This window comes from Astatotilapia calliptera, chromosome 5 (assembly GCF_964374335.1).
Source record: "Astatotilapia calliptera chromosome 5, fAstCal68.1, whole genome shotgun sequence".
Classification (NCBI taxonomy): domain Eukaryota; kingdom Metazoa; phylum Chordata; class Actinopteri; order Cichliformes; family Cichlidae; genus Astatotilapia; species Astatotilapia calliptera.
This window is the reverse complement of record NC_137426.1, coordinates 34,368,253-34,484,566: the sequence shown is the minus strand read 5'-3', so window position 1 is coordinate 34,484,566 and position 116,314 is coordinate 34,368,253. Positions and strand designations below refer to the sequence as shown.

Here is a 116,314-nt window from a genome sequence, read left to right as displayed (position 1 = left end):
TAGAGACAAAGCACATACAAACTTCAAATCAAGTACGAACTCCGAAACACGTACAAACTCCAAAACACGTACAAACTCCAAAACACGTAAAAACTCCAAAACACGTAAAAACTCCAAAACACGTACAAAACACAACAGAAGTGCTCCAGGATGCTAGGCGCAGTGTTGAGCTTTTGTTACCTAGTGGCTACACAAGCCAGCAAGTACCAACGACCAGATTTGGTGTGTGGTAGTAACAGGTAAATGAACTTTTTTTTTTTTAATTATTTGAATATATATGAGTGCCTGTGTATAAATACACAAACAATGCACACATGTGCTTTCAGTTGTGTAATTTAAGTGATCTAGTAGCTCTGCTTTGGAAGTTCAGTTCATGCTAGAAATGTGTTTTGGAGTTTGTACGTGCTTTGTCTCTAGGGGCCACTGCATATATTTATATATAAACATATATAAATAAAACCACTTTTTTTTACGTTAGTAATTCCTTTTGTGCATCATTTTATATTATTGTTAATAATAAATTAATTAAAGCAACAAAACAACCCGAAGAGCCGGTTCGGAGCCGAAAGAGCCGGCTCTTTTTAGTGAGTCGAACCGAAAGAGCCGGATCTCTAAAAAGAGCCGGAAATCCCATCACTACAGCCGAGGCGTCCTCCACTGCTGTGCCAGCGAGCTTGTAGTGAAAATCACGTTGATTGGCTGTCGAAAGCACCGCCCTCATGATAATGACAGATCTGATCCGTTTAGTCTCATCCGAGATCCGTTTTCTGTGAGGACAGAAACGTCTAAAAGTTGTTGTGGTTCTTCCTGGAGGGTCGACGGAATTCTCATGTGACTGTCGTTACAGGAGGCTGTGCAGGCATGCCTGTAGGATTCAAAGCAACATTCCTCAAAAACAACCCATACATGATGCAGATGATGACATTAAATGGCGTATAGAACTGGAAGAAGAAACAAATCATAGTTAATCCATTTGAGCCCAGATGCTTTTTTACTGTCAGGAAAACTATGTCAGAGTCAGTGTTGACCTTCAGCAGGAACCTTCCTCAGTGTGAAAGTCACCGTGAGCTCTTTTGAAATATATATTTTGCAATAACTATTAAATAATTTTATTTTAATATGTCATCTCAAATATTTCATATACAAATTAAGAACTAATTACAGGTTTAACATAGTTATTTTTTATTAAAGTAAGTTACAGCTGCTGCGGCGTGTTCTCGCCTCTACAACACAGATACGATATCCGATGTATGATCAATTTCAGAGTTGTGCAGGTCGTCCAATATCTTGTCTCAACTGTTTAGTTGTATCTTCCTTCTCTTCTGTAGTCCTACACAGACTACATAATGTCAAATATGACTTAAAAGGTTAAACTAGAGCTTTCTCTAGTGCTGTGGTGTCAAACAGTCCGCAAAGACTCCAATCTGGCCCGCTGGATGACTTTGGAAAATCTGAAGGAGAACAGTAATTGGTGAAATATAATTATAATATTTTTGTTTATTTATTATTATATGTGGACTTCTTACACTCATATTTCTTCCAACAAAAAATCTGAGCCATAGGTCCCCAGAGTGAAACAGTTCCCTCAGTTTCCGGTGGAAATGCATTGTTTCCTTTACTGAGAGACATGCGTAGCAGTAACATGTTCAGGGTTAGCTTTAGGGTTTGTGAGTGGGAGGGTGTAACTATAAAAGATGTGTCTTTCAAATGAAGCATCATACGTTCATTTTGGCCTCGAAGGTTTACCATTTTTCAAACGGGTGAAGATTTTGTAAAAAGAGGGGATATTAACCTCCCCTAAACCCTAACCCTGATTCTTCAAGGGTTGCCACTGACCTTGTGGATGCTGAAAGGTAAACTGTTAAACTCCTTAAATAATAGCTCATTTACGATGCTTTCCATGGCATACAGGGCACAGTCGGATGTTTCTACATTAAGAAACACATTCATTCTCCCCGCTCTCTTCAGTCTCTCTCTGCTTTCCCCTCGCTGAGCAGGAAGAAGCTTCTGCCTGAGGCTTCTTCCTGCTAAAAGAGAGTTTTTCCTTCCCACTGTTGCCAAGTAATTGCTCATAGGGAGTTATCTGATTATCTCTATCATTTTAGGCTTTTACCTTACAATATAATGTCTCTGTTGGTGTGAATTGGTGATATATAGATAAAGTTGAATTGAATTGCAGGACTGGTTTGTACTGCATGGAGGACAAAAAGGAGCAGAGATCTTCATAACTCTATACATGTAAATGCATATAAATTGTTATTTCATACAAACAGTAATGATGATCTTGACTCTGCTAACAGATGAATCTCATGGCAAACAAAAGTGAAACAACTCTATCGCACAGGCTGTCGATACAATGATGCCATTAAATCTGTGACTACTGACAGAACTAAACATCTGCTTTAGAAAAGCTTTCTTCCCGGGGCGTTTCTTTATTGTTGTTACAACACCCCTGACTGATTTAACCATTCTAACACTTCCTGTTTTATACTGGAATAAAAACTGTGGTTGGTGGGTGTTTTCAGATCATCGTCTGGCTGTGGGATAAAAGTGAGAATTAAGGAATTACTTTCTGTCTGCACACTTCTGCATGCGTCTCTCTGCTGCCACCATCTGTGCCAGTTACAGAAGCTGCAAACATATCCAGAGCGTCATATGACTTCTATGTTTCACTGACACTCTGGAATGACTTGGATTGTGGCCACATCCTGCGTCTCTGCACAACATCTGTCTGGTCTTTGTTTCTTTTAAATCAACTCTTTGAATTCCTGCCGCAGTTTACAGGTCTACAAACTCATTATACCTGTGACACTGACACTCTCTGGACCTGTTTATCTGTCACAGTCAGTTCTCTGGTCCTCCAATATTTACCTTAACTGATAATAACAACTGAGTTTAATTGTTGTTAACTGAAATTACTGGAGCTGTCACTGTCCTTGTATTCTCTTCATTCATCCAGCAAAAACAGCCTGTAGTTGTCCAGTAGCACCACCTTGTGTTCATCTGAGTTACTACTTCTTCTCCTTGGTATCGTGTCCACCAAGAGCAGCATTATGGTAAACGTACACAAAAAGACTGGAACCAGTTTTCTCCACAATTTCGGCAGTTTATTGATTCATTAAGTGAGCAATTATTCAATCAGTTTTATGCCTATGGCGGTCACAGTACATTCAATTTCTCGTTGTATAACAGTGTAGACAAATCCCACAAAATATCACATCTTATACAAAATCTAAACTCATCGTTTATAAAACATTTAGACGTCATCTACAGTTTTTTTCTTTATTTTTATTTTAAGAGCTCCGCTTTTTTTTAACATCATAAAACTCACTGAGAAAAATGAGAACATCTGTTAAAATACATATATTATTTATTTTTTCTTTATTACAATATTTAAAATAGCTTCATTTACCACAACTAAACACACAGTAATACTTCTGCCATTGAGGGAGGAGGAGGGGAAGGTTGGAAGTGTAACGTCTACAGCGATACATCCATCTGAAGTCCCTGCAGGTGGGCCCTGAATTCCTCTCCTCGGTGTCTATCTTTGCTCTAACACGCTGACAGGTGAACAGAGGTTGGGATGGTTGTACCATTATTCTATTCACCCACTTGTAGAGGTAGAAAAAAATTTGAATGGCGTCTGTCTCTTCACTCATATACAAGCGTAACCCCATTGACGGTGCTCAGCAAGCACCTGCTTGACTTAAGGACACTTGGACCCAGCTCTCTGCTTCTCTACTGCTGTCCTCTATGAGCACTTTAAAGTGACATTTGTTTGTTTGCACTTGGATAGAGAGCACACATAGCCAGTAAATCTGTGGATTGACTTATCTATTCAAGCTAAGTAAAATACAACTGGAGTGGCAGTAGATTTCATTAGAACATATCTACACTCACCCAAAAAGGCTTTTACAGCCTCTTGGAATTGCCATCCCCACTCAACACCTCATTTGGCATGTTAAAACTACTGCAGCCTGTGAGACTGTTCACATTAGATGTGCAGCAATACCCAATACTGCAACATAAAAATCAAGGGTTGGTCTTTTTTAGCAGCCAGGATGACCTCAAACTGTCCTTGACATCAATAAAACAGCACACAGCCATCCACCATTAGCAACCTATACCACATGGTGTGACATCAGTTACTCTGCATTAAAATTATATTAAAACTAGACTCACATGTACACCAGAATGCCAGTGACATAGTAGCCCATCCACTTCACAGTCCATCATAATCCTCAGGTTATTGTAATGCGTGAAGCTTATACAATAGCAACACATCAGTCACAGCCTTACAGCATTCCCAGCTTTGCTCTTCCTTTTCACTTTAGCAGGGACCATCATTTAGAACATGAACTAGCATAGGCTGATGGGGACAGTGTTTACTGAGATCACAGGCTTAAACAACAGACTTCTACTGGACTTCTTTTTGCAACTAGAGGACTTGCTCACAGCTGGCCTTAGGAAAGAATGCAAGTTTAAAGCACGACCACATGGGTTGTCTGGAATACACAGCAGTGATTTAGAGCCATTCTGCTCAAAATGCAATGACTGGTCTCCCAACCAAAAGCCTTACAAAGGCTGCTGGGTTGCCTTCCTGTATCTATTTACTGTATGGAGAGCGCTTACCAATTTTTTAGACCACCTTTCATAAAAACTAGAAAACAGATATTTTAGATATCTGTTAAAAACACGTTTAAAACTAAAAATGTGATTGTTATTTATTACTGAATTCATGTTTTTATACTCAAATTTGAGCCGACACTGGACTTTAATCAGACATCAATCAGGTGTAGCATTCAACCACCAAAACTAATTTTGTACTTGAATATCAGCAAAAAATTATAACAATTTAGTTTATTTATCTTAATACAAAAATAATAATGATGTGCTTTTTATTTTATTTTTTTGGATTTATGTATAATAGTAAATTTGAAAGTTCATAGATAATGACAATTACTACACTGTAGTATTAAAAATATGATTTTGATTAAATATGTTGCACAAACTGGTGGATTAAGCATTAAAGAAACAACTGTAATTATTGATACTGTTAGCAAGCTGTGACATAAATTAATATTTTAATATTAAAACTTGTTTGGTGATCTGAAACCTGTAAGTGTGACAGATATGCAAAAGGATTAAAAAAAAACAGGAAGGAGGGACTTTTTCATGTCTCTCTCATACATACAGAGCTGAATTCTTACAAAGGCAGCCGGGCTGGTAACTACAGACAAAACAAACTAATATATCTGCAAGGTTCAGCGGTGTAAGCACCACCCTGAAAGTTTCAAAACCAGTGCTTACTCAGTACCGCTTTAGCTCAGAGGTGACCAGTGGTCCCAGTACAGTGGTCTTTGAGATTTTCACATATTTTATGGACCTTTTTACTACAGATCACATACTTAGACTTTGAACGTGTCACAAAATAATGCCTATCTTCTTTTTCAATGGAGAGACCCGAAACCCCCCATGACCTCAGGTTACATCACTGATGATGTGTCCAAGGGCACCAAACGGTGTATCTAAAACTATTAATAATACCTCAGTTGCCTCAACACCTCAGAGGTGTTAATGAGGATACCTCAGCAGCACTGAACAAGAAGGAAGAGGACAGGCAAGATGTTAGAGCAAATTAAGGACAGAGGAGAGTATCAATATCCAAAAGCCATTATCACTTTTGTCTCCAGATAATATTCATTGAACAGGACATACACATAAGCTCTTGGCTCAAATGATCACATGGGAACTATTAAAAACACAGTTGTGAAATTCTCACCTGTCTATTAACAGATGAGTGTACTTCTCACTGTATGTGCTTTTGTTTAGTGAATCTACTGTGAAAAGCTGCTCTCTAACAACAGGCTGTGCAAATTATTTAGGGTAGTGGTGACCCCTATTAAACTGATACTAGAAAGTACCTACAGGGCATATTTTCTCCATTCACTGGTTTAGGAATGGGGGGTTTGGTAAAATATGGGGTCATACTTTGGAACCGTGTAAGGAAAGACACAAAGGGAGGGGAACAGGCTTCAGAGGACACTTCCGGCTTGTGCAAATAGGAAACTACAAAAATACATACACCCATAGTGAGTTATTTACATACACAAAATAAATGCCTCCTAGCACATTGGATACACTGAAGCAAATATAATTTCTTCACAAGCTAAAATATCATGCACAGTTTACTAAGGCAACTTCAACAAACTGGTGTGAAAGTCAGCTGTTAACACTGTAAGGAATGTTACCCCCACAACGAGGAGACACGGGCACTGTAGCGAGGCGAGTCTATCCAGTTTCCAGGTTTATATTCACAACGGAGTCAGATTTTATGGTAGCTTCAGTGGTTGTTACGTGACGGCAGAGGTACTGCAAATGAGCAGTGTGACGCTATGCCTACAACTTCAAGACTGTTATATGATAACAGTAACTCATAGCTGCCACACTGGGGCCTAAGAAAGTCGGAGGTAATATCACAATACACCCGATTCCATTCTGTTCAATAACAACAGTTGAGATAAGGTATATACATGTAGATGCTGCAATGCTTGGTTCATTGGACCATTGTGTCAACACGGTTGCCATATTGTTCATGAAGAGCTGAACCTCCAGTTGTAACTATGGGACAGAGGCTCATACTCAATTAAAAATGACCATGAGTGAATTTTAAAATGATTTTGGATCTGTGGGTTTCCCTATAAGAATATTTTAATAACAAAATATCTTAAGTTGTTGTTAGCAACCCTAATACTTCGATAATATAACACTTAAAGTTAACTTTCCAATTCTACAGGTGCTTTTCATAAACTTGAGCGGTAAAAATCCACCGTCAAATGCAACTCACACCATTTAAACCCATTTACTGTGCTGTCAAAGTGTAAGTAAATTGCGACTGCATTTCAGATTAGTGCTGTGCTGAATCCTTGGTCAGGTGAGCAGGTGTAGAGAAGCACCTCACAAGACTGAAAGCAGCACCTACAAGTATATATTCATTACAAAGCCAAGAGAGCATCAACGCCTTCTGCAACACACAGTAAACACAGAAACTGAACATGGTTTGACCACTACATGCTAAAACTTCCATGCAACCCTGCACTGTTAAACAGACTGATTATTGAGCAATAATATTATATCAGTCTTCAAATATCTAATTTAATATCTGTGTGCCTATAACGTGCCATTTTAAAAGATGCCCTTCCAGAATAAACTTTTAGCTATTAGCATAATTTCAAATGTCAGTGGGATTTGGAATAAGTTTTTAGCTAGCTGGGATAGCTAACCGTCACTAGTGAATGCACATTATGCATAGCTTGTCACATTATGCAAAGTAATGAATGACCATGAAGCCTTACTGAGTGTTTTTCTGTCAGCCACATAATGTTTTTGCCTCATCAGTTCGCCAAAACACTTTGCAAATGCATACGATTCCGTTATTGAGCAAGTGCCTAGCAGCACCCAGAGTTTTATCTAACATTACAGTTTTTTAAATTTCAGATTAGCAAAGCAAAGGGGCTTAAAAACATGATATGAACATCTTGTGTGACAATAAAATATTAACTATATATTTACACAATGTTTAAACAAATTACATCACAAAATCGATAATCCAAGTAACAGAAAAAAATGTGACTATTCTCTTTGGTTTCTGGTCAGCCTTTTCTGTGGGTAGTGGTGGTGTATAAGTTTTAACCCTGTCCTCAAACTACAAATCCCTGGTGAATCACTGTTGAGCTGAGAGAAGAATTAGGATTCATAAGGGTCCTTGGTTGCCAAACTGTGTCTTTAAGCTACATATCAGTGTTAGACCATAAGTTTTGTAAGATAAAACCAGAAAATAATTTAGAAACCAAGTGACCTGGAACAAACTCAACACATAATGCAATACTTGCATTTCTGTTAGGGCAAAGACACGCACACCTGCAACTGTATCCATTGTTCCAGTTGTGATAGCAGCTACTTTGAATGGCTAGAACCCTGGGTGTGCTCTGAACACTATGTAAAGCAGGCCTGTGTAAGTATAGCATAGCAGAGCGTTTCATTTAGTGCTCCGTTTCTTCTTAGGCTGAAATGCATGTGCGTGTCGGGAGGATGAATCTCTCGTGTGTCCAGTTACATCACGGCAGCATGTTCAGTGTAGCTGATTGTGCAAATGTGTGCAAATATGTATGAATAGAGAAGGTATTTCAAGTGCAATACAAGTTTGTCTCCAGAAACTCTGTGTGCCTCCACGGTCAGCTGCCATGGAAATGAGTGCGTGTTTGTCCGTGCAGGTGAACATGCTGTGAATGTGCTGAGCTGCGATGGCCTTGGTGTTGTGATCTGAAAAGGCAGTTCCTCGCCGTCTTCTCTCTTCATCCTCTCCACGACCTCTAGAAGATGCTTTGTCTTCGGTTCTTTCCTCGACCTGTAATTGAAGTTGACACTTGTAGTTGGCATTGACTAATAGGGCTGTGCGATATGACCAAAATCTCATATCCCGATATAAGAATTCTATCGTCCCGATAACGATATAAATCACAAAAATGTAACATTTTCTGTAAATCCTGTGAATCTCGGGCAGCTCAACTTGCGTGAAGTGTTTCCAGCTTTGCATCGTGTAGCTGGAGTCGAGTGTTTTAACCGATGCATGAAACGATACATTTTTAGACATAAGTTGTAACGGCCGCAGTTTTCTTTGTGAGTATTTATTACACGGCGTGCTGCGGGGAAAAAGCCTGTTCTAAGGTTTGAGTCTAAGGTTTATTTTTTAGCACCTGGCGGCTCTTTTTTGCTTCTCATCCGTAAGTAATCTGCTCTTTCACGTGATTCAGTTTATTTTGAAAAGTCTCAACAGGATCTTGAGCTTTATTGTGAAAGGTCTATGTGGAACATACAAGCGGACTCGCGATGGTGTTACCGTTGTTGTTGCTAACGACAACGCATAAAAACAGGCGCTTGTCCGTCTGTAGTGTGGTTATATTAAATATAAGAGAAAGAGAGAACTTTAAGAAATTAATTTAGCCACTACAGTGACCATCAAAATAATGAAAAAATATTGCTGTAAACAGTTTCGACACCACGAAACAAACGATAGCGTAAAATCAAAGGAGCTTGCAAAGAAAAGCGTCTGGACTTCTTTAAGTTGCTTGAAGACGTTTCACCTCTCATCCGAGAAGCTTCTTCAGTTCTAAGGTCAAATGGTGGAGAGTCCCAGATATAAACCTAGTGGGAGTGACCCCCCACAGAGGGACAAAAGGGACAACTTAAAGAAGTCCAGACGCTTTTCTTTGCAAGCTCCTTTGACTACGATGACCTGGATGACTGAGAACCTTCACAGACAGATAGCGTAAAATGAAATGATAGATGTTTTTATATTGTCATCCGACATATATCGTTATATCGAACAGCCCTATTGACTAATTCAAACAAATTAAAGCAATTTTTAAAAGAAAGAATGACTCATGTTTTTTTCCTCAAAGGAATCTCTCAACCTAACATTAATTAGTTTGATTAAAGAGTAGTAGAAATCTCACAATAGCTGAGCCTACTTTCCAATAAAAGAAAAGGAAATGAAAAAGTAGAGAGGGCTTTATTACTTTTACTTGTCTTTCAGTTCCCCTGAGAGTTTTTGGAGTGGCAATTTTACTGCATTAGAATAAACAAACAAGGCACGCTGGCCTCTCAGAGTGCTTTGCTAATTGACAAAGTACATGTGCAGACACCTCAGCATTTCAAGAACAAAGTTGTTTTTTTAGAATCAGATAAATTAACAATGAAGGAAATTTTTCTCTTGTGACCAATATGAAGAAAACACAAAGACTGAATGTTATAAATGTTACTTATGTGAACAACAAGTGGCCAGATTTTGCACTGAGGTCAGATCCCTTACCTAAAGGCTGGAATACTGAGCTGCGGTGTCCTGGGTCCTTCTGGAGCTGCACCTCTCTGAGAGAAAACACTGAAGCAGCTGTAACGCAGGTGGAGAACAAACGTAGCAAAGCAAGTAAGGACACTTTTGTTTGGTCAGTTATTCCTTTGCTCTATAGTAATAGTTCTTCACAATAAATCGTAAACAACTGGAGAGACTTTGTTGCCCTTGAAATGGTGCCACATTTGTAAGGAGTGAGTAGAGCACTGAATGTGGGCTGCTCCCATGAAAACCTTGCTAAAGCTTCTCTGTCAGTACCAAACAGTTATTCTGCTGTTGAGTGCTGTTTGTTGGTGTTTACTGTATTGACAATTTAATGTATTCATTTAACAATAAAGGCCTTCAGTAGCATGTGGAGGAACCATACACAGCTGACACAGGCTGCAACCTCCTCATGCTGATCACCAGCTTGGTCACACATGTGGGACGGCGTCCCATTTTCATCCAGTATTTGTCACATGTCACACCTAAACTGTCCAGATCACACACCAACTGACCTCGAAGCACTCAGCAAGAGGCAAAGTGCAAAGGCAAGAGTATCAGTGGAAAAAGAAAAACATCCTGACTTTGAGATGTTGAATTTGTGGAATGTGTTGAGGACGACTCAGACGACAGACTTGTCTGAGCACCATACATGCATCTTGTAAATTCTGTGAATACAAAATGCTATAAGAAACAACAACAACAGAACAAATAAACATGTGTAGTGTGTGGAAAGAAGAAAGTCATTAAACAAAATTCCTAAGGAAACTGAGCAAATTCTGGGTATGTACATGCACATGGGATAAGTACAGCTGCCCAGTGTACGAGTCTGTTGGGAGATGAAGGCAAAGTGCTTTGCTGTTTGTGAAGTGATGTGTTGAGACAGATTCCTGAAAGTCCTGATGCTGATTCACTTAAAAAACATTTACGCATCTAACATGCCAGCAAAGCTTCAACAATGGATTTTCAAGATGCGGAGACGTACAGGACAAAGTATTTGTGTTTTTTTTACATTGATTTGTTGTTACAAGGGGCAGAAAATCCAGAACAAATACAGGGAGTGCAGAATTATTAGGCAAATGAGTATTTTGTCCACATCATCCTCTTCGTGCATGTTGTCTTACTCCAAGCTGTATAGACTTGAAAGCCTACTACCAATTAAGCATATTAGGTGATGTGCATCTCTGTAATGAGAAGGGGTGTGGTCTAATGACATCAACACCCTGTATCAGGTGTGCATAATTATTAGGCAACGTCCTTTCCTTTGGCAAAATGGGTCAAAAGAAGGACTTGACAGACTCAGAAAAGTCAAAAACAGTGAGATATCTTGCAGAGGGATGCAGCAGTCTCAAAATTGCAAAGCTTCTGAAGCGTGATCATCGAACAATCAAGCGTTTCATTCAAAATAGTCAACAGGGTCGCAAGAAGCGTGTGGAAAAACCAAGGCGCCAAATAACTGCCCATGAACTGAGAAAAGTCAAGCGTGCAGCTGCCAAGATGCCACTTGCCACCAGTTTGGCCATATTTCAGAGCTGCAACATCACTGGAGTGCCCAAAAGCACAAGGTGTGCAATACTCAGAGACATGGCCAAGGTAAGAAAGGCTGAAAGACGACCACCACTGAACAAGACACACTGTGGTTGCTGCTGCACGCAATGTTGATGGTGAACAGATCAAAACACTGACAGAATCCATGGATGGCAGGCTTTTGAGTGTCCTTGCAAAGAAAGGTGGCTATATTGGTCGCTGATTTGTTTTTGTTTTTGTTTTTGAATGTCAGAAATGTATATTTGTGAATGTGGAGATGTTATATTGGTTTCACTGGTAAAAATAAATGATTGAAATGGGTATATATTTGTTTTTTGTTAAGTTGCCTAATAATTATGCACAGTAATAGTCACCTGCACACACAGATATCCCCCTAAAATAGCTAAAACTAAAAACTACTTCCAAAAACATTCAGCTTTGATATTAATGAGTTTTTTGGGTTCATTGAGAACATGGTTGCTGTTCAATAATAAAATTATTCCTCAAAAATACAACTTGCCTAATAATTCTGCACTCCCTGTAAATCTGGAGATGCTGTGTAAAAATGGCCTCAGCTCTTCCAGCAGGAAAAATAAAATCACAAGGTTTTTGCAGAAAACTACTTTCTTCCCTTTTACACGTGGGACACTCGAAAAAAAGAGGAATCCAAAACATAACATGAAAAGTTTGAATGAGCAGAGTAAAAGACTGCAACACAATGGATGAGAAAGATTTGAAGAAAAAGGGAAGAGGCTCTTTAGACATCAGAGAAAAGCAGGACGACATCATTGTGAGATGGTATGACAAAGCTGTGAACCTGCACTCTTCTTGTGTTTAAGGAAGGAGTTCACCTTCTTCATATACTACCTGCACTTTCAGGTTCAGATCCCAGCGATGGTACATGCATATCTGGTGGCACACGTTACAGTGGCAATAATCTCTACAGAAGACCAGAAGAAATTAAAGCCCAGCCAGAAACCCACGCCCCTGTGAAGGTTTCAGGCTGCAGCTGGCACCTCTCTCAGCCCAGCAAAGGGCAAAGTCACTTATCCTCTTGAGTAACAGGAGAATTTATTTTTAGGTCCTCCCTTGTCACAAAGGGGTTGCCAGTGCGGGCAGCTTCACATGCTTCATTTGGAGGAGTTTCATACTGGATACTTCTGATTCTCATTCGACCCCAAAGGGGATTTCTGTCTCTGGCTGGAACTGAACAACTGACCTTTTGCTTGACAAGGAAATGTTAATCACTATGCTATAAGACAAAGTTGGTCCAAATATATACAAATCTGTTCTCTGTCAAGATGACCCCACACTGCTTCAACAATGTTGAAGAGCAGGCTGTGGAGAGGTTCATCTACGGGTGTCCCCCCAATTGGAACAGGGTCATAATTAACTAAATTAGCTACACACTGGTCATACGCTGCTATGAAAAGACAAACTGACATGCAGGAAAAGACATTTGTTTCTGAAGAGTGATAATACAGCAGCAGGAAAATACTATCCACACACAGAGTAAAAACATTCCTGCCTACAGTAATTAGAACAAATATTGAGTTTAGTACTTTAACTTAGTACAAAGCACCATCAGCATTCATGCTTTGTTAGATATTGATATACTCTGTGTGTGTGTGTGTGTGTGTGTCTTACTGTCTGCCAAATTATGAATGTTGTCTCCCAAACTCAGGAAGTAGGGGTGACGTAGAGCGGTTTCAGAGGAGAGTCTGCTCCGGGTGTCATACTGCAATCATGAGATAAAAACAGCTCATCGGTGAGTCTGAATATTTAGGTCCTCATAACCAGGAGTGTGGATGTGTGGTCCGTTACCAGCAACAGAGCAGACAGCAGGTCAATCCCTTCTGGGTCCAACCTTAGGGACACAAAGCAACAGTTCAGACTGTATAATGAGTTTAGCTGCAAGAAATAGTTTCTGTAAAGGACACTAATTGTGCCTTTAAATACATATTACTACTGTAAACAATGAATAACATTTTTATACTGTATTGTATTTTGTGTTTAGAATTGACATAATTAACTTTGAGTTCAGTTAACTATGTAAGACCTGAAACATGACAACAACATGAGCATATTGGGGACAAATAAAGTTACCATTATCAATGTGATGGCTCAAAAACTAGTTACAGCAAACTGATACCAGCATCAGCAATTATTCTGCATGTGATGCTAATCAGCAAATGTTAGCTTGTTTTTTGTGCCAGTGAATAGGCAGTGAAGAGAAGATTGTGAGTTTTACCGGGGCACATGGTTGATGAGAGCTTGAGGTCTGTACTGAGGAAAGAGGTAGGACATAAATTCCTCATTACTGCTGATACCAGGCCAGGTCTCCTCTGCCGGAGTGCCTGTTGGGCAAAGAAACAAAAGAAATACTTGATCAGAGGACACTGCCACCTAACATTTTCATACAAATGTTGAGCTGATCTATATCTAAATCAGGAGCAAGACAAGCATTAAGCTCACTGAATCGTTACTGAATAGACACTGTGGCGTGGGTGTGGTCCTTGGCCAGCTGCAGAGGAGGCGTGACGCAGTGAGCTCCCGGGGCGGCGCAGGGGCGGGGTGAACAGGTGTGCTGGGATCTGACAGTGATTGTGTCTCTTTATGTGTTGGCAGTGACAGACGGAGACGGAACGTGACAGCAGAGAAAGAGAGCGCGGAGTATATGTGTCCACTACAACCCGAGCTTAATAAAAAGTTCTGCACTGTCAAAAGTCGCTCCGGCTGGTATTTCTTGGGTCCACCGTTACACACACCAATAAAATAATGGTGCAATGCAAACTACAGTAGAAGATGGAAGGGAATTAAAGGGCACACTTTTGGGGTTCAAGCACAGTTGGGCAAGAAAAAAAATTATTAAAAATTTGCAGGAACTAACAAATGGATCAACAATCTCTGGAAACAAGGCTAAATATTATTGCTAATGATGGGTTGCTCAAAGAAATTGTCAGGCGCTGGGTCTGTGACCGAGCGTTTTGAGTTTATTTTGCATTTTTGATTCCTCGTGTTATATTAGAAATATGTTTAGTTCTTTGGTTGTTATTATTAGTTAGAATTTAATTGAGTTTCATTCTAGTTTTTGTTTCATCTATAACTCCTGAAGTCTTTTGTTGTCCTCTTTGTAGTCTGTCTTGTCCTCAGTGTTTTTACTTTTCAGTTATGCCTGTGTGTCCGTCTCTCAGCGTGTTCCATGTTCTAATTGTCAGGCTTGTGTTGTCATGTCTACGTCTCTCCATGGTTCCTGTTTTATTTTGAAGAGTTTAGTGTTTTCTTGTTTAATGTGTTTAGTTTTACTTTGCCCTGTGGCGTCATGTTTATTTGTGTCTCCCCAGGTCTTTGAGGATTGAATGTTACTTATGGAATCATTATTATGGAAAGAATTGTCTTCTCTGTGAGACTTCAGGAGAGTAAATTTGAGAAAATGTAAATTTGAAAGTTATTATTCAATTTTTACATTTTTTTCTCGATTACCTTTGATGGGAATAACGGTGTTACAAGTAACGGCGTTACTTTTTTAAGTAACGAGTAATCTAACTAATTACTATTCCTACTAATTACTATTCCTATCATTACAACGCCGTTACAGTTACTAATAAGAAAATGCGGTCCGTTACTATTTTTCAACAAACAGACGGTTGAAGCTGTGTTCATCTTACCGCATCTTATATCAGCTGCACGGAAGCAGCTGTAAGTAATCTGGGCATTACAGCTTTAAGCAGCTGCGCGCTCCCGCGGACGGTAATCATGATCACTGCACAACACCTGGAGCTCAGGGGGCAAAACAATCACATGAGTGCTGCTGTTTGACTGAGGAAGTCGTGGTAAGCCAATCACATGATCACTTAAAGACAAAGCAACAATGTGATATATACCAGTTTATAAATTGTGTTGATAGTCCACGTAAAACCAGAGTCATGATAAATAATATACACGTGTGTTTTTTCCTCAATAGTTTCGTCACATTTACTGTCTAATGACAGCACAGCGAGCACTCTCTGCTTATGAGCAAAAAAAAACAAAAAATGGGAAGTTTTAGGAGTGACGGCGAGAGAGAGAGCAGAAAAAGAGAGAGAAAGAGTGAGTTTTGAGATGTGAGGGATTTGTGACGTTTAGCATGTTTGTAGTTTGTAGTTAATGTGTTGTCTTGTGTAGTTAGTGTGTGAGTGTTGTGGATAGTTTTGTGTTGTGTGTCAGAACAATGAGGCGACTGCTGTCTCCAGGTAGAAACAGGAGTGACACACCTGCTGCTGTCAGGCCTGCAGGTATCAGGCTGTGATGTTCTCCTTTATAGTGGACAGAAATATTTGGAGTGGCACAAATAGGATTTTAAAATTGACAATTTATATTTGCATTTAAAGTTATGAAATATGATTCAATAAACATGTTTGTGGTTGTTACAGTAAAAAATGTAACTTTCTACTCTGATTTTATGTTTTTTGTCTGATTTTAGATCAATTGTGGTAATACAGTCAAAATGAAAACATAACTGTAAATTCAGACACGTGAGGTTGTGCTGAAAAGAATGATACCAAACAAGCAAATAAACAGTTTTTAAAGGTGAAATGTGGAGGAAACATCAAAAGTAGTTAAAAATGGCCAATTATACCCTGGACCCCAGAGGGTTAAACATTTTTTTTAAGTAATGCAATAGTTACTTTTCAAGTAATTAATTACTTTTAGAATATTGTAACACAGTTACTAACTCAGTTACTTTTTTGAAGAAGTAACTAGTAACTATAATTAAGTAACTTGCCCAACACTGCCTTTGGTGGGGTTTTTGTGTGTTTTCACAGGTGGTTCTTTTCTGCACTCATGTTAACATCAGCTCTTCTTCTCAGTTACGTTGAACTTGAAACAAAGTGGATGGAAACCTTTGCTGCCTATGAACACGATAAACTAGAAAAAAGCATGGAGCTGCATTTTATTATTTCATTAGAGCATTTTAAAAGGTTACATTTATGTGTGAACATGTATCTTTGTATTACATAAGTGTGCCTGTCCATATTGTTACATGTGCTTTGTACAAAGGCCTCTCCTAAAAATGAGCTCATGATCTCAAGGATTAAATAAATGTTTTTAAAATAACAACATGCACAAATGATATTCAGGTCTATACTAACTTACTCTTGGGAGATGTGCTTGTACCCGGCCTTATAAAATGTTGGTTGGCAGCTTTGTGTATGGCACACACAGTACTGTGCAAAAGTTTTAGGCAGGTGTGAAAAAATGGTGTAAACAAAGAATGCTTTCAGAAATATAAATGATTGTTTATTGGCCCCAAATGTATTCTGCAGCAGGACGACGACCGCAAACACACAGCAAAGTCATTAAGAACTATCTTCAGTGTAAAGAAGAACTGGAAGTACTGGAAGTGATGGTACGGCAACAATCATCGAGTGTGTCTGAGATTACACGAAGAGACAGAAGGATGTGAGGAAGCTTACATCCACAGAAGATCTGTGCTTAGTTCTCCAAGATGTTTGGAATAACCTACCACCAGAGTTCCTTCAAAAACTGTGCAAGTGCACCTAGAAGAAGGCAAAGGGAGGTCACACCAAATCCTGATTGGATTTAGATGTCTCTTTTGTTCATTCACTGCATTTTTTTGATTGATGAAAATAAATGATTAACACTTCGATTTGTGAAAGAATTCCTTCTTTACAGCATTTTTTCTCACCTGCCTGAAACCTTTGCACAGTACTGTATAAAGACGCAGCAGTTTGTATATGCATAAGGAAGTCAATTTATTTATTAAGTTCAACTTTACGAATCGGATGATTTTGTATTTGTGGATCTGGGTGGTTTTGTGGAATTTGTGGCCTCAAAACCCCACGTCGGCACGTGATGCGACCTGTAAATATCAGGCGATTGGTGCACAAGCATGCAAAGTTTTGTGAGCGGGAGAGAGGTTAGACGTAGTCTTAGACAAAGCTTTAAAAAGCTCTTTGAAAGAGAAATTTATCCAATTCATGAAACTGAACTTGTGTGTAAATTGTGCATAAATAATGACTATTTATTCAGGTTTGGATGTAAAATAGTTTCATGTGTGGCCAGTTGCTTCACATTTGTGTGGACTGAATCACACTGGGTAAATTCCCAGATGATTAAATATGCAACTATTTTGCTGGTAATAACTGAAACGAGTAAAGAAAATCAACAGCCTATTTATGCAAGATAATCCATAATTTTATTGGGTGGGGGGGGGGATTGCCTGGGTCTGATTATTGGGGGGGTCATAACCCCCCCCAACCCCCCTGGAAATTACGCCCTTGGTGGATCATACCGTACGCATTTGGAACCCTTTTGAGGCAAATTTCTCTCCATAAAAATGCTTCAGAATAACAATTCAGAGCAGAATATGCTGAATGTAGAACATACATGAGCTGCATCAAACTCTGAATATGCAATATTTGGAATAGAAATGAAATATTAAATGTAGTGGCCAAGTCCTCTAAGACTTTTAAACTTGGTCGAGGATAAAGACGATTTAAAGCTTTACTTATTGTCTCTCGCTGCTGTAATATACTTTAGTATGGCCTTTACATTTGAATAATGTTTTTCTTACCCATGAGCCTAAAAATTAGATGTAGCTCTTCCTTCACAGTGGCACCAGGAAACATAGGACGACCTGTTGCCATCTCATACAGGATGCAGCCTACGCCCCTGTGAGAAGGAGGCGGAGATAAGGAGGCACAGAGGAGGACGAGCTGTTAGGTATAAAAATTCTGAGTGAGGTTGAGTTCAACACACACACACACACACACACACACACACACACACACACACACACACACACACACACACACACACGCACACACACACACACTTCAAAGACTGTTAATTGTAAGTGCAAACTAGTATGCAGTGAGTGGGCACAGTCCAGCCTTTTGTTCCACACAGGATGGCGTGGTGAAGAGGCATCCTGCAGTCTGATGAGAGTGTATGTAGCTCTATGTGCTCATAAAAGGCTGCTGTGTTGCTAGAGAGCCACATTTATATTTCTGATTTAGCAGAGCTGTGGGGGTGTTCTCACCACAGCAAACCGTGTGCAAAAACACGTAAGGAAAGTGAATGCACGCCCCCTTTGTATGACTAGTGACTCACCTCACTGCTAACAACCTGTGACATTTTAATAGACAGAACTGAGTCATGGAAATCCTGGATGGCCCTCGAGAATATTTGAGTGTTTCACCAAGTAACAGGATTTTACTGTAACCAGGGTCGGCACCAATTCCTTTCCTGACCAGCTCAGTGGTTTAAAGTACACTTCTAGCTGTGTTTCAAGCATTTAGTTTCCAGCCAAGCAGGTCAGTGTGCACCGTGACTGATGTGGAAAAATGTAAGGACGGCCCTTCAACAGAAACGTCTATTGTCCCCTGCTTACCACATGTCGATGGGTGTGGAATATTCTGTAGAGCCTAGCAGCACGTCAGGAGGTCGATACCAAAGCGTTACCACCTCATTGGAATAGGTCTTAGTGGGGACGGACTTGGCCCTGGCCAGACCTGGACATTACACAAGTCACAGGACCTCAGTAACAGCACAGTGAAATATCATAAGTCCATCATCTACACACTGTGAGCAGGTAAAGAGAAGCTTCCGCTATCTGCACATTACCCGTGTTTATTTAAAACTTTTGAAATGCAGTCAGAAAGTACTGGTGGATTTAATTCCCATTTCCAGCAGAAAACTGTGAAAACTCAGAGTGAGGGGCACAGTTGCTAGGATACAGGAAGTAAAGGTGCTAAAGTAATTAGGACAGGCGATCTCTTGAGTGGCAGTAAAATAGAACTGGGGAGTGATCATGCCCAGAAACGTGTCGTTTCCTTCACAAAAGTTCACTTGTTAATGTGTGCATGTTGTTGTGTGTTTGTTATTGTTCTCCTTCCTACCAAAATCAGCTAATTTCAATTCGCCCTTATCATTGATAAGCAGGTTCTGAGGCTTTAGGTCTCTGTGGAGGATTTTTCTCTTGTGACAATAGGACAGACCACGCAGCAGCTGGAACATGAAGATCTGCAGACAGAAACATGAAAGGAGGATGTAATTACCAGAACAACAATACAGGACCAATCTGAGGAGAAAAAGAGTTGCAGTAGTTGTGTAATAGTTAAGATTTAAAACAAAAGAAAAGATAAAAACAAAACAATCTTTAATAAAAATGACACTAAGGGACGCTTCCACAAATCACCCTCTGTGAACACAGTTCACCGTGCCGTTCACAAAGCAAGGTCAAAGGTCTGTGAACATGTGCACAGCATCTAGAAACAGCATCCTCTTCTCTCCGTTATGCTAATTTAAACTGGACTGTGGTGAAGTGTCAAACTGTCCTGTAGTCAGATGAATCGAAATTTGAAGTTCTTTTTAGAAAACATGGATGCGCATCTGCACTCTGCATTTCTGAGAGTGTGGGAATGGATCTGGAAAGGCAGCATTAATTCTGAGAGGCAAGTACAGACCTTATTTACATCTTAAAATGGTACATTCCCTTAATTTAAACATTTGATATGTTTTCTATGTTCAGTGTATTGCATAACTATCATCTATTATCAGAGTCCTTAAACAATGTAGTTGTCATGCTGGAGGGAATATATCTCTCAGCTGGGCTGGGAATGCTTTGGTTTTTCCATGGACACACTAGAGGAGGTGGCTGGGGAGAGGGTGGTCAACTTAGGCTGCTGCCGTGACTAGGGCCCAAATAAGCAGAAAAAAATTGATCAATGTTTAAGGAAACTCGTATAGTAACTCTAAAATAAAATTAAAAAACTGTTTACGTTTAACTAAATCAAAACATACATCATACAAGATGGACAAAGCACATTTCTGTCAATCATTTAAATACTCTCCTTCCAAAGTTTTTCAAGCTTAAAGGGAAGCTCCCATAAATACATATGCAGTAAGGCCAGCTTTCCACTGCACAATTTACACTGGACCTAGTTATGAATATGGAGAGCAACTCTTAGTATCAAAAAACTAAACAGTTTTGTCCTGATACAGACCGTAGATCTGCCCAAAGGTTTTCACATTTGCAAACAAATAGTTCGTTTTGGCTGCTCTCTTATTCACGTGGGTCACTGTAGCAGGTGGCTCCACAGTGGCAGAATTTTTTGTTGGTTCCCCCTGATTGTAATTTGGTTTGGTGAGGTTCGGTGACCTCCCGACCTTTGTTAAAGAAATGTTGAACGCATTTTTCAGGAAACTTACTTAGTGCAACTCTCTACAATGTGCAGTATGTAGATGATGATTATGCATATGACTCACCTTGACATTATGCATGCTCATGAGGTTCCCACAGTTGTCCAAGTACTGTTTAAGATCACTGTCCTGAAACACACAGTCAAATTGATCCATTTTGCTTTTTGGTATTTGAGATCAACATCTTCAGAAAACCTAATAAAGATGAAGTGATATACTCACAAGATACTCAAACACCAGAGTAAGGCAGCGGTCGGTGTGGATGATGTCATGCAGGGTGACAATGTTAGCGTGCTTCAGGTTCTTTAGCAGAGACACTGGTTGGGCAAGGGAAGGAGACATGAAGTGAGCTATTTTATTCAACAAAACCTGACAACACTACACCCGAGGCTTCACTTATTTGTCCACCTTTATATACAGTCTGTGGTCTAAAGCTAGCAGCTGTGTGTTGCTTTAAAGTTTGCATAGCCACTGTACAACAAAAAGAGAGCTCTTTGATCCTTCTCATCAAATTTAACACACATGCATGTACTGATTTTTTTTCATGCTACTTTATACTCCTACTTCACTGTTTCCACACAAAGATTTTGTGTTTTGAGTTTCTGATATATTATGTTCATTTAAGTTTCACTCACTGTTACTATTTAATGAGTTCCCTTTTACTTATTTTCTTTGGCTTGCATTCCCTTTGGATTCTTTGGACATTGTAAATTGTTCAGATTAAATTTGCACTTAATGTCTGTTTTGAGTTTGATTTTGCATCTTCTGCGTCTTGCATTTGGGTCTGCAAGATCTTTCCACATCTCAGCCTAAGAGACAGAATAAAATAACTAGAACAACTAGACTAGAATAAGAACAAAAATAAAAAATTAATGATGATCAAAATTCCATAACACTGTAAAATCCTGAGACCGTGACATGACTCACATGAGGAACATTTAAATGACCATTTAACATAATTCAGCTTCTAAAAAGGATCATACATAAGCAAATTCTTTAGCAACATCGACCTGATATATTGAACTGTATCAACAGTTCTGTAGTATTAATTCAAGTTGCTCTGTTACTAATGCTGCAGGTGAATGAAAGGACACGGTGTTATTATTAGACCTACCTGTTCGGTGTGATTACCAAAACTGCAAGTAGAAGTGCTACACAAACACAGCAGCACTGGACTGTAAAGTGTGTGTGTGTGTGTGTGTGTGTGTGTGTGTGTGTGTGTGTGTGTGTGTGTGTGTGTGTGTGTGTGTGTGTGTGTGTGTGCGTGTGTGTGCACATACCTTCTCTGATAGCAGTGCAAGGTGCCCCCTCATCGTGCTCCAGCCGGATCTCCTTCAGTGCAACCAGGTTCTCAGTGAGTTTGCTCCGCCCTTTAAAGACTGTAGCGTATGTCCCCTGCACAGAGAAACACCCCGAAGAGCTTACTGATATTCTGATGTTGCTGTACATGTTCACATAGAGACTATGGGTGTGGCACCATCCACACACACATCCACATCACTTATGCACAAATAACCCTTTAATATATTTTCAATCGTTAGCTGTATCCTTGGCTCTTATTGGTATTCCATCAAAAGGAAAGAGCTGAAGTGGTTCAAACATCTGCATGCTAATGGAGTCATAACGGGAATACTGGGAAGCGCAGTGGAACCATCCATAGCAGGATGAAACAATGAAGTCTATAGTTTATGAAAATCCATAACAACAATAACAATTTTTCTTTTAAAGGAACAATTTGATGTCACAATAGGTTATAATGCTATAATAATATCATTTGTTAAAAGATTCCCAATAAAACTTTTCCGTTCTTTTACAAACTGAATTAAGATTTCACATATCGTGTGTGAAAGCATCAACTTCACATCTCGAACAGCCTTTGTCACATTCAATAATTAAATATATATATATATATGTAAATATTGTTTTAGGATCTGATTATTAAAGTTTGATGATTTGTCATCTAGAATAACCTTCCACTGCTGGTTTTGTGTAAAGCTAACCATGCTTTTGTGGACCTCCTATCACTATAATTGACAATAAAAGCAGCTCTTCTTGATCTCCTGCCACCCCTGTTATCAGCTGCTGAGCCTTGTGACTCAGATTGATGCAGGCTGCTTCTGCCACTAAACATTCCTCAGCCCTTAAGGCAATAAATGTTCTCACATGAATAGCATGGTATTTAGGTGCTTTCAGCCCATGAGCCCTCTTCATCTTAGGCAAGTCCATGAAATGTAATCCACTTAGCAATTTGTCATGAAGCCATGCCAGAAATCTGGACACATGGGTACACTAGTTTGGCTTGGTATATAAGCAAAGAAGGCACATACTGCATGTGGTACTCATTTTGATACGATGAGCATGGCTGATCACAGACAACGTTATCCTCTGGAGACGTTTATCTGTGGACTTGTTGTGTACACTCATATCTCACTGGACTATGATGTGGGTGAAAATCTATTTCTTGCAAAGCAGCAGTTATAGTGACTGAGGAGAACAGAACCACTGTGTATCTGACTGCTCTGACACGTGATAATGTGACAGCAGTATGTTGCTGATGTCAGTCTGCTGAGTTGATATCATGTCCCAGAGATGGACTACAAAACTCACATCTTTTATACTTTGCCCTGTGCATTGTTTCTGTGTTTTATGAATGGCTGTGTCAACGTGGACAAACCAGTAGCAAAAATCACTTCATTACAAGATTAATTCCCAACCTCTGTAAAGTCTAGTGTGCATTCACAGGAAACATGAAGTGTCATGACACTATGTTAGGTTAACTGAGATTACTTCACTCCAGGCAAAACTGAATAGAGAGTAATCTGTGTTAGAATATTCAAGCTTTGCAAAAACACGTCAGTTCAGATTCTTGTGTTTCTAGAAATGGACGAGAGGCAAATTAACACCATGTGAAATGGAAAAAAGCAGAGTGCTTGGAGCGAGGTTTTTACAGTTAACTTAAACTAAAAACGTAGTTAACTAAAATGAAAATAAAAATGAGACTTTAAAAATATGAAAACCTATTGAAATCATTCTGCGAACTTGGCAAACTAATTAAAATACAACTATGTCCAAAATGAAGAAGACTACAAACTCCACTTCATCATTTTAATACAGCTCAAAATCATGGCAAGAAACTTCCTGATTTACATTTCCTGGTTGACTGGGGCCTTTCCTGCATGGTCTCTCTATAATCCAGTTACTTTACTCATTACTTGAAAAAAGTAAGGGATTACTATTGCAAAAAGGTAATTAAATACAGTTACTTTCCCGTAAGCACGCTGCGTTACTAAACCGTGATTTTGTTTGTGAGTGTCTCATTAATGACGTACGAGCGTGCGACATCCATGGTAACAGACATGTGCAGATCAACAATGGATAATATGGAGTGCAGGAGAGAACACGACCATGCAGCGTTTAAAGTGTGGAAGTACTCATATCACTTTGAGTTTTAGTCCGTAAAAAGTGACAAAAACATTAGCGTTTAAAATTATTTAATTTTATATGCAGGAATATGCAGAAAATAGGTTTCAATGTTAAACAGATTTCTTCAAGTCAAACAGTGTTGCATATAACTGCATTTAACGCAATGAATTTTTGCTTGATGCAATGTGCATAACGTTAAAAGATGAAAAGTAATAAAACAAGTTTTAAAAAGATACTTTTTTTCATTTGATTCAGTTTCATATGATGGATTATACAGAAAAAAATGGCTGAAAGGTCTGTTGCTTTATTACATATTCAGGTTGTGTATCGTGCTTTTAAAAAGTAACAAAGTAACAAAGTAAATAATTACTTTTGAAAATAAGTAATCAGTAAAGTAACGGGATTACTTTCTTTGAGAAGTGATCAGTAATTAGGAACTAATTACTATATTCAAGTAACTTGACCAACCGTGAGTACTCTGACCCCTACTCGGAGACATGCATATTAGGTTAACTGGTGATTCCACACTGGTCATGGATGTGAGGTAGATAAAGTGGAGTGGACAGAAGTGCATGAACGTGGCATAACCTTTCTGATTGGTCAGTAAGGTTGAAAAGCACTATACAAATTCCAAAGTACTTGAAACAACAACTACGTAACACGACGGCAAAGTGTTTAAAGTTCACCGGTGGGTTTAACAAATTGTACAGAGTACAAAACGTGTATTAACATCACATTGTAACCTGTAAGATAAGAAACGGAGCAGCAGCTTACATGATAACCTTCTGTTGATGGTTTGTTTTTGTAGTGTGTCACTATGAAATATTGGATGGCACTATCTCCTTTCCTTTCACAAAGCGTTGCCCTCTGATAAAAGAGGTAATACAGGAAGCAATGATGCCATTTCAGGTGTTTAGAGAATTCACCCAGCTCTTATTATGGCTGCTATGCAGATGTGTCCACGTCATTTCACTCGTTTCAAAGCCTTTATAAGCAAAACTGAGTGTTTAACCTATGTGTATGTTCTTAATGAAACATGAAAACTGTTACTGTTACAACTTACCTCACCCAGTTTGCCAAGCTTAACGTATGTTTCCAGTTTCCCAAATCCTATGTCAGACTAGGAGCAAGAAGAAAAGCCAATAAAGTCACTAAAATGAGAAAGTTCTATTAAAAAGGCAGACAAACATGGCAAAAACAGACACATCACTAACCAGTGAGGCGCGTCGAGACATGCGACTGAGAGGTTTGCAGAGCGGTGAGTTTTCATTCTCCATCTGCAACTTCTTCAGAAACTCTGGAGGCAGGCGGATGTCCATTGGCAGGGACATGCGCTTACTAACGTCCTGCAAGAGTAAAAGTGATTCATAAAAACTGTACGTTCTCATTTCCAAGTGCTTCGAGGGACTGATCCTGGCACAAAAACCGTTCATGCAACAACATCATCATACAATTTGCAGTTGACACAACAGTCATCGGTTTAATCGCCAGCAATGAGGAGACTGCATACAGGGAGGAACTGCTAACCCTGTCAGCTTGGTGCTCCACCAGCAGTCTCATCCTCAACACACGGGTCCATCTAACAAGAGAACTGACCTGACCTCAATAAGTAGGCTGGATATTTCTTGGAGTGAATATCCTTTAGGCCTTCTCTTGGTCTCCACACACCTCAGCTGTCATCTGTAATCCACAATAATGGCTTTACTGTTCCCGAAGGCTGCGGAGAATCTGTACTTTTTGAGCCATTGTCATTAATACTGTTAATTCTTTTACCATTTATAACTATTATTATTTTTAAATTACGTCATTGCTTAACACTTTTTGTCTGTTTATTTTCACTCAGTCCAATTCACTTGTTAGTCATGTCTGCCTTCAAAATACAAAGTCCACACAATGCTACACAACCGACATCACATAACCTTATTAAATCATGCCAAAGTCAGACTGGGTAAAAATAGTGGTTGGAAACTGCGGCACTACCACAATTATTTTGACCGTGTGCAAAGAACATGCAGTCTTGTTGCCTTTCAAATGGCTGCTTCAAAGATGGGGACCAGATCTGCGATGACTCTCCAGTCAGTTGCCACCTTCCGAGTGTCTTTAGAGCATCAGGACTGTGATGAAGCAGCAATAAGACAATCAGTCTGCTATCATTCTGTGACAGAATGGGATCAAACTGGCAATGTGTTTGTGATAATACAGGGATTGAGTCTAGTTACTTGGCATGTAGTTGTCTACATTCATAGAAATTCATATTAAACAGAAATTAATTACTTGCAGCCAAAACCTCAAAGATCTAGTAAAAGATGGAAATCTCCCCACAAATAGGCAAAGCGGAGCTATGGGGAAAAACTAGAGTCACAGCTACGACAGTGTGACTCTAGTCGGACTATAAACGGACTATAAACGACCGGTTGATCTGATATCCTCGTGTTGGTGTTGTTCCCAGATCATCATACTAAATGTTGTTCCAGGATCAACATTGCAAGTGACCAATCAGAATGTTGTGACGTCATACTTTTGCGACTTCGGGAAAAACTGGCGTAAAACAAAAAACTGTACTAAAGCTGCGTGAAACCACCTCTGTCCGCCGATCAACGGACCCTGACCCTTACCCTAACCATAACCCTTTAATAAACAGTAAGCAGAATTGATATTGTCCTTGCAACATTGGAATTTCATAAATGCACGAATGGCTTGGCGCGCAAAGGAATAACGTCACAACAATGTGATTGGTCACTTGCAATGTTGAACCTGGAACAACATTTTCATGATGGTCTGGGAACAACACCAACACGAGGATATCAGATCATCCACAAACGACCAGCTTCTTCAATGATGAATGCCGATGCTTCACTGGCTGATGAGCTGAACACATTTTATGCTCGCTTCGACGCCGCAGCAATTAAAACAACAAACGGCTGCGCGCGCTCGGAGTGCACCAGTGAAGACAATGCATTCATCATCACAGAGCATGCCGTGAGGAACACCTTCAGGAGGGTGAACACCAGGAAGGCAGCAGGACAAGATGCAATCCCTGGCCGGGTCCTTAGAGCCTGCGCTGACCAGCTAGCACCGGTGTTCACAGAGATCTTCAACCTCTCCCTGGCCCAAGCTGTGGTTCCCACGTGCTTCAAACAGTCCATTATTGTTCCAAAGAAACAACAGCCCGCTTGCCACAATGACTACCGTCCAGTAGCACTGACTTCAATTGTGATGAAGTGTTTTGAAAGACTGATGAGAGATCACATCACTTCTTCACTTCCTGCCACCATCGACTCACTTCAGTTTGCTTACCGGACTAATCGTTCCACAGACGATGCCATATCTCACCTGCTCCACACATCCCTGAGTCACCTGGACACTGGCAGAGGGAATTATGTTAGGATGCTGTTCGTGGACTACAGTTCAGCATTCAACACAATAATTCAATCTAAGCTTTTCACCAAGTTGACGGATCTAGGACTCAGCTCATCACTGTGTCAGTGGATCCTCAACTTCCTCACAGACAGACCCCAATCAGTGAGGGTGGGAAAACAAGTCTCCCCCTCCATCTCACTCAGCACTGGAGTGCCTCAGGGCTGTGTTTTAAGCCCCCTGCTGTACTCACTGTACACTTATGACTGTGTAGCCACATCAGACACCACCTCCATTGTCAAGTTTGCTGACGACACTGCTGTTGTGGGCCTGATCTCCGACAACATCGAGACGGCCTACCTGGAGGAGATTAGGAACCTGGAGACCTGGTGCCAGGAGAATAACCTCCTCCTAAACATCAGCAAGACTAAGGAGCCGATCGTGGACTTCACTACAAAGCAGGCGAGGAATTACAAACCCCTCATCATCAGTGGCACGCCAGTTGAGAGAGTGGACAGTTTCCGATACCTGGGTGTCCACATCACTCAGGACCTGTCATGGTCCTGCCACATCAACTCCCTGGTTAAGAAAGCCCGTCAGCGTCTCTTCTTCCTCAGAAGACTTAGAGACCTCCATCTGCCACTGAAGGTGCTCAAGAACTTTTACTCCTGCACCATCGAGAGCGTCCTGACGGCAAACATCTGCACCTGGTTTGGGAACAGCACCAAGCAGGACAGACGAGATCTGCAAAGAGTGGTGCGCTCAGCCGAACGCATCATTCAATCAGAGCTCCCTGACATGCTGTCCATCTACACCAAGCGGTGCAAGTCCAAAGCTAGGAAGATTATGATGGACCTCTCCCATCCCAACAATGGACTCTTCTCACTGTTGAGGTCTGGGAAGCGCTTCCGCTCCCTTAAGGCCAAAACAGAAAGAATGAGGAGGAGCTTCTTCCCCCAGGCTATTCGGGCCCTGAACCAGGTGTAGGACTGGACTCTCCCACACACATCACTATAAGACTGGACTCTCACACACATCACCACACGCACCACCACACATTTCCTATAATCCTATAATTCCTATAATTTATAATCCTTATCTTTATAATCTTTTCTGCTATTTGCACATTCTTTACTGTAAATTCCTAAGTTAATTTGTAAATTTTGTAGTAAACTGTAAATTGTAAATATTGTAAAACTTTTCTTCTGTCATGTAATGGTCGGGCATTGTACAGCTACATGCATTTCACCCCCATGTCATACTGTGTATGGTTGTGTGTGTGTGTGACAAATAAAATTTGAATTTGAAATAGTTACATAGTTACTACAAGATGATTTCAATTCAATTCAAGTCAGTGTTGTATAAAGCACCAATTCACAACAGTCATCTTAAAGCACTTTACTGTACGGTAAAAACCTAAACATTAGAAAGAAACCCTAACAATCAAACAACCCCCGTATAAGCTCCTCCCTCCAGGCTCAGGGAGGAGCTTAAGTGAGACGTTGGGGAGCGGGGGGTTAAAATACATATCAGATTTAATATGTCCTACATACACACTTAAATATCCAAGATGGCGCCGCGTATGGATGCCCTGGTGCTTCAGTGCGTTACTTTTGCCTTGTTTTTGTGCATTTCTTCTGTGTCTGGGCACTCCTCTGGATATTCTTACACCAGAGAAGAGCTCCTTAACTGCAGGACTACAACGCCTGTGGATTTATTTCCAATATTTGTCGCATCTGCGGCAGATTTACTGCTGACTCTGATCAGGAAAGTGAGACGTCGAAAGAGAGGTAAGCGAGCCGGCGTACTCGTGCGTTTGAGGAGACGCGGACTGAGAACGGCCCTTCCTGGGATCTTCCTTTCTAATGTACGCTCACGAACTGGCCCTGATGAGAAGCATGAACAGAGACTTTGCCTCCTCCTGTGTCTTATGTTTTACGGAGTCGTGGCTCAGTGAGGACATCCCGGACTGCGCGCTCAAGCTGGAGGGCTTTCATCTGCTGCGCGCGGACCGGCAGGCCGCTCTCTCCGGTAAAACCAAAGGTGGAGGTGTCTGCTTCTACATCAATAGTGGCTGGTGCACAGATGTAACAGTGATTGCTCAGCACTGCTCTCCCTCTCTGGAATATCTTTTTATTCACTGCAAACCGTTTTACTCTCCACGGGAGTTTGCTTCATTCATCCTGGCCGCTGTTTACATCCCGCCAGACGCGGATGCGCAGGCAGCTCAGTGCGCACTTGCGGAGCAGATACTGCACATGGAGCGGACATTCCCGGACTCTCTCATCATTGCTCTTGGGGACTTTAACAAAGCCAATCTGAGCCATGAGCTTCCGAAATACAAGCAGTATATTAAATGCCCGACCAGAGAGGAGAGGACATTGGACCACTGCTACAGCACGATCAGCGGGGCCTATCGCGCGGTGCCCCGCGCTTCACTCGGACTTTCTGATCACGTCATGATCCACCTGATCCCCACGTACAGACAGAGGCTGAAACTCTCCAAACCTGTCGTGAGGACCAAAAAACTGTGGAGCAACGAGGCTGTGGAGGAGCTTCGCACGTGTTTGGAGTCTACAGACTGGGACACATTGAAGGCTGCTTCTAACAGCTTGGACGAGTTTACGGACACTGTCATCTCCTATATCCACTTCTGTGAGGACAGCATTGTGCCATCACGCACCAGGGTGAGTTATAACAACGACAAACCCTGGTTTACTCCTAAACTCAAAAAGCTGTGGCTGGAAAAGAGAAAGGCGTTCAGAAGCGGAGACAGGGACTGCTACAGAGAGGCCAAGTACAGGTTCACTAAAGAAGTGGACGTTGCCAAACATCAGCACTCTGAGAAGATGCAGCAGCAGATCTCAGAGAATGACTCGGCCTCTGTGTGGAAAGGTTTTAGGAATATTACAAACTACAAGCCTAAAACCCCCCACTCCACTGATGACTTGCTCTTGGCCAACACCCTCAACGACTTCTACTGCCGTTTTGACGAGCCATCAGGCAGCCTTCACACCTCCAACGACCCCAACAATAGAGGCACTTTGGACACTCATTCCCCCACCTCTCCCCCCTCCACAGAGCCATCACCACCTTCAAACACTTCACCTACAACACCCCCCTCCTCACCCCACACAAAAGAGGATTTCACACCACCTCCTCCCACCACAACTCTTCATATTCATGAAGCAGATGTGAGGAAGCAGTTTAGGAGTCTGAATGCTCGGAAAGCTCCCGGCCCAGACGGTGTGTCTCCTGCCACCCTCAGACACTGTGCAAACGAGCTGGCCCCAGTGTTTTCTGGCATCTTCAACTCCTCACTGCAGGCATGTCATGTGCCTGCCTGCTTCAAGTCCTCTACCATAATCCCTGTCCCCAAGAAACCTAGGATCACTGGACTAAATGACTACAGACCCGTGGCTCTGACATCTGTGGTCATGAAGTCATTTGAGCGCCTAGTTCTCTCCCATCTCAAGACCCTCACGGCCCCCCTCCTGGACCCCCTGCAGTTTGCATATAGAGCCAACAGGTCTGTAGACGACGCCATCAACATGGCCCTACACTTCATCCTGCAGCATCTGGACTCCCCAGGAACCTACGCCAGGATCCTGTTTGTGGACTTCAGCTCTGCCTTCAACACCATCCTTCCAGACCATCTCCGAGGCAAGCTTTCCCAGATGAATGTGCCTGATCCCATCTGCCGGTGGATCACTGACTTCCCGTCAGGAAGTCAGTGATCCTGCTTCCTGTCCGTCAGACTCCCGGACTCCCGGACCATCAGCACCGGCTCTCCTCAGGGCTGTGTTCTTTCTCCTCTGCTCTTCTCCCTGTACACCAACTGCTGCACCTCCACCCACCAGTCTGTCAAGCTAATCAAGTTTGCAGATGACACCACCGTCATTGGGCACATCTCGGACGGGGACGAGTCTGCCTACAGGAGGGAGGTTGAACGTCTGGTGTCTTGGTGCAGCCACAACAACCTGGTGCTGAATGCCCAGAAGACAGTGGAGATTATTGTGGACTTCAGGAAGCACACAGCCCCACTCCCCCCCATCATCCTGACTGACACCCCCATCACCTCTGTGGACTCATTCCGCTTCCTGGGTACCACCATCACCCAGGACCTGAAGTGGGAGCCCACCATCACCTCCGTCATTAAGAAAGCCCAGCAGAGGATGTACTTCCTGAGGCAGCTGAAGAAATTCAACCTGCCAACACGGACGATGATGCAGTTCTACACTGCAATCATCGAGTCCATCCTCACCTCCTCCATCACCGTATGGTACGCTGGAGCCACTATCAGGGACAAACAGAGACTGCAGCGTGTTGTGCGCTCTGCTGAGAAGGTGATTGGCTGCAGACTCCCATCTCTGCAGGACCTATACACCTCCAGGACACTGCGGCGTGCAGCCCGGATCTCAGCTGACCCTTCTCACCCTGGACACAGTCTGTTTGACCTGCTCCCCTCAGGCAGGAGGCTCCGGTCCATTCGCACCAGAACCTCTCGCCACAAGAACAGTTTCTTCCCCTCTGCTGTTGGACACATGAACAATAACCACATGACTGTCCCCGCCACTAACACATGACCCTACGCTGTGTCACTGCATCATTTCATGTTTGGCACTGATCACCACCTGCACTCATGTATATATCTTTCTACGTAGCACTCATAATTCTTATTCTCATGTATATATCTCATGTATATCGCATGCACATATCTTTCTTTCTACATAGCACTTTAATTCTTATAGTCTGCACTGAAGCACCGCAGCAATTTCCTAATGTTGTAAACCTCAACATCTGGCAATAAACCCATTCTGATTCTGATTCTGATAAGGCAGTGCGCATTTATTATAGGTTAAATTCCATTTTGCTCTTTTGCATGTTAAAATGAAAGAAATGACACTTTAATGAAAGCATAAAGTGAAGTAACTGCGCTGCTATTAAACAGTCATTAATGACTGCCCTTGAGCAATTTACTCAGTCGTTTTTAGTAACTGCAACATGACGTGTAATTAAAGAGTGTGTGGTCAAAAAGTGTTACTTGATAAGACAGCACCCACACAGGGGCTTTTTGGATTTACTGCAACTCTGCTCAGACTGAAGGTGAGCAGAGGAGTGCCGAATCCATGAAACGATCTCTTATTAAAGCACATTAATTAGTTACAGTATTTAAAGCCTTTTATTAGAAAGAGCTGCACACAAAAGCTGTCCAAGTCTGTGTAAGCTCGCAGGCTGCAACCTATTTCTGTCTTCTCACTGAGCACTCATTTCTCTCGTGGCTTCGCTCGACTGTCTGTGCTGTGTGGCGTGAACGACTTTTGCTCCACGGGGACTTTTTCTGCAAAGGTAGAACTGTGAACTCTCACATTTTCAATAAAAATGTCTGCTGCAGCGCGCAGGGTTAAAAGCTTCTGACTCATCTCACTGAGCCCACGGAGGTGGAAATGGAGAAATAACTCGTGGGGAGGAGGACATCTCCTCGTGTAACTGGTGATATCTGCGTCTGGCTGATGTTTCATGTTTTTAATATGCACTCCAACCTAGACAGTTTCCTTTCAGTCAGTTGGCAAAACACAAATTAGTGTGAAAGCAGCGTGTGAGATGGAAGGCATTACAGGAATCCAAACCCTACCATCTATTATATTACAGTTTTTCTGTAGTGCTGTGACACGACATGTTTTAGCGCCTCACCTCTGAAAATGCTTTTCACGAAAGAACTCATACACACAGCAAAGTATTGATTTTACATCAAAATCAAATCGTTGCATGAATAATTCACTGCCATCAAAATGTCGTCTTCCTTTGAGATTCTTTAAACCAGGTATTTCAGTGACACTGAATACTCTACAACAGCGGTCCCCAACCCCTGGGCCTCGGACCGGTACTGGTCCGTGAGTCGTTTGGTACCGGGCCACGAGAGTTGAGGCTCAGGTGTGAAATGTATGGTTTTCAGGGTTTTTAATTGGTTTTCAGCGTTATTTTGTTATCGTTTTTATCGTTACCTCGGTTTTCCTGGGTTTTTCACGTGTGTTATGAATAAATCTTATTTTTTTCGGTACCAGTACTAGTTTTATTTTGTTGTATTTATCCGCGACACCTTAAAGGCCGGCCCGTGAAAATAATGTCCGCATAAACTGGTCCGTGGCGCAAAAAAGGTTGGAGACCGCTGCTCTACAACACTTAGATATCCTCAAATACTCTAAGTATTAAGAGTTTTCTCAGTTTCTTTTGTTCAGTTCTCAAATGACAGATGAAGGTTTTAAAAGAAGCTGTAAAATCCTTCAGAACAATTCATTACCTCTGCACATAAGAAGGAACATTTGCCATTCTGTTATCATCCAGATTTCTTTTTCTAGACATGATGGATTTCAGTTCACATGAGTTTCTTTGTTATTCTAGCGATCAGTTTCCAGTCGTCCCTTGTCTGGGTTAAGTTCGTGGAGGCAACAGTCTGAGCAGAGAAGCCCAGACTTCCAACATCCCAGCCACCTTAACCAGCTCATAGTGTCGACAGATACGATCTCTCCAGCTTGTAATGGGTCTTCCCTGGGTCTTCCTCCTGGTTGTTGTCAGATACCCAAACTACCTCTGCTGGGTCCTTCTGATGACGAAGTTATCAGTTTTAATCTTTATAGTTTCACCTTTCAGTAAAACTTCCTGATGGAATTAATGTGATTCACTCCATGGTCCCTGCTTTGACTGCATTGTTATTAGTGCTTCCCTTTCATCTCCTTCCGTCTTGTCTCTCCTTCAGTGCCTTCGTCCTTTCTGTCTCTTTGTCTGACATCTTTTTTAGTGTCAGTCTTCACATCTCATCTTCATGTTGCTGTGTTTTGGACCTTTGATAATTTTACTTTCTGTTTTTGTCTCCTTCTGTTGTGATTGTCTGCCCTGCTCTCATCTCCTTTTCTATGACTTCCTCTTCTTCCTGTCTTCTGTGACTCAATGTATATATTGTCTCTGCCAGATCATCTGGTTGTCCACTCTACAGTCACGTGGCAGCACATTTTTCCAGCTAATGTCCAAACACTGTGTGGTTTATGATTGATTAACAGTTTCTTGTAACCCTGGTCGAGTTTTTATTGGACGTTTAATCATTTACAAACATGCTGTAAGTGATGATTTATAGATTACTATTTATGCATCATTGCTAAACCACAATAATTCACAGAACAGACACAGTGTAACACGTTTAAGCAACAAATTCATAGAAAATTAAACCAATCTGTTTTTGCATGTTAATCCACAGGCTTTGAAGTTTTATGATTCATTAAAAAAATTAAAAATTCAATTTTGGACTGTAGCATGGTTTTTGCATGCTGTGACACATATAGGCAAATGGTACAATGATTTGTATCAGTGTAGTAAGGAGAAAACAACAGATAATACAAACATGCAGGAGATTGATGTGGCGCGCGCACACACACACACACACACACACACACACACACACACACACACACACACACACGCACGCACGCACGCACGCACGCACGTCTTATAATTCCACTGCACTGGTTTATTTACTGTACTGTAATACTGCAATTTGAGTTTTTACTTACCTCCATGGAGAAGCGTCTGTGCTGGGCCTTGCTGTGGTAGTGGAGGTGGGATGGAGACTGAGCTCCTGGAGTGGTTGGTTCAGGGCTCACTGGGCTGACATCATGAGATGGAGGACCCAGTCTGTCTGGAGTCAGGCCTGACAGAGGGGAAATATAATCAACGGTGGTGGGCCACCGAAAACTCTGAGAACAGCTTAAGATCTCAGTGGGATACGTTGACAGAACAGTCAGTGACTGGCACCTTAGCTCCTGTAAAGCGTCGGCATTCATTGAGTTTAAGCAGTAATTCAGTTTGGGTTTCTCTGCAGTCGTGGTCCTTTAATCACACAACTACAGCTGACTTTCAATATCAAGGGAAAACATCCATCCCCAACCCATGTAATTAAGTCCGACTTCAAAGCTGTACATCTGACCCTGATATCCATGTGTGCACAAATCTGTGTTTTTCCCAAGAAAACTGCCTTCTCCTTTTATGTTTAAAACTCTGCTTATGTACTTTAAATGCATAAGCATTTAAACTTTAAATGAAATAAGGACGTTTTTTTTAAATGCCCAACTAAACGGCATGTTTACAGGATGGAACAAAAGAGTATTCGATTTTATGGATATTTCGTCTTCCATTTGTGTGTGTGACTTTATTTTTTACAACCATTTTGATGAGACTTAAAGTTTGAATGTTGACCTGATTTGACTGACAGCTGTGCCAGCACAGGGGTAGTAGCTCCTCACTGTCCATAAGCTTCATCTCATCTGCAGCCTCCAGGCATGTGTATGTGCATTAAAATACAAAGCGCCCCTGTTTCCATGGAGATACTGCTTAACAAGGGAAGCAGGTCTCGTGTTAAGGAGGAGGTCTCAGACAGTAGGTTTCTTCCTAGCTTCCGCACAGCACACACTCACATTTATATGCATACATGCTAAACATTTACTGTGTAACTATGGCCTTTCTCAACCTGCCTACACACACCCAGCTCATTCATATATGCATACACATATAAAAAGATAACGCAAAACTAGAGGCAGGTGCTCAGATTTGAGCATGCCTGGTTGGGTTTGATGCAACGTTTTAACAGCACCGCAGAGAGGCTTTTAACAAGCCATGCTATGCGTTGTATTCAGTGACTGTCTAAATGGGCCGGGGGGATGAAATGACAACCTGTTTGCTGGTCATTTGAATATCACAGCTACAGCACTCCTTTGATCTCTTGATGCTAATTAGGGTCGGTGAAGGTGACACTGATATGAACACGCGCTAACAAAGTGTCACATTGCTGTGAAATATGGATGGATGCCTGCTAGAAATCTTGTTAGAAAAAGGACAATCCAATATGGTACGCAGCATGATGTTTTTGTAGCATTTCCATCTCAAACTGTGCTCATAGTGAGAGGCTGAAATAGGAACAAATGAGCGGGGAAAGAAATACCTTCAGTACTGACTTGGACATGTTAGATTATTTGCTTTTCATCAGTGTTGCACGTCGTCTGCACAGACAATTGACTGAGATGAATTTCTGATCTGGTATAGCTCCTTAAGGGAAAACACTTGACATTTAAATATCACACTTATACAAAAGCATATTCAGCAAAGCGGCTTTAAATTATCCATTAAAACAAAATCACTCTCACGTAGTTTCATGCAAACAAAAAAATATTCCTGCAATGTAATATAATAATTTTATAATGACAGAAAACAGCACTGAAAGTGTGTGTTTTTGTTCATGTGTGCATGAATCTATAGGTTACGCTGATGAGCTGATTGTACTCCGTGATCAGGGATTGTAATCGTCTCTGTTTGATGCTGCAATGTTTTTAAAAACAAACAAACATGTAATAGAAACCAATGATTTGACAGGATACACTACATTAAAACTATTATAGTATGGATAGTGGGATCTTATAAGTTGAGCCTTTATTGACATCTTTATGACAAAGTACCATCGTATTACTACAATGATAGAGACAATTTACCAAAACAACATATATTATGCAACATATACTACACTGTCCTGCACTATTGTGTTTCACTATTACAGCGCTGTAGTATAGGTCTATATGTATAAGTAATTTTTCATCAGGTGTTTTCAGTCCTGTTGCCACACGTCTGTAAAATCATTCAGTTATTCATGTAATTGATTGTATTTTAAAAATAGACACGCCAGCTCATGTTTGCATGAATTATTTGACCACTTATACACTGCCAGTCAAAAGTTTGGACACACCTTTTCATTTAATGGGTTTTCTTTATAGATACAGTCATCAAATATATGAAGCAAGATATATGTGGCAAAGAAAAAAATGATCAATAACTCTAAATATGTATTATATTTTAGATTCCTGAAAGTAGCCACCCTTTGCTTCGTTGACAGTGCTCCAAACCGTTGGCCTTCTCTCGATGAGCTTCATGATGTAGTCACCTGAAATGGTTCTCCCTTCACAGGTGTGCATTGTCAACTGTTACAATTTATATTATGGAAAGAACCAATCAGAGAAATGAATAAAGAGAAATGACAGTCCGTCATTACTGCCAGGTCAGTCTGGAAATTTTCTAAAACTTTGAATGCGTCTCCAAGTGCTACGAGGAAACGGGGTCACATGAGGACCGCCCCAGGAAAGGAAGACCAAGAGTCAGCTCTGCTGCTGAGGATAAATTCATCCAAGTCACCAGCCTCAAAAAGTTAACACAAGTTAACAGCAGCTCAGGTTAGAGTCCAGAAAAATGCCACACCGAGTTCCAGTAGCAGACACATCTCTACATCAACTGTTCAAAAGGAGACTGTGAATCAGGCCTTTATAGTCAAATAGCTGCTAAGAAACCACTACTAAGGAAAAGCAACAAGGAGAAGAGATTTGTTTGGGCCAAGAAACACAAGGAGTGGGCATTAGACCAGTGGAAATCTGTGCTTTGGTCTGAAGAATGCATGTGTGTGGCGCTGTCACTTGGTGTTTGCTCGCTCTGCGGTAGAGTATCACTTCCTGTTCCTGCTCAAACACAGTGGTGTTTCTGAGTAGCTTATTTGCTTAGCAATTTAATTAACAACTTTTAAATACATTCTTTTTCATAGTATAATCTTCACGTGCTTCATCCGAAGCACACTTTCTGTGTACTCACTACCTACTGTAAGTTATAGCCAAAGTATTCACTCACTGTCTCTGTACTGTTTCGCTAGCTTAGCTTAGCTCGTAGCCGACTCGTTAGCACCATGGCTACTTCACCTGTCCCTCCTGCACTTTCTTGCTCATTGTGTCAGATGTTTAGTTACTCCTCGGCCTCCTTTAGCAGTAATGATATCTGTAACAAATGTAGCATATTTGCAGCTCTGGAGGCCAGGATTACTGAATTGGAGACTCAGCTTCGCACCCTTCATTCACCCATAGCTAGCCAGCCCCCTGTAGCTGGTGCAGCCGAAGATAGCGTAGGCCCCGCTAGCTGTTCCCCGGCAGACCCCAAGCAGCTGGGGAAAGAGGGCGGCTGGGTCACGGTGAGGAGGAAGCATAGTCCTAAACAGAAGCCCCAGGTACACCACCAACCCGTTCATGTGTCTAACCGTTTTTCCCCACTCGGCGACACACCCGCCGGGGGTCAAACTCTGGTAATTGGTGATTCTGTTCTCAGACATGTGAAGCTAGAGACACCGGCAACCATAGTCAATTGTCTTCCAGGGGCCAGAGCAGGCGACATTGAAGGAAATTTAAAACTGCTGGCTAAGGGTAAACGTAAATTCAGTAAAATCATAATTCACGTCGGCAGTAATGACACCCGGTTACGCCAATCGGAGGTCACTAAAATCAATATTGAATCGGTGTGCAACTTTGCCAAAACAATGTCAGACTCTGTAGTTTTCTCTGGTCCCCTCCCCAATCAGACCAGGAGTGACATGTTTAGCCGCATGTTCTCCTTAAATTGCTGGCTGTCTGAGTGGTGTCCCAGAAACGATGTGGGCTTCATAGATAATTGGCAAACCTTCTGGAGGAAACCTGGTCTTGTTAGGAGAGACGGCATCCATCCCACTTTGGATGGAGCAGCTCTCATTTCTAGAAATATGGACAAATTTATTAAACCCCCCAAAATATGACTATCCAGAGTTGGGACCAGGAAGCAGAGTTGCAGTCTTACACGCCTCTCTGCAGCTTCTCTCCTCCTGCTACCCCCCAAAAACCCATCTCCACAGAGACTGTGTCAACTCCCAAACAGACAAAAAACAAACTAAAAACCAGCAACAAACAACTTAAACATAAACAATTACAAAGAAAGAACAATACAGTATCCACATCTGAACCAAAGAGTAACACAGTGAAATGTGGATTATTAAATATTAGGTCTCTCTCCTCCAAGTCTCTGTTAGTACATGACTTAATAATTGATCAACAAATTGATTTACTCTGCCTTACAGAAACCTGGTTGCAGCAGGATTATTATGTTAGTTTAAATGAATCAACACCCCCGAGTCATTCTAACTACCAGACATCTCGAAGCACAGGCCGAGGGGGCGGTGTGGCAGCAATTTTTCACACCAGCCTATTAATTAATGAAAGACCAAGACAGACTTTTAATTCATTTGAAAGCCTGATGCTTAACATTGTCCACCCCAGCTGTAAAACTCAGAAACCAGTCTTACTTGTTATCATCTATCGTCCACCTGGGCCTTACACAGAGTTTCTCTCTGATTTCTCAGACTTTATATCTAATTTAGTTCTGAGCTCAGATAAAATAATTATTGAGGGTGATTTTAACATCCATGTAGATGCTAAAAATGACAGCCTCAACATGGCATTTAATCTGTTATTAGACTCAATTGGCTTCTCTCAAAATGTAAAAGAACCCACCCACCACTTTAATCACACTCTAGATCTTGTTTTAACATATGGCATAGAAACTGAACATTTAACAGTGTTTCCTGAAAACCCTCTCCTGTCTGATCATTTCCTGATAACATTTACAATAATTGATTACACAGCGGTGGAGAGTAGACTTTATCACAGTAGATGTCTTTCTGAAAGCGCTGTAACTAAGTTTAAGAATATAATCCACCCACTGTTATCATCTTCAATGCCCTGTACCAACATAGAGCAGAGCAGCTATCTGAACGCTACCCCAACAGAGGTCGATTATCTTGTTAATAATTTCACCTCCTCACTACGTACGACTCTGGATACTGTAGCTCCTGTGAAAACTAAGGTCTCTAATCAGAAGTACCTGACTCCGTGGTATAATTCTCAAACGCGTACCCTAAAGCAGATGACTCGTAATCTGGAGAGGAAATGGCGTGTCACAAATTTAGAGGATCATCATTTAGCCTGGAGAAATAGTTTGCTGCTTTATAAGAAAGCCCTCCGCAAAGCAAGAACATCTTACTATTCATCACTGATTGAAGAAAATAAGAACAACCCCAGGTTTCTCTTCAGCTCTGTAGCCAGGCTGACAAAAAGTCAGAGCTCTGTTGAGCCAACAATCCCTTTAACGTCAACTAGTAATGACTTCATGAACTTCTTCCTTCACAAATAAAATTTTTATCATTAGAGAAAAAATTACCAGTAATCATCCCACAGATGTAATATTATCTACAGCTACTCTTAGTACCATTGATGTTAAGTTAGACTCTTTTTCTCTAATTGATCTTTCTGAGTTAACTTCAATAATTACTTCCTCCAAGCCATCAACGTGTCTTTTAGACCCCATTCCTACAAAACTGCTCAAAGAAGTCCTGCCATTAATTAATTCTTCGATCTTAAATATGATCAATCTGTCTCTAATAATCAGCTATGTACCACAGGCCTTCAAGCTAGCTGTAGTTAAACCTTTACTCAAAAAGCCATCTCTAGACCCAGCAGTCTTAGCTAATTATAGGCCAATCTCCAACCTTCCTTTATATCAAACATCCTTGAAAGAGTAGTTGTCAAACAGCTAACAGATCATCTGCAGAGGAATGGTTTATTTGAAGAGTTTCAGTCAGGTTTCAGAGCTCAGCACAGCACAGAAACAGCTTTAGTGAAGGTTACAAATGATCTTCTTATGGCCTCTGACAGTGGACTCATCTCTGTGCTTGTCCTGCTAGACCTTAATGCAGCATTCGATACTGTTGACCATAATATCCTATTAGAGCGATTAGAACATGCTGTAGGTATTACAGGTACTGCGCTGCAGTGGTTTGTATCATATCTATCTAATAGACTCCAATTTGTTCATGTAAATGGAGAGTCGTCTTCACACACTGAGGTTAATTATGGAGTTCCACAGGGTTCAGTGCTAGGACCAATTCTGTTTACAATATACATGCTTCCCTTAGGCAGCATCATTAGAAGACATAGCACACATTTTCACTGCTATGCAGATGACACCCAGCTCTATCTGTCCATGAAGCCAGATAACACACACCAATTAGTTAAACTGCAGGAATGTCTTAAAGACATAAAGACCTGGATGGCCGCTAACTTTCTGCTTCTTAATTCAGATAAAACTGAGGTTATTGTACTCGGCCCTGGAAAGCTTAGAAATATGGTATCTAACCAGATTCTTACTCTGGATGGCATTACCTTGGCCTCCAGTAATGCTGTGAGGAACCTTGGAGTCATTTTTGACCAGGACATGTCCTTCAATGCACATATTAAACAAATATGTAAGACTGCGTTCTTCCATTTGCGCAACATCTCTAAAGTTAGAAATATCCTGTCTCAGAGTGACGCTGAAAAACTAGTTCATGCATTTATTACTTCCAGGCTGGACTACTGTAATTCATTATTATCAGGATGTCCAAAAAACTCACTGAAAAGCCTTCAGCTAATCCAAAATGCTGCAGCAAGAGTCCTGACAGGGACTAGAAAGAGAGAGCAGATTTCTCCTGTTTTGGCTTCCCTTCATTGGCTTCCTGTTAAGTCCAGAATTGAATTCAAAATCCTGCTCCTCACATACAAGGTCTTAAATAATCAGGTCCCATCTTATCTTAATGAGCTTGTAGTACCATATCACCCTATTAGAGCACTTCGCTCTTGCTCTGCAGGCCTACTTGTTGTTCCTAGAGTATTTAAAAGTAGAATGGGAGGCAGAGCCTTCAGTTTTCAGGCCCCTCTTCTGTGGAACCAGCTTCCAGTTTGGATTCCGGAGACAGACACTATCTCTACTTTCAAGATTAGGCTTAAAACTTTCCTTTTTGCTAAAGCATATAGTTAGGGCTGGACCAGGTGACCCTGAATCCTCCCTTAGTTATGCTGCAATAGACATAGGCTGCCGGGGGATTCCCATGATGCATTGAGTTTTTCCTTTCCAGTCACCTTTCTCACTCACTATGTATTAACAGACCTCTCTGCATTGAATCATATCTGTTATTAACCTCTGTCTCTCTTCCACAGCACGTCTTTTATCCTGTCTTCCTTCTCTCACCCCAACCGGTCGCAGCAGATGGCCCCGCCCCTCCCTGAGCCTGGTTCTGCCGGAGGTTTCTTCCTGTTAAAAGGGAGTTTTTCCTTCCCACTCTTGTCAAAGTGCTTGCTCATAGGGGGTCATATGATTGTTGGGTTTTTCTCTGTATCTATGAAGCGCCTTGAGGCGACTTATGTTGTGATTTGGCGCTATATAAATAAAATTGAATTGAATTGAATTGAATGAGTCCAAAGTTGAGATCTTTGTTTCCACCCACTGTGTCTTTGTGCGACGCAGAATAGGTGAACGGATGGTCTCCACATGCATGGATCCCAGAAGCATGGTGGAGGAGGTGTGATGGTGTGGAGTGCTTTGCTGCTGACACTGTTGGGGATTTATTCAAAACTGAAGGCACACTGAATGGAAGACTAAGAAGGAGAGCGATGGAGTGCTGCACCAGATGGCCTGTCCTCCACAGTCACCTGACATATGGAGGCTGACCTCCAATCAAGATGGTTTGGGATGAGATGGACCACAGAGTGAAGGCTAAAGGACCAACAAGTGCTCAGCATCTCTGGGAACTCCTTCAAGACTGTTGGAAACCATTTCAGGTGACGACCTCATGAAGTTCATCGAGAGAATGCCGAGAGTGTCCAAAGCAGGAATCAAAGCTAAGGGTGGCTGTTTTAAAGAATCTAAAATCTAAAACATGTTTTGAGTTATTTCACACTTTGTTTACTACATAATTCTGTATCTTTTCATTCATAGTTTCACTTCAGTGAGAATCTACAATGTAAATAGTAATGAAAATAAAGAAGAAACAGAAGAAAAATGTGAAGGTGTGTCCAAACCTTTGACGTAGTATGGTAGTCTACTTATTTTGCTGCACGAGAAACAATTCTGGGTTGAATTTAAAAAACCCCAAAAACCATGTTTGCTGATGCCGACCAAACTTTTTCCATCACCACACAAATTATGAAGTTGGCATACAGCAACAATAAAATGTTAAGGCATCACATGATTTTTCCATGTGATGCTTATATCCGAGATGTTTTTTATTCAAGTCTGCTACACTATGGGACATGATAAAATCCTACATGCTTCAGATGGAACAGAGCAAAACAAAAAAGAGAAATGATCAGTAAGAGCTACGAGTGGACTGTAAATATCAGGAGGTAGCTGGGTTTGTCTGCTTACCTCTCTCCTGACCTTCAGTAGCAGACAGTAATGCAGACTGATGGACTCTGGGGGGGTAAGACTACATAGCCAGCTGCTACTCCGTTAGACAGCTGAATAACATCCTCATTCAAATGTAATATTTTCATAGGAAGCAAGCACTTTAGATGCCTCATTTTGATTACTTATGTGGTAGTACACACGGACGCCTAAGGTATCTTATAATAACACGTCATAATAATACTGAATCGTCAAAATAGCACCGTAGCAGTAGGTGCTGTGCAAATAAAATTGAATTGAACCCGGGAACAAATGGTTGGAAATTGTGATGAAAGTTTAAATCAGATGCATTTTATAGACTCTGCACTGTTATTCCATCTCTCAGTATCAGACGTGGTTTACATAATCAAGCACAGGCACTCAAGGATCTACTTGTGAGTGTATTCAGCTTCCTGGTATTATCTACCCCAATTTATCCCACTATAACCCTTATTCCCCTTTGAAGCCTGCTGATCCTCTGGCTCCAACTTGGTGGTGGTACCAGTCATAGCCGGAAAACCCCCAGTTAATCTGTGAGGGTCTGCTACAGACACGGAAGGAAGGAAGGCTTTTGTATTAAAACCCAGAGCGGTGTTGCAGTTTGTGCTCTATTATTAGACACAAGCCATTCATGCTCACATGGAGACCAAAGATGCAAAGAGGTAGAAGAGCTCATGGGTTGGGAATGTGAATGGATTTGAATGCTTTTAATTACCCAGTGCTTTATTGTTTTTAAAAGCTCGTTCGGCCTCTGAATACTCTGAGAAATCAAACATTCAACAGTTAAAGAACAACATCTTCCATTTAAAGCTCGTGCTCACCTTACAACCTTAAGTCAGATATGCACTATTTTTTCTTTAAATCTAGAACGGCAGAAATATCTGGCTTTTCAAGCTCCTAAATGTTCCACCAGCTACCTGTTCTAACAGTAAAGTGATCAATTCCACCAACTCTGCTCTGGTCTTCTCTCTAGCTGCAGATGCTAAATGCTCCACTGCATTCAGCACCTAGTTGTTGACGTGTGGATTTTTGTTTGTTGTTTTGGTGCCAAAGGTTGTTGATGAGAGTGGACATCTTTGAATTGGCTGTTAAATCAAAACAATGCATAGAAAGTTGTTTAGTGAAGCAACTAAATGATGTTTGTATATTTAAGTTTACTTCCCTTGTCTTTTTCTTAATTATTGGTTATTTGCATCTGTGTTTCGTCACTCTCCCTGATTGCCTACTGTATATTTATACCCTCGGTCTCCCCTCAGTTCTCTGTTGATTATCAGTCCTTCCTCTCTTGGTTTGGACTTACGGACTTTGCTTATCAGTTGCCATTTGGACTTCTCTGGTACACCTGAATAAATGTTTGTCTTTTTCTTTATGAACTCTGTCCCACAACTCGTCCTTTGGGTGCTCAATTCCACATCATATGACACTATGTGGCTTAGCAGTGGATGTTACGACAAATCGACCATCGTAGTGAGTTTTGAAGAGTTATTTGCTGTTAAAATGTTTGCAACCGCAATGGTTTTCATAATCTGTGAAATTTCAAAATTGAACAGATAATTGTAGTAATCTCAGACAATGCTGGTGATTTGAGGGGGAAAGGTGTTCTTACCCTGAGTGTGCCGTATGTTGAGCTGGTTGATCTGCTCAGTGAACTCATTTTCTTCAATCGTCTCAGTCCGAGGAACCGACAAAGAGAAACGTCTCTTAAAGTTCTTCATCTTGTTCATGATGCTGAGTAGTTGACTCTAGGAGAAGACAAGCAGAGAGAGATTTCACAAAAACTTTCAAGGTGTAATAAAGCCATGCACACTACACTCGGTAGTCAGTCATTTTGAATGCAAACTATTTAGAATGAGTGCACTGGGTGAGATTTTTTCCTTTGTTCTTTTTGTGTTAGGGGGCTTTTGCATGACCTTGCTAACTAAAAATTGGCAGTAAACACATACCTCCATCCAGGCAAAGAGAATGATCGATGTAAAGAGGACAGCATCAATACAAGTAACTAAGTGTTAATCCTCCTTGGTACACCGTCTACATGGCACAGGCTGCAGGGCATGTTGTACAGCTCTGATCTTCATGTGCAGCTTGACCAAATAAAGTCATGTGTGTTGTCTGATAATGAGGCAGAAAGCAGCGGGAAAGCAGCTGATCAATATACTCCCTCTCTCAGTAGGTTACACAGCCAAATCCTGCCCTAGCAGTTAGTTTTTACTTTGTTGGTCTTGTTTTTTTGATCCTCCTCCTTTCCTGTGGTCTGTGTGTTGCACAGACTGGTATCGTAGGGTCGCCACCATTTCTTTACTATCTAAGATTTCCACATATAGCATATGTGTATATGTGTTTTTGCTCATTACTGCAAAAAGCTAAGAGATGTGTGTGGTGGGTTCAAATACAACCAGTACTGAGCCTTCGCTCATAAGAGTATTGCTATCTCAGAGAAATCTTCGTAGGTACTAAGAGAACGTGCGTCTGTACACAGTGCAGGTCAGACGGCCGCCTAGCCCAGTCAAGAAAATGTGAAAAAAATGTATGAATGCACCAAGTAAAATACTGTGCTTGTCCATTATATATCCCTGTAAGGCATATATAATGTAAGGGATAATGTAAAGGAAGTTGTCATCTGTGATTACGTTAACCGTGTGTGAATATATAACTGAAACATTTCAAAAACTATTTACATTTTCCTAGAAAATGTCATGGTCCGTGGTCCTGTGTCTGTGGAATGCGTGATGCTCGGGTAGCCACACCCCCGGGCTGGGCCATCACCAGCACACCTGCTCTCCATCACGGTGACTACACAGAGATCTGCTTAACCCGGCGCTGACGGATGCTCCACGCCAGTCCGTTAGTCACCCCCACAGTGGTAACCAGACTTCCACGAAAAGCGTGCATTCTCTTCTGGATTGGAACTGTGTTTAACCTGCCTACTTTTGTCCAGGTTTCTACTCGGCGTCTGCTACCTGCCTGTCCTCCGGCTCAACTGGATCTCGCGGTGCTCACCTGGCCCATTCGCCATTCCCACGGACTTCCTGCCCCCACGACTGCCACACTTCCCTCCCGAGCTCCCACGGTCCCGTTCTATCGTAAGCCCCCTACTCTAACTCAGTCCAGATGTGTTTTCCCCACTTCCCGGCTCCCTAGTAATCATCTCCCCTTTCTATTGCAGCCTCCCACCGTCCCGATCCCGGCTTAAGATAAGATAAGATAAGATAAGAGATAAGATAGAACTTTATTAATCCCTCGGGTGGGTTCCTCTGGGAAATTCGACTTCCAAAAAGCACAGCAACGACCGAAGTTACAGTTACAGAATTGTTTTATATATATATATATATATATATATATATATATATATACATACATACATACACACACACACACACACACACACACACACACACACACACACACACACATATAAATACAGAGACAAATATAAATAAAATATACAAAGGGGATAAATAGAATAAATAGGAATAAAAAATAAAAATACAAGTGAATTGCACATTTCAAGTATTGAGTCTATTGCACTGTTGACTATTTACAAAAAGTATTGCACAAGGTATTGTACAGTGAGGTGAAGAGGCACTACAGCTTAGTTGTTCCCCCCTCCTTTGTCCTCCTGTTTCCCCTCCCTCTCCCCTCCAGAGAGGAGTTAAACAGTTTGATGGCGTGTGGGACAAAGGAGTTTTTAAGTCTGTTAGTTCTTGTCTTGGGGAGAAGCAACCTGTCACTGAACAGACTCTGAACAGGCTTCCTCGTGTCATTGTTTCCCCGGGTTTTTAGTTTCTTGTTTTGCTCCCTAGTTTCCCCGGGTCGCCTTTCGTTGTTACAATAAAGTGTTTTTTCTGTTAGCGCGGAGTCTGCGCCTGGATCTTTTCGTGCCCGCGCACCACGGCCCATGACAGAAAAGGGTCAAGGTTAGGGTTTGGAGCCAGGTTTGAGGTTGTTGGTGATGCAGAAGTCTTAAGAGGGTTAGGAGACAGTATATGGGCTCAAAATGTGGTCATAAATATTTTGTACTTGTAAATCGGTTTTGTACTTGTAAAAAAGATTTGTATGTGTAAAAAAGATTTGTGCGTGCGTAAAAAAGATTTGTGTGTGTGTGTGTAAAAAAGATTTGTGTGTGTGTGTGTAAAAAAGATTTGTATGTGTAAAAAAGATTTGTGTGTGCGTAAAAAAGATTTGTGTGTGTGTAAAAAAGATTTGTGTGTGTGTGTAAAAAAGATTTGTGTGTGGACTTAGCCAAAAAAACCCTGCAAGTTACAACTACGAATTTTGACCCTATTTTTCTTCCTTTCATCTGATTGGTCAATGTCATGTCAATCACAAATGTAACAATCCAACCAGAGAACAGATGGGTTTGGCTGTCGGAGGGGCGCTTTTTTTGAACTGCAGGTCTTTGAAGGGAATAAATGCCCTTTTACATGCCAACCCAGCGTTTTCCTTCATCACCACGAAGGAAAACAGTCTGTGGTCGTCCGAGTTTGGTGATTTTTGTGTCACAGGACTACGTGTTTAATACAGGGACTTCCACAGCCTTTTCAACAGCGCTGCGGACGCGGGGGGGGGGGCAGTGTTTTGGAAATGACAGTCTTCATTACAAAGCTTTCTTCGTTATGAACTAGCATACATGTTTTTATTGAACATTTGAAGAACTAGCAAGAGAACCCACAAACTCTTGTAGTTCACATAAAGTCAGAGATAAAAACGACAAGGAGCAGGTGCATCTAGTACAGGTAGAGCTGCTGCAAAAACCCACAGAGCCCAGCAGCCAGCAACAAATTCTGGATCCTTTGCTTTTAGTTAGCAATTAGCATTAGCAGCACATCCTGCGTCCGATGTGAAAGGACTTTTATGCTGCGCACTGTGACTCACAGCAATGGTCCCGGGTCAGCCCTGACTTTGTGTTACACTAATCCTAAAGTAATAATGGTATTTCTAACCACTGACATACCACAACTTTTTCCTTTCAACAGCTACTGAAAGTTAGGGGACCTAGCTGCTATCGGATATTTATATAGAGATTACCCTTCAAGGACCTGCAGTTCAAAAAAGCGCCCCTCCGACAGCCAAACCCATCTGTTCTCTGATTGGATTGTTACATTTGTGATTGACATGACATCGACCAATCAGATGAAAGGAAGAAAAATAGGGTCAAAATTCTTAGTTGTAACTTGCAGGGGTTTTTGGCTAAGTCCACACACAAATTTTTTTACACACACACAAATCTTTTTTACACATACAAATCTTTTTTACGCACGCACAAATCTTTTTTACACATACAAATCTTTTTTACACACGCACAAATTTTTTTTACACATACAAATCTTTTTTACAAGTACAAAACCGATTTACAAGTACAAAATATTTATGACCACATTTTGAGCCCATAACAGTATTCTCTATTTTTAAGAACTCTGCCAGTAGCAGGTGCAATCTTCCAGCCCACTACCAAATATTTGAATATACGGATTTTAATGTACAGTGCAACCTGTTCTCACTCCTGAGTCTTAACCCCCGAGGTTTATGTCATCATCTTTGACAGCTCTGTCCCCCTTAGTGAATCAGAATATGTCCCTTTTTGCTTTTATTCAATTGCTCTCCAAGTCTCTGGTAATTAAGGAACATATTAAACGATCACACTATCTAAAAGAAAAGAAAAATATTCCCAAAAACTTAGTTTTGCCTTCGCAAAAATATTGTTTAGGGTTGGGGTTGGCACTCATCATGGTTTAGACCTCAGATGGTTAGCACAATGATGTGGTCAGGATCCATCCCTGGCACAATATAGCCTGCTGTACATGTTTTTAGCATCATTTCTCAGTGCACAGTATTGTATTGCTCTACAATACAATTCTGTAATCACTTTTATTTACAGAGTAGCGTTAGTGTATAGACATAACCGTTATACCCGGGCCCAACAACACATCCAGGGAAAAGGTGCAGAACAAAAGTAAAAGGAAAGCCTACTGCACTCAAAATCCTTCATTTGAAGGTTTTGCGATGGAGTCATCGCCACTTCATCTGCATCTGGTGACTTTTGCAGTGGCAACGTACAAACATTTTGACAAACTCTGGAAAAAGTTGAAGTAGAAGATTAACTTGCATTGAAAAAGTGCAGGTTGTAAAAAGCACATTGTTGGAGGAAACTGTGCGACATATATTAATATATAACAAAATAAATCACTTTGTACAGGGGAGTACAAACTTTATTTCAAGTTAAATTCAAATTCTTCTGAATGTGCTCAATTTGAACATCTATTTAGTAGAAGAAAAGCAGGAAACAGGGAATTAAAACATCCAGCTGTATTTAGAATAGAATAGCCTTTATTGTCATTGTACAGAGTACAACGAAATTGGAGTGCCACTACCTTGGTGCAAGTTTCAATAATAAATATAAATGTAAAATATAAAAAGTACAAAAAAAACAATCGTAAGTACTCAAACAATAGTATGTACAATATATACAGGATAGCAGCATTAATATGCTGCCCTCACGACACGTGACCCTGTGAGGTTAGACAGCTAGCGAACAAATAGAAGAGGTCTTCCACACAAGGCTTGACTTTCTTGTTTTTATGTAACTAGAACATGAGAAAAAATGAAAATGAATCGCTGGTTGACACACATCTTAATAACAACTTGCCGATTAGCCTAGCTTAACATGTACATTACATCAGCATACAGTTCGCTCCATGTAAACACACATAACGACTGTCTCTACACATGTCAATACTCACAAAGACGAACGTTTTCCGAGGTGCGAACGTGTAGAGCACTCTTAGCGTGAACATGAACTAGTCCCTATTTAATAACTGCCGGAGCACTTTTTCACGACATCATAAGCGAAAGGGTACATCAAAGATAGGTTAGTGAACAGGACGCTCCCTCGCTCCATTTCCGCACATAGGATACAAAGATCTCTTGTGGAAATGATGTCTCACTCTGAGCTTATTTATCACTCTGCTTATGTGGCTCAATCAGCACACACACCAACCGCTGACTTTTGACTCAAGGGCATAACACTCCCCGCTTGATATACACACATTATATCACAATAAACATCAATACAACATATTCAAACATCATCTAGCATTGAAGAATATTCATTCAGTCTCTGCAAGCAAAACAACAATCTCTGAAACTGGTCTGAGAAACATTTTAACAGTCCCATCTTTTACAGTCCGCACTTCCACTTTTCGGACCTTCTTGTCGCTGCTGGGGAATGTTTTTACTATTAGTCCCATGGGCCATTCGTTCCTGCTGGCTTGGGGATCCTTTAGCAGGACCACATCTCCTATTTTGACATTAGGTCTAGTCTCTGTCCATTTTGCACGACCTTGTAAGGTGGATAAATACTCTCCCTTCCACCTTTTCCAAAAAGTGTCAGCGAGGAGTTGAACATGTTTCCATTGTTTGCCAAACATCTGCCCTGATGAGAAGTTCCCAAGTGGGGCGGACACAGCACTCATCTTCTGCGTTAGTAGCACTGCTGGAGTGAGTACTGCAGGACTGTCAGGGTCGGTGGATATGGGAACAAGAGGCCTTGCATTAATAATTGCCATCACCTCGGCCATGAAGGTGCACAACACTTCATGAGTAAGACGTGTTTGTTCAGTTCGTAACAACATTGCATCCAGAATGCGCCTGGCAACGCCTATAAGGCGCTCCCACGAGCCTCCCATATGAGACGCATGAGGGGGATTGAAAGTCCAAACACACCCTCTCTCTTGCAGGTACTTTCCTACTGCTTTGTTTCCTGAGTTTAGGTCTAATTCCTTACAAGCGCCCACAAAATTCGTGCCTCTGTCCGAGCGCAGAAACTTGGCCGGGCCCCGAATAGAGAAGAGCCTTCTTAGTGCATTGATAAAACTATCAGCAGACATAGTCTCTATCAGTTCGATATGCACAGCCCTAGTTGACATGCATGTGAATAACACAGCCCAACGTTTGTTCTGGGAACAACCACCTCTTGTACGACGCGTCACAATAGTCCATGGCCCAAATACATCTAGGCCTACAGTGGTAAAGGGTGGTTCAGGGGTGACTCGGTCTGCAGGCAAGTCTGCCATTTTCTGGATCTGCATTTTGCCTCGCAACTTGCGACATGTGACACACCGATGAATGACAGATGACACAAGCCGCTTCCCTCCAATTATCCAGTACCCAGCACCACGGATAGCTCCTTCAGTTATGTGTCTTCCTTGATGAGCCACTCGTTCATGATAGTGAGTTACAATTAGCATAGCGATGTGGCTGGTAGATGGGATAATCAGAGGATGCTTTTCGTTTTCTGTGAGATCGGCGGCGGAAAGACGTCCACCAACTCGCAAGAGATTGTCTTTGTCCACCACAGGATCGAGCTTTTTGAGTGTATCAAACATGCCACTGACCTTCCTTCCTTCTTTAATGTTTTCAAGCGTCCCTTTGTAAGCTTCTTGTTGGACAGCTCGAATGATGACTACTTGGGCTCGGGTGAGTTCTTGGACGCTCGGTGTCTCACTGAAACCTTTCCATCCCCTTCGCCCACTTGTCTTTTGTGCAAAGGATGTAACTACATGAATGAGTCTGGCTATGACTCTGCAAAGAGTGATCCAGTTTGAGTACTTTTTGAAACGGTCAGAACCCAACTGTGGCTCTGCTACAGTAGTTTTCATTACTTTTATTTCCGGATGTATCTCTCTGTCTTTTTCAGGTTCGATGAGCGTGAAAGGACCAGTGTGTGGTTCTGTGTGTGGGTCAGAGTACAGAAAGGGTGGACCTGAGAACCAGGTACTGTTCTGCAGGTCTGCTGCTGGAATGAACCGAGTGGCCTGGTCAGCTGGATTTAACTCACTTGGTACATAATGCCATTGACTCGGATGGGTGGATGCTCTAATGCGCGTAACCCTGTTGGCAACATACATGTAGAATCGTCTGGAGGTGTTGTGTATGTACCCCAACACAATCCTACTGTCTGTGTAAAAAGTCACATTGTCTACTTTAATGTCTAACTCGTCTCTGATGAGCTCAAACATTTCCACTGCGAGCACAGCAGCACATAGTTCCAGGCGTGGTACAGTGTGTGCGGGGCGGGGTGCGAGTTTAGACTTCCCCATCACAAACCCAGTATGACACTGTCCTTCACTGTCAACTGTACGCAGATAGACTACTGCACCTATAGCGACAGTGGAGGCATCACAGAAAATGCAAAGTTCTTTCACTTTCGTTGTGCTTAACGTACCTGGGCTGTAGCACCTTGGTATTTGGAGGTTCTCAAGGGCTTGCAAAGAGTCTTTCCATAAGTCCCACCTCTCCTGTTTCTCAGGGGGTAAGAGTATGTCCCAGTCTTTTCCATCAGATGACAGTTCCCTGAGTAATGCTTTGCCCTGCATTATTATGGGAGCAGCAAATCCCAAAGGGTCATAGAGGCTATTAACTGTCGACAATACTCCCCTCCGTGTGAATGGTTTGCTCTCATTTGACACCTGGTAAGTGAAGCTGTCAGATTGTAGGTTCCAACAGAGTCCCAAGCTTCTCTGAACTGGAAGAGGGTCTACTCCTAGGTCTAAATCTTTCAGGTCCTTTGCACGATCCTCAACAGGGAAAGCTTCCATGACTTGACTGCAGTTTGATGCCACCTTGTGGAGGCGCAAGTTAGACTCTGCCAACATGTTTTGCGTTCTTGTGAGCAGGTTGATTGCTTCCTCTGGCGTGGCGACTGATGTGAGACCATCGTCAACATAAAACTGACGCTCAACAAACTGTCTTGCATCAGATCCGTGTTCTCGTTCTCCCTGCTGTGCTGCCTGTCTCATGCAGTAGATGGCAACAGCGGGTGACGGGCTGTTTCCAAACACGTGGACCTTCATTCTAAACTCAACTATGCTCTTTGTAATGTCATTGTCCTCATACCACAGATAACGCAAATAATCTCTGTGGTCTTCGCGCACAACGAAGCAGTAAAACATTTGCTGCACATCGGCTGTCAGGGCTATGGGCTCTTTGCGGAAGCGCAACAGCACTCCCAATAGGGAGTTGTTCAAATCAGGTCCGCCAAGAAGCACTTGATTGAGCGAAATTCCGTCACATTCTGCACTTGAATCAAACACGACTCGTATTTGTTGTGGCTTCTGTGGGTGGTATACCCCAAACGTGGGCAGATACCAATGTTCTTTATTTAGTGGCAGAGGAGGGGCAGGCTCGGCTTGGTCGTTATCCAACATTTTCTGCATGAATTGGATGTAGTGATCTTTCATTTCTGGTCTCTTTTCCAAAGTCTTTCGGAGAGAGCAGAGGCGTTTTAGGGCTTGTTCTCGGTTGTCAGGGAGCCTCCTTCTCTGTGAGCGAAAGGGTAAAGGTGCAACCCAGCTGTTCTCTTGGTTTTGATAAACTTCACTGTCCATTATTGTCAGGAATGCTCTGTCGTCGATAGACATGGCTTGTTTGTTATCACCCTCAGATCTAACAAACACAGAGTGTCCCAAATCGTCTGTGATGCAGGTTGCATTCATAGTGACCCCATAATTCTCTTTAATGTGAATTGTGTTTGGGCAAGGCTCAAAATAGGATGCACGTCCATTATCTAAGGTGTGTGTTTTATAGACATTGACCTCTGACTGACTGTGCACTTTTCCTAGACACACCTCCCCCACAATAACCCAACCCAGGTCTAGCCTTTGGGCGTATGGTGCATCATTGGGTCCGTTGATTTGCTCACGTACCTTATGGACCCTGATGACGTCCCTTCCAAGGAGTAAAAGGATTGGGGCGTGGTGGTCGACAGGTGGGATGTTATCTGTCACTGGAAGAAGATGTGGGTGATGCTGGGCAATCTCTGGAGAGGGTATTTCAGATCTATTGTCCGGCACAGAGTCACATTCAATTAAAGGGGGTAGCTGGATGTTGACTTCTCCATCCAAAGACTCGAGGAAGAAGTTTACGGCTCTCCTACCTGAGGTTTGTTCTCTGCCAGAGCAAGTCTTTAAGGTGTATGGAGTGGGTTTGGCATTGATTTTGAAAAGGCTGAAAAACTCTGACTTAACCAGTGACCTGTTGGACTGATCATCTATTACTGCATACATTTTTATAGCTCTCTCTTTTTGGCCTGCGGGATACACTTTGACCAAACTGATCTTAGAACATGAACGTGGGCTATCACCTTGGCCACATACCTCTGTGCACTTCGACTCGACTGAAGGTGAGCTCTCGATTTGCTCTTCATTGTCGTTGTTTCCTGGTGTAGTACTCTTAGGGGCAGGAGTAGGACCAGGATGCATTGCAGATAAGTGTTTAAGGCTGTCACACTCGATACACTTAACCACTGCTTTACAGTTTTTTGCAATGTGTTGGACAGACCCACAGCATCTGTAGCATATGTGGTGCTCTTTGAGATAGGCTTGTCTTTCTTCAATAGTTTTGTCTCTAAAGAGCTTACACTTTTTGAGTGGATGTGGTTTTTTGTGGATTGGGCACTGGCGATCCGGTTCCTCCATTTTCTTTGGACTGAGATTATTCTGGTCCGACTCTGCCGTAATGTCCATTTTGTGTGCTGACACAGTAGGTTTGCGACTATATGACCTCAGTTTTTCTGTGGGAGAAGGGACATGGGTGTTGGCCTTGGACATAGCAAAGCTTGGGTCATTCCTCATTTTCGCTTGCCGCTGGACAAATTGTGTGAAAACTGAGAAAGGAGGAAATGACACACTATGAGTCTCCTTGTACTGTGTTCCTACAGTTGTCCACTTTTCCTGTAGGTTGAAGGGAAGTTTTTCCACTATTTGCCTGACTCCTCTAGCTGTGTCCAGGTAAGCAAGTCCTGGGAGTGCACCATCTTGTTTAGCACACTGTAGCTCCAATAAGATGTCACTAAGTTCCTGCAGCTTAACATTGTCTTTATTTGTTAGTTTGGGAAAGTCCTCTACCTTTTTTAAGAGTGCGTCCTCAATAGCCTCAGGTGAGCCGTAGCACTCTTCAAGGCGTTGCCAGACCATCTTCGCACCTGCAGCAGGATTGAGGGTGTGTACAGCACGAATGCGCTTAGCCTGTTCGGATGATGTTGGACCCAACCATTTTGTTAGCAAGTCTAATTCCTCTCTTGGAGACAAATTTAGGTCTTTGGTTGCGCTGATGAATGAGGTTTTCCATGCCCAATAGTTTTCAGGTTTGTCATCAAATTGCAAAAGACCTGTGCTGACTAGTTCTTTGCGAATTAGGTATTTTGCAAACTGTTGCATTTCACTTGATTCAGGTACACAGTTGTTAAGGTTGGGGGTGTGCTTTGTGGAGTTGGACCAGTACGTGTCGACTACACCAGTGTTCACTGTTTGCTCCTGTTTCCTTTCTCTATTTACAGGTGGTGTTTTCGTCTGAGTGTTGGTTATAAAAGGATTAGTTATTTGTGTACTGTCTTGTGCATCTACTTCATTGCAATTTCCTTTAGGAGGCTGTGCTGAGTCGTGCTGAGTGTCTGGGTAGAGTAACTCACATTGTTGTTGAACATATTCATTAGTGCGGTGCACTGTACTGATGGGCTCAGCTTCCTCACAAAGTTCTCCGTAGAGCTCCCCGCTCTGAATCTCTGCTTCTTCATAGGCTGAGGCCTCTGCTTCAGCTGCGGCTATTGCTTTTTGGCACTGGAGGACATGTAGATGAGCATCCAGTTCAGCTCTCTGTTTCATTGCATTAGCTTCCTTTTCAGCGAAGGCCAGTTGAGCTCGTGCCGCTTGAGCTTTGGCGTAGGCCCTTGCAGCTGCAGAAGCTGTTGATGAGGATGTCCGTTGAGAACGCCTTGTCGAGGTTCTGGATTGCTGCGACTTGGTGTCGAATGGTTGAGACCGTTGCTGCGTTGTAGCTGGTTGAGTGGCAACGTCTGGTTGCTGTTCACCACCGGCTGCTTCGTCTAGCTCTTCAGCAGCGTAGTCTTTTAGGTAATTTCTTCCTGAGCGTAGACTCATGTTGCTTAAAGTAGCTCTGTATGTTTGAACCCGCTGAGTAGGCGTCTTTTCCTTCGTCTTTTTACTATGATGCCCTCACGACACGTGACCCTGTGAGGTTAGACAGCTAGCGAACAAATAGAAGAGGTCTTCCACACAAGGCTTGACTTTCTTGTTTTTATGTAACTAGAACATGAGAAAAAATGAAAATGAATCGCTGGTTGACACACATCTTAATAACAACTTGCCGATTAGCCTAGCTTAACATGTACATTACATCAGCATACAGTTCGCTCCATGTAAACACACATAACGACTGTCTCTACACATGTCAATACTCACAAAGACGAACGTTTTCCGAGGTGCGAACGTGTAGAGCACTCTTAGCGTGAACATGAACTAGTCCCTATTTAATAACTGCCGGAGCACTTTTTCACGACATCATAAGCGAAAGGGTACATCAAAGATAGGTTAGTGAACAGGACGCTCCCTCGCTCCATTTCCGCACATAGGATACAAAGATCTCTTGTGGAAATGATGTCTCACTCTGAGCTTATTTATCACTCTGCTTATGTGGCTCAATCAGCACACACACCAACCGCTGACTTTTGACTCAAGGGCATAACAATTAATATAATGACAGTATGAATAGCAGCATAATATAATGACAGTGACGGTATGGAATAGGTTCAATTGTTTTTGTGCTTATTTACTACGGTGATAGCTCTGGGAAAGAAGCTATCCCTGAATCTGTTTGTCCTGGTTTTATGTGACCTGTACCGTCGGCGTGACGGTAATAGTTCAAACAGTTGGTTGCTGGGGTGAGAGTGTTCCTTGATGATATTGCCAGCTCTGCTGAGGTACCGAGAGTTTGCAGTGACCTCCAGGCTGGGCAGAGAGCAGCCAGTGATCTTCTGGGCTGTGTTGATGACCCTCTGCAGTACTTTCCTGTCTGCAGCTGAGCACCCTGCATACCATGTTGTTATGCCGTACGTTAGGATGCTCTCTATGGTGGCTCTGTAAAATGTCACCAGCAGCCTTTCCTCCAGGTTGTTCCTCCTGAGCACTCTCAGAAAGTGGAGACGCTGCTGGGCCTTTTTAACCACCGCTGTAGTATTTGCAGTCCAGGAGAGGTCATCAGATATCTGCACGCCCAGAAACCTCATGGAGTGTACCCTCTCCACACAGCTCCCGTGAATGTAAAGTGGGGCCGGGTCTGCTCTGCCCTTCCTGAAGTCCAAGATAAGTTCTTTAGTTTTCGTGGTGTTCAGTTGGAGGTTGTTAACTGAACACCACTCAGTCAGTCTGTTGACCTCATCTCTGTAGTCCGACTCATCCCCCCTTGAGATGAGTCCAACCACTGTGGTGTCATCCGCGAACTTTATGATGGTGTTTGAGAGATGGGTAGGGGAGCAGTCGGATGTGTAGAGCCTTTCTGGCATCGTTGTATTTTTACTCAGTTGTATATAGCATTCGTATTCTATTTTTATCTTATTGTATATTTTTATTCTATTTTATTCTACTGTATATAGTATATTATTTTATTCTATTCTGTACAGCTGTGTACTGTATTTATTCTTATTGTATTCTAATTTTTGCGTCATAACTTTTGCACTGTCCACTTCCTGCTGTGACAAAACAAATTTCCCACGTGTGGGACTAATAAAGGTTATCTTATCTTATCTTATCTTAAACAGGAGGGGACTCAAAACACATCCTTGTGGAGACCCGGTGCTGAGTGTGATGGTGCTGGACCGGTGGGGGCCGAGTCTGACAGACTGTGGTCTATTTGTCAGGAAGTCCTTGATCCAGAGGCAGATGGGGGTGGAGAGTCCCAGGTGAGACAGTTTCTGGACCAGGATCTCCGGGATGATATGATTGAATGCTGAGCTGAAGTCCAGAAAGAGCATTCTCACATAGCTTCCTCGGTGCTCCAGGTGACTCAGCGCAGTGTGGAGCGCTATGGTGATAGCGTCCTCGGTGGAACGATTTGTCCTGTAGGCAAATTGGTGGGGGTCCAGAGTGGGAGGCAGACCGGCCCTGATGTGCTGACAGACCAGTCTCTCAAAGCACTTCATCACTACAGGCGTAAGTGCAACAGGCCTGTAGTCATTTGGGCTGGCCACAGCTGTCTTCTTGGTGATGGGGATGATGGTGGAGGTTTTGAGGCAGGGCGGGACGGTGTTTGATGACAAGGAAAGGTTGAAGATTTTAGTGAAGACTCCAGTCAGTTCGTCAGCACATGCTCTGAGAACCTTTCCATGTATTCCATCAGGACCTGCCGCCTTCCTGGGATTCACTGACCTTAGAACACACCTCACTTGGTGCTCCCTAAGTGTTAGTGTGCCAGTGGTGGGGGCGGGTGGAAGTGGTGTGGCAGCTGAGGGCTTGGTCGTCTCAAAGAAGAAACGGTTTAGATCCTCAGCCAGTGAGGCATCAGTCCTAGATGTTGCCTGGTTATTGCTTCTGTAGTTGGTAATGTGATTGATCCCCTGCCACATTTTTCTGGGGTCGTTGTCAGCAAAGTGATCTTCAATCCTCCTCCTATAGGCAGCCTTAGCTTTCCTGATGCCTCTACTCAGGTCTGCCCTGGCCGCCCTATACGCAGCCCTGTCCCCTGACTTGAAGGCAGTGTTGCGGCTTTTTATCAGGGATTGCACTTCGCTATTCATCCAGGGTTTTTGATTTGGAAACACCCTGACCCTTTTGTTGACGGTGACATTGTCAACACAGTTCCTGATGTACGAGAGTACAGTGTCCGTGTACTCCTGGAGGTTGAAATTTGCCGTTTCTTACATTGTAGATGGTTGTCTTTACCTCCTCACCTTAACAGAAAAAGTGAAGTCCAGTTGAGTCCCTTAAAAATAGGCTAAGATTTATGTGTATAGACTGGGATGAGAAGTTGTGATCTCTTATCTGAGATTCACTGCTCTTTATGGATTTAGCCAAAAGAATTTAACAAGATATACACAGATGTTGTTGCATCTGCGATGATTGATTTTCAACCTCTAGACAATATAAACCCAGTATAAAGCTCAATGAGTTCTGCAGATCGACAACAGCTTAAATTCAGCTTGATTTGATTAACATGAAACTGCTTAATATTTTCATTCTCAAGTTAGTATACTTCTTGTTTTTTTTTTACAATTTGTTTTGGAAGATATTTTAAAAAGAAAAAAGAAAGAAAAAACATATCAGCACCAAATCATCTGGCTCTGTTAAACTCTAACAAAGGACATCACATGTAGGCTTTAAATGTCCAGTTTATCAAATGTCATGGAGCAGTCCTTACATTCAAAAATAATTCCTGCATTCATGACATCTTTCTCCATCATAAAATGATCAAATATTTTTCTCTCTCTCTGGGAAATACAGCAGCTGCACCTTTACCTCACTAAACATCTGCACCAAAAATGCAGGATGAATATCAGGAGTTATTTTGGTGCCAAGCAGCACAATTCACATGTAATCAGTGGGAAATTGTTTAATTTTCCAGGAAGCGAACATTTTAGGTATTCATGATTAGTGAGCCTGGTTTCACAAAGGTCTTTTGTAACTGCAGAAAATGTCAAACTCCTGATATGAATCTGTTACCCAGAATTTTCCCTCCTTAACAATCACTAAAGTTTTTCAATAGATAAAAGCATGATTGAGAAACCTAATCAAACTACTCATCTCCCTTTACCCTGACATTAGATATAGATCAGGAGGGAGGTATAATGAACAAAGGTCTGACGCAGGACCACAAACATATGCAATTCCAGGAAAAGCAAAAAGACTAGAAAAAGCACAGGGATGTGTTTGTGGAGGGAGAACTGTTCATCTGCAAACTGGAGGTTGGATGGTTCAAGATACTGAGCTTTTAATTTCCAGTGTGGGCAAAACAGAAAAAGTATTTGAAAATAATGTTTTATAAATGTGGCTCATGGTCATAACAGCTAGAAAAGTGCTATGTAAAGACCAGTCTATTTGCCATATACAGTGAAAACACCAAGGCTGGAGACACAGGAAGAGACAGAACAAAGGAACAGGAAAGACAAGGTGGCAGAGAAAGAAAGACTCAAAGCAAAAACAACAAAGACGCACACAGAAAATAGCAGCAATCTAAAAGTCATGACACACTCCAGCAGCACTCTGTCTGGGAAGATTTATTTTATGTTATCTTGTTTTATTCTTCCAAAAAACTAGAAAATCTGATATTTTGAGTCATGATATCTTATGTTTAGCATTTTGCTATTAATGACATTGTTGAGCAGATTTCACTCTTTGGTAAGATTGAATATTTTTAGTTAGTCTCTGGTTAAGGTGGGTAACATTTTAGGTTTAAATTAAAGCATGCCCATACAGTGTCTTTCAATAGCTGACAATCAGGAGGCAGTGTACAAACTGCATTCAGATCCCTCTAACGTGAGAGCACTTTCAGTTAAAACTTCTGCAGCTTTCAGAAAGGAGGTCTTTTCTGAAAAGGACAAGAACATGATGGTAAAGTACAGACTGTGCCCGATCCTACACAACAGCTCACTGCTGCAAACGGACATCAAATCACTCTTAGCATTTCCAACATGTTAACACAAAGCTGGCCCCAAAACCTTGAGGAGAAAAATCTAGACTTGTATGTGGAGATCTGGGAATGGAATTAAAATTTTGAAATTTTCACTCACAGAAATGATTCATACACAAATTTCCTGTAAGTGAATTTAGATGAATTATTCACAAATATGCACACAGAGCTAAAAACAACATTTTTAATTTTAATTTCAGTTATTTTCTCGATCCTTTCCCAGTAAAGGTAAAGACAGTAGTACGACAATGGTCATTTCCAGAATTTTCCACAACATTCCAAGGAATTCTAAAGCAGGCAGGCACCGGAGCAGTCAGTATGACAAAGTCTGTGCACCTTCTGAGTTCTAAATGGTCTCTGAGGGAAGCGTGTCATTGCTGGACTCGGTGATGTCGCCACTACAAACCACCTCCCCCTTCCAAACTGGTCAATCCAGGGGAAACACTGAAGGTGGTGAATAACCTTTAAAATCCAGCTTCAAGGTAAGACAACACAGGCTGCTTAGTCAATATTGGAACTGATACTTTTGATAACAGTGGGACTGCAGACTAATGAGATTAGCATGAATAATGTTAGCCTTGTGATGACTCAGAGAAACATCATTAGAAACAGGTGTGCACACACTCGTTCATAATCTTGGTTTTTGTAGCTGATTAAATATTATTAAATGGAAAAGTTTGATATGAGACTAATTTCAACATTAATAGCATTAATCTAATATTAGATTTTGTGTATGTGGCAGATATCCATAATCTCTTAAAACTTAAAGTTAAGTGGAAGAAGTTTAATTCATGCTGAAAGTATCAATGTAACTGTCAAACAAATTTTGATACATACATAAAAGTTTTGTAGCGTACTCATGATAACCCAAAGCACACAGGGCTATTAAGAATGTGACGGATATTTGGTGATTTAAAAGTCTGACACTGCAATATAGAAGCCAATAGTTTTTTCTTCTTTTAAACAGGAAATATAAGCAGATTTATAAGTGCAATGGCTGAGGTCTGATTCTCATTTTAGTAACAGGAATCTGGATCTTCATACAAAAGGAGACTGGAGAAAATCAAAAACTGATTTATTAAAGTTTGCTTTAACTGTTTTGGTTTGATTATTTAAGATTCCTTTGATGGCTTTGGCCAGACAGCAATAGTTATGAGACAGTATCCTCAGCCCTGCCAGTAAGCTTGTGTTCAGCTGATTGTCATTTCAACAACCAGGGAACAGTTACCACATACTGTGTATATGTGTATGTATTTAGTTATTTTTCAGCTCTACAGATGACAGTGCATAACTAGTTTGGTGCTTTAATCTGCTAAAAAAAATCATTTAAAGGTGTGAAAAATGAATACAGACCGGGGGGTTGGGGGAAGATAATGAATGCATTCTCAGAACCAAAGACGTGTAGGTGGCAGCCATAAATTGAACAGTGAATGAGAGGAGAGGAAGCCGCTCACAAGAAGATGGTGGAAGCAAATAATCCCCAGATCAGTGCAGAGAAAGAGAGGATTTCTCATTTTCTAAAAGGGGAAGCCTTTAGAAATCAAATTCAGCTCACGTGAAGCCTCGTTGTGGAGGGAATCTCACTCTCGGAGGCATAAATCACAACAGCACTGTCATAGCAGAGCTACAAGAACTAAAGATCACCTTTTTTTAAAGACCTGATAGTATCAAGTCAAATGAGCAGCTGACATTTCACATTTTATATATGCATTAGATTAAGTTAAATGTATCAGCAAAATTGCAGTTGTTCTCACTACCAGTAAATATCTTTGCTGCAGTTATTTAAAGCAATGTCCATAATATGCCAATAATAATCCCATAAGCCCAGAGACTAGAATAAACAATGAACCCTGACGACTGAGGCATTTATTGTGAATTGTTGGAATGCACAATAGTTCTAAATTTGGGAAGCTGGAATAGTAAAAGCCATCAGATAGAAAGCAGATTAACGAGTTGAGAATGGAGGCGGAAAGAGGCTTACTGAGAAGACAGAAATCAATACCAGCAGGCTGACTGAAGTGTTGCTTTGTTTGCAGTTGTGGCAAATGTTTTTCCCCATGAGGATTTGTGGGGCTGCCTGTGTGAAGGCTGAATTCCCCAGTGTATCAGCAGGGTATGGAAGCCTGCTGCACAGACAAGGAGTACCGCCGATGCACTTTACCAGGAGCTGAGATACACAAAGGAACATTGTAGCTCAGTCTGTGGTCTAAAACTGAAGTCAAGGAAATTGATCTAAAACAAAGCAAAAAAAACAGCAATACAAACACTTCCTCGTGTTACATCAGCACTGGCCTACTGGCTGAGCTATTCTTTCTAAGGAGATTGAGGAGGTGGTTTTTTTTTTTAAATCTTTATCAGCATCATTGAAGAAAATAGTTTCCAGTTTTTATTTTTAGATAAACCTCCTAACCCCTAACTCTGCCCCCGACACTGGGCCTTAAACCCTAAGTAAATATTGTTTTTACATACCAGTCTTTGCAGATTATTTCAGTGTGTCGAGACAACCAGATGCCGTACAGCACAGCTGTCAAACTCCAGTCCTCGAGGGACGGTGTCCCTGCTGCAACACACCTGAATAAAATTAGTAGGTCATTAGCAAGACTATAGAACTTGACTGCATGCTGAGGTGGGGACTCTAACCCTACTCAAGTAAATCTAAGTAAATTTAAGTGAAAATGTAGTTCTAAATTGCACCTCATTGCACCATGTTCATTCACTCATGAGCTGCTGTTACATGAATGAAGTGGCTGAATTGTCACCTCAGCATTCAGTCCGGTTCTATAGAGTCTCGCTAATGACTGTATTCAGGTGTGTTGCAGCAGGGACACACGGAAAAGTTTCAGGACAAACTCGAGGACTCGAGTTTGACACCTGGGCCATAGGGCAAGGTACAGCCTGGATAGTTTGCCAGTCCATCACAGGGGCAGGATTATGACTTAGACCCAAAGGGTTCAAATCCACCAGATCAGCCAGTGAACTACTTAGAACTGGGGTTAGAGTTGCATTTCAGCAACACACTAAACAAGCTTAGTTTCAGAAGCTTCTAACCCTTCAAACTAATTCTCTGACATGTGTTTTGGCATTACTTCATTCACTTCATGCTATAGAGGGAAAAATTCAATATTGAGGGTTAAATGTACAGATGTAGAAAGTCATGTACAAAGTTTCCATTAAAAACATTCCTTTTCCACTGAAATAATAAAAACTAAGTTTTGGAAGTGATTGTTTCCTCCATAGCAGAAACAAACCAGGTGCTGCTCCTTCACGGAGTGAGGTTAGTAAGTATGCATTAGGGTTGGAGGACTTTAAAATCCACTTAACACTACTTGGTTTGACACAGCACTTAATATGCTGGGCACTCCGAGCTAATGTACACATAGCGTGTGCAGGTCAGAGAGACAGACAACCACACACTGACACTCACAAAAACCACAAAAATACAGGGAAAACATGCAAACCCCACACAGAAAGGCCCCAGATGACCAAGAAGTGTGAATCCAGAACCCTGCAGATTCAACACTGCCCAGAGTATTAAAATGACATTTGTAAACTTTATTGCTCTTCAGTGATTTCTCCAAATTAATTTGTCTAAATTTCATTAAGATCTAATGGCAACTTTAGGCCAGCACAATTGAAACCCCATGTACAGTATTATGCATATGTGAAATGACTTAATTTCCAAAGTTTAGACAGAGAGCAAAGTGGAAATAGTTTCTGAAACCTCAGATTTTAACCACAGATCTGTTCATCTGTAGTTCCCCTCCAACTCTATTCACACAGAGTGCCAATCAGCCACATGTTTTCTGTTTGCAGTGTCCACACAAAGATAATATCAGTTGATCTTGCCCCTTTGCTCTCCAAAAGAAAATCAAAAGTTTCATTTTCCACACAGGACTTTGAAAAACATCTGATTGAAAGCTTCTATTCTCTTTGCTCCCTCATTTGCCCTCTTGAACAACGTAATTGCATAGGTCGTGACGGAGAAAGTTCCTGATTGCAGTGGACAGTGTTTGTGTGTTTTTCTGTGAGACCAGCGGTGTGTTGTATTTATCTTCCAGACAACAGACTCCTCTGTTTGGAGAAGAGTGCAGATTTAGGTCCTGGATGGTTGCATCCAATCAGCAGAATCTGGCATCACACTCAGAGTTACTCCATCAAAGGGAGGAAGCTGGTCTTTGTGGTTGTAGTTGTGTGATACTGTCTGACCACACACTAACACACACAGACACACACACGCTTGATCTCATAAGTGCATCTGCTCAAAGCAAGGTGCCAGCATATCTCAGTTTTCCCCTCACTGTGATCCTGCCTGGACACTTCACGTTGCTACAGCACCCACTCTCCTCTTTGATCTCTCTTTGTCTTCCTCCATCAACCCTCCCACCTCTCATGCATCTGGATGAGGGCTTCTTTCACACACGTCACTCACGTAACCTTAATTTGTTCTATCAGAAATGTTGTAAATCAGCATTGCACCCTCGGTTCCACTGCAGACAGAAACATGCCAGTGACTTTATTTTTAACCTCTAAACACTAACAACAGTTAAGGTTAGGCTACTAGATTCTATTTTTTATTGTATTTTTTAATGAAACATCTGGCACACCCGAGTTGTGCTCGTTCAGCACAACAAAATCCAAATCTTCACCCTGAATAAACTACCAGAGATCTGGTAGTTTAAAAAATAAGCATTGTCACTGTAAATACATACGATGAACTTAAGATGATATTCTATAGCACAACATTAAAAACAGGATCTTGACTAAAACATTGGATGATAGGTAAGAGAACAGAATCAAGAAAAAAATGAAGGTATAAAAGGATAAGCAGAAGGGAATGGATGGAAACCTGTATGAACATCATGTTCTTCCATAAGGAAGTCTAGCTGATTATAGTCTGCTTATGTGTGAACGTAGACAAAGCCCTAACCCATAGAGCTTATAGAGCCACTGCACCTGCTGCACCACCAGCTTTTCTTTAAAACATGCTGTTTTTACTGTGAATAATTTAGATTTGAGCTGGTTAACAGAATGATACATATGTAAAAGAAATTAAAATACTAAATGATTGTAACTGTCAGAGGCAGACTGGTCACTATTCCAGGGGACACTGGATATTTCCTGGTGGATCCTGCTATACATATTCATGTGTGTTGTCTTAGTGTTATTATCAATTAGTTTTCAGCTCTGAAAATTCAGAATTTCTTTTCATGCATAAATAATGTGTTTTTCTCTTTTTAGATGTTTTTATGGATTTGAGTTATATTAAAATACATTTCTGTTAGCATTAGGAATCCCACAACACCATGAGCCACCTTACTGCGATTCCACTTGATCAGCAAACAGTTTATGTGCCAGGTGCCAGAGTCTCAGCCACAGACTGCATGCTCTCTAATGGCTAATTACACACGTAAATGGACACATGGAGCCAATGTTAGACACATCAATCAGGAAAAAGGAAAGAAAGCAAAGTAGAGAGGAAGAGAATAAAGAAGAGATGCAGCTGTGAAACCTGTGAGTCTGGAACCAAGTCAATGTAAACAATCACTAATGATCAGTTTTTAGTCAATGTGTGTTTATGTTTGGGTTTTTTTTTTTTATCCTTTTGCTTTTTAAGCTTCAGATTAAAATCATTGGGCAGTTTGAGCTTACTATGACTCAGTGTCTGTTTAAAAAAAATCTAGTTTAATTATTTTGCCTGACCTTCTACATCCAGGCAAACCACAGCTTTGAAAACTTTGAAAATTACATTTTGATATCATGTTGTTAACAAACATATTATGCGAATAACAGCCAATCAGAAAGCGCTTGGACACATATGGCTCTACTCTCTACACCAGTATTTATTTGGCAATTAAAAATGAATTGGGCATTAGTACATTAATGTTATTTTATTAACAGGATGGAATATTGTTTATTCTTCAAAATATCTCTAGGTATTAGGATAACATTAGAGTAAATTATTATGATGATTTGGCCATGGATACAGAGAATTTTATATTGTGATTGCAAAATAAGCAGTGTGATGACTTACATGCACAGAGTGACCTGGGAATATGTCCCAGCCGACCTCTGATTAAGTCGTTACAGTTAGAGGAGACTGGAAGAGTTGCAACATTCCAAAACAAGTTAAAGTAATGTCACCAGTACCGCCAAAATGGTTACTCTTCTAACTGATAAACTAAATAATTGGGGGAAACAAAATTTGAAAAATATTGATGTATGCCACCCCCCTTTGTTTTGCCAAAATATATGATTAGGGGTTGGCACTTATGGTGAATTGGACTGCAGAGGGTTAGTTACACTATCACCACAACCAAACAGATAGAAGACACTTGTCACTGATGCCTGTCCTTTTCTGTGCTGGGGGGTCTTGCTGCTGCTCTCCCTGCCTCTGGCTTTCCACGTATGCACATGAAAGGACGGGGAGGTCCAGTGCAGGCTTAGCTAAATATAAAGTACTGTGGGTGGAAATAACAATCTGCTTTTCACTATTGTGGTTTAGATCATCGCAAAAGCTGACAGTAGCCCTGTTAGTTACGTACTTATAAATGCATCAAGTAACTTGGCTCAGCTGCTGAGTGCTAACAAAATATTGCACTTTTGGGTTAGAATCAGATCTACTGGAGTAGTTCAGTGGATGTTGTGTTTGATTCAGCAAAAAGCCATATACCCATGGCCCAGTGAACCGTGGCGTACACAACTCCCCTTGTGTGCGCTTGTTTAGAATGGGGCCAGCTGATGGGTTGTTTAGATGGGCTTCATGGTCAGTAAGCACAGACCCCAGAAAATATGACACATTTAACAGAACAGGCATGACTATATACCACTGTGACTCAAACCACAGTTCACATGTGCACTCATTCAGATATAGAGCCTTGGGCAAACATATATTTTTATCTCTCCATTCAGTTTGTTGAAAGTGAGTGAATGAATGACCCTGAGAGGCTGGTAAAAAGCAGCTCTGGCGTAGCGTCAGAGCAGGCCATAAGCCTGCTATCACTCAGACTGCTGCATCATCTGACTGCTGTGTTTGTCCAGTGAAACCTGGCATGGCCGTTTCTTGTTTCTGACAGCACAAGCTGTGATCTGATCCACACTAGGATCTACAAAAAAGGTTTGAAAGACTTTTTCCTTTAGAAATAAATCACTTTAATTCTCAAAGTTTCACAATATTAAAGCTGTATTAATAACTCACTGTGTGATCAAAGGCTCACATTACATCATAGATACTAAGACAAAAAAAATAAAAAGTACCCTTATGTAAATCTTTACTTTGGTAACGAATAAGAGAGTCTACCACAAATCTAAATCTCTGCCATGCACCAATGTCAGTGGAACAGCTAATATATTTCAGCTGCTAATTAGCTCTCGAGGGGCAGAGGTAACCACCATTTTTTGAAGTCTCCCACAGATTTCTGTTCAGGATTCTTTGAGTATCATGACTCCTCCTGCAAGAACGTCTCCAGCTGCACACCAACAGCACATGTGGCGGAAAGGTAAACAGTTTGTTGTACTGTATATGTGCACAAGGTTGGTCTTGTTATCACACACCACTTTTTTATTTTCTATGTAGTTCATGCCATGTTCTCGCATGTTGTTCATGTGTGAAAATCATCGTCATACATGCTTTTCTCTGCTTTATGTTCAACGTGTGTGAGAAACAGAGGGAGTAGAGTTCAGCACGTGAACATGTCTGTCAGTGTCTTCTGTGTATTCGTTTGATGGCTCATGCGCTCTTGACTGACCTTGAGCCTGGGGTTAAATTACTGTGTGCTCCACTGCTTCATATAGACTGAAAAAAACCCCTTTGCTTGCACAACACCCACCATCACACGTGCACAAATGCACGCGCATTTTCCCTAAAAGAAGATGAATGGGAGTGACAGTGCTGCTCACAGAGTGGTGAAAGACAATCACTATGAAATAGCTGCTGTACAGTCTGTAATGCAGCCAATCAAGTTTTAGCTGCCATTATCCAGCCATACTGCAACAATACACATATATAATCAAATACACGTCTCTGTATGAGCAAAGTGTTATATAATCTAAGACATTACATAAATAAACCCTGAATATAGAACGATCACAATGGCAATGAACTCCTTATATGAATATTATTAAAATTAATCAAATGAGCACTTTATTTAGATGTACGTGAGCTGTCTTCTTTCTACTGTAGCCCAGAACAGTCATCAAAAGCTAGTTGGAGTTGAAACCTGGTTGTATAGGTAATTCTCTAATACAGAGTAAATTTCATCCACCCTGGAACCAACGCCATCACGCTATGAATGAATTCTTCCTGTGCACAGTCCCACTGAGTTCTTTGAGAGCACAAAAACCGTGCTATGATCCACTAGGTACCCCCCACCCATCAATCAACTCAACTTGGTTCCATTACAATCAAGTAGCACCTAATGTGCGTAGGGTTGCTATAGCAACGTGCCTGAAAGTCCTTTGATGTCATTTATATGCAACACAAACAACACAATGGGGGACGTCGAGGTGATGATATACCTGCTGCTCTGAGAAATGGCGGTTTTGATTTTAGAAGAAGACTCATGATTCATCCTGTGACGCCACTGACCAGCCAATTGCTTGAAACCCTGCGAAGTAGGAACTAAAGGGCAGGTACTACCACCTAATCAAAAAGCCTAAAAACCAAGTCGAGTCATGCTGAGCTGACCCAAGCAGGCACTAGTGGAAAGAGTCTATAGCAGTTATTTCACCCGTTTTTGCTGCAAGTTGCCGAATTTCTTTGGCAATTCATGATCGCTGGTCTCCATGTTGCTGCTAGTCTCTTCTGTCCGGTGTGGACTAAAGTTAAGGTGTGATAGAAGGGTACGCACTGATTTCAGTCTTCAACTTCTCACCACAAGAAGACTAAATGCTAAATACTGGTCATTTAAATGTTAAAACAGGTCAAGTCTTGAACTTGACCCATCCAGAATATAGAAGATAGAATAACCAAAAGGAACCAAAGCAATTTGCTAAAGCTGCTAAAAGCTCTTTGGAGCAGAGCAAAGCTGAGGGATTGTAACACGGTTAATGTTGTCACCACCAGAAGTGCGATTACATGTAGTCATTTGTTATCTGATGCTTTAAAAACATTTATAATTTGAGCTTTAAAAGCAAGCTGTAACTTTTGTGCCTTTTTAAAAATTAGACCTTGAGGCCTGAGCTTTCTGTGTTTAGTCCATGACAGTGTGAGCTTCCTGTAGCTGGCTGACATAACAATACAAATAACAATTGTACATCTCAGAAACTTCAAACCAAACTTAAAGAAGAGCTCTCAGCAGTCTAACATGTCCTTTAACATATTTAACTAAATCTGAAGTTACTGTGGACAAAGCAGCACCGTGAATGCTTACTCTTTACTTTTCACAGGCTTCAGCACAGTTTTAAGAAGAGTTTAGAGTTAAAGCACACTTGATAGGGACTTAAGTTGTGTCAGGAACAAGTGGGATTAGCTTAAGAGGTAGCAACCCAGACATTCCCCCTGCCTCCATGTCCCACAGTGATAATCAATTCTGCCAGACGTCTCTGTGCAGTGTTGTGTTAAGCAAAGTCGAGCCTGAATGACTTGACACAGGCTTGTTTATGAGTCGGTGTCCCCCTTTTATCAATGATGAAAAATCAAGCATTGTTGTGCTTAACATTTGTGTGACATATTACACAATACTTGTAATTAGAAATATGATGTCACATTCTCGCCGCCTCTTTGTCTCCAGGCTGAAGCCTTAATAAAGATGGCATTTTGTTTGCTTCCATCCCATCTATTCTTGTTTTTTCAATCAAGGCTGACTAGACTACAGTCGCAGCCTTCTGTTCTCTGCTACACATTTCCATCACTTTGTTCATCTCCCATCGCTCTTAAATTCTCAGTTCACATCTTCGATGATGAAGATAAATGCTAATAAATGAGATAAAACTGACAAGACGTGTGACAGAAACAATAAATCTCTTTGTACTCTGCTGTTTTCTGTTACATGTCACCCCATGTCCCCGTGTCAACAGTAGCCCCACTGTATTCATGAGTGAATAGCAAAAGTACTGAGGTCAAACAGGTCAGACTGGCCTATTGTAACCCAGGCCGACATGGTTTGTGCTGCACGTGTTAAATGTCATAGAGGTTGTTCTGTTTCCTTGTTTATCATATCCTCTAATTCATTTAGAGTTTTGCTTATTTTTTAATCAGTCAGAAGTTTTAATAAAACAGCAAATGTGTTTGTAAGAGCTTTAGTATTTATTTTAAAATTAATTCTTCTCTAGGCAGTCAGCTGATGGACATTCCCAGAACCTGCATCTGACTTCCTAACAGATGAATGTGCTTGGAAAACCTTAACAACCGAGCACATGAATTGCTTTGGCCTCTTTGGCTAGTTTCCCCTTTCATAATAACTCTATAGTGGGGAAAGTTTGTAAAACTTTATAATAGTTAATAATAAATATAATAAGATAAGATAAGATGACCTTTATACGGAGCCCCGCAGGGGACATGGGAGAGAAAAAAAATTAAGACGGACTTTTGCGAGATCTCGCAAAACTAACTCGGGATCTCGCAAAAGTTTTGCGAGATGTCGCAAAACTTTTAGCCGCATTCTTCGGATGCTGGCTCGAAGCCGACCGGGAGGTTGAGGCACGATGTGCCGGGAAAGTGGTGTTCCTCCCGGCTGTAGTAGGTCTCGACCTCCCGTTAGCTCCGAGCTAACGGGAGGTCGGCTAAAACTTTTGCGAGATCTCGCAAAAGTTTTGCGAGATCCCGAGTTTGTTTTGCGAGATCTCGCAAAAGTTTTGCGAGATCCCGAGATAGTTTTGCGAGATCTCGCAAAAGTCCGTCTTAATTTTGTTTTCTCCCATTTCCCCTGCTGGGCTCCGTACCTTTATTAGTCCCACAGGTGGGAAATTTGCACTTTTGCTGTAACAAAACAAAGTTATGTAGCAGAAATTAGAAAACACTGGAATGCAATAAAATAAAATACTATATACAATAGAATAAAATAGAATAGAATAATATATACAATAGAATAAAATAGAAATACAAATGCTATATACAACTGAGTAAGAAATATTGGTGAGACTTACAGTGAGGGGCATGACTACTCTGACTTATGTGGAAACAAGGAGCTGTAGCCACTTGCTTCAAGGCTTAATTCAAGTATCACTTGGACTGTCCAACTGTGTTTGTGGTCCTTTCTGATTAGTAGCTACAGCCACCCCACAGAAAACTCCTGATTATGATTATGTAACGGACTAAAAAAAATACCAGTCACCAAAACTGAGGCCTTACCACAGGTGACAACATTTGTCACACAGTTCGATTAAAAAGACAAACTTGGTGGTACTGTCAAGAACCCTGGGTCTGTGGACATGTTAAGTTAATATCCTTACAAAGAACAGGGAACGAGTGTCTGCACTCCACCACGAACAACAATAAAGACATAGATCCAACATAAACCATCCTGCTAGCTCAGGTTTGCTGTTAACTTAAAGATATGGAGATTTCACATTGACTCAGGATTCAGACTGAAATGTGGTATCATGTGATGCAAAGTGCAGCATAAATAAAATGTCTCTCCAAATAATTTAGCTGCCAAACAGAAAAACAAAGGGTATAAGAACAAAGAAGAAAAACTAATCCCAGACTATAAAGAATAAAGGAGCAGCGTCACTGAAAGGCTATCATGCTCAAACAAGCTCAGCTCAGCCTAATGGACATTTGTTGTGACTGAAAGCATGAAATTACTCGAGTGAGGCCAAAAAGGCTCAGTGGAAAATTAGAGTGAGGGACTTCCTGTTGACAGAAAGAAATGTTAAGTTTAGTCAGGGCGTTCTGATCGGCACCATACATGCGCTTTGTTTGACACTGGTGTTGCTTTTTATCTCACAAACGCCGTCTGAGGAATTACTGAGGGCACGTTTCAGGCTTATCTTTCAGGTCATGTGTACTACTGTTGATATTGCTCCGCACTCCTGATAAGGAGCTGTGCATTGTACCTGCTACAATTTAATGTCCTTATAGCTTAACCAATCAACACCCAAAGTTTCACTAGCCACACCCAGGCCTGGTTACTGCCAGACCTTAAACAGAAATATACCACTTAAATAAAACCTGTCTGATAAAGTGAAGCAGGCTAAAATAGCTCAGAAAGAAACAAATCATGCCACTATCAAAAGAAACAGCTGAGAAACAAAGTCATTCAAATCTATGCAAAAATAATTAAGAAAGGGGGCAAATACTCGAAACAGTGTTTCACTGAGAGATATTAACTTTCAGATTAGAGCTGCTGGATGTGATTTTTAGCTTTATGGATCTTCTGTTTCTTTCAGTTTGTATAAGCGGAAAAACAAACTTTGGTTGTGAAATTAACACATTTTAAAGGCAGAAACAGGAATTGTGTTTCAGACATTCACACCTGTCAGACCGCCTCACATCACCTGGTGTGTGTGATTATTCTGGTGTTTTTGAGACTCTTCCCTCAGGTTTTAGCTTCTGGTCAGGTTTCTGACAGGAGCAGCTTGGTGACTCACAGCTTACTTTACACCACAGAGGTGTCTTCTACATGTCTGTGTGTGAGCGGGCACCTAATAAGCCAACGCAGCTGCAGCACTGTAGCAACTTCTGAGAAAAAGCCCTGCAATTATCCAGAGTGTTCAAATACAAAACTGAGCTCACAGTTTAAAGTGTTTATCCTCCTGAACAGAGAAGGAAGCAGATCCTGGATGTCCGTTTTCCCATGCCATCACCGAACCCCCCCCCCCTCGAGAAGGAGCCTGTCACAACAATTGCTTTTGTCCAACATTCCTGAAAACAACAATTATTCTTTAAAAAGCACTGGCTGCCTGAGATAGGATGGATCATTTAAATGAGCTGGACTGCTAGGCTGCGAAAGCGCTGCCCACACACCTGTGACAACCATTTGAAGCGTGATGGGTGTGAGTGAGGTAAGAATGCCCAGCAACACTTTACGTCCTTTAGGGCTTTAAAAAGAAAAAATTAGTGTGACCTTGGCAGCAGCAGCAGCAGCCAGAGCTGCACATGCTGCAGTACGTGGTTACTGCCTGTGCACATGACAGAATCTGACTGTCTGCGAATGCTTGTGAAATTTGACCATTTCATATATTGACTGTGTGTTATAATGCTCACAAATGCAGTCATGCAGTGCTTTTATCTAACATCCACACTCTCTCTCTCTCTCTCTCACACACACACACACACACACACACACACACACACACACACACACACACACACACACACACACACACACACACACACACACACACACACACACACTGATAGATGCATCAGGGGCAACTTGGGGGTCCAGTATCTTGCCTAAGGTTACTTTGACACATGGACTATAAAAGCCAGGGTTTGATTCACCGACCTGATTGACTTGACCGTGCACTCTACCACCTAAGCAGTATTGAAAATGGCTGCTTCACCAATAGAACAAAACAAAACCAATCATCGTGTATTGTGCACCTTGAAGTTTCCTGTACTAGTCTGGAAGAGTAACACTATGTTAAACAAAAATCAAACGGCAGACGGTGAAGAGTTTGTCCCTCGAAGAGGACCATCATCTGTTGTTTGGAAATAATTTGGACTGAGCACAAGTGATCAAGAACAAATCATATGCAGAGCGGTCTAGAGCAACACAACTGATTTATTCAGCTGCCTGGAAAGCCACCACAGGCTGCAGTATAATTACTGCATGAAAGCAAAGAAAAACAATGTAAGGTAACTAATGTGAATGTTACAACATCAGCTCAGGCTTATATAAAGATGAGCCTGTGCAGCTGGTTTTACAATCCATCCAGCTCACTAAGACACAATGAAATCACCAAGCAGTCAGATTTGTTTTGGCCAAAGACATCTGTCCATTAAACACAGTGAGGAACACGCTTCAGGAAAATGGTCAACGTACAGCAGTCATACAGCTGTTGAGTGCTTTGATATGGGTTTTAGTCACATCCATAATGCGGGCACAGTCAACAGAGTGAAAGACTTTACATTGAGCTTCTAATAGATGCACCTAGGTCAGGTGAAGACATACCTTGTTTGCCTACATAGATGTTTAAAATAATTCAATGTGGTGCCATTTCACAACAACATTTGCGTCGAGGCAGCTTTTACTGAAAGGCAAAGGGCCAACAATAATATAGAGAACGCTCCAACCATCAGATGGCACTCTGCATTTGGCGACTGTGGGAAGGAAAAGCTCCTTTTTAACAGGAAGTAACCTCTGGAAGGACCAGGCTCAGAGAGGGCCAGCTTTCCAATGCGACCAACAGGAATGGAACAGAATCTAAAAGTGAAAACAATTCCCTGTTTTTGATGCAGTTCTTCTAATTATATTTTTACACTTTTCTTCTAAAAGATAAAACTGAATTTAGGTGAATCAGTGTCATCAGTTTTATGTGATGCAACAATGTATACATTACCATGAATGACACCCAAACATGGATGTGAAACCAGTGTTATGTGGAATAAAAACGTTTTTGTCACTGAACCCATTGCATAATCTTGACAAATGTTTATCATCTTAATATTAATAAAAAATAATTAAGATAATCATTTTGGCAATAATCGTGCAGCACTAGTTCAGCCCTTTTAACCAGTAACATATGGCTCTGCACAGTGACAGTGCAAAATATGAAGACATATCCATTTTTCACCTAATTTCTCATTCCTTGGAGTCTGTTATCACTTAAATGAAAGCTATGAGTTAATTTAATTTAATGTTTTTGATTGCTGTAGGACAAGTATGCTTTAGTCAGCCAGCTGAGGCCACCATAGCTTGGATTATGCATAATAAGAAAACAGAATTCAGTTGACTGCTACATGCAATTTACTGACAGTTTTCAGTTTGTCCACATATTGGAACATTATAACACTTTATAAAATGTGAACATGATTTATAGAAGATTGTATTTAAAGGTCCCACCAGCAGCCCAGCATTCATGCGAAGCCACTTGCAATATGATGCACATTTGTGGTAAGGATGTCAGGCAGTTCTGCTAGTTTATGATTACAAATGTACTATTAAAGACTGACAAATGATTTATGAGAACAGCGAGTAAACATAACTTTTTGTACGTCTCATGGAAAACAAAGAAACAAAGTGGTGAAGTGCCACGTCCTGTTTAAACAGGTTACACGAATGAAATACAGCCTTTGTAATAATGCAGACACAGTAAAGACAAATGGAGTCTCAGGTGACGGACACGGTGGAAATATTTGCACAAAAGATTCTGGCTTGCTGGAGCATTTAATCTTTTAATGTTTCATCACATTAGTTGCGAGAGAGGCCTGGTGCTGTGTGACAGGCAAGCCATCTTCCATTTGGTGTGTTTGACCAAATGTTTGCGTGTGTTTGTTCATCTCAGAGCTGGTGCCATGGCTATTGTTGAATACGATAAGGTCTATCTTCACATTATCATGGCTGAGTGGGCCTAGAGCTCTGTAATTAGGAACTCAATAATAAGCTGCTTATGTAAATATTACTATTGTGCCTCAGCTGCACACATGATGATGATTTCCAAATTATACAAACCTCTCTGTGTGGCAAAGTGTTACTTTAAAAAAACCCACAACCACGTGACGCATGTGATAATGTCATCTGAAACGGGAAGCTGTCATGAGGCTGACAAAGACTAACAGAATACAAAAAAGCAGGAGCAAATCTTGTGTTTGGTCTGTTGGATTAATCCTGGAGCGATGGGACAAATTCAGTGTTAAACACTTGAAAACTAGAAAGAAAGTGACTGTTTATGCAACGTCACTTTATTCACATCCAAGCTGCTGTCTTGCATGCAGACAGGTGAGCCTTCACATCCCGTTCAGACCCCTCTGAGCCACTGCTGCTACTCTTGCAATTCATTTTTGCTTGACACATATGCAGTTAACAAATACAAAAATAAGCATGTTTGCCAGGTAAGCTGGAAACTGCTAATGGGAGTTTTAGAACTACTAGCTAGCCAGATAGCCAGTTAACATTCAAATTGTAACCTGATAATCTATTTTACACTAAAAAACCCTGCAAAAAGCTACAATGTGTCTATGGCCAATGTTCCCTCTAATTTTTCATGTGTCTGAGCGAACACACAAACTCGCTGAACAATCCCGTGGACCACTGTGAGCAACAGCAGATGTGTGCACTGTGGTCACGCCAGCATCGAATCCATCCAAGTTACATGTTTATTAAAATCATCAAATTACAGCATTTACATTTCTGTTAGACTACTTTTAATTAACTGCTTTAGCCCACTTACAATGAAAATGTTAAAAAATCTTGTTCATGACGTGTATAGTATGTTAACACTATTGGAAGTAAAAATAACTTGAACTCCAATTTTGAAAACACAACTTTATTACTATTATTATTATTATTATTTGCTCTGACTTGTATTATGAGTCTGAGTCTGTGGTCTGGGAGAGAGTCCTGTAACTCTGTCTACAAAATACAGAATATAATGACCAATGTTGGGCAATTAATTATTTAGTTACTTCTTTAAAAAAGTAACTGAGTTATGCAAACAACAAAGTTTCTTGCAGCTATTTTTTAAATGCAGCCAAGGCGTTTTTAAATAAACATTTCAAACTATTTACAGAACAATCAGCTGTTCTGCATCAAATTTGATGCCACACAGATCATTTGTGCCAAAAAATAATTTCTGTCCACTATGAGATAAAGGAGAACAACAGCCTGATACCTGCAGGCCTGACAACAGCAGATGTATCACTGCTGTAACACCTGTAACACTCAGCAGTCGCCTCATTGTTCTGACACACACAACAAAACTATTGACTACACTACACACTAACTACACAAGATTTGTGCTAAACGTCGCAAATCTCTCACATCTCAAAACACCGCCGTCACTCCTAAAACGTCCCCCCTTCCTAAACAACTAAGTGGGATGTTGCCATATCATTTTTTGATTGGTCCACATAGTACATTTTTCCACCAATAGGAAAGGGTGGAGTTTTTTGGTTTGGTTTTTGCTCACAGGCGGAGTGCTTTCGAGCGTTTTCCTTATAAAACGCAGTTTTTACCGTTTCTTCCCGCAGTAAATATAAACAACGACAATATTCAGGAAGAAAAACAAACATTGCAAATATTTTTATCATAACTCTGGTTTTACGTGGCCAATCAACACAATTTAAAAACTGGTATAAAGTCCACACTTTTTCTGTCAATTGTTCTGTCTGTCCTGCTCACATCTCCAATGGTTGTACACGTTGTCATTAACGTGGCTTCACTCCACATCAGCCACGCCGCTTTGCTCGCTAAAACACCGGTGTCGGCACATAAGGACGCTGTCATAGCCTGTCAACGACGTTGATTAGCTGCGTATATACGAATGTGAATCGCATTATTGGCAGGACTATGGGATAAGGTGGCATCATTCTGATCCCATACTGGAGCAGCCAGTCACTTACTGACTAACACTGCAAAACAGAATTGTTAAAGTTTTAATTTTCATTTCAATTCAGGTTGGATAATTTTTTTTTTGTGCGGATTTTTTTTTTGTGCGCAACACAGATTTTCTGTGCGCAGAGACCGCGCCAGCAGTGCGCAATTGCGCACGCGCGCAGCTTGGAGGGAACATTGTCTATGGCTACATATTTATGTTCACCAGTCACTTTATTAAGCACCCCTGGCTACCTCTTGCTCAAAAGCTAAGGTCATCTGCTAATCGGAAGGTTGGTGGTTCCATCCCTGGTTGCTCCAGTCTGCATGCCAAATATATTTTGGCAAGAGGAAAAAGTGTTTGTGTAAATGGGGGAATGAGGCAAGTTGTGTAACCAAAATGTCTCAAAGAGATGAAATATCTTCATGCACCTAAAAAGGAGTCCCGTTGCCTTTAACTCAACCACTTAGGATTATAATGACCTGGATGGCTTAGCAACAAGTTCAAAGATTCACTTTTGGTTGTGTTTTCACACTTGCTTGCAGCTCTGTGTTCAGCATATTTTGGTCCTGAGTGGCTTTTTAAGGTTACCCATAATGGCAGCTAATATCCACACAGCACTAAGGTACCACAGTAGGCAGCAAGCTAATGGTAACGTTGGAGTAACTTTAAGTCCTGCAGACACTACTTTGCTATTTTGATATAATCAAAGCCTGTCAAACATGCCAGGCCAGCTTATAGTTGCTGTCCAGAATAAGGGGAGATCAGTTATTGCCAAACTAAACATTTGCCAACTGTATGTCACTAAATGCAGTTGCAGAAAAATGAAACTGAATTAAAGTCGAAGCTATTTGATGCCTGCAAAGACTTTAAACTATTTAATAATGACTTCACATTCTTAGCGTGCTCAGTATGCAACACTTAAGCAGATGTAAAACTTCTCACTAAAATGTTACAGTCAGTTATTTTCGTGATGCCATAGCAGCAACGCTGCAGACTTAACTCTGCATGATTCAACAACGTGTGACAATGAAGTGGAAAAGAGAAGCTGGTCTGCACACACATACACACACATCAGACACACAATTACACCTGCAGGCCCTTATGGGCAAACAGTGCAGTGTGTACAGTGTTTGTAGATGGATCTCTGTAAATTGGGGTGAGGGGTCCTTATTACATCACAGCTATCACTGTGTCAGGTTACATGTGAGTACTAATGCATGAAGCTGATCACAGAGAAGAGACCTTGAGGGGAGAGGTGGGAGTAGGCAGGGATTTCAGATGTTATTTTTGTAGCAGCTACAGTTATTGTGCAGACGTACAACTTTAAGAAAAATGCTTCCTCATATCAGTACCTGTTGTACTTAGAGCATGTTATGTAATAGCAGCTTTTATTATGTGTAAACAGTCTCTAAGTCTGACCTTGTATTTGCACCAGACAAAGCGTCAAACCGAAACTGGCAACTTATGTGGCAAATTACAGCTACTGAATGAGATATTCAGTGAGGTAAGGAGGATTTCTAAAGAAAAAAGAAAAGAAATGTAAGTATGCTTTCCCTGAACCCCTGATCGGTGCTATGAAGTCTGTTCGCCTTTAATAAACATTGTGAGTGGATGTTGCTGCAGCAGAGCTACTTACTTACAGAAGAGCAGAGGTCATCTACACACACACAGAGGATGGATGGATGGATAGATGGAGGGAGTGAGAGGCGAGGTGAGGAGGGGATTTGAGCAGCCTCCTGCCTCCTGTCTCTCAGGTTTCTTCTCGCCTTCCCAGGTGTCACTCACAGTCTTAAACAGAGATAAATCCACAGGATGTAGGCAGCTCTGCCACAGTGATGGACAGATGACTTGGCAGGGTAAAGAAACTGACCAACCTGTCCACCAGTCCTTCTGACAGCTCACCCTTCCACCCTCCCTTCCGTCCTCCACGCAAAGCGTCGCTTCACTGGCCAGATAACAGGAAGGACTAAATAAAGACACAGAAATACAGTGGAGACAGCTCAGGAGAGGAGAAACTGCTGCTGAGGAGGGCTTTTTAATCAGCCTGCAACTCCTCCCCCACCAATCTCTGACTTTGGCCCTCCCTCGTTGGTATGGCGACTGCCAATTACCACTCGGGAAAACACGAGCCTCTGCCTCTCAGCCCTCCCCCTCCTCCCCCAGAGCCAGCCTGTGGTGTTGACAGGGCGCACACACTAGCGTGGCGACATCTATGAAAGCATGTGTGTGTGTTTCTGTGTGTGAAAGAATGCATATAACAGTGCATATTTGTGTGTAAATCTGAACATGCACAGTATCCTTGTTTCTATGTACTGCACATAAAGTGTCTGTGTGCGTGACTCCAACTCTTTAAGGAACAAAATGAAACACTGACCGCCACAGTGAGGGGAGTTTGTCAATCTGTCATGCTGTGGGGAAGTTTTGCTTTGGGTCTACTTGTTCCCTTGGAGGAAAGTTTCAGGATGTTCCTCTAAATGCTCACCTGTAATCGAACATTTCTATAATAATTGGTAATAAAACACAAGATCTCACAGAATGGCTGATGAGCATAAAAAGTTATGTGTGCAGGGCACAGATTTTACTTTTTTGTTTGCCTCATGTCTTCATTTTTTAAATGCTGCTTAGTGGTTAATTAGCGAGCGTGGCAAACAAGTCAGCATCTTCCATGCAAACTATGGGCAAATGAAGCAATTAGCTAGGGCCCAAAGAGTTCTAATTTCACCTAGCAACAGTCTTTGCCTCAATCTCAGGTCCTCTACCAGAGGCCTGAGACTGCGCTCTTCTGGACAGAGATCTCAGATGTTGTTCCTGGGATCTGCTGGAGCCACTCGCCCAGTTTAGGGGTCAAAGAGCTCATGTCTTCCTCTGCTTAAAACAACTTCTTCCTAGAGTTCTGTCATTTTAGAATTACAGGCCTACTTCCAAACTGCCATTTATTTCAAACTGCCATCGCTCATTGAGTCCACTTTACTGAAAATTACTAATATTTTTATGCACTCAGACAAAGGTGAATTTTCCATTGCAGTTTTTCAGCAACCTTTTTCTTATTAATGGATTATAGAACTGTTTTCGCATCACTGGCACAGTGATGTTCTCAAATGGGTTTCATCATAATTATTTTAAATTTTTCTGTTAAGCCCAGCAGCCTCAAAACAACCTCAAAAGCCTGTCCATTTCTATTAAGAATTGGATGTCCCCATATTTCCTCCATCTCAACCCTGGGATAACTCGGGTTCTTGTGTTTGACCCTGACAGCTTCTCTAAGGAGGCCGGTCATTATATCGGCCCCCTTTAAAGCAAAACCACGGTATCATCTTTGACCATGATGTCTTTTATCCTGTCTTTCTTCTCTCTCCCCAACCGGTCGCGCCCCTCCCCGAGCCTGGTTCTGCTGGAGGTTTTTTCCTGTTTTTCCTTCCCACTGTCGCCAAAGTGCTTGCTCATAGGGGGTTATATGATTGTTGGGTTTTTATGTATTATTGTAGGGTCTACCTTACAATATAAAATGCCTTGAGATGACTGTTGTTGTGATTTGGCGCTGTACAAATAAAATTGAATTGAATCGATCTGAAGTTTGAATCTAAGTTTATCCAGTCTTGCAGAAGTATTGCAAAAATTAAACATTTACTGTCATTCAATAATTTGGAACTTTCAGTGTGCACTTGGATTCTCTCCTGCTGTGATTATTGTAACTATTGCGTTACGTGCATCTCTGTCTTCCTTAGCCTGACTTCACTTGGTTGAGAATGCAGCAGGTAGGCTGCTAACAAGAGCTAGAAGGCAGGCGCACAACACTCACATTCTTTCTTCACTTAACTGGCTTCCAGTGAAATTCAGCATCCACTTTAAAATTCTATCATCAATTCACAAAGCTCTACATAGCCAGGCTCCAGCTACCATGGAAGAGCTACTGAGACATTATCATACTATGTTTTCTTGACTAGAGGTGCAGGTTGGACTCGGGAGAAGAGTTCAGCATGTTTATTTACAGTAATTAAAGATTCAAGGTTAGCTTAGCCTGGGCTCCCACAAACACATGCACAGAATAAACCTCTCTCAGGAATCTCTCTCTTGGTAACTCACTCAGTTTCCACTTCCAGGTTTTCTGCACAGAGGAGAACAGAAGGTTAGACAAAGTCACAGAGCAAAATTAAAGCAACAGGCAGGTAAGGAGGCACCATCACTAACTTGGTCCCAAAAAATGATCAGGCATCAGCTGAAGGTCTTCCTTCCTATTAAGTAGAAGACTCAGGTAATAACCAACAGGTGAATTTGTTAGTTCCAGGTGCGCAGATTCTGAGGGTGGGAAACCAGAGTAGGACCCACCCCTGAAACACAGCATGTGGCTAGCACACACACTGACACCAACATTCAGATAGACAGGGAGAACGAGAGATCGTGCAATAAAGAGAAGAGAAAAGATAGAAAAGAGTGAGGCAGCTTAGGAGGACTTGAAGACCATGACACATGGTCTGGTCTGGTCTGGTCCATGTTATAAAACTTAATCAAAGACTGTGAATAGAAGAAACTATTAAATGACCCCAGAAACTCATCGAGAAAGTGTTTACTGCAGTCAAAGATAAAGGAAGCAGAACATTTTGCAAACAGAGGAGTCGCTCCCTGCTGGCCATTAGAAATAATACAATTAAAAGCCACACAACCACGCCCATCCTTTCTATACAGAAGTTATATTACTCAGGCTAAATCAAACAAATGTTCATTCATAATCCAACTGTGGCTACACTGATTTTAATTCAGTTTGACACTATCACAGTGATTCAGAAGACAACCCTTTTCCCAGTGGGGATCTAACCCTAACCCTACGATTCTTCTCCTCTTTTTTCTTCTGATCTCTCATTCTCTGTTGTGAATGTACAAATTTAGTAACGCCCCTTCCCCTCTAGGCAACATTGAAGTCATTCTGGCAGTGGTGACTCGACTGCTATCACATTCCATTTGTAGACATTTCAGATAGATCGTGTTATGTAAAGAGCAGCTGTGGCTGGTCACTGTGTTGTGTGTTTAACACCGTGGTGATTAATGAGAGCAGTAACATTAAAATATAACCTGTTGTGCAGGAGTAGTTATTAAGGGTTTTACGCAACAATGAGTTTACGTACAGAAAAGTTGTTTCTTTCCATGCTGTCTGATCATAGACTGTGTTTAAAATTTGGGAAAAAACTGCTACATTTTAATTAGGCCATTTTTGATGACGCTTCATTGAACAGTAGATTCATCTCTCAGGTTCTTCCTCCTGAATGTTTCACAGGTCAGATTTAAGTGGCTTAACAAAAAGTAAGGAAAAACACATTCCGAAAAGGAGGATAAAACAGATCTACATCATTGCTGAGACGTTGTTGGCTCATGAGTAAGTAACCACTTGCTCATCATGAACCCTCGCTAACCACTGGGTGGCGTCATGGTGGTCACATCCATCTTTTATACACAGTTTCAGACAGTGACATTTTAGGATGATTAAGATCATTTTTGCCACAGTGAATATTTAAGGACTCAATTGGATAACTACACAGGTAATGAAACTAATATTTCACAAAGAAGTCAGTCCATTCAAGTTTATGTAGAACTTTTGCATTAGTCACCTCTTATCTTGTACAGTGGTCCCTTGTTTATCGCGTCAGTTACGTTCCAAAAATAACCCATGATATTTTTTTACAATTATTATAGATGTCTTAAGGCTGTAAAACCCCTCACTATACAATTTATGCACTTTTCTCAGACAGGCACGAACATTTTCACACTTTTCTCTCTTGTTTAAATGCTCTCAAATTTCAAACCTTCGTAGAAAAATAAGTCCAGTATCATAGAATGAAACCAAAGGCACCCGCGGTTTCGTTGACATTGTTTTGTTTGTTGGGGAGAAAACTTACAAACATACAGTACAGCACTTCAGAGTCACACTGCTAGCGATTGAAGATTTACGTAAATTTGACAATCTGAATGCATTCTGTACTGCACAGGAGACATAGCACAAGATTGATTGACAATGGTCTACAGCCAATCAGGACACAGAACACAATGCGCTGTACGAAATAAAAGGCATGCAAAATTGCACCCAAAAAAATCTGCGAAACAGCGAGGCCGCGAAAGGTGAACCGCGTTATAGCGAGGGACCACTGTACCCTTCAGATTCCAGCAATTGAGTTACCTAATCCCCTTTGATTGTTCACCAACTCCTTTTTTAACACTTCATGGAAATATTGTGCTGTTAATGCTTTTTTAGATTTCATTTTTAGAGTTTGTTAGTTTGAGTACTTTTTGTGTTTAAGTGTACATCTACCACTGCTTTGATGTACATTTAACAGACTTGAATTCTAATGTTAATGCAAAGATTGCTTCTGTTGGTCCCTATTTACCTTGATGCAAAACTTGACAAATAAAGGTGGAAATGACATACCTAGCTCAAAATCTCTCATATTCTCTGCAAGACAGCAAGCTGATGAAGAAAAAGTCTCTGAGTGACTGTAAGGTCATATTTTGCGACTCTCCATAGTCCAGACTCTACAGTTTACTGGTTTATTGCAAAGCTGCAATCTTGGCAGTAAACCAGTTTAAACACGTCTTGTTACATCTTTAAACACAATTAGTAGGTTGTAAAAAGGGAATTATTATCACCATTGATGTAATTACCTGTTGATTTTAAATGTATATCTCCAGTATCTTGGATTAGAGTAATTTGAGGTAAAGTATTGCCACATTATGCTAGTATATTTTGAGCGGCTCCCATTGGTAAAGAAGTGCAGCTGAGGTCAAGCATGATGAGGACTGTCTGCGTCAGTGATGGGTATTCACATGCTGACAGCCTCAGAGCCTTGCACATGTACAAGCTATATTGAGTAAGGTCAGACTTTCCAAAAGGAGGCTTGTCAGATGTTGCGGGACCAGCTGGAGAGTCTTTTAAAAGTACTTTGTAGCACATGGTGAAAAAGATGTTAGAGGTGAAAGTTCAGCTGCGTTTTTCTGGAATGAACCCTGAGGGTGGACAAGAAAAAAACAATGAACTACTGAACTCTCCGCAGCAGATTAATTACCCTGTTACAGAATTAAAATAAATCCCTTTAGAGTTCTTTGCTGCTGCCTTGCACTGAGTTTTCACTGTTTGTTCTCTTTGTTTAATCTGTCTTTATTGCAATAATACACTGATGCCCAGTCACATATTTATGTATTGTGCACTTTAAATTCATATAATGTAGATTTTTTTTGTTTATTTCTTATTGTTTTACAATTTGGACAGAAAAAATGAGAAACAGAAAAAAATCTATGATGAGGACACAGACTTCATTTCTTATTTGTCCAATAATTTTATGGTTTTGATCTATTTGACGGATGTTTGCACTAGTTCATTTTTTGTTGTGTGAATAACTTCGGCGGGGTGTGGCTTGTGGCTCAGCTGCAGGGGAGGTGTGGAGCAGTGTGTTCAGGGTGTGGTGTCAGGGGAGGCTGACTCACACACCTGACCTCCATCATCGAATGTGTCTCCCCTTTAAAGGATGTTGCCGGCACTGGAGGGGAGAGCGGTGTAGCAGCTGGAAAGCTGCTCAGAAAGAAAGTGCTTAATCGTATACACAATAAAGCACATAGCAATGTGCAATGCTGTGTGTGTGTCCTCATTTGTCTCACAGTGACATTTTTGTGATCTTTGCATGTAACCTGCCAAGGGACTGCACATGCCAATTAGCTTTAAGCTAACTCTGGTATAATTCATCAAATGGCAAGATTTCTGTTTATATTGTAGATCATCCCTTTTCAAATAAAACCGATTAAATGAAATTAAACTAGTAGGCCTCACTTTAGTATCTGACTACACTTCTCTAATCCGAATGACATTCCAATGTCATTGCTGTATATTCTGGTAGTGTGGATCAGTGAATCAATGTCTTGTTCACTCTTGGCAAACAGCTTGATGTCATCCATGTAGAGGAGGTGGCTGACGATTGCTCTGCTCTTAGTTTGTATCCGTCTTGTCTTGTCAATGAGCTGACTGAGGAGGTTGAGGCCTATGCAGATCATCATTGGGGACAGAGCATCATCTTGGTAGATCCTGCACTTGATATTGACTTGTGCTGCGGCCTTTAAGTTGGCCTCTAGTGTTGTATGCCACATCCCCATTGAATTCCTGATGAAGACTCTTAAGGTCCAGTTGATCTTGTACAATTATAGGCATTCTAGGATCCAGTTGTGGGGCACTGACTCATAGGCCTTCTTGTAATCAATCCAGGCAGTGCACAGGTTGGTCGGCCTGGTCTTGCAGTCTCAGGCGACTGCTCTGTCTACCAGTAGCTGGTGTTTCGCTCCTCTGGTTTTCTTGCCATTTCCTTTCTGTGCCCCGCTCATGCATTGAGCCATGTGGTTATTCATCTTAGCCAGAGGATGTACTTCCTGAGGCAGCTGAAGAAATTCAACCTGCCGAAACGGACGATGATGCAATTCTACACTGCAATCATTGAGTCCATCCTCACCTCCTCCATCACCCTGTGGCACGCTGGAGCCACTATCAGGGACAAACAGAGACTGCAGCGTGTTGTGCGCTCTGCTGAGAAGGTGATTGGCTGCAGACTCCCATCTCTGCAGGACCTGTACACCTCCAGGACACTGCGGCGTGCAGCCCGGATCTCAGCTGACCCTTCTCACCCTGGACACAGTCTGTTTGACCTGCTCCCCTCAGGCAGGAGGCTCCGGTCCATTCGCACCAGAACAGTTTCTTCCCCTCTGCTGTTGGACTCATGAACAATAACCATATGACTGTTTCCAGCACTAACACATGACCCTACACTGTGTTCACTGCATCATTCCATGTTTGCACTGATCACCACCTGCACTCATGTATATATCTATCTACTTAGCACTTAATTTTTTATTTTTATGTTTATTTAAGCATTGTCTGACAGTATGTTTGCACTAAGTACCGCAGCAATTTCCTAATGTTGTAAACCTGCTCAACATTTGGCAATAAAACCCTTTCTGATTCTGATTCTTCTGATGCCTGTGGTACTGAGGCAGGATATCGGCTGGTAGTTGAATGGAACCAGTCCCTCCTCTGCTACAGGTTTCTCCAGAAGCCTTCCAGGCTGTCCTCACATAATCCCCTGACCCGTTGTCCTGGCTCCCCCTTGCCATAGCATTTGTGTTGTACCTCGTCAGTCTCTAGCCGTGATAGCAGTTCCTTCTTCCCAAATTTGGAACACTGAGCAACCATTGTTTCGCCATCAATCTGGATGCTGGGTATCGGAGATTTCATAAGTCTCTCATTCTATTCATATAACCCCTTCCGCTGAGGTTACTTGCGTAGTAGCATTCCAACAGCGCCCTATTTTCATCTCTTGCCCACTTATGCCTTCTTGTTCCAGTTGCCCACTTTTCAGTGTGTCCTGGTTCCTCAACACCTGACGTGGACCTTGTTAATCCGGGTGATCTCTGAGCTGGTATCGCTTCATTTTTCTGTCTCTTGCTCATGTCTGAGGTAGGCTTGGTTGGCATGGAAGTCTAGCCTAGGGACCTTTACTGGACACAGATGCACCAGTTGGGAGTGTATATCTAGTATATCTATATATAGTCCAGTCCATTTGGTGGACATTGTTTATAATCGGTCATTCTGCATTATCGCACACACACCCACAAGGGAAATCTGAAAAATCCACTTTTGAATCAAATGATTAACACGACGCAGCATGCAGCCCTTCTCAAAACATCAAGGTTTATTAACTTGTATTAAGAGGAAAAAAAAGAAAAAAAAGTGAAGCTGATAATGACGCTGAAGTCTGATGTAATCATGACACTCACGTTTGTCCTCTGCAGTGACAAAAAACGAATCAATGCAGGCGAGTGTTTCATTTTGCAGAATAATGATGAAGAATAAGGTAGAAAACATTCATTATATTATTCCCACGAAATTAAAAATTACATAATGTTGGTTTTAATTCATCTGAACTGCCATAAAGACAAATACACGTGTAAAAACAGATGGAAACACACGCTTGCCCTCGTCCTTCGGCAGCAGGCAAGTTTCTCTTTCTTTCCTACTCACTCATTAACACACACACACAGGGAGATGGTGTACGAGCACACAGCATTACAGAAATTAAAATCTATCCTGGGGAGCTGCTGCCACCAAGGAGGCTGTTTCATATTTGATGAGCAAACACAGAGATCTCGCTTTCTGTTTCTATCCTTTCATTCAAGCCTGGCTGAATGCACAGTTACAGACATAGAGATAACAAACATTCATCTATACGGTTTTTCTGAAGACAAACTAAATTTTCAAAGGGAAATATTGATGATAGAGACCACACTCTTGTATAGCTGTGGAAATGCGGACGTTTGGAAAATCTGCTTACAAAATCACAACAAAATGTGCTAGCACAATCTGTTTTCTCTTTGCAACAGACTAATTAGCATGTATTGCAAAATGAAGCATTTGGACAAAATATGTCCTCTGGGAAATTCTTTAAATGCAAAACGAAAATGCTTACTGTGGAGGATCAGGAGAGTCAAGCACATCAAAATAAAGCAATCTGAGTTATGGTTGAGTTATATAGTTATAAAAATATAATAATATAGTTATAATATATAGTCCTTTGGTCCAACTCCCGAAAACTTGTTTACGTCTTTGAGCTGACGGTGCTGTGGGAGGATGCAATTGAGGAAGCAGTTGAGCGTAAGAAGCTGCGGTATGCCAACTTGGCAGCTGAGGCAGAGGACAGAGGCTGAAAGATCAAGGTGCGCCCGGTGGAAGTGGGGTACAGGGGCTTTGTTGCCAGTACAACAGCAAAACTGTTGTACTATTATTGTACTATTCTTAGTTAGCGTATTGTCTGTCTTGTCTTAATGTTGGTTTAAAATGGAGCACTGTAACAAAAAATAATTTCCCCCAGGGATCAATAAAGTATTCTGATTCTGATTCTGAAAACTGCTTAGAGAGATTGGGATCAGAAGACAGGCGCAACATCAGGCTATAAGAGAACTAGCTAACACTGCTGAGAGGACCAGTCACTGGCTGTGGCTAAAGAGGACTGACAACACTTGGGCAGCTAAGGCAGTCAGCTAACCGTGAGACACACGCCCAGGATTGATTAACCTGTGGTGGGCCTGCCTTAGTGGAGGGTGTCAAAAGGGTAGAAAACACTAGAAATTTTGCTGGTTGACTGATACAGCTGTCTCAGGGCCTCCTGGGGACTGTGCAGTCAACTTCATGGTAGTGAAACTAAATGAAAGAGAAATAAAGAAAAGTAAAATGTTCTGCTCTTCTTCCCTTTTCTGGGAGGCAGTGGGGAGGTGTGTCCTCTCTCCTATCTTGTCTCTTTTGTCTTACTGCTCTCTATCACCTTTTCTGTCCCTTTGAAGAAGTGAGGCTCCATAAATATTAAAGGCTAGGTATTACTATTGTAGAAAACTAAACAGAAGAAAGCAGTAGAAATAACAATTTAACATAAACCAGTGACACACTCCGGGGCCTGATCAACCATGGAAGGCCTCCTTGGATGAGAGTGTCTAGTAATAATGGCTGAAACACCCGATGAATCCAAGGTCCACTACTGACGATGTGTCCCAAAATTTTAATATGATAATCTAGATCAGATCTCTAATTCCTAAACCCCAACCAAGGAAGGGAAAAAAGGGCAGATTAGCCTGGGATACAAGACCGAAACACCCTGTGAAGTTGAGGCACACATAGATGTGTCCCGCTGGTAAAGTCTCTGGACTGCCTTTCCTAATAACCCCTCAAGACTTTCTCCATTTGAAGCAATGCATTATCAGGGATTGTAACATCTAGTCCTTTACTGAATCATTTGAGAGACATTGATGACGTAATTCTATATTTAATCATTTAAATTTACTATAAAAAGCCAAATTATAAGTAAATATTTCTAAATGAACTATTAATGCATTAATAAATACCCAAATAAATGGAAAGTGGAATTAGAATAAGAAACCTTCATTAAATTCTTAATTAAAACGTCATTAAAAAAAAATGTCACATTTAGGATTAAAAAAAATCCATCCATTTTCTAAGGAATGAAGCCGAGACCTCTCTTTTCCCAGCCACCGTCTCCATGCCAGCCGAGGCTAACTGAGAGATGTAATCTCGAGGAGACATCCTGGTCATATGCCCAAACCAGCTTACCTGCCTCCTTTAAATGTGGAAGAGTAGCAACTGAGCCACAGATTAAGGAATTCTGTCTTATTATTCCAGCATTATTCGTGTTTCTCATTTTAACTCTTTCTCCTCTGCTGATGTTTTTATGAGCCCAGTGGTTAGTGGTTAGATGTTTCGAAGTTTATTGATTGCGCCATTTTGTAAACATGATGTGTGACGATGAAAAAATGATAGAAAATGTAAAGATTCACTCGTTGTGTGTGTTAAGATGACCTGGCTGAACAGGAGGTTCCAAAGCATCATTTATATAATCTTTGAATACAAGATACAGTCGACTATGAATGCAATTTGTTTTGCATGGAATGTCCGTATTGTATGCTGTGACCATAGCAGGGAGATAACTTGTTTCTATAAATGATTTGGTTTTTCTTATTATTCTTTCTGAAAAGCCACACAGAGTGCTGTTGTGCTCTGTATTGTTGTTTGACCCCTTTGCAAAAGGGAATTAAAATTTCACAAAACAACCTATTTGTGTGAAAATCGATTTATGTCAGCTTTCCATAATAACCCATCTAATATTATGTAATGATAAAACTACTTAAGTGTGTGTAGAAGGTGCTTCTGGACAGTGTAATTTCTGCTGAGTCTACTGGCTTCTATGGAAGCTTGAGGATGGAAGGTCATGCTACAGAAGTTGGCTGTGGTAACTGTGAAGGCACCTGGAAACAGAAAACAAAAACAGCATTGACAAGAGTTTCCAGTGAGCCAACGAACAAAATTCATCATGTTAAGCACACAAACATGCTTCAATAATCATAAAAATGTAAACTCACAGGGTACTGCCAGTCAACCCAGCAAAAAACATTTTGATGATGTGATTAAGTAACATATTCTCACGATACCTTTTTTCCACTACGAAAACCCCCCCATCCAAAGCGGTCATGGATACGTTTATTTTTAGTCGCCTTGCTCCAGACTTTGCTTCCTCTACAGACGACATCTCAGTGGGATTAAAGAAGTCCTCAAATTTCAGTTTCATATTTACGCTCAGCTTTCTCATCAGCATCAGTACAGCATGCACATCATTGAAGACACAATAGCTGACAAAAGGAAGCCTTGGTGAAGTCCAATACCCTACCAGAAATAAGTCTGACTCATTGCTGACAATGACCAAGCTTTTGTGTGGGGATCAAATACCTCATACGTAAAAATGAGCCACATACCCAGGCCATACTCAGGCTGCTCCAAACATATAGGTTTTCTATAGATCCATATGTTAATCCCAGGAACTCAGCTGTAAGGTAAACTTTCAATAATTCAAAGTAAAGAACCTGTTTTCCTTGTTCCTTTTTCTGTTAGTGTAGCACTTCATGTACAGTTTTCCTATTTTCAACTGCAACCCATTACACAATCATCTCCAAATAACTGAAGAGACAGTACGCACATGGACAGACACACGTTACCCACCATCAGTGGCTATAATCGTGGAAGCTGTCTCAGTCAGCCAAATAACATTTTCCCTGCAGGGAAACAGATGGGGGAGTTTCCCCTTCAGGCTGAACAGTGCAATGAGAGATGAGACGCTGCAGTGTACCTCTCTTCTCAGCAGAAGGATAAATACACCTCCTCCTGTCTCTTAAACCTGCTGAGATCTCTATTCTCTCTAAACAGTTGCAGCACCTCCGATAATGATAGCAGGGGTATTTTCAGCAGCAGGCTCTTATCTATATCAATGCCAATTCATTTGGCTCAGGTAGAAGGTGAGGAGGCAATAATGTCCTTCCAGAAAAACCTTCTATTCACAGTAAAATCAAATTCGTAGCATCTGTGGGATGGGTTTTTGAGACAACAAATGAACATAAGCACGGGAGTTTCATGGCAAACCTTTATAAATTTGCTGTCACCAAAAGGAGGCGCATCATTCACCTCACCTGAGTTAGAGAAGAATACACTTAATGCCGGAGGCAACAATTGCACATAATACCAGGAGCAAAGGTCCTGAACGCCATTTAAACCATCACATCCTGTTTAACCCTCTCAAGGCAGGCGTTGCCGATTTGCAACAGTTAAAAACTAACAACCTGATTACCCCACAAAAGAACATGTGTTTTGTTCAGCCTGCTATCACACAGCTTCCCATCCAGTGTGCGAGGGAATGAGACACAGGAGGAGAGCACAGGTGGGAGTAATCACACACAAGGCTGGGAGGGAAGCAAAACTGAACACGCTACACACCAGACAAGGAACTAGCAAAATAAAACAGGAAACATGAGACACAGACTGAGACGTGGACTTGACACTGGAACTGGGGAAGACATGAAAAGATGACGTGACACGAGGAACACCGGGGAGGCACAGAGACAGAACCCAAGAGACTAGAAACTATAAATAACAATGAAGTCAAAGACTATTAGTAATTCAAAAACACCGGGTCACAGACCCAGGCCCATGACACAGACACCAAACCCCCCACCACCTACAATAAAATAGCTAAAATAGGTCAGTAAGATAAATACCATATCACAGGATGAAATCACTCACTAAGGTAAGAAAAGTGCAGAAATGATCACAACTAAATAGAATTAACAAAAGTGTGTAGTTGATCTAAACTCAAGGTTAGCAGAATAAAAACTGCATAGAGTATTTAATATTTTAAGTCATCATAATATGGAACAGAGAGTCTTTCCACTACAAGGGTGCACATTGCGGTCACATGATTTGTAGACAGTACACGTTTCGTGAGCAACTTTTATTGTAACTGGGACGATCTTAGAAAATATCCCACTTCTATAACTTTCGTTAATTGATTTTTTTAGGATTGAGATTTTTTAGAATAGCATTAATATCAAGCTTTGTGAATAAATGGCCCAAGTATTTCTGTCAGTAGTTAGTACAGACCAAAACTTTAACTTAAACGACTGGAAAATGTTCCAACATTTAAAACTCATTCCAAAACAATTGAATTGTTCCCTTATACATTCTAGATCTGTAAATTGGCAATTCTACAGTTTGTAAATGTTGTTTTTTAAGCCTTCAATGTAATAGAAACCCCCCCCAAAAATGAACAACTTGTTTTTCTTGCTCTTATTAGAATCAAAGTGTAATGCATCTATGCATTTTGTATTCCACTGAAGAATTAAGCAGGAACATTTATAGATGGTTGAAACCCACTTACTAGGAATTTTAAAAGTCATAAATGTGTTTTTTATTTTAAATGATTGTAAATTAGAGGCATGTATATAATGAGGTCGGTTTTCATAATGAATTATGCAGTCCAGCCTTTTCAGACACAGATGAAAGGAAAATGAATGCTGAGGGTTGGACCTCAGACAGATGGCTACAAAGGGAGAATGAACAAACAGCAATGAATACATAGTTATAAGAAGCCCACTGTGATTTGGATTTACTGTTGTACATTGTTTTGATTTAACACTTCCATTAAACTAATAACGAGCAGATGACAAAGAACAAGTGGAGCTGTTTGACTGCAGCACTGTCTGCTCCTGTGAATTCAGAACAGACTGACAATGAACAAAAAGAGAATAACAGATGGATTAACAGAAGCAAGAATTCAACTGTAGAGCATTCATGCTGTAGAGCAAAGATATTTTTTTTCCAACTGAATATCATGTACTTTTGTATTTTACTCACTCGGGTAAAAAAAACAAAAACAAACTGCTATATTGGGGGAAAAAAATAAGGGAAATAGAAAATCTTTTCTTTTTTATGTCTGCTCCATGAGGTGGAAAAAACACATCTTGGTGGGAAACCAAGTGGAAAGCTTGACAGATGGACAGGCAAAAAGACAAGCTGATGGGTCCTGGTACACTAGTTAACCAGGGAGAGAGCGAGCGAGGCAAAAAGGACTAGGGCAGTCAGGCAGGACAGAAGTTTTCTTCCTCAGTGTAACTTATGTAATTAGGGTTTGTGAGCACATTGAGTTTATTACAGAAGTTTTTCCTTTGTGGTGATAGCCAGCACACGTGTATTCATAATATATGAAACAAACAATACTCCTTAATTATCGGTTGTACTGAACTTAGTTAAAACGTACAATCGATTATTTTTTTAGGTTATTTAATAAAAAAAATAATGTTGGACTCACAAATACATATATTGACTAGTGTGTAACTGCATCTCTCAACAAACCGATGCAGTCTCATAAACTGACAATTTATCCATTAAACAACATAGAAGCAAGTGCTGGTTTGCGGAAGCTGCCGTGCTGACCCACATCTCAATAAAATATCATCCTATTCCTCCTTAGCTCAAGCCACATCTCCTGAACTGAAGTCAGGCCTCTAACACAGGAAAATGTGCACGAACAGAATGCTCTTTGAAACGTTTTAATAGATTTGTGTTTTGAAAAGACAAGCAATGCTTGTCACTCTCTTATGTTGCGTTATGGATTTCAAGGGAACTATGGAGATATTTCATACGTTCCTTTTCTTGACAACTAAAGTAAAATCTTAGCAATTCACCAATTCAATTCCTTACTGAGTTTTATATCTAAAGATAAAGATCCTACAATAATACAGAGAAAATCCCAACAATCAGACAACCGTTATGAGCAAACACTTGTTGACAGGGAGAAGGAAAAACTCCCTTTTAACAGGAAGAAACCTCCAGCAGAACAAGGCTCAGGGAGGGACGGCCATCAGCCGACAGGTTAGTATTGAGGGCAGAGAGGCAAGACATAAGATGCCGTGGAGGAGAGCAAGAGTAATAACAACTAATGATTAAATGCAGAATAGCATATAAAACAGAGGGAAATGAGGTGAGTAAAGAAGGAAAAGTATCATGGGAATCCCCCCCCAGCACCCTTGATCTCTTGCAAAATAACATAAGGGATTGCTAGGGTCACTCAGGCTAGCCTTAACTACAAGTTTTATCAAGCAAAGTTCACAGATCATTAAATGGAAAACTGCTATTAATGGGTCTGGCTGGTTATGGTACCGGACTAGTGGGGCACTGTGATAAAGGCATGTCTCCCCACCAGGAATTGAAATAGATAAGAATTTAGCAATTCTGACTTCATATATCACTTATCAATTCGATTCCTTATCAATTCTCACTGGCTCCAACTTGAGAGTCACCATCATCTCTAAGCAGCATGTCAAAGACATTACATTCATGCAAATTCATTTCATGCTGGGTGATCAAATGTTTTGTGCATATTGGAGGTGTGATCAGCATCAAAGTTGTGATCAGTGTTGGGGTCATTACTCAAAAAAGTTAAGTAAAAACATTATTACGCATATTATTGAGAACGTTTTTCTTAAAAGTAGTGCAGTATTGTTACTTAATTACTCCCAGGAGAAAGACAGTCGTTATACTACTCGTTACGTTACTTTCATGTTACTCTGTAAAATGAAACGCACTGTCACATAATTACCATTTAACAATATAAATCTACAGGCTACAGCACCACACACCATCATGTCGTCTTTGCAGTGCTCATTTTGAAGAAAATATCATCATCGCGGACTCAAAGGTTAATAAAATCTATAACTATACAATATGTAATATTATAAAAAATAACATTAAATATAAAGTTCCTCATTCTTATTTTGTGCTGCTTTAGGAAATCTGTTGCCTAAGTAGCACAGCAGTTCCAACTATTTTCAGTTTTCCATGTATTCAGCTGAAGTCAACTGTGAGAGGAGCAAGACGTAAGATTTTGGTAGGTACTGGCACAGAGGTAAGTGGCTCCCCAGGTTTATCAAGCAAGGTGTCAGGGAACAGTAATGTTGGTCAAATACATGCGAAATTCAACCACAACATGACATCTGCTGCCAATTACAGCACCTTGATTGAAAATGACACTGCCGTAACAGTGGATATTAACCATCAGGACCATAGTTACGCATTATTAACAACTACATTAGCAAAACCGAGCGGTATTCAAGAAGATCACTGCTACAACATTGAGTCTCCAAAGTCTTTAAAGCGTAAAAATCAGGCTTCAGAAGAGATGCAAATAAAGTACAGGAAAAACCTGAGACTGAAATGCCAAAAGTCTAGGAGTTTAAAGACAAAAGTTTGTACCTTAAAGAATGTCACCAAAGAACTCAAGAAAAAGCTCTTGATCTCAAATCAGTGTGCATCTTTGCTTGAGTCAATCAGTGAAGTTCTAAAACACATCTTGCATAAAATACAAGAGGGGAAAAAGTCAGCTAAATATTCTGAGGAGCTGAAACTGTTTGCCACCACACTTCCTTTTTACTGCCCAAAGGCATATGAGTATGTACGGGAGAATTTTAATAAAGCGTTGCCACACAGTCACACCATTCACACTTGGTACAGTAGCAACTTTTAGAGCACTAACAAATCATGTGGAGGCAAACAGAGAACAGGGAAAGGAAACAGTGTGTGCTCTAATGATGGATGAAATGTACATCCAAAAGATGATTGAGTTTGCAGAGGACTAGTTCCATGGCTATGTAGATATAGGCACTGGTGAAATTGACAACACACTCGCCACCCAGGCCTTGGTCCTTATGGTTGTGGCTGTCAACGAGTCATGGAAAATTCCCATGACTCGTTGTATACGTCCTCATCGATGGTATGGATGGATCAGAGAAGGCCAATGTTATTCGGGAAAGCCTTAGCAGGCTTCATGAGGTCATTGTTAAAGTTGTCTACCTTACGTGTGATGCTCCTACAAGTAACCTCGGCATGATAAGGGAACTTGGCACAGAATTAAATATCGACAACATGAAGCCCTACTTCTTTCATCCAGAGAATCCCACACAAAAAGTGCATGTGATCCTGGATGCATGCCATATGCTAAAGCTTCTTCGTAATGCCTTTGCATCTTCGATGGAATTTCAGACAGAAGATGGGAGGAAGATTAAGTGGAAGTACTTTGAAGCCCTTAATAAACTCCAAGACATGGCTCATTTACAGTTGAAAAAACAAAAACTGAAAGTCCACCTAGCAGCACAGCTCTTCAGCAGAAGTGCAGCGGATACAATGGATTTCTGTGAAGTTGGAGGAGTTGTGCTGCAACTGTGGAGTTGGTGCACACTGTAGATGCAGCTTTTGATGTGCTCAACAGCTGTAATCCTCTTGGAAAAGGTTACAAAGCTCTAATTAAGCCAACAACTAAACACAGGGCTGAGACAATCTTGGAGGATACAGAAACCTTGCTTCGTGGGTTGAAGGTCAAGCACTATGACAAGATGGTGCCACTTCAAACAACAAAAAAGAAGACTGCCATATATGGCTTCATTGCTAATAGCATAAGTGCACTTAACATCTATAATAAACTTGTTGAGAGGACCCATGCAGGTATCTTCTGACCTACAAACTGAGTCAGGACCACTTGGAGCTCTTCTTCACTGCCATAAGAGCAAGAGGTGGGCACAATGACAATCCTAATGCCAGACAGTTCAGGGGAGCCTACAAACGTTTACTTGTTAGGCACCAAATTAAAACAGGCACAGACAATTGTTTACTTCGAGACAACACATACATTCTCGATTCAACATCTGCAGCTGTAAATGTTGTTGCAGAATGGAAGTGCACTTTGTGGAAGTAAATGACACTGAAGATCACTCGATTCCTGACCTCCCAGATGTATGCAACCTCTCTGAATACATGGAGGCAGTGATCAGCTACATCACAGGATTTGCACTTGTGAAAATGGCCCCCACGTGGTACTGCAAAGTCAGATTTAGTGACTCTGCAGGAAGAGAAACTGAAATGGCAAAAACGGGCAAGTTGCTTTGCAGACAGATGACCAAACTGATCCATTTTTATGGAGAGTAATGTGTGATACCTGATGCCTTTGAGGGCTGAATGATTTATTGAAATTGTTTCAGATTTTTCTAACATATATTGTATTTTAGATTAGAGTTGAAATATCCATCCATCCATTCGTTTCCGCTTATCCTTTTCAGGGTCGCTGGAGCCTATCCCAGCTGTCATAGGGCGAAAGGCGGGGTACACCCTGGACAGGTCGCCAGTCTGTCGCAGGGCTAACACATAGGGACAGACAACCATTCACACTCACATTCACACCTAGTGGCAATTTGGATCATCCAATTAACCTATCCCCACAAGCTGCATGTCTTTGGACGGTGGGAGGAAGCCGGAGTACCCGGAGAGAACCCACGCAAACACGGGGAGAACATGCAAACTCCACACAGAAAGACCCCGGCCTGATGGTGGAATTGAACTCCAGACCTTCTTGCTGTGAGGCAACAGTGCTAACCACCGTGCCACCGTGCTGAAATATATCAAAGTAAACATATTTGGTCAAAGAATATAACTAAAGTTTGATTTTAATCACAATAAATGACTAATTGTTCAGCCCTAGTTATTGTTATCATTTACTGCCAGTTTTTCCTCAGCTGCCCATGGTTTACAGGACTGAATCATCAGCAGAAGAAACATGGACTCCACTGATCTTCATTATGTTCTGTTGCTGCTGCCTATGGATTACAATCTGCATTAGCATGTTGTGCAGGTGCTTGCTAAGAGCTGAAGTTGGTTAACAGTATGATGGAGCTATTTCTGTCCTGGAGCAGTCTCCAGTTTAGCATCACACTCTCATCCTTTTGTGTAATAACAATAAAATTAATGTCCATATCCACGCTGGAGACTGCTCCACTATTTTTCTCCTCAGACACACAAACTGAAATCAGCTGATCGTAAAGAGTGTGCAAGAACTGATAAGCGGGATCTATGGGCAGGCAGACTAACGGTGTGTTCACACCGAACGCGATGGACGCGAATAGAGCGTCAGGTTTACATGTAAAGTCAATGGAAAGGCGCAATGACGCGCGATTGCGGGTCCCGCGAAAATTCGGAAGCAGATTTGCGTCGCGAAAACGCGTGAAACGCGCGTCAGTGTAGCGCGTCTGGCGCGTTTGACGCGCGAATAAAACCACGCGCGTGAGTTTTTGTGTTGCATTTTGTGCATACGCGCGTTTCGCGTCTACCGCTCGAGTTGGAAAAATCTGAACTCCAGCGTCAAATCGCGCCGCGACAACCAATCAGGAGCCTGGTGACGTGGCTCTGACCTAGGTCAAAGGGGCAGATCCAGCCAAAGCCCTTCATTCTTCATTCAGTATGGAGGAAAAGCTGATCAGCGCCGTGGCTAACCACCCCGAGCTATACGATGCCAGCTCCTATTTCTACCGAGACAGGAATAAAAAGGACCTAGCTTGGAGACACATAAGTGAGGAGATCGGGCAACCTGGTAAGTTCATTCCTTCTTCTTTTTAATTTTCAGACTGACCCGATGAAGCCGTGCAAAAGCTAGCAAGCGCGCCTACTGTCCCGCGATTTTCCCACTGTTGTACAAATACCTTTCTGCTAACCAGATAATGCATTTATTCAGAGGACATCTGCAGGAGAAAGTGGAAGAGCCTCAGGGACACCTATAATAAGGAGAAGAGGTCAGAGAAGGAGAAGAGGAGTGGGTCTGCAGCAGGATCGGGGAGGAGATGGAAGTTCTTCGCGGTCATGGGGTTTCTGGACCCCTTCCTCACCCCGCGGGAGACCAGCGGTAATATGGTGCGGACCGTGGAGAACTTCTCCCCCGAGGACCAGGGACAGCCCGAAGAGGCAGCAGGGGAGTGTCAGTCAGAAGGTATGTTTACAATTAATTAATGTAGGCAGTTAATTTATGCGTGTTGTCATACAGGAATATATTTTGTTTATTAATAAACAGTATAAAGTAGTCCCGCTGTTCATCCGTCACTGCCTCGCCTTTTCGCTGATTTTTTTTATTGCACCGTAGAGCTTTCAACAATGCGCATTGCATTCTGCAGCCCAAATGACAAATCTCCTCCGTGTCGTGTCTCCTGCGCTTGCCAAACTTATCATGTTTGGTTTTGATAATGTTAAGATCCAAAAATTGAGGAAGGGTACAAGAGGTGATCGAAAAATAACCACACTGGTCCGGCCGGGTGAAGTCAAACGAAGATTTTAATTCACATGTGGGAAGATCAAAGGAAACAGCAATTGATCTTCAACTTACTCAAAGCATTAAACAGATATTTATACCGTCAGGGCTTAAATTTAATGACGCCCCTTCAACGTCACAGATACATTTTATACATAGATCAAATCAAAACCACAACGACTTTTGACACCGTTTAAAAGAACAATTGTCTCCTATCTTCACAACAGGTGCTTCCTGTCACTGCCGGATGCTCGCAGCAGTTCTGCGACAAACTGCTCTTGTTGCAACCCCAGCAAAACATGATTAAACTTTCACCTATAAATGATTCTCTAACTAAGTGTGTGTCTGTGTGCTAACCACAATTGCACCCTGTTTCACCTCGCGACTAGCTCCTGACCTCTAACCAGACAGAGAGACAGAAGCCACTCTGATATGCAACAACTGAAACTATGTATGTGTCCTCTACTAAATAAATGTTTTAATCACGAACCCCTACTTAAAGCTTAATACAAGAATATGAACATATAAAAAATATTAAAATGAACTGTTGTGTAAGCATGTACTGCAATTCCTTCTATGTTCTAGTTTTCCCTCAACATGGATCATCTAGACACTCTCACTCGATGAAGCTCACAACCATTAATGAACCTGAACATCAACTCAAATAAGCACAGATATGCAATATGTATAAAATGGTTATAACTGCACCTGAAATACAAAGTTAACATCATCATAAACATCTTAAGGCCATCTTAAAGCTATCTATTACATTGTTAAAGCAATGATCATACTGCAGATTATATTATGCTGGTAAAATACTTTTTGTTCATCCCCACAATTCCCCCTTACGACCTCTGGCACACCAGAGGTCGATACATAGGTTGTTGTTCACTCCTCAGTCCACTCGGCTACCTCCAGATCCATCATCGGCATCATGGACATAGGGGCCACCGCCCCAGGGTCCACTGCCTTTACAATCACTTTCTCTACCAACCTTCGAGCACAAGGAATGAGACAACAACCACAAGTCACCAAAATACCCACCAATACAGATAGAGACAACATAATTGACAGAACAAGCCCCTTCCACTTTCCGAACACTGAGGTCATCCAGCTCTCCAGCGGGTTGTCAATTCCCGAGTGGTCATGCATGGTCCTAGAGAGACTCTTTAGCCCCTCCAAGGCTCGCGTCACCGAGCCATCTGGAGCAGTGTTATTCGGGATAAAAGTACAACACTGATCACCGAACATCGCACAAACCCCCCCTTTTTCCGCCAATAACATATCAAGGGCCATTCTATTTTGGACTCCCATTAATGAGGTCGGACCCATTTGCTCCGCTAACCCTTCCATCCCGTCTCTGGTAAGGTTAGAGAGCCTCAGCAAATTATAGTGAACATAATTGATTCTGTCTACATTTTTGTTCGGGGTCACTGGAAAAAGAGCAGAAATTATTGGAAGATTCTCAAACCCCGCAGCTATTTGGTCTACGAGTTTATATTCATTCGGAACTCCTCTGGGGACCCCTATTGAGTCAATCCAGGTTGGCGAGTTCAGCCTAGGGTCATAAGCGTGTGTTCCCTCAATCCCGCTTTTGGACAAGATATGTCTCTTCCGCCTAGCTGCCAATGTGCGTGTGTTGTGCTGTGGAATGTTTTTTACCTGATTTCCAATTAGCATAAGAGGTGCTCCTAGCCTCACCATCGCGCACGTCCCCACACTTCCCAGAGGAACACGAGCCAAAAGAGTCTTGTGCCCACAATAATAATAAAGTCCACTTCTAGCCCAAGTCCCAATTAAAGTGTTGGGATCACTTACATTGTTTGTGGTTCTTCCCGTCTGGGTAACAGCGCACCAACTTGGGTCGATTTCTCCCACGTCATATATTACTTTATCTGTGGAGAACTTAAAGCACGTATAATTATCTTTTTTCGGCAAAAATGGTCCTGGCTTTGTCCGCTTATCAACTGGAGGAAACAAACTAGATAACACAGTACAGTCTCCAGTACTCACCGCTCCTCTAGTCATTCGCAACATGCAATCATAACCCCACTTGTCCTCCGGATGGAGTGGAGCGGGCTCTGTGAACAGCCGTGGTCTAGCAGAGGCACAAGCAACACAATTGGATACCTCTTGTTCCCTAGCATTTAGAGCCATCCAGTCCAGCCAGAGATTACTGTCACTGAACCCAGTGGCGCGCTCAATTAAATCCTGAGGCTTCAGTCTAGTATAGTCCACTGCCAGGACTCGTCTATCCTTTAGTTCCTGTTCCTCTGGTACCACATATGACGGCCCATTTCCCCTTTTTCCTGTAGAATTTACAACAGCGTTTATTTGGTTGTTAATCATGTGTATTTCCTTTTCTTCTCTAACTGGCTCTACGGGATTTACGGGATTGGCCTTTTCAAGAAAGTTAATTTTAATTAACCCCTTCGGGTCAGTTCCCACAGTCTCCACACCCAAGACTAAATACAAAGAGTTTTTACGCCGCCAATTGCCCAGTGACATAGTCAAAGGATTCTTAGATGGACTATAATCTCTTTGGAGTTTTAACACGTTCTCTGACCCTTGTCCTGACGTTTCCCCATTTTCCCCAGTGTAACCCTTTACCTGATTCCAGTTCCGACACCAGTTTGCAAAGGGCCTACTCCCTCTTTCACAATGTGTACTTACTGCATAATCCCAACAAACCCACACATTATATCCTCTCCAACTACTATCTGCTCCTTCACACTTTAAAACATCGCATAAGTCAAAGGTGAATGAAGTTGTGGACCCATTAACATAGTTCAACTCTAAACCACCATATGTACTCAGGCACTCATCCCTTTTTCCCGAAACCTCGCGTTTTGATCTCCTTTTTAGCCCTGTTTCAATAAACGGTTTCTCTTTTGGTGCTGGATTCAGCTGGCCCCAGTGTTCAGACAGTTCGCGGGGGCCTCCCTGCAAAATATAAACAAGCAAACATAGGGCCATTATCAATATCATCACAGTCATCAAACTAACAATCACAAGCAACATTTTAATCAGTCCTTTCTCCTCACGAATCTCCGCTTTGCGGGATGGCATTGTGTTGTATGTATGTTGTATGTATATTTGTACTTAGCATAAATTTTAAAACTTTGTTTCTGTTTTCCTCTTTCCCTTTTTACTCTTTTTATTTGAACCACCCCTTTTCAAACTCTCAATTTGTTACCACTCCTTTCTGTAGGCGCGGCGATCTCCTCCTAGGCTGCTCTTCTTTCTTCGGCCTTCCAGGTAGACTACTGGTCGGCCCGTTGCACAGGTGAAGAGGTTTATTCTGCCTCTGTTTCTTGACACCTGCGTTCTTTGAAGACGAATTTTCCTCCACCAAGCTCTCGTGTGCAGGTGCACACTGCGACCAGTGGTACCAGGTGTCGCCTTTCCCTTTCAGCTGGACTGCTGTAGCCGTCCGGGCGGTCACCTCATACGGACCAGTCCAGCGGGGCTCCTTCCACTTTCGCTTAATGACCTTCAGCCACACTGCCTTTGCGTCCGGGACCTCTCCGTTCCCCGTGGGTCTCTCACAAGTGACCTGTTTTGTAAAGCTGGACACAAGAGCCTTCAACTCATTAAAATATTCTGCATGAGACCTGTTGCTTGTCCTGGGCTGCTCCACCGGGACCACTGTCCAGGGTGCTGGAAACTGTCTCCCAGTCAGCAGCTCATAAGGGGTGAAACCTGTGGATTGGTTAACAGAACATCTTATGGTCATCAAAGCAATGGGCAGGGCTGCGACCCAATTTAGCCCTGTCTGCGCACAGATTTTAGCCAACTTGTTTTTCAAATTTAGGTTCATCCTCTCTACCTTTCCTTGAGATTGAGGATGATAGACCGTCCCGAACTTATGTTGCACTCCCAACATCCTCTCTACCTCTTGCAAATCTTTGTTCTTGAAGTGAGTACCATTGTCTGACCTAATTCTCTTGGGAAACCCATGCCTTGGGATGTAATGATTGATTAAGCACTTAATCACGCTTTTCGCGTCTTCACATTTGGTCGCCCATGCTTCGGGCCATCCAGTCAGAACATCCACACACACCAACAAATACCTCACCCCACCTGGGCCTGTATCAATCATGTCGGTATAATCAATCACGACCTCTTCTCCTGGCCTTTCTGGCATGAGAAACTTACCAGCTTCAGGTTTTACTGCCGGCTTTGGGTTGTGTGCCCCACAAATTAGGCACGTTCTGGCCTTTTCCAGTATCATCCTTCTCAAATCAGGATGCCACCATCGGCACAAATTTCTCTCCATCTGTTTCACTCCCACGTGACCAAGCCCGTGAGCCTCATTCACCTTCTGTTCCGCCATTTTGGCCGTTAAAGCGGGACGCCCATCTGGCCCCCTCCACAAACCGCCATCTTGCCAGGCTCCTTTGTTTTCCCACACCCCCTTTTCCTCTGGGGATGTCTCCTCCTGAGCCTGTCTAACTTCTTCCATGCTGTTAGTGCTAACCTCCTCTTCTGGGGTTACCTGCACCAGCTGTCTCTGTCCTTTGTAGCCCGCTGCTTCCTTTGCGGCTTCATCAGCTTTCTGATTTCCTCTTGCCACCATACTGTCTGCTTGTGAGTGGCCTTTGCATTTTATAATACTTACCTCGTCTGGGTCCTCCAGGGCCTTTTCCAGTTCCTCCATTTCCTTTTTGTGACAGATGGGTGCATTAGTGGCCGTTCTGAACCCGGCTCTCTTCCACTGAGCCAGTTCCACATGAGCTGCTCCAAACGCATATGCTGAGTCAGTGTAGATGTTCACTCTCATGTTTTTAGCCAACCTCAGGGCTCGAGTTAGGGCTATCACTTCAGCTCTCTGGGCCGACTGTTGTCCCTCAATTTTTCCTGCTTCTTTCACCTGAAACTCAGTTCCTACTCTACAGACTACTGCATAGCCCGCTTTCAATCCTTCTTCATCTCTGTGGCAGCATCCATCTGTGAACCAATCCTCAGCTCCATATATGGGCTCTGCCTTCAGGTCTTCCCTGATTTTTCCTTCAACTTGGGCTTTCTTAATACAGTCATGTGGTTCTCCTGACCCCATTAGGTCTGCCATATTTATTCCTTCATGTGTAAATATCAAATTTGGCGCCTCTAAAATTTTGCTCAACCTTTGTTGCGTCAGTGGAGTCATTGTGAATGCCTGTGAGTTCACATAGGCCACTACACTGTGTGTGGTAAGCACTTTCAGTGGGTGTTCCCTCACTATGTGTGCTGTTTTCTGAATTATCTTTGCTACTCCTGCTGCGTGTTGTGTGCATGTGGGATGCCTTGCTTCTGTTGAATTTAATCTTATGCTAACGTACATAAGTACATCCCTACCTTGGCGAGCCAGCCAGGAGCTGATATATTTTACATATTGGTGCATACCAGACATTTGGAATTTGGGTGCTTTGCCAGCATGCGTTGTCCAGCGCCCGCTTGACCATCGGTCCCAGATCTCTTGGCCCATGACCCTCGTGGACCGCCAATGTAATGTGAGGGGCTGAATCCTCTCCCACATTGTACCAAGGCAGTTGTTCATCAGTAAATTTCACAGCCGCGGCCACACCTTCTGGTCCAACATAAATGTTATGTGTTTGCACATTCCACGTCTGTCCCTCAAGATCAGACTGGAATCGTTCCCGATAGATATCGTTATCTTCCCTATCATAAAAGAGTGTAACGTGGAAAGGATCTCGCGGAGGGGAATAGACGGCCAGGCTCATTATCCAGGGTTTCCATAGCTGATAATGTCTCAGAATGCCTTCTTCCACTAGCCTCCCCCAGTAGATTTCGGCAGTGGGTTGTTCAGAGTTCTGGACTAGATATTGAGTCTTTGAAGGTGATCCCAGACACGGGAATTCTTTTCCTCCAGGCAGAGTAACAATCAGTCCATCTGGTGAGCACATGATTGTAGCTCCCAGTTTCACAAGCAGGTCCCTGCCCATGAGATTTGCAGGCACCTGTGAGGACACCACATATTGGTGTTTCAAAGTCTGTTTTCCCAGCTTTGTCAATGCTGGATCCGTCAATGGCAGTGTCATTGGAATCCCAGAAAAGCCTACCACATTAACTGTGTGACAGGAGAGTGTTGCACTGTCTGGTGTGTCTTTCAATGTTGAGTATGTTGCTCCAGTATCCACCAGGAAGGGCAATTCAGTGCCTTCCACGGTCATCGACAGCATGGGTTCTGCCGTTCCCACGCTGTTCGGTTTCTCCGGGCTCCGTCAGTATTGCTCCCCCTCCCAGCCCCAGTCAGCTACCGGGTACTGGGCGGCTGGTGCTGCATTCGGGTTTGGAGCTTGATGTGCTCCCCTGTAAGCAGCTCTTTGTCTTGGGCCTCCTCGTGCCTGGGATTGATAGCCTCGCCTCTGATAATTTCGCTGCCATTCAGGGCATTCTCGGGACCAGTGTCCTTCTGCTCCACAGCTGTAACAGCCAGTCCAAGACACATTATTAGGATTCCCTGGATTCCGAGCCCTTTGTCCTCCCCTCACGGATCCACCACGCCCTCTCTGCGGTCCACCGGTCCCCCAATTCCCTACGGGTTGACGCTGCCTTGGTGCATTGGCGGGCCAACGGTCATCAGGGTAGAGACCCGGATCCTGATCTGGCCAGTCAGGCACAGGATCGGGCTGAGGCCTTGCCACCATTATTTTCCTTGCGCTCTCTTTATCCTCTTTCTTTCTGTCACCTGCCTTGTTTCTCGCCTCCGTCAGCTGTATCTTTACCAGCTGCGCCTGTGCCTCCTCCAACTCTTTCTTTTGTTTGTTTGCCAAATCCTGTTCCTGCTGAAGTCTGTGGGTCACATGTCTCTCCCACTGCACCGAGTCTGCAACGGCAAAATCTGGGTTCTTTTCCAAGTCAACTGCAACCTGGTTGGGCAGCCCTGCCAGCACTGCCGAACGAAACCACGCTCTACTTTCACCCTCCTTCCCCGGATGTATTCCTGTTTCTAACAACCATTGTTCCTTTGCTTTAGCTAAAAACTCTCTGGGTGTGTTTTTGGGATCCCAAATAATTTTTGGAATGGCTCCAGAGTTAGGAGTTGGGTACTTCTCCCGGACTGCATCTGCTAAGTCATTCTGCACCTCATGGTATTGTAGGTCATTTGCATATCTGGTTGTTTGAGCTATCTGCTCTACATCTGCTAACCCACCACCCAGCATACAACGTCCGGCCAAAGCGCGAAAATCGCCCAGCGCTAATTCTTCTCCTTCGGTCAACGCGCCCAGCCTTCTCAACCAGCCAGCTCCTCCCTCAGTTATTGGTGGAAGTTGTTTAACCAATGCTTCCAAATCTCTCACCTTATAGGCGCGATAAACTGGTTCGTTCTTTGGACCTGCTATTAGAGGCAGATTTAAACCAGGGTCAGGAGCTCCTTGTTCAAAACTCACTTTTCTACTCTTCCTCGACTTTCCTTTTCCCTTTGAGCTCCTAAATATGGGCTGTCTCTGTGCTTGGTCTCTCTTCACACTTCTTTTCCTCAAAATTAGGCTTGTACTTGGTTGGGGCTCAGGTCCTCCATCTTTGTCCTCCTCATCGTCCTCTTCTTCTGATGACGTCGCACGGTCTTCATTCTCCTCTTCTGGCCCTCCCTGCATTACTCTCTGCTTTATAACCTCCAATACCGTTAATGCCTCTATTAACGCACGTGGGGGCTCATGCATTTGTCCATACACTTCTCCTTCCCAATGTTCTCCCTTGGTTATCACTCCTTGTGGTATTTTGTCCTTCATTCTAGGGGTCCTTTTGGCCTCCCCGTCCTGCTTTGGCTGTTCCACTGTAGACACTTCGGCCCGTATGATGTTTCCACTATCCACCAAACTGGGAGGCGAGGTCAAGCCTTCATCTGCAGCTGAGGCTATCATTGTCCCTCCCATATTTTGGGACTGACATTCCACTGCCCTTATCCCTTCTTCGGGGATATTCAGGGGAGTAGTAGTATATTCAACATCTGCTATTCCGCCAAGGACAACTCCAGTCTGTCCATCAGGACCACGAACTTGTCCCCCTCCAAGGGTCATTACAGGCATGACATATGGTGGTGGTGGTGCACAACGTGCCAATTCAGCCCAAGGATATAGTTTCGGTGTGTAATTCCTGTTAGCCTCTTCTACCTTCGGAGTCAAGTCCTTCACTTGGGCCTCTAGCTTTTTATTTTCCTCCTTCAGATGTTTCAAAGACTCCATTATACTCACCATGTCTCCTGATTTTCCTGTGTCATCCTCCTCCTCAGTCATCCAAGAAGAGGCTGCCCTCCACAGGAGCAGCCACTTACAGCACCTGGCATGAGTTTCTTTTAGATCCTTAATTTCTCCTCTGGCTTTCCTGTTCACTGAATGTCCCTTGGACTCCTCTTCAAATTGTTTCAATTTCTGTTCACATCTCTCTCCTTCAGTTTTTAACACCAGGCTCAGAGCTATTTTATCACCCAGCCCTTTCTGTTGGGATGTAATAAGTTTGCTTACCTCAACCTCCATCGCTTGGCACTCTTTCTCTGCTGCTTTTAAAGCTCCAGGGGAAGCCAAACGAATAGCTTTCTTAAGCTGTTCAAGCTGATCCTTCAGAGGCTTGCATCCCCTTTTCCCACTAGGTGTCGCACCCGAGCTGTCAGCCATTCTCTGAAACACAGACTTACCTCTTCCAATGGCGTTGGTCGACTCCACCTTCTTGGTCTAGAGTCACTTCAAATAGAAAAAAACAGCACAAAAACACTCATAACTATGACCCTCATTCGGAAATAGACACCTGCACCGGGAGCAAAAAAGGCGCACAAAAGTGGCGCCGCAGACGGAGAAAAAGCGCGGCATAATACTTTTACGTTTTAAAATCGACAAAGGTTTGCACTTTGAGAATCAACTTGTGAGAACTGTGACTACTGTTCATGTGCTGCAATAAATGGGAGACCACTGTATATAATAATAAGTATATAATAATATAATATTCTCTATGACTATTGTCTTCAACCTGTTAACATTTATTTTTGTCTTGATAGAGTCAAGTTATCATGCAGCAGAGTCCTCCCCTGTTGCTTCTCCTGACTCCCCAGTCCCTGGTCCCTCAGCTCCTGCTGCTGCACCCACAGGTATTCCCTTGTGATCACCTTTACTAAATATCTACAACCAATCTGTTCATATCCTGGTTTTTTTCAATTTTGAAAATGACAATCTAGTAGCAGCCTTCTCATTTCTTTGTGGTGTTTTGTTCTGTTTTTTACAGGCCCACAGAGGAGGAGAGCTCGAAGGCGGTCGAGGGACGGGTCCCAGGATGGTCCATCGGCGGTGGAGCTAGCTATCCTGGAGTCCCTAAAGAAGCCACGCCCGTCTGCAACAGAGCATTTCCTCCTCGGCCTTGTTCCTGCTCTGGAGAGCATGCCGCCTCAGACACGAGAATTCGTGAAATTCCAAATTCATGAATTAGTTTTTGACAACAGCACAGCTGTGCTAAATTTGGAAACATTGGACCCTAATGATCAGTAGTTTTCTGATGAGGCAGCAGCTCTGCAGGGCAGAAACAATGCTCTTATTTTCCTCCTCCTTCTCCCCTGAGGCTCTTCCACTCCAAGCTGGGTCCTTTTTATTCCTTTCTCTCTGTAAATAGTTAAATTTCATATATTTATGTTGAATCTTTTTATTACTGAATTTATATATTTTTATCAAATAAACATTTATAATGACAAATGTCTCTGTTCTACTACACAGCAAATATTGGCACCCGACTTGACACAAGTAGAATTTATTTCATATTATACTAATGACAAAATATACTGATACAGTGGGATGCAAAAGTTTGGGCAACCTTGTTAATAGCCATCATTGTCCTGTACAAATCGTTATTTGTCACAATTTAAATTGTCAGTTAAATACATCATATAGGAGACACACACAGTGATATTTGAGAAGTGAAATGCAGTTCACTGGATTTACAGAAAGTGTGCAATAACTTTACACTAAATAAAGCAGGTGCATATATTGGCAACACATAAAAAGAGAAATAACATAAATATGTAGTGTATATCAATGTGTGTGTCTCCTATATGATATATGTAATTGACATTTTTTACTGTAACCGATTCATACAGGAAAATAATGACTATTAATAAGGTTGCTCAAACTTTTGCATCACAATGGTTATAGGAACATAGTGAAGACAAGTTACTTAAGAGAGGTTAGGTTATTTTGGAGTAGAGATCCATTTATTAAGAAAATTTTAAAAAGACAGGAACACTCTTTAGAGGTTTGTGGGTGGCTCTTAAAAGAGCCGTTGTGGGGAAGTCACTCAGACTTCAAACAGGCTACTCCTTTGGTTGCCAAGACACAGCTCCCTCTGCCGAGAAGTGGGCCATGAACTTCTCCCTCACCAGGACAGCCTCTCTGGAGGAGTTGTTTGCTGCTACACGACCCAGGCCTTGCAACGGCTCCACCACAGCAGGTGCCACACCCCTCACAGCAGGTGCCCCTCTCTCGTCCACACAGCGCAGAAAATTGTGGAGAACACACGTTGCCTTCACACACTTCTCCGCAATTTCAGGACGGAGCTCCATGGCACGCCGATACAACCTCCACTGTGAGGAGAGGATACCGAAGGCACTCTCCACTATCATCCTGGCCCTGGAAAGGCGATAGTTAAAGATCCTCTTCTCTAAAGGGAGGAGGCGTCCAGGGAAAGGTCTCATGAGCTCACGCCGCAGCGGGAACGCTTCATCAGCCACAAAGACATGGGGCTGGGCTCCACGGTGTTCTCCACCAGGTAGAGGCTGGTCAGGAGGCAGATGGAGAGTCCCAGCCCGAAGAGCCTGACCAAAGGTGGAGTTGGCCAGAATACCACCGTCGCTGGTCCTCCCGTACCCCCCAACATCAATGACACGGAAGCGATGCTCTGCATCCACAACCGCAAGGAGAACAATGGAGAAAGTTCCCTTGTAGTTGTGGAACATGGATCCTGAGTTGGGGGGTGCCTTCGTCTGGACGTGCTTCCCATCCAGAGCTCCACAACAGAGAGGGAAGTTCCAGCGCTCCTGGAATCCCTCTGCGATGGACCGCCAGTCTTCAGTTGAAGGCACAGCCATGAAATCGTCCACTAGACAGTCCCAGATGGCCGTCGCTACCTGGGGGATGATCTGGCTCACCGTGGACACACCGACTCGAAAACTGAACGCGATGGTCCTGAAGGAGTCCCCGGTGGCAAGGAACCTGGACAAAATTGTTTAAAATGTGTATTATGTGTACTGCAGTTACAAAATACATTATTGAAATTCCAAAATTACAAATTCCAAAACATAAATCTTACATAAAACATTTTGTAATTATAAGGATAATTACAGGATATATATTTGATATAATCTAAAACAGTCTGCAGTGATTATATACAAATATTCAACTATCCCAGAAATTAAACCAGGTATAAATAAACAAAAGGAGTGTGTATCACTACAAAGATTAACCCACAGTGGTCCTAATACCAGTTTGATATCAGCAAACACCGAGAGCATACCTATGACACCACAGCCATGCTATCATTCAACCACTGATAACAGCATAAATCGAATTAAATCGGGACTTGATGAGACCATCTGAGTATCACTAGAAATATTATAAACAGTACCAGTTTGCTATCGGTAAACACCGAGAGCATTCACTGTTAGCATAGCACATCCATGTTAGCAGTGTATAAACGATACACTGCTAACATGGATGTGCTATGCCATCAGTAAACGCCGACAGCATTCACTGTTAGCATAGCACATCCATGTTAGCAGTGTATAAACGATAGTTTATACACGCCGACAGCATTCACTGTTATAGCACATCCATGTTAGCAGTGTATACACGATACACTGCTAACATGGATGTGCTATGCCATCAGTAAACGCCGACAGCATTCACTGTTAGCATAGCACATCCATGTTAGCAGTGTATAAACGATAGTTTATACACGCCGACAGCATTCACTGTTATAGCACATCCATGTTAGCAGTGTATAAATGGATGGTTTATCATATATTAGCACAGGTATCAATAAAGGACTACCGTATTGACCACTTTTACTAACCTCAGGCAGACGGACAGGCGCTCTGCAGGTGGGATTGAGCGCCTGTAATTGGTGTCTAGGCGGGCGATTCTGGGACCGACGCGGGAAAGCAGGTCCTCAAACTGGCCGGGTGACAGACGATGATATTGCTGGAATCTGCCGTCATCCAGGCGCAGCTCCTGGAGCAAATGGTGAAACTCACCAAACTGCTCACGCGCCTGGAGGACTTGATGGACCCAGGTACGGCGAGGACGTCTTTTACGCTGCTGCTCTGCTCTCCACAGTAAATAGAGAAGGGAGACTCTCTCTTCAAGCGCTAGCTCGACAGCTGCCATCTTGCAAAGATGGAAACTCCCACATTTCCGGTTCACGCGCATCACGCGCGATGGATTTTTCTTGGACACGCGTTGAGACGCGAATGTACACGCGTCAAATTAGGGGCGTTTGGGGCGTTTTATTCGCGTCCATCGCGTTCGGTGTGAACACACCGTAACAATTCCAAGGAATTGGACTACTGGGAACTGGGTCTCTAGAAGAACCGGTTCTTGATTGCCATCCCTACTCCCCACCATTGGCTTCAACAAGTTTCTGGCAATTTCTACTAGGGTAACACCCTTTGGGACCAGAAACTCAGACCCTTAGGTAGCTCGATCCAGACCACACTGGGGTAGCTTGGATCTAACAGGTAGATTACTGTTACCTAAAATACTGAAAATAAAAATGTGATAAATTCTCTTATTACTAAAAAAATAGCCATAGCAGGAATTCTGCTTCAACACAGATCCAGACAGGGAATTCAGAACAATCAGTAGTATTTATATTTTCACTGTGCACACACTTCTACAAAATCACAAAGTGTGTGCTGTACTGAAACCCGACACAGCTGGGTGCTCTCTAAACAAAAAATCAGGTTACACTCATCTCAGGTTGCTGTACAGATTAGTGATGTGTCGGTCGCGAACGAAATGGCTCTTACAGCCGGATCTTTGGCGTGAACGACGCGAGCCGGCTCCTTATCGCGAGCTGTGGGTTTTTTTTTTTTTCTTTCTCTCACCCTCTCTCTCGCACTTTTTTCCCGCTTCACTCAGCATGCGAGCCTTGTGCTTTACCGTGGGAAGAGGGGGGAGGGGGCGGTAGTTACACTCGCAGTAGCACAGGAACAGAGCGGGAGGGAGAGACAGAGAAAGAGCCAGGGACAACAACGTCACATTAGAAAGGTATAGTAATCATCCACAACTATTTTCAGTTGCAGATGATAAAGGAGTCAGAAAGTTTATTCATGCAGGTCCATATGACAGAGAATGTGCATGTTTTTTTTGTTTTCATATTATAATTTATATTTAATTGTGTTGTGGTTTGCAGTGTTTTGTGTTGTTTCACTTTAAAATTGTTTAAAAGGAAAAAGCTGAAAATGTAATTACTTAAAAGTTGAAATGTAAGTAGTTGGTTTTTGTATTGTACAACACGCAACAGAAGTGCTCCAAGATGCTATTTTCAGCTTTTTCCTTTTACAAATTTAAAGTGTTAAATTTGTAAAAGGAAAAACCTGAAAATTTAAATAGTTTAAAGTTGAAATGTGAATAGTTGATTTTTGTATTATATGTAGTGATGGGATTTCCGGCTCTTTTTAGAGATCCGGCTCTTTCGGTTCGGCTCACTAAAAAGAGCCGGCTCTTTCGGCTCCCAACCGGCTCTTCAGGTTGTTTTGTTGCTTTAATTAATTTATTATTAACAATAATATAAAATTATGCACAAAAGGAATTACTAACGTAAAAACAAGTGGTTTTATTTATATGTTTATATATAAATATATGCGGTGGCCCCTAGAGACAAAACACGTACAAACTCCAAAACACATTTCTAGCATTAACTGAACTTCCAAAGCAGAGCTACTAGATCACTTAAATTACACAATTGAAAGCATGTGTGTATTGTTTGTGTACTTATACACAGGCACTCATATATATATTCAAATAATTTAAAAAAAAGTTCATTTACCTGTTATTACCACACACCAAATCCGGTCGTTGGTACTTGCTGGCTTGTGTAGCCACAAGATAACAAAGGCTCAACACTGCGCCCAGCATCCTGGAGCACTTCTGTTGTCTTTTGTACGTGTTTTGAGTTTTTATGTGCTTCTGAGTTTTTATATGCTTCTGAGTTTTTACGTGCTTCGGAGTTTGTACGTGTTTTTACGTGTTTTGGAGTTTTTACGTGTTTTGGAGTTTGTACGTGTTTTTACGTGTTTTGGAGTTTGTACATGCTTCAGAGTTCGTACGTGATTTGAAGTTTGTATGTGCTTTGTCTCTAGGGGCCACCGTAAATATACTTTTATTTATTCACTCCACATAAAATGTAATAAATAAATCATATAATACAAAAATCAACTATTCACATTTCAACTTTTAACTATTTAAATTTTCAGCTTTTTCCTTTCACAAATTTAAAGTGAAAAGAACACAAAACACTGCAAACCACAACACAATTAAATATAAATTATAATATGAAAACTAAAAGAACATGCATATTCTCTGTCATATGGACCTGCATGAATAAACTTTCTGACTCCTTTATCATCTGCAACCGAAAATAGTTGTGGATGATTACTATACCTTTCTAATGTTGTTGTCCCTGCCTTTCTTTCTCTCTCTCTGGCTCTGTTCCTGTGCTACTGAGTGTAACTACCGCCCCTCCCCCCTCTGCCCAGCGTAAAGCACAAGGCTCGCGTGCAGAGTGAAACGGAAAAAAAGTGCGAGAGAAAGGCTGAGAGAAAGAAAAAAAAAAAACCCACGTGACGGCTCGCGATAAGGAGCCGGCTCGCGTCGTTCACGTCAAAGAGCCGGCTCTAAGAGCCATTTCGTTCGCGAACGACCCATCACTAATTATATGATTTATTTATTATATTTTATGTGAGATGAATAAATAAAAGTATATTTACGGTGGCCCCTACAGACAAAGCACATACAAACTTCAAATCACGTACGAACTCTGAAGCACGTAAAAATTCCAAAACACGTAAAAACTCCAAAACACGTACAAACTCCATAGCATGTATAAACTCCAAAACACGTAAAAACTCAGAAGCACATAAAAACTCAAAACATGTACAAAAGACAACAGAAGTACTCCAAGATGCTAGGGGCAGTGTTGAGCTCTTGTTACCTAGTGGCTACACAAGCCAGCAGGTACCAACGACCGGATTTGGTGTGTGGTAAAAACAGGTAAATGAACTTTAAAAAAAAAAAATTATTTGACTATATATGAATGCTTGTGTATAAATACACAAACAATACACATATGCTTTCATGCTTTCAATTGTGTAATTTAAGTGATCTAGGTAGCTCCGTTTTGGAAGTTCAGATCATGCTAGAGATGTGTTTTGGAGTTTGTACGTGTTTTTTTCTCTAGGGGCCACCGTTTCTATTTATATATAAATATGTATAAATAAAACTACTTTTTTTTTTTACATTAGTAATTCCTTTTGTGCATAATTTTATATTATTGTTAATAATAAATTAATTAAAGCAACAAAACAACCTGAAGAGCCAGTTGGGAGCCGAAAGAGCCGGTTCTCTAAAAAGAGCTGGAAATCCCATCACTAATCCACAACTATATTCAGTTGTGGATTATAAAGGATTCAGAAAGTTTATTCAAGCAGGGCCTATATGACAGAGAATATGCATGTTCTTTTTGTTTTCATATTTTAATTTATATTTAATTGTGTTGTGGTTTGCAGCGTTTTGTGTTGTTTCACTTTAAAATTGTTTAAAAGGAAAAAGCTGAAAATGTAATTACTTAAAAGTTGAAATGTAAGTAGTTGGTT

At 41.8% G+C, this 116,314-nt stretch overlaps 4 protein-coding genes and 1 long non-coding RNA gene across 9 annotated transcripts; 2 read left to right on the top strand and 3 right to left on the bottom strand.

Moving 5' to 3' along the window:
- Positions 1-5,166: 5,166 nt before the first annotated feature.
- cdk18 (cyclin dependent kinase 18) lies at positions 5,167-80,433 on the bottom strand. 5 transcript variants are annotated; one of them, XM_026169019.2, is made up of 17 exons: positions 80,308-80,433; positions 80,070-80,221; positions 45,147-45,282; positions 34,972-35,108; positions 25,264-25,395; positions 25,113-25,169; positions 21,907-22,021; positions 20,849-20,943; positions 20,693-20,755; positions 19,324-19,447; positions 18,816-18,936; positions 17,997-18,094; positions 13,671-13,776; positions 13,244-13,286; positions 13,067-13,157; positions 9,872-9,949; positions 5,167-8,407 (listed from the first exon to the last, which is right to left on the bottom strand). In XM_026169019.2, exons 3-17 carry the CDS (start codon positions 45,262-45,264, stop codon positions 8,373-8,375), a joined length of 1,413 nt encoding a protein of 470 aa, XP_026024804.1. In that variant the 5' UTR covers positions 45,265-45,282; positions 80,070-80,221; positions 80,308-80,433; the 3' UTR covers positions 5,167-8,372. The 5 variants fall into 5 exon arrangements, with proteins under 5 accessions (XP_026024804.1, XP_026024803.1, XP_080158271.1 ...); XM_026169018.2 differs by having other exon boundaries at positions 80,070-80,424; XM_080302145.1 differs by having other exon boundaries at positions 80,074-80,424.
- LOC113023000 (uncharacterized) lies at positions 44,889-46,860 on the top strand. Its single transcript, XR_003272483.2, has 4 exons — positions 44,889-45,007; positions 46,226-46,400; positions 46,476-46,620; positions 46,704-46,860. It is a non-coding gene; the product is annotated as an uncharacterized LOC113023000 (long non-coding RNA).
- On the bottom strand, positions 50,099-56,472 carry LOC113031237 (uncharacterized). Its single transcript, XM_080301244.1, has one exon. The coding sequence runs from the start codon at positions 56,470-56,472 to the stop codon at positions 50,644-50,646; it is 5,829 nt and encodes a 1,942-aa protein (XP_080157370.1). The 3' UTR covers positions 50,099-50,643.
- An 11,663-nt stretch (positions 80,434-92,096) lies between the features above and the next one.
- LOC113022278 (transcription factor Adf-1-like) lies at positions 92,097-100,373 on the top strand. Its single transcript, XM_026167504.2, has 2 exons — positions 92,097-99,753; positions 99,895-100,373. Exons 1-2 carry the CDS (start codon positions 99,624-99,626, stop codon positions 100,164-100,166), a joined length of 402 nt encoding a protein of 133 aa, XP_026023289.2. The 5' UTR covers positions 92,097-99,623; the 3' UTR covers positions 100,167-100,373.
- Positions 100,374-110,637: 10,264 nt separating this feature from the next.
- LOC145428981 (uncharacterized) lies at positions 110,638-112,852 on the bottom strand. Its single transcript, XM_080302147.1, has 3 exons — positions 112,513-112,852; positions 111,490-111,653; positions 110,638-110,976 (listed from the first exon to the last, which is right to left on the bottom strand). The coding sequence occupies exons 1-3, from the start codon at positions 112,824-112,826 to the stop codon at positions 110,756-110,758; spliced, it is 699 nt and encodes a 232-aa protein (XP_080158273.1). The 5' UTR covers positions 112,827-112,852; the 3' UTR covers positions 110,638-110,755.
- Between the last annotated feature and the right edge of the window lie 3,462 nt (positions 112,853-116,314).

Excerpts from the sequence above, each read along its gene's own strand:
- cdk18 (XM_026169017.2), bottom strand. Across the intron at positions 25,170-25,263 it reads TGTCTCGACGCGCCTCACTG|TCTGACATAGGATTTGGGAA; the intron begins GTTAGTGATGTG and ends TCTTGCTCCTAG. Across the intron at positions 19,448-20,692 it reads TGAGCATGCATAATGTCAAG|ATCTTCATGTTCCAGCTGCT; the intron begins GTGAGTCATATG and ends TTCTGTCTGCAG.
- LOC113031237 (XM_080301244.1), bottom strand. The coding sequence starts at position 56,472 with ATGAGTCTACGCTCAGGAAGAAATTACCTAAAAGACTACGCTGCTGAA.
- LOC113022278 (XM_026167504.2), top strand. The coding sequence starts at position 99,624 with ATGGAGGAAAAGCTGATCAGCGCCGTGGCTAACCACCCCGAGCTATAC. Across the intron at positions 99,754-99,894 it reads TGAGGAGATCGGGCAACCTG|AGGACATCTGCAGGAGAAAG; the intron begins GTAAGTTCATTC and ends GCATTTATTCAG.
- LOC145428981 (XM_080302147.1), bottom strand. The coding sequence starts at position 112,826 with ATGGCAGCTGTCGAGCTAGCGCTTGAAGAGAGAGTCTCCCTTCTCTAT. Across the intron at positions 111,654-112,512 it reads CGCCTGTCCGTCTGCCTGAG|GTTCCTTGCCACCGGGGACT; the intron begins GTTAGTAAAAGT and ends AATTTTGTCCAG. Across the intron at positions 110,977-111,489 it reads AGACTGGCGGTCCATCGCAG|AGTGTGTGAAGGCAACGTGT; the intron begins AGGGATTCCAGG and ends AAATTGCGGAGA.